Raw genomic sequence first — 113919 nt, forward strand, 5'->3', positions numbered from 1 at the left:
CACCATTGTTTTTCTAATTGATAGCATTTTTTTAAATTAATCTTTGTATGTTTTATGATTTTTGAAAGCCCATCTCATAACCTTTGAACATTCCAGGTTCGCAATACATCAGAATCAATACAGACTCTTCCAATTGCCCTGCACACAGCAGCAGCAACTCTGAGTAGCTTTATGCTTGTAAGCTTTATGGGATTATAAACCTTGTGTGTAAAAGCCTTGCCCTCTTCTCCAAAAAGATTATAAGCAAGTAGCAATCAGCCTCCTAGTTCTCTTTTCTCCTGTTTCTTGTTGCCGATGCCATGCACTGACATTAAGGCAATCAATAGAATAGTTCACTTCATTGAACACAGTTATTTCAGTCACAGAGCTGTTCACATTGATGTTACCCAGCTGGGAGATATAACAAAGAAGCAAGCTTAGACATAGACAAAGCTTGCTCTGGAGGATAAGAGATTGTCTCCTTGCTCACACAGAAGCTAATAGACATGGTTATGTAATGTTGAAAAGTAGAATGTATTGCGCTCCATGAAGTATCTCGCAGTGCCCTTGGGAACGAACATTCAGATGAGAAACTGTGTGTGAATGAAGGTACAATCAACTGGAGATAATGTTTACATTTTCTCCCCGAATTCTCTGCTTATGAAAGTAAACACCTAATCTTTCATGTGCTGACTTTGTGTTGCAGCCAATGGGATGAAACACTCACCATGAGCTCTAGCAATGTGTGAAAATTTAGTCATATGTGGTCTGCAAATGGTGGTACTTAGCTCACATTAGGCACTGTTCACAACTGAAGATTACTATCACACTAGGAAGAGATGTTGCCCTTCAAACACCCCCAGTCAAGTTTTAGAGCTGCAATAAACAGGGATTCAGAAACAAAATTGGCTGGTTTAGGGATCAAGAATTCTCCACTATTTAAAATAAATAAGGAACACTTAGGGCGGTGTAAAGCTGCAGAAAATGAGGGTACCAAACAAATAGTACAAACCAGAAGCACAAAAAGCAACACAAGCCTACAGCTCAAAACATGGATAATCAAAAACACTGTGGTCCAGATCAGTGATTTCCCCCCCTAAAAAAAACAACCAAAAAAAAAATGTTTAGGAGTACTCTCATTTTCCTACTCATATTGAAATACTGCCCCTCAATGAGGCCAAACTTAGATTCACAAAATGTTTAGGGGTATGAGCCCCCCTGCGTCCCCCCAGAAAGAAAGCACTGGGCCAGATACCAATGTATCTACTCCCACCTATAATTGAAGAAAGAGAATCTGGAGAAGTAGCTGCATGCTTTGCATTGTACTTTGATCACAAGGTACCAAGATCTTCACAGATCTTTATTGAATATAGAAACATTCATTTACACCCAGTAGATTGTGGAAACCCTTTGGATTCAACTCACTAGTGAAAACTCAATGACCTGCCCTCCCAAATTGGTTCTGGAACAGCACAGAAAGGTGGGGAGTGGAAGAGGGGAGATCATGTTGTCAGGCAAACAGAAATGTTTGCACTGATGGAATATTTGTAACACCGTGACAAATTCCTCCCTGAATGTCTACAGTTCATTATTATAATACCCCAGACATCTTATGAAGTCTGTGCCCATTACTCAACATACAGAAAAAGCTGCCTATCTTTGTAGTACTGTATGAGATTCATAAATATTCTACCTGCTAAGAGAAGTATCAAATATGTTTACAGCAAACTTCTACTAACCCCCCCCCCAAAAAAAGTAATTTTTGGAGGGAAACTTCACACAGGGCCAAGAGCGGTAGGAGATGCTGTATGCTGTTGTCAGGAAGCAGGGCCAAATACGGAAAGCTGATTGTTGTGAGGCTGTAAGGAAGATAGCAGAGTAAGGCAGGGCAAGGATGGAGGGTTACAAAGGCTGAAGGAAAGAAATCTGGGAAAGGAGTCGCTTCAGGGACCTAAAGGTCCTTTTCATAAAGCAGTGAGACCATTGGAGGAAGCATGGCACTGATGGTATGAGGGGTTAATGAGAAAGGGAGACAAACAGAACCCCATACAACATGGACAGATGGACAGACAGATGATGTGCTTCTGGCAAAAAGGGAGTGACGGGTGAGAAAGTTTTACAGGTTAGAGAACAGTAGAAAAGGAAGCCAAATGACCAAGAGGTTTAAGAAAGAAGTGGTGTAGAGCTGAACATCACATATTGACTTCAACCAGGCTGACGGTCAAAGTTTGGCTTCAGGTGTCTAGTTTCTATTACTATATGATTCTACACGACGTTCACAAAAAAACAACAACAACCAAGGCTGGTTTTACAAATAAGAAAAGAAAGAATAAATATAGTATGTGAGACAGTTGCAAATAAATCTGAAAAGGATATCACTTTATATATGCAACAAGGTCTGGCCTAAAATTAGAAACATCTAAAAAGATAACAAGCAGGATTGACATTTTCAATTTAGTGCGTGAGTCATGGTTTGTGTGCAGAGTCCTCGTTGTTATTCAGGTGATCCTGATGAGACTGTGTAATAAATTAAAAGAAACAGCTTGTCACATCAGCAATAGTTGCTTTCAAATTTATTCATTTATTTATTGGGGGGGTGGGGTGGCTGTCAGTGCTCATGCAGTATGAGAAATTTATACACTTTTACATATTTCTACAGTTCCTAAAATGATACGGTTTAGTTTAGTTCCATATACAGGTGAAACTCGGAAAATTAGAATATCGTCGAAAAGTGCATTTATTTCAGTAATGCAACTTATTATTATTATTATTTTCTTTTAATTTTTACAAATGCTTTCTTTTGGAAATTCCACAGTAATAAAACGAATAGTTACAATAATACAACCGATCTCAGTGGTCACGGGTAGGAGGAGGAGTTACGCTAAGACCAGACCATGTCGTTACCGAGGAGGCAGACTTAGTCGTTGTCTGAGGACTATCCCTGCCTCCGGGTCTGGTCCTGACCGGACGGATATTGGAATCAGCAAGGGATACCCACATGACCTGAAGGTGCTGCTGTGCAATGCCAGGTCGATGATGAATAAGACCACTGCCATTCACGACCTGATTGTGGATGGAGGATTTGACCTGGCATGTGTGACAGAGACCTGGTTGGATGAAGCCGATGGGCCCGTTCTTGGCGCTGCTTGTCCACCAGGTTTCTCTTATGCACAGCAACCCAGGCCATCTGGGCGGGGAGGGGGGGTTGCAGTGATTTTTAGGAAGTCATTAGTTTGCACCAGGCGTCCTATTGGTAAGACGGAGTTTTCTGAGTGCATGTTCTGGAAGTTGGGCAATAGGGGCAGTACAGGATTCCTTTTGGTGTACCGACCTCCCCGCTGCACCAAGGATTCCCTGCCCGAGCTGCTTCAGGTCGTGTCGGATGTGCTCCTGGAGACACCTAGCTTGGTTGTCTTAGGGGATTTTAACATCCATGCCGACACGACCTTACAAGGAGCCGCTCGGGACTTCGTGGAAAGCATGGCCACCATGGGGCTGTCCCTGAATAAGTCTGGCCCAACTCATAGCCACGGACATGCCTTGGACTTGGTGTTCACCTCTATGGATGTTGGTGATCTGACATTAAGTAAAAGCGAAACAAAAGAAGTGCCATGGTCAGATCACTTTCTGGTGCAACTGGACTTCTCCGCAACCCTTCCCCTCTGCAGGGAGGTGGGACCGATTCGGATGGTCCGCCCCCGCTACTTAATGGATCCAATTGGCTTCCAGAGAGTGGTAGGGGATGTTTTATCCCATGTCGATGGCCTTTCAGCTGATTCCCTGGTGGCCCGCTGGAATGCGGAGTTAACCAGCGCTATTGACTGTCTGGCTCCGAAGCGCCCTCTCAGATTGCATGGAGCCCGGACAGCCCCGTGGTTTTCCCCGGCGCTGAGGGCGATGAAACAGTCGTTGAGACGGCTAGAGCGCCGGTGGCGGAAAACTCATTTTGAATCAGACCGGACACGGGCTAGAGCTCAACTTCGAGCCTACCAAGTGGCAATGGCGACAGCGAAGAGGACCTTCTTCACCGTCTCCATCGCATCTGCAGAAAACAGCAGCAGGAGACTCTTCCAGGTGGTTCGCAATTTAGCGGAACCACCTGCTCCATCCGGGCCCAGTACGGGCCACATGATCTCCTGCAATGATTTTGCAAAGTTTTTTGCAGATAAAGTCGCTCAGATTCGGGAAGAGGTAGACTCCACCGTGGGAGCAGGGCCGGGGCGGGGGAGTGCTAGAGTCCTGTCTAGTCAAGTTTTGTGGGATCAATTTCAATCTGTTACCTCCGAGGATGTGGACAGGCTGCTTCGACGAGTGAAACCAACCACCTGTCTCCTTGATCCTTGCCCATCCTGGCTTATAAAAGCTAGCCAGGAAGGGCTGGGCGATGGGCTTCGCGGGTTGGTAAATGCTTCTCTCCATGAGGGAGCCTTCCCAGACCCGCTGAAAGAGGCGGTTATTAAACCGCTTCTTAAAAAACCATCTTTAGATCCGGCCAATATGGCCAACTATCGCCCAGTCTCAAATCTTCCATTCTTGGGCAAGGTGATTGAGCGAGTGGTTGCTGAACAACTTCAGGCACGCCTGGAAGAAGCGGACCATTTGGATCCCTTCCAGTCAGGATTCAGGCCTCATCATGGGACTGAAACTGCCTTGGTCGCACTGGTCGATGATCTCCGGCGGGCTAGGGACAAAGGTAACAGCTGTTTCCTTGTTCTGCTGGATCTCTCAGCGGCTTTTGACACCATCGACCATAACATCCTTCTGGATCGTCTAGAGGGTTTGGGAGCTGGGGGCACCGTCATGCAGTGGTTCCGCTCCTTCCTCCTGGGCCGTGTTCAGAAAGTGGTGGTGGGGGATGAGTGTTCAGACCCCTGGGCTCTCACTTGTGGGGTGCCTCAGGGTTCTGTCCTCTCCCCCATGCTTTTTAACATCTATATGCAGCCGCTGGGAGAGATCATCAGGGGGTTTGGGCTGGGTGTCCATCAGTATGCTGATGATACCCAGCTCTACCTCTCTTTTAAATCAGAACCAGTGAAGGCGGTGAAGGTCCTGTGTGAGTGCTTGGAGGCGGTTGGAGGATGGATGGCGGCTAACAGATGGAGATTGAATCCTGACAAGACAGAAGTACTGTTTGTGGGGGACAGGAGGCGGGCGGGTGTGGAGGACTCCCTGGTCCTGAATGGGGTAACTGTGCCCCTGAAAGACCAGGTGCGCAGCCTGGGAGTCATCTTAGACTCACAGCTGTCCATGGAGGCACAGGTCAACTCTGTGTCCAAGACAGCTGTTTATCAGCTCCATCTGGTACGCAGGCTGAGTCCCTACCTGCCCACTGACTGTCTCTCCAGAGTGGTGCATGCTCTAGTTATCTCTCGCTTGGACTACTGCAATGCGCTCTACGTGGGGCTACCTTTGAAGGTGACCCGGAAACTACAACTAATCCAGAATGCGGCAGCTAGACTGGTGACTGGGAGCGGCCGCCGAGACCACATAACACCGGTCCTGAAAGACCTACATTGGCTCCCAGTACGTTTCCGAGCACAATTCAAAGTGTTGGTGTTGACCTTTAAAGCCCTAAACGGCCTCGGTCCGGTATACCTGAAGGAGCGTCTCCACCCCCATCGTTCTGCCCGGACACTGAGGTCCAGCTCCGAGGGCCTTCTGGCGGTTCCCTCACTACGAGAAGCCAAGTTACAGGGAACCAGGCAGAGGGCCTTCTCGGTAGTGGCACCCACCCTGTGGAATGCCCTCCCACTAGAGGTCAAAGAGAACAACAATTACCAGACCTTTAGAAGGCATCTCAAGGCAGCCCTGTTTAGGGAAGCTTTTAATGTTTGATGGATTTCTGTATTTTAATGTTTGATGGATCTCTGTATTTTAGAATTTCTGTTTTGTTGGAAGCCGCCCAGAGTGGCTGGGGGAACCCGGCCAGATGGGCGGGGTATAAATAATAAATTATTATTATTATTATTATTATTACAAAAATAAACATTGCTATTACATTTCATTAATTACATTCCATTTATAATTGACCTGCCTAACGACAAATAATTACAATTACAACAAATAAAGGCTTGACATATCTTGCTTTGCATGTCATGCATCTATCTCATATATTGGTTTCACCTTTTAAGTTGTGTTACTGAAATAAATGCACTTTTTGACGATATTCTAATTTTCTGAGTTTTACCTGTAGTTAATTACTGCAGAATCCTATGGAAATAACTTCCAAAATAGCCTGATGCAGAGTTGGCTGCATATGGTGTTGCCAAAAAACCGTTGCCTATGAACTCTATGCAACCAGCCATATGAATGCAGCAGGAGATCCCTGGCTGTACTGGTCTGACACAGACGCAAAAGGATGGGCATGAGATACGAGTTTTTTAAGCATGACACTGATGGAGCTCTGACATGGGCAAGAGCTCTTTGGTGAAGATGATTTTAGCCAGCATCACATTCTAGAATCATAGAATCATAGAGTTGGAAGAGACCACAAGGGCCATCCTATCTAACCCTCTGCCAAGCAGGAAACACAATCAAAGCATTCCTGACAGATGGCTGTCAAACCTCTGCTTAAAGACCTCCAAAGAAGGAGACTCCACCACACTCCTTGGCAGCAAATTCCACTGTCGAACAGCTCGTACTGTCAGGAAGTTCTTCCTAATGTTTAGGTGGAATCTTCTTTCTTGTAGCTTGAATCCATTGCTCCATGTCCGCTTCTCTGGAGCAGCAGAAAACAACCTTTCTCCGTCCTCTATATGACATCCTTTATATATTTGAACATGGCTATCATATCACCCCTTAACCTTCTCTTCTCCAGGATAAACATACCCAGCTCCCTAAGCCGTTCCTCATAAGGCATCATTTCCAGGCCTTTGATCATTTTGGTTGCCCTCCTCTGGACACGTTCCAGCTTGTCAGTATCCTTCTTGAACTGTAGTGCCCAGAACTGGACACAGTACTCCAGGTGAGGTCTGACCAGAGCAGAATACAGTGGTACTATTACTTCCTTTGATCTAGATGCTATACTCCTATTGATGCAGTCCAGAATTGCATTGGCTTTTTTAGCTGCTGCATCACACTATTGACTCATGTCAAGTTTGTGGTCTACCAAGACTCCTAGATCCTTTTAACATGTACTGCTCTCAAGCCAGGTGTCACCCATCCTGTATTTGTGCCTTTCAATTTTTTTTGCCCAAGTGTAGTACTTTACATTTCTCCTTGTTAAAATTCATCTTGTTTGCTTTGGCCCAGTTCTCTAATCAGGTCCAATTCAATGAAATTCAATGTTGTGGTATAGATGTCTGCAATGAAACAGCACCAGGATTAAGGGTGGTGCGGATCCAGCTTTCACTTTATGTTCACACAGGGTTTCTGATTTCATGTAAAGACAAAACAGCATAAAAAATGAATGAATGCTGCGGTTTGCCATGGAAATCTCCCTCTTGATTCTACCTTTCCTCCAGGAAATTCTCTTCCTGCTTCTATACTCTTTCCATTTCCAGCCACGACTCCAATTAGCTCTCAAGAGTGTATTTTCTCTCCTCCTTTGTTGCCATGGGGACACATGTCTGCTTTGCTTGCAATTTTAATTTCCTGTCTGTTTAGTTTTGTTGCATTCTGTGGTTTGAGAGTATTTCCTAACAAACACTGCCATTACAGCTCTTTTTGCAAGTGGAGTTCCCACCCCCTTCCACTCTGGATCTGCTGATCTTGACTTCCCACCCTACTCAACAGCAAAGACATCACTTTCTTCTTTTTCCTTTGAGACAAGTTGTACCAGTCATTTTTCAAGGAAAGAAAGGCAAGCAACTATAAACTTTTTGAATAGAGGGCACAAAAATGAGGGATGCAATAAAAAGAAGAAAGTTGCATGTGGTTTTTTTTAATGGCCCTTGGGAAACCTGGTGTCCTTATATATGTAACCATTAGTAGTATCATAGCTTGTGTAATGTACAGTGCAATCCAACACAACACATCTTTACTCAGAAGTAAGTCTTATTGAGTTTACTGGATTTACTCCCATGTAAGTATATATATAGGATTGCAGTTGCACACAGTGGAAGACAATATACTGGTAAATGGGACCATGTCTCGAGTAGTAACCTGGTTAAAAATGGCCCAAACTTCCAATGTGCTAAGAAATAAGAATGCTGAAGGGGAACTCTGGATTGTACCTCCTCATTTAGCCACCCCCAACAGTACCGGTAAGGATTGTGGTGATATACATATGCGTATACGAGGTGAATTGAAACTTTAGCTTTCAAAAACAGCAAGATGGGTTGTATCCAAATACTTAGAACAGTCCCATTGAAATCAGTAGGGCAGAAGGAAGTCATGACTTGAATCTAACCCAGTATAAACATTCCATGTGTGGGTTGGGGTGTAGGTTATGGTAGCATCTTCTAGTCATTGCATCTAATGCACACAGAGCCTCTATGAGTATAGAAACATATGCCTTCGAACTTGTGGAGGATGAAGACAATTACCAGGGTGAGCATGTTCATCCTTGAAGTCTCCTTCATCAGAATACCTGAGCAGAATACCCAAATCAATCAACCCAAATTAATCAACCCTTACTCTTTCCAGGCTTATATATACTGCCTACTGCAGTTATTCTATAAGACTGTTTTCCCGGGGCAAGTCTTTGAGGTTAGGTCTTTTTCTGCAACTAGAAGATGGGCATTATTTGATCTTTCTATCCTTAGCTGGGCTTTTGGACTTGTAGCTGATGAATACTGAACTTACAGAGCTTACAAGAAAAGCAATTCCCCAGATAATTGTAAACCGAGTCTGACATTTAGATATGTGTCATGCCACCCATTGGATGGTGACTGTGTACAACAAAACACCCCCTACTCCTGTCCATAGCATACAGTGATCCTAAGACCAGCGCTCAGAACCCCAGGATGTGATTTCTACGGGAGCTGAAACTGATTAGCCTTAAGAGTGTCATTTTCCGCCTGGCAACAAATCACCAGGACTTTGGCTTGAGTTCTCAGTTGCATTTGCAGCCTCCTGTCCTGACATGCCCAGTCACATGAGGAGTGCCAGGCATCACCTTCTATCGTTTCTAAACACTTCAGGCTAGTTGCAGACATATGAGCATGTGAAATTTCACATTATAAAGGAGCCAATAGCTTTCTCAGGCCTGGGTTTCAAGAACTCTTTTCCAAACGACACAAGGGACCCAAATGTCTCTCATTTTATAACTTACTCAGCACGTCTGCCCCAATCTGGGAAGAGAGATAAACATACACAAGCAGGCTACCACATACAGAACCAATGAGGAGGAGGATTACATGGCAATGCTCATCTGGGGTGCACTGAATTGGTTAACTGTGAATTCTTTCCAGAGATCTATCTTTGTTAAATGCATCTAATTGCATGCACTAGAGCTAGGTCAGGGATATTGTGTAGATGGGCTCTGTCTGATCCCATTTCGGTTACTGTAACATGCTCTGTGTGGGGCTGCCTCTTACCTTTATCTGTAAGCCGCCTTGAATCCCATCAGGGAAAGAGGTGGGGTATCAGTCAATCTGATCTGTTTTCCTTCCTCAGGTTCTATTTAAGTTGCAATCCTATACCCATTTACTTGGGAGTAAGCCCCATTGAACTCATTGAACTTTACTCCAGAGTAGACATGCACAGGTTTACATTTTCAACAAGCCAAAACTAGTGAGCTATCATGCTGTCAAGTAGAGCAAGACTGGGAGACACACATACACTCACTGTAAAGGTAAAGGTACCCCTGACCGTTAGGTCCAGTCATGGACGACTCTGGGGTTGCATGCTTATCTCACTCTATAGGCCAAGGGAGCCAGTGTTTGTCTGCAGACAGCTTCCGGGTCATGAGGCCAGCACGACTAAACCGCTTCTGGCAAACCAGAGCAGCACACAGAAACACTGTTTACCTTCCCGCCGGAGCGGTACCTATTTATCTACTTGCACTTTGACGTGCTTTCGAACTGCTAGGTGGGCAGGAGCTGGAACCAAACAACGGGAGCTCACCCCATTGTGGGGGTTCGAACCACTGACCTTCTGATCAGCAAGCCCTAGGCCCAGTGGTTTAGACAGCACGTGCCACCCGCGTTCCTCCACACTCACTGTAGTTCATTGAAATTACAGGTTCAAATATGGCTTGCAAGTTTTCAGTACCAAACATTTCCCCTGCCTCTTACCTAACTGGTTTATGCCACTGTTTTAAAGTTAGTAGACTTTGTATGCCCTCTTAAGCAATGCAGAGAAGCACATATAGCAGTTTTACATACATAAATATAGCACTACAGAAAATAATTAGTTACTGCACAACTGTACTTAGAATGAGAATAGAGCAACTTTCCAAATTAGGTTTAAATTAGATCTATCTTATAATGTGGGCAACTTCAGAAATATAATTAGAACTAAGGCTGTGTTGACATTGCTCTTGCTATTTTGATCACAGCTCTTGATTTTTAAATATACCGTCTCTTTCTCATTTAAAAAACAGCTTTATTAGACTCATTCGGTAGAGCATGAGACTCTTAATCTCAGGGTTGTGGGTTCAAGCCCCATGTTGGGCAAAAGATTCCTGCATTGCAGGCAGTTGAACCAAGAGTCTCTTGGTCCCTTCCAGCTCTACAGTTCTATATATCATAGAATAATGGAGTTGTAGACTCGGAAGGAACCCAAAGTGTCATCTATTCCAATCCTTAATTCTATCAGATTTTAATGAGGCTGAAGTGCTACAGGAAATATGGCAAAAAATATTCAGAAAAACATGTCACCCCAAATCTTCCCATCCATTAAAGAAAAGTATAAGTAAAACAAAAACCCCACAACCAATTCATTTTACAAAAAAGATAATCAAGTGTGTCCAATGGAGCCCACTCACACAAACAGTGAAAGTCGTAATAAAGAATCAAACAACAAGGCTGCTCAGGAAAGCTGGGCCCTGGGCGTCCCTACTGCATAGGTGTGTTCTTCAGGGAAACAGCTTTGACCACACATAGAACAGATGTACCAGCTCCTAGGTCTATCAGAAAATGTGCCTGGTTTGCCATGATGACAACAGAAGGGGGGGGGGGGAGAAAGCAACATGACCAGGGCTAAGAGCTACCTGTAGTAGCTCCATTAACATACAAATTTACAATCACACTATTTTTTTCCCTGGACACACAGATGGATGGGAGCACTTGGCCAGAGTAATACTTTGAACCTGTGCACATGCTCATGACTCCCACATTTAGCGGTTGGAGGAACACATGAAATGTCTCTCAACTTGCTATTAGTGTGGATGAAAAAACCCTACCCTCTCCAATAACAGCGGCAGCAGGTAAGCAAAGGTGCAGACAATCAGCCACAAATCCACTCTTTAAAATGTTGTCCCGGAGACAGCTGAATCTCACAAACACCTCTCTACCTTGCACTGGTCTTTGTCCCACCTTTACATTACCCATGGTGGCGTAGTGCACCTTTCAAACAAAACATCAAATAGGTCCTTATTCGCTCTTCAAATCTGTTTCACAAACATTATTCACTAATGTGATGGTGTACGCAAAATGCCAGAGTTCTTAAAAATACAAAACACCAAAATTCACAAATGAGAAAAGGAGAGTTGTTGCTAGCTTTTGCTTTTTAAGGCACCTCAAACAACAGACGGATCATGGCAAAAATCTTTGTGGACTGGAGCCGACATTGTCAGATGCATCTGACGCAGCGGGCTCCAGTCCACAAAGATTTGTGCCATAATAAATCTGTTGAGCTCCGAGGTGCCACAAACCTCTTTGTTAGTTCTGCTGCCGCAGACTAACATGGCTACCCCTCTGGTTTTGTTTTGTTTTTGAAGACTGTAACCAAGGTAACTGAGTTTCATTCAGTTGCCAAGGCAACTGGAGGAGTAATATTGTTTGCAGTAAAGTCAGACAAACCTACTCATGTTCTGTTGATTTGAGAAGGTGTCTTAGAAATTGTTCAACTATTTTTAGCCACCTAAATCCATAAATCACAAGAGCAATTTGCAGCCTATTAAAATTGCCAATATGCCGCATGATTTGTATGCATGAATTATTCATGTTACTTTCATTTTTGGCAAAAGTGGCATAAATTCTAATTCCAAATTCTCTTGCCAAAAAAAATTTTTTTTTAAAGAAAAAATCTTCTTCTTGGTTTAATACAGGTTAGCATCGGAACCTGACTCTTAAAAGAAATATATATATATATATATATATATGAAAAGAGAGTGCAGTGCCATATTCACCTGTATACCTTCGTAGAGACTTACATTCATACATACCTTCTGTGTTATGGCAAAGAAGGTTTCACTAAACATGTGCTAATGAATTAAATCAATACAAACTGGAGTGAGCTCCATCTCAGACAATCAATACGTGCTCAATGATCTACAACAGGCAGGCTGGTAAACTGGTCAAAATAAATTTGCAATTGATTTTGTGTTTTAAAACTTAATTAGTGCATTTATAGCTGGACTGAATATGATTGGCCACAACATGCAAACAAGCCCTTTCTTTCACTCCCCTTGTTTGTGGTCAATAGAGCCAATGCATAGAGACCATGAATTGTGCCAGCAGTCTATACACCCATTGCTGTGATCACAACTGTGTTCACGTCACAACATGGAATCCAGGAAACAAAACTCTCACTGCATCTATCAGGAATCCCATAACAATGGGGGCATTCAGTGAAGCTGAGTGTTGGAAGAGACAAAACAAAGCACTTCTTCACAAAATGCACAGGCCAACCCCCACAAAAGGTCATGATGTCTGGCTTGGATGGCTTTAAAAGAGGATGAGGCAAATCAGGTCCTCCCTCAAAGAGGTTGCGGTGAGACAAAGCAACCAAACCCTTGTGTTGTGGGTGGGTACGATTGGTCAGCCACAACACCCTATTGGTAGGCCCCTTGATGCTGGGTTCATTCTGACCAATGGGGACACTGGCCAAAATGGATCAAGGGACCTATACATGCCAATGCATGTGACCCTGAGCTATCTCTCTTGGTCAGTGCATCGGAACACCTGCCCACCTCTCTCTATATTTAGGGCTTGCGCGCTTGACCTTACTATGCCGTCGTCTGTAGTCTGTCTTTGGGACAGAGGCATGGGAGGAATTTTCCCCACTTGGCTGATTAGCTGGTGCCATTTGGGTTTCACCTGCCGCGTAGCAAATCGTCACAACTTGTAAGGTTGCGGATAGGCATTGGTTCAGGTGATAGGGATGGATGGGGGAACGCTCTCGCCATCCCTATGCAAAGGGGTATTCCGTTAAAGGAATCCAGGGACTCAATAGTTTGGTCAACTTTGCGAGGGGTTGTGCCCGTGCCCGAGTCCAGGGGGACATCTGGGTGGTGGACATAGCATGCCTTTTTGCCGTTCCAGGTGTTCACCCTAGGCTGACCTATGATGGAGCTCTGGGTCAGCACTACCTGCCATGGTGCAGAGAGCTAGTCGAACCAGAGCCTGTGCAACCACTCACTTGATGTAATCAATGAAGTTGTGGACTAAATTCTGCCAAAAACCAAACCAAAAATTGAGTCTTGTCTGAATTTATTTAAGTGGGAGGTTTAAAGGTTACTCACACACAAATTCATAGAGGATGAGGCTGCCATGACGGTTATATCCTACCTCCACTGTCGGAGGCAGTATGCCTCTGAATGCCAGTTGGTGGAAATTGCAAGGGGGGGGGAGTGTTGTTGCAGGCCCAGGAGCAGGGAAGCTACGGCTGGTGGGGCCCATATTATGGGAAAATACAATAAACACACATGACAAACAGCTTGGGTTGAAATATGCAACATTATTATTAATTATGGTTGTAAGTAGGTTTTGGCGCAGGCACTGGGTGTGTATTCTAAATCCACCAACCAGGATGATTGATTATTTTGCAGGGTTGATCCTGGGTTAAGGATCTATGACATGCATTAAATAGGGGTGACCCCTTCAGGACCATAGTTTTTGAGGGGATGCTATGGCCCATCAGCACCCAACGAGGCATCCAGACGGAAGCACCTCCCCCTGGACCTCTTTAAAAGGGTACTTCCCCCCCCCAGCCTATCTAATGCCTCATCCACCAACAAGTTGTGACAATTGCAGTGAGGTAGCCAAATTTCTCACTGGCTCAGAATACGGTGGCCAAACATTTCTCTAGCAAGGTCATATGCAGAACCTACCTGCCCCAACCACCTTCAAGCAGGGCCATATGCCACATAGGGTGGGGAATCCAGCTTTGACTGAACTGATGAATCCAGGTGAGGCTTCTTTATACGCCACAAAGCCCCGCCCACCCCCTGCTTTGCTGTCATAGGTTGGTTCAAATGCAGCTTGCTTGTTTGAATACAAACCTCCCAGCAACCTGTGTGGCCAAAGGAGGATGGAGTGACATCTTCCAATAGTTCTGCAGGGCTGGAGGTTTGCAGCGGGCCGCAGTTGCCACTCGCCATCATATGAAGGTAAGCAGTCATTGCACTCAAGTCCTTCTTGGAGGCCTCTCAAAGGTATCCTAACTGGCCACCATGAGAACAGGATGAAGGGCTAGATGGGCCATTGATCTCACCCAGCAGCCTCTTGTTATGTAGTGGAAAGGGAGTGCCTTTTGCATCAGTCCAAGATTCCTGGCCATGCTTAGACCCTCTTTGAGTCTCGGACAAATGAAGCTATATAATGTGAGGGGAGAGACTTCATCAGGCAAGGCCTCTTTCCACCTGCCTTACCCACCCTCCAGTCTCTGCTTCTCAATTTGTATTGTATTATTTTATGCACTGTGGCTTGCCATTGTTTTATTGATTGTAGTTTAGAAATTATTTATTGTTAATTGTTAAGTGTGGATTTCTGTTTAATTTTTTATGCTGATATTATTATTCTATACTATTCTAATGATTGTTGAATAAAAATTTAATAATAATAATAATAATTAATAATAATATGTATGGAAGTGAGAGCTGGACCATAAAGAAGGCTGATCACCGAAGAATTGATGCTTTTGAATTATGGTGCTGGAGGAAATCCATTCTGAAGGAAATCAACCCTGAGTGCTCACTGGAAGGACAGATTCTGAAGCTGAGGCTCCAATACTTTGGACCAGGCATCCCCAAACAGCGGCCCTCCAGATGTTTTAGCCTACAACTCCCATGATCCCTAGCTAACAGGACCAGTGGTCAGGGAAGATGGGAATTGTAGTCCAAAACATCTGGAGGTCCGAAGTTTGGGGATGCCTGCTTTGGACCATAAAGAAGGCTGCTCACCAAAGAATTGATGCTTTTGAATTATGGTGCTGGAGGAGACTCTTGAGAGTCCCATGGACTGCAAGAAGATCAAACCTATCCATTCTGAAGGAAATCAGCCTTGAGTGCTCACTGGAAGGACAGATCCTGAAGCTGAGGCTCCAATACTTTGGCCACCTCATGAGAAGAGAAGACTCCCTGGAAAAGACCCTGGTGTTGGGAAAGATTGAGGACACAAGGAGAAGGGGGCGACAGAGGACAAGATGGTTGGACAATGTTCTCGAAACTACCAACATGAGTTTGACCAAACTGTGGGAGGCAGTGGAAGACAGGAGTGCCTGGCATGCTCTGGTCCATGGGGTCACGAAGAGTCGGACACGACTAAACAACAATTTATACCCCACCCATCTGGCTGGGTTTCCCCAGTCACTCTGGGCAGCTTCCAACAAAATATTAAAATACAATGGTCTGTTAAACATTAAAAGCTTCCCTAAACAGTTATGTTAAAAGTTATGTTCCCTAAACAGAATGTTATGTTATTTGATGTAGGTTTCTTATTTTAAAGTTGTTTTATTATCACATTTTTGTATTGCATTAGATTATTATAAGGTGTACATTCTTTATTTCTTCAGTTTGTAAACCGCCTTGGGTATTGTAAGATAGAAAGATGGTATACAAATTAAAAGTGATGGTGTGTTTATAGAATTGCAGCCTTGAAGGTCACAGTGAAAGCATCCCTAACAAATGGCAGCCCAGCCTCTGCTTGAAGACCTTCAGTGAGTGAGAACCCACCACCCTACTAGGCAATTGGTTCCACCATCAACCTGCTCTTTCTCCTAATGTTAAACCAATCTACCTTAATGTCAGTTTAGTCCCAAATCCTGTGTCTGGTTACTGTTAAAGGATGGAGACAGTCAACTGATCATATGTCGCTTCCTAGCTACTAAGGGCCAGGCTTTCCCTATTAGGCAGGAAGGTCTGTACTGGTGTGTGCAAGAGTACTGTTAAGTGTAGACATGGACGGGGGTGTCAAAAACAGTCTTCAGATTAAAAAGACGGTGGAAACCAATTATCTTCTATGAAAAAGCATGGGAGAAAAATATGCTTCTTCAAAGCAAAGGGAAGCAGACAATGAACATTTCTATGGCAACGCCTGCCTAGGCTCAGCCCTTAAATCTCGCAAAACACTTTTGATGCTGCAGTTTTGATGCAGCACCCTAGCCCCAGGTCTGTAAATAATGGGAGAAAGCACCCCTCTATATATTTCAAGATGGGGTAAAACCTAAAAAAAAATGACAAAAAAACCAAACAACAAAAATCTACCCCAGAGTTTAAGTCTCTCTCTCTCACACACACACACCTGGGGCAGGGAGGAAGAATTCACACTTTGTTAATTAAGAAAAGAAATAATGTTGGTATTATTCACAGGCCTTTATGTAAGCTGATAGGATACTGTAAGGACTGCAACTTCTACATACTTTAGTTTTGTTTTAGAAATTCTAATTGTCTGCCTTCCAAACCTCCTTGATGGGCAGCCCAGGTACAAGATGTTCTTCTTTCTAGCTTTTTATGGATTCTCCACACTCTTCTGTCATTCATCACCTGATATACAGCTATGGGAAGGGTGGCTTGGCTGAACTTGCAGGATTACTGTACCATCTTGTAGAATGGATTGCAGACAGCTGTGGCCACAGAGCAGGGCAGTGAGGGCCCCTAATTCAAAAAGGCAACTGCCTCCCAGGTGTAACTGACACACAGAGACTAAAAGAGAAAGATGAGCTCCCTACACCTGACAAGTTTTTTATTCTGTTCTTCAGCTCAAAGGAATAAAGCTGAGCCACGTGCTTTACAGGCACAGAAAAAACCCAGAAAGTTGTTCTACTGATCTTCAGCACTCTAGCTAAGTAAACACAAGGCTTCCTTTACTGCACTGACTAGAAGAGAATAAGTTAGCCACAGACTATCCCAACCTGGCACTCTCCACATGTTTTAGACCACCAGCGTCCGTCATCATGGACCACTGATAGATTTGCCAGACTCAATAGAGGACAGGACTTCTGTGCCTTTAATTGACCTCCTCTCTTTTGAGTCTGGAAACCTTAAAGAGAAACCAGCAGACCCTTTGCTTGGAAATTAAACAAAGGGTCTGCTGGTTTCTCTTTAAGGTTTCCAGACTCAAAAGAGAGCAGGGCAATTAAAGGCACGGAAGTCCTGTCCTCTATTGATTCTGGCAACCCTAACCACTGACTATGCTGGATGGGACTGATGGCAGCTGGAGTACAACAGCATCTGGAGAAGGTTGGTTGACCTTGCCTCTTGACCATCACAAGATACACACAAAGAACCCCACCTCCCCACCTTTAAGAACTTGCATTTTCCACAAGAGCACCACACGGACTTCCCTAGGAACAGTACTATTTTTCTAGAAAAAGAGATGCCGGAACTGAGTTCTGCCTAGGAGGCTTGAGAAAGGACTGAGAAAAACATTGGGAAATCATTTTCCTGTCTCATTCTGCATCCACAGTGTGCAGCAGAGGATTTGCCCTGATTTCAAACGGGTATATCCCTCTATGTTCCTGATGGGTTTATAATGAGCACAGAAGGTTTTTCCTCATACCGTCCCTATTGAGAACACAATAAAAGCCCTACAGGGAATGAATCTGGCCAGTGGGTCAGGCATTTCCCATGGGTCAAGTCTGACAGGTGGGCAAGGAGCACAGTCCTGATTTTCAGTGCGGGTTTCCCCCCCCCTAAAGTAAAATGTCCCAAATGCTATAACCTTTCCTCACTGATTCCATTCAGCCAAATAATTAAATCAATGCAGTTTACAAGAATTTTCAGTTGTGGCAACACCCCTATTTTTGGAGCTCATTCCAAAGGGAGACATTCCAGGTCTTTCAGAAAAAGACTGAAAAATTCTCCATTCCAGCAAGTCTTTGGCTGCCATTCCACAGGCATAGCTGAAATATGTGCTCATAGAGTGATTTTCAGCATCTTTTGCTACTGCTATTATGCATTCCACCCTAAGCATTTAGCTCAATAGAGAGCTATTGGGCCCAGTCAAAGTTCATCGTGGAGCTTTTCAATCATTTTCAGCAGTCATTGGTTCATAGCAGAACTCAAACTGTGTGATTTCCCCCATGTGGACTCAAGCACGACAGTGCTGAAAAGAACTTGGAGAAGTCGGCATGGCATATCACTGTGAGCTCCCAGGGCTCCAAGAAACGAATTCTGCTTACATGTTTTAGAGCACCAGCAGCAAGTCTTGAATTTGGGTTACAAGAACCCATCATTTGCTTTTTGTTTATTTAACACATTTAAATGATTTTATGTCACTTTTCTATTAAACATTCCAAGAGGTTTACACAATTAAAAAAACTCACAGAGAGAACAGGAAAAACATTATTATTAGCAGCAAGCAATGACGTAAAATAGTGCAAAACAGCTAAAACAGATCAATAAAAGCTGCAGCCATCAGCCTTGGAGGATAAAAATGTCTTAACCTACTATGATAAAAGGAGTTTATGCCAGCTGAAATTTGCCAGAGTGAAGGCATTCCATAACTGGGCAACATCACTGAAAAGGGCCTCTCTCTGATAACCACTCATTCTCTCCCCCCCCCCCCGTTAACTTTGCATCCTCCCATTCCACCAAATGGTGCTTAAGGCTTACAATGGTTTAACAGTAATAATGCAAATACCACTTTAAAATGGTAGCATGAAGTAAAACAGCAACAAAACACAAAGGAAAATGTGGGGAAGATGCAGTAAACCTGTGGCTTGCTCACAAATAATGAGGTATGATAAATGTCATGGAGTGTTTTGGTGATTAATTAAATTTATATACTGCCCTCCATCTGAAGATCACAGGGCGGTTTACAAGTTATTAAATTTATTGCTTTGGACTGGAAAGGTCCTTAAGCAAATCACAACCAAAGTGGAAAAAAATACCATAATAAAATCACATAAACATTATTAAAACAAATATGACAGTGCAATATATCACACTGGAGCACAAGAAAAAGAGAAAGGCAAGGTTGGTGTCAGGCAGGCCTCCCTGGAGAAACCATTCTTGTTGTTGCCACACCCTAGAGCAGGGGTGCCGACACTTTTTTCAAAGAGGGCCAGATTTGATGAAGTGAACATGTGTGAGGGCCGACCAACTTTATTTATTTATTTACAATTTTACCCCAAAGTTGTTGAGCTTTCTTTTTAGGATTGAAGGTTTTTTGGGGGGAATTTTACCCCAGGAAATAAACTGCCACAGGGGCTGGATTAAACCAACCGGTGGGCTGGATTAGGCACCCCAAAAGGACTTTGGACATGGCTTCTCTAGAGCAAACTAAGGCCCTTCTAAATCTGGCCCACGGATCAGCGTGTTTTTACATGAGTAGAATGTGTCCTTTAATTTAAAATGCACCTCTGGGTTATTTGTGGGGCATAGGAATTCGTTCAAACCCCCCCCCCAAAAAAAATAGTCCGGCCCACCACAGAGTCTGAGGGACAGTGGACCACCCCCCCCTTCTGAAAAAGTTTGCTGATCCCTGCTCTAGACTTCTCTGCAACATAGCACTCCATGAATGTTCCAACAGCACAAGGATTTCTGCTCATGCAAAGGAACACCCTCCTCCACTCCTCCCACTGTGTGCTTCCTAAATCTGTTCTGGGTTTTCCCCCAACCCAAGGGGGAAGGGAACGGGGCACACAAGGGGAGAGCAGAGGGGTCAAAGTACAATTGCACAAGTGGATGGGATGCTGTAGTTGAATACTGCCTAATAATAATAATAATAAATGTGTTCGAACACATGGTGCATACCATCACATTTCACTGCATTAGTTGACATGCTAGGGAGCAGTGACCAATTGTGGCTCTCTGCCATGTACAGTCACTTCTTACATGACAATGCATTATTCTATTTATTACATTTCTATATTCCCCTTCTCCTTCTGCCCCTGAGATACAAGCAAAATATGCTCTTAATCCATAATGTATGGAACAGCTGCAAACAGGGTTGATTGCATCATGCTAATGCTCCCAAAGAATTCTTCACGTGTTCACTGAAGAATGCAATGGGAAAATGCAAAGTATATCTATAGGATCCACGATCCCAACCTGTTAGCTGTGTGTTGCAGTATGCACTTTTAATAAAAATGAAATGCAATAAAATCCAATGCAACTCAAAGACTTTGCTTGGCAGCCTACAGTGAGTGCATAAATCACAGGAATGATCCTCACCACCCCAAGGAGAGCAATTGGAGAGAGAGAAGCTACTGGTTGGTGGCATATTTTAAATGTGCAGATTATAATGCTGCTACATTTCAAGTTACAATGACAGCCTATCACAGTCTTTATGAATCCATCCTATTGCTCTGGTTGCACAAGGCTGCAAACCTATCCCCATTTACCAGGGAGTATGCCCCATTGAAAAAGGGACCCAGGTGGCGCTGTGGTTAAACCACTGAGCCTAGGGCTTGCTGATCAGAAGGTCGGCGGTTCGAATCCCTGTGACGGGGTGAGCTCCCGTTGCTTGGTCCCAGCTCCTGCCAACCTAGCAGTTCGAAAGCACGTCAAAATGCAAGTAGATAAATAGGAACCGCTACAGCGGGAAGGTAAACGGCGTTTCCATGTGCTGCTCTGGTTTGCCAGAAGCAGCTTTGTCATGCTGGCCACATGACCTGGAAGCTATACGCCGGCTCCCTCGGCCAATAATGCGAGATGAGCGCGCAACCCCAGAGTCGGTCACGACTGGACCTAATGGTCAGGGGTCCCTTTACCCTTTTTATGCCCCATTGAACTCAATGGGACTTATTTCCAAACAGACATACGTAGTGTTATGCTGTAAGGATTACAATTTTATATCCAGTATCCTGAATTCAGCTGGGCTTCCTTTTGAATAGACATGTATGATTGCTTTGTGAAGTACCCAATTACTTAAAAGGATATATCTGTATGAAATGCCCACAAATTTTTGGTCTGGTTTGCTTTACTAGCCTGATGTTATTTATGACCACCACCTCCTCTCACAGTTTCTCTCCCTTGCAATGAACTTTTAAAGGAGGATTTATTTATTTATGAAAACATTTATATCCTGTGTTTCTGACCCACAAAGGTAGCTAACGACTAATTTAAAGCAGAAGGAAATAGCAAATGAAAAATGGATGAACTGGATCTAAACAGGCAAAACATTGCAAGCTTAGGAAGCAATCAAATAACACGAATGCAACTGAGACTAGAAAGTAGAAACATATGGTAGAAAGCAGCCTCTAGAAGTTATGGGCCACAACTCCCATAATTCTTGGCTATTGTTCATACTGGTTGTGGCTGGTAGGAGTTGGGGGTCCAAAACATCTGGAGGGCACCTGGTTGGGGAAAGCTGGTTTAGAAGGTGAGAAAGAAAGAACCCGAGAAACAAAAGAGATTAAATACAAGAAAAGTGAAAGCAAAGAAGAAAAATATTCGGGCATGGTTTCAACTGACTTCATCCAAGTTTATCTACAGTATGCACTCTCATAGTGAAAATAACTGAAGCAATGCTCCTGGAAGGGGATGACAGAAGTTTACCTTGGCAGGCTTTCAGGAATCATGGAGATTTTTCTTCTTCTTCACGCCAAGCTTACCATCTTATTGATTTTTAAGAGGAGGAAAAAGAAAACCTGCACAAGCTAAAAATCATCTCTGCAAATATCTCCAGTCTTTCTATGGAATTAAAAATGCAATAAAATAAAACCACTGGGAACCTCTGGCTGAGAGGCTACTGCAATCCTTTTTTAGGCTCGGTATGATTTTGCTGGTTGTTGGAGCAATGCTCAAGCCTGCCTTGTCTGACTTTCAGCTTAGACTCTACTAGGAGCTCTCCAGGGTGCTAGTCACATTGCTCATTTGCCATTTCAGAATCTACCTCTTCTTTGTCTTACTTTGCTTATGAAGACCTATCCTTTGCCTTGTCCGACTGACATCACTGGAACCTGACCTCAACTAGCTTAGTTTAGTCTGCAGGATCCTGTTCTCCTCTTGACTGACATGGCTTGCTGGATCCTGAACTGGAACAAGTGGTATGTGGCCCATGTCCCTAAAATTGTGCACTGGCACATCCCCAACTCAAGCTAGAACATGAACACCCGGCTGAAACCTCTGCCTGTGACAAAACATTTTCTGGCCTTCTTCCCCTTACCTTCTATCTCAACTGAATATTAAAAATGTAAATACTATCACAATTACCCTCTGGAGTGCAGCTATTTTATTATACGCAGATGAGAAATCACAACATTTTGCCTGGAGCAGGGCCAATGTGCACAACAAGAAAATTACAGCAAGCTGCCTGGAAAGGCCTTTAGTTAAACTTTAGGAAGCCCTACACAGCAATTCCGAGAAGTCCTGTTTTGTGCCCAATAAGCATGGAGCGCCTTAGCCTGGTGGCACTATAGTCCATAGATTGCAGCAAAATACTGGTCAAGAACATTGCATGAGGGCAGAAATGGCACTGGACCGGATCAACATAGTATAGGGGCCCCCCATAAGGGGCCTAAGGGAAGGACTGACCACGGCAAACCCAAGCATGGGTTTTGGTATCTACCTGGTTGGAATCTCCACCCTCGTCCCCAAGTGAGACCTTGCTTGCTTGGCCTGCACCATGGCAAGGTTCAACACTGACCGACTCCCATCATACAGGTTTGGAGCAATCCAAACCCAGCGGATCCATTCCATCAACATGGGGCTTGTGGAATGTTGAACTGATCCTGGGACCCAATGCCATGCCAACCCTTGCCCTGCCTGCTGCTGTCAATAAAGATTTGGCCTCATTTTATCCCATTACTGTTGTATAGTCTGGCTATTTTGCTGCTCTCATGGGTCACATAATGCACCTGCCTGAGATATCCATGTTTGTTTGCAGAGACATTGAGGGGGCCTTCATACAAACACCTTCTCCTTTGCGGCCTTTTGTTTTCTACTTGACCATCCTGATCCAATGTTCAGATTTCAGGAAATATCATAAATTTGTTTTAAACTGTTCTTAATGTTTAATTTACACTGCTGTAACCCACTCTGGGACCTTCTGGTGAAGGGTGAGTATGATGATGATGATGATGATAGCAGAACTGTAACATTTGCGCAATGCCATGGCTAATGTCTTCAAACTGGATGATTTTCCCATGACAGACAATTATGTGTGTTCAATCAGTCATTACATCTCAGACAAAGGACTTGACACAGGCTTGTGGTACTGATCGCAGAGTCCTGACTCTGTTTCCTACTATGAATGACCATGTATTTCTATAATTGCTGGTCTGGCTAAACAACCCAGGTAACAGTTGCCATGGAAGTTTATTGACATTTTATCCTTTCTTGTACTGAGATCACAATATGGTGCCACGCATCCACAGCATTTAGAGACATGGTGCTTCTGCTTGGATTTTCCTATATATCTGTATCTAATGTTGAGCGCACTGTTGATAGTCTACCTTGCTGTAAGCCAGGCAAACACTGGCATGGCCATAAACCCTTGTAGAACTTTCACAACAGACATTTGAAGTGCCCTTTTCTCAGATACTGGTTGATACATTTGATCTTGCATTGCAGTATATGAAAAATCAGTCCTTTCCATGCCTTAATCAGTTTGGCAGCAACTGATTTAGTGGTACTAAAAATAGCTAAATTATTTTAAGAAGTTATTCAAAGATTCAAAGAAGTTATTCAAAGCCTATCTGTCAGTATTTAGTGCTTTCAACAAAGAAAATTTGACAAGTCTGGGACTCTGATCTAACGAAAATTAGTCATGACCAAATCCCAATTTGAAACCAGTGAGACAAGGTCCCAATGAAAGCAACAGGGCTAGTCACAACTAAGTTTCGTTGGGCTGGATCTTAATGTTCTGTTTTGATATATATGAACTGATCCAACTTGTTCAAAATCTTCCATCTGCAAAGTAATAGAAAAATATGAAACTTTGATTAATACATCTAAGCACAGAGCTGACTTAATCTGCTTGAAAAACTGAGAAACTCCTTAACTGGAGAGTAAAAGAGGATGTGTGAGGATGGGAAAGCATAATTAAATGCATCTCTCTGTCAAAACCTCCTTACATATACAAAGCTAATCTATCAGGGGAAAAGTTTAAAAAGGCAATATGATTAACAACACTTGGTAAAACTACCTAATTTGTCTTCAATTGACTCTCTACTTAAAGCGCCACCTAAAACATATCTGCAGTTATACTAATATTAAGACTACCGTGCTTCTATTTGTTTCTGTTCTTTTCCTCCCCAGAAGCCCATTTATCACAGAAGCCTTTGAAGCAACCTAAAATCAGGTTTTTTTATTTAGCACAGTCTAGACAAATGAATAGTACAATCCCATAGATGTATGTGCAGAAGTAAGTCCCCCTGAGCTCCCCTAGAAAAGTATGATAGGATTGCAGATTGCATTCCACCTTAAGACTATTAACAAACCACAGACTTTGGGGCTTCAATATAATGTCTATCCTTTTTGCTTTCTCTGACCTACTTGGCTTAACATTCCGCATGAAGAAGAATTCAGGAAAACTCAAATGCTTATTCACTATTTTGTGACATTTTGGTCCTAATCAGGTTTTACCCTACTCTGATATCTGGATTGTTTCTAATGGACCAGCACAGCTGCATTTTAAAAACATAATAGTAGAATTCCAGAAGCATAGAATTTAGCACCATTGTGCCAAGAATGAGGACATTTAGACTATAGAATTTGGACATGGAGTAGTGCCAAATTTGTTAGTCGTGCCATTGTAAAATATGGAGATCGCATTAATTCAACTTGAAATAAAAGAAGCCACATGGCCCCTTCTCTTTTTACTGACACAAAGAAATGCAGCTGTTGTCATCTATAGCTTGATTGTACTCATATTTAATTTTGTTCCTAGTCCTCAAAAGTAAAACAATAAAGCACATAGGCTTTGTTATGTTTAGCAGCTGTAGAGGCATGATGGTAACTCTATACGTACACCTGGCAACCCACTTTAGATGTTTGATGTCATGCTTGGAAAATCCACTTGCTGTTGCCAAGCCATCAAGTGCTCAGCAGAACCAGAAGGATTCACTGCAGGCGATAAAGCAACAGTGGGAGAAAACACAGAGAGCAACAAATAGCAAGCAGTAAACAATGGGCCAGAGTCAACTAACCTGTTCAAGGACTCCTGCTAGCACAATGGGGCTTTTCCTCCTCTCCTCCCCACACCCCAATGGCATTTCCCCCAGATCTACTCTGGAGGGTCTGCAGAACCCCTAGAGCAGCATACAGGCAGAAAGACTTATGCTGATCAAACTCTCCTTGGCATTATGTTGAATTCCACCCAATATTCAAAAGGAAAATTCAGTCCTATGATAAAAACAAATGCAAATGCCACCACTAGCACCGTTTTAATACTGCTGATTCAATTGCAAAGAAGTGTAGATGCAAAGAGGAAATCAAGGAAGAACTAGAATCACAAAGAAAGGATTAGGGACTACACCTTGGCTCATGCTCTGCAGTTTGAGTAACAATGGTCAATGCATTGCATTATATGGGCTTACTTGTCAAGTGCCCGTTGAAAGAAATTCTGGGTTCTGTGAAAGCAAAAGGGACATTACTAGAGAGCTCTGTGTTGAAAGGTCCCCAATTCAATCCCTTACAGCTGCAATTAGAAGGATCGTAAGAACAGAAATCAGGATCAGGCCAAAAGTTGATCTAGTTCAGCATCCTGCTCTTACAGTTGCTAACCACGTTCATATAGGAAGCTCATAGGCAGAACATACAAGTCTGCCCTCCAACACTTTCTCATCGCCCTTCACTGCCTGAGGCAGCTTCCTCACTCTGACTGATGGCAGCGGCCAGCCTTGGGTTGACACCTGCTGTTCTGCAAATCTTCTCCAGATGAATTAAGTGGCCCCAGTCCAGAGCTATAAGTGCTTCCTCTGCACTGCTGCCCCTCTCTGCCTGCCTTTACCCTTTGATCAACTCTGACAGCAACAGTTATCTGATTGAGGTATGCAGGGTTCCCAATCTAGCAGTGTAAACCACATGCACAGATCTTGGCGCTGGATATGATAATCTCTATGATGGGGAACCACAGACGGAGAATCTTTTTGCTCATCTGAGTCACACTCCAGTAGGAGACAGCCAGGTGTAAGACCTGTTTGCATGCCTGCACTGCAATACAGTATAATGGATTGGACTGGACTTGACCTTGCTAAGTGATTCGCAGGCCTCTTATCAAACGTTGAATAAATTATCTGTGCAAGCCACCAGACCAGCTGCCTGCTGCCTACATGTGGTTGCAGCTCTAGCTGTTTGCTTCCAACTGTCGTACTTTTGCCTGTGCTGTGAGTAATGTCTGCAACGTGATTAAAACATTTATTAATCTTTTGCAGAACCTTTAAAAGGTGTTTCCAAAAATACTATGCTTTAAAAAAAGCACTGAAATAAAATTATGACAGGAACATTTAAACATGCTGGATCTGTTTCTTTACCATATGACACATTTAAAAATAGCATTGCTCCCATGAATCAGCACTTTACTTGCAGCCAAATTCAAGCTTGCAGTTGATCTCCAAAGATAACTGCCACCAGTCCACCTTTGCCACATTAGTGAAGAATAGAGTCACAAAAGCATTTAAGGCCATATATACTATACAGTATATACGGGAGGCAGGTGGCGCTGTGGGTTAAACCACAGAGTCTAGGGCTTGCTGATCAGAAGGTCGGCGGTTCGAATCCCCACGACAGGGTGAGCTCCCATTGTTCGGTCCCAGCTCCTGCCAACCTAGCAGTTCGAAAGGACGTCAAAGTGCAAGTAGATAAATAGGTACCACTCCAAGTGGGAAGGTAAACGGCGTTTCCATGCGCTGCTCTGGTTCGCCAGAAGTGGCTTTGTCATGCTGGCCACATGACCTGGAAGCTGTACGCCGGCTCCCTCGGCCAATAATGCGAGATGAGTGTGCAACCCCAGAGTCGGTCACGACTGGACCTAATGGTCAGGGGTCCCTTTACCTCTATCTTTATACAATATATAAAGCTAGATTTTTAAACAAACCAACCCAGTGTTCTCACAGTTGTAAGATCAGTCTGACCTTGCTCAACTTAACAAGGCCTCACTGAAGACCATCCTCCCAATATTCAAGGTATCCAAAACATTCAAAAGAAAAACTCCTTTTAAACTCTAATTCTAAAAACCTGAAAATTCAGACACCCTTGTTGGTGGAGGGGGAATCTGTAAGAATTTCCTTGTTTGGAAAATATCGACTCCTTTCCTGCCAGTGGAAACAGGTTTCATCCTGGAACTGGCGCGGCCTCCCTCCTTCCTTGCTGAGATGCAGTATGTCACAATTGAAGGTTGGACTCCAACTGCATGGCAATCAGTAAGGGGAATTTTCCACTGACATTTATGGGACTTCGATTATTGCTCTTCTAGCTCTAAAAACTGACACTTAGCTAAGGTAATTCTCTGTTGTTTCAGCACTACACTGAAAAAACATAGCTGTAGGTAACAGATGTCTCACTACCAACACACACACACACACACACACACACACACGTATAGCTCAGGGGTCAGTAAACCTTTTGAGCAGGGGGCTGGTCCACTGTCTCTCAGACCTTGTGAGACGCCGGACTATATATGTTTTTTTTGGTGTGTGTGTGTGGGGGGGGAATGAACGAATTCCTATGCCCGACAAATAATCCAGAGATGCATTTTAAATAAAAGCACACATTCTACTCATGTAAAAACCTGCTGATTCCCGGACCGTCCGTGGGCTGGATTTAGAAGGCGATTGGGCTGGATCTGTCCCCCAGGCCTTAGTTTGCCTACCCATGGTATAGCTCCATGGAGTTTTTCAAGTCTACCTATTTTGACCTTGCAGAGAAAAAGCAAAGAACGGTATGCAAAATGCAATTCACACACACACACAACCAAAAAAAACCCCACAGAGATTACCTCATGGCTACCTCATGAAATATGAAGGTTCAAATTGGAGCACGATGGTCCTAAGTGGTTCAACTCTCAGCATTTCCATGTACAACTGGGAATGTCCTTTGTGTGAAACCATGGAGAGTTGATGCCAGCCAGTGTGGACAATACTAAGCTAGATGGACCAGTATAAGGTTGCTTCCTGTTTTCAGTGGTCAGTGTGATAGGAATCGGAATAATCAGTAATAAATATTACTGCACACACGTTTAGATGCCAATATAGCAAGCAGGCCATTCATTTATGTGGCTTGCCCAACCCGCTTTCTTCAGCCCTGCTCAGTAATCACTATGCTATTCCTGTCCTGAAACTGCTGAACAGAGACTGCCTATGGTGCTAAATAGTGTAGTGCTTTGAAACAAGCCTCACCACCCCCACATATAAATTTAGAATCCAAGCAACTTAACTAATAGCGCTAGTAGCAGTGTTGTCCTCTGAATATGTATTTAAAAGGCCAGCTGGAGCTTTTCGTCTGTTTCAGCGCTGTATCATCTTCCCCATTAACAAGTACCCAAAACCAAAATAACATTTTTCTTGTCTGACCTAACCTCCAAGTTAAAATGAAGAAAATAAATCAAAGCAATGAAGACTAGGTAACTGCCTTTGGTGGTGCTGTTATAAAAGTCAGACCAGGTTATGCTTTTCTCTTTATAATATTTGAATGCTGGCATTCATACCTCTATAATATCTCAAGTGATATATGGATGAAGAGAATAGCACAAAGGTCCGCTGTCTTTACTAAGGCTTCGCTGTCGTGTTCGAGGTAAAGGGAGTAGATAGCTGCATATCCAAGACTGACCTCGGCCACGGTGGGAAATTGTAGCAAAATCTTTGTTAAATAACCTTGTATCCCTTTCCCTGAAATGGGTAGATCAATGCCCGGAGAACTCATTGGTCTGTTTTCTCCCTAGAAAAATAAACAGGGCATCTAATCGCAAACATGAGGAATTTCATCCCTTAAGACACGTGAAAAGGTCAATCAAGTTTTAGGGAAAATGTCTCATATTGCTAAGTATCTGACCCTTTGCTGTGCAGTTTTGGGAAGACTTTGCAGCCTTTGGAATGCACTGGGTAGTATAATCGCTGTTCAACAACACCACGGGCAGCAGAAGTGCTGTGGTTGATTGAGAGTCTGCAAGGAATGGAGTATACTGTCCTTCTTCCCTACAGGATTCCTGTGACTGGCTGCCATGGGGCAAACGTGATTGGGTGGCTCACATTTCATCTCTTGCATACTCCATGATAGTAGACTTTCTGTATGCTGGTCTGTGACCGAATATTCATTCATAGGCTTTCTGGCACAGTGATCATTACAATAGAGAGGTTACCCCCTCTCCCCCTTACCCCGGGCCTTCTTGCATACACACCAAGGGTACAAGAAGATGCAAAGCACTGGAAGAAAGTCTTTTCTAAATGATGGAAGACAGGGAGCTGCCTTCTGTATCGAATGCACCTTTTCAGAGACAAAGCAAAAAAATCTAGGCAACTGACGCTTTCTAGGCAGTACTCTCATGGGGTTGGTTGTCTTGGTGGGAATTAAGCTTCCTCCTGCACCTCCCCCATGGACCCAAAGTATATAAAACAGCACACAACCTCTCTCTATATATAACACACTCACACAAAGAGATGAGCACCTCACTTGCTTGAGAGAGACACTCAACAGCTTTTTAGAGGGAAAGGACTCTGTGCTGTCTTAAAATTAGAACTGTTTTTTTAAAAAAATATTACATAAAAAGCAATCACATGTTCATGGTAACCTCTAGCCTCTAGCCCACACAGTTTATGGTAGAGAAAAATGAACATTTAGGGTCTCTCAGGAGTATGTTGGCATGTTGATAACTGTTTTAGATGCTTGCCACCTATAATGAGATGATCACATGCAGTTGTTGCTACACAAAGAATGTAATGTTTAGATGATTTTTTAAAAAAATTATATCTTTTTATTATGCTTTTTGTAATTGGCTTTATACTTACAAACTCTTAGAAGCCACATTGGCAATTATGGGATGAACAAATTAAATAATCCTAGTACCAACAATTTGGCTTTCAGTGCATGTTGGGAAAAATGTCTTTTAGTGGATGGGCTAAAATGAATTGATATGTAGGTACATATTCTACTTATTAAATTTCACTTTCATCTTCCTATTTGCATATAGCTCAACTGTCCTAAGGAGGGTGTAAGGGGAAGAAACAGCAAGTTCAAGAGCAGGTCACCTAAATTGTCACAATTTTTTCATGTGTGTTCTTGTGACCTTTGAAATGTGATTTTTGCCCTTCTGTCCTAACACCAGACCTTTTTCTTTCATGCTGAGTATAACGTACTAAATATATCTCGCCATATATTCACAGGCCAGCAAGTTTGGAAAACTCAGCAATGGCCAGAGGATTGGAGAAGATCAGTCTACATCCCAATCCCAAAGAAAGGCAGTGCCAAAGAATGCTCCAACTACCGCACAATTGCGCTTATTTCACACGCTAGCAAGGTTATGCTTAAAATTCTACAAGGCAGGCTTAGGCAGTATGTGGACCGAGAACTCCCAGAAGTGCAAGCTGGATTTCGAAGGGGCAGAGGAACCAGAGACCAAATAGCAAACATGCGCTGGATTATGGAGAAAGCTAGAGAGTTCCAGAAAAACGTCTACTTCTGCTTCATTGACTATGCAAAAGCCTTTGACTGTGTCAACCACAGCAAACTATGACAAGTTCTTAATGAAATGGGAGTGCCTGAACACCTCATCTGTCTCCTGAGAAATCTCTATGTGGGACAATAAGTTACAGTTAGAACTGGATATGGAACAACTGATTGGTTCAAAATTGGGGAAGGAGTACGACAAGGTTGTATATTGTCTCCCTGCTTATTTAACTTATATGCAGAATTCATCATGCGAAAGGCTGGACTAGATGAATCCCAAGCCGCAATTAAGATTGCCGGAAGAAATATCAACAACCCCAGATATGCAGATGACACAACCTTGATGGCAGAAAGTGAGGAGGCATTAAAGAACCTTTTAATGAGGGTGAAAGAGGAGAGCGCAAAATATGGTCTGAAGCTCAACATCAAAAAAACCAAGATCATGGCCACTGGTCCCATCACCTCCTGGCAAATAGAAGGGGAAGAAATGGAGGCAGTGAGAGATTTTACTTTCTTGGGCTCCTTGATCACTGCAGATGGTGACAGCAGTCACGAAATTAAAAGACGCCTGCTTATTGGGAGAAAAGCAATGACAAACCTAGACAGCATCTTAAAAAGCAGAGAGACATCACCTTGCCTACAAAGGTCCGTATAGTTAAAGCTATGGTTTTCCCAGTAGTGATGTATGGAAGAATTGATGCTTTTGAATTATGGTGCTGGAGGAGACTCTTGAGAGTCCCACGTACTGCAAGAAGATCAAACCTATCCATTCTTAAGGAAATCAGCCCTGAGTGCTCATTGGAAGCACAGATCGTGAAGCTGAGGCTCCAATACTTTGGCCACCTCATGAGAAGAGAAGAATCCTTGGAAAAGACCCTGATGTTGGGAAAGATTGAGGGCACTAGGAGAAGGGGACGACCGAGGATGAGATGGTTGGACAGTGTTCTCGAAGCTACGAACATGATTTTGACCAAACTGCGGGAGGCAGTGGAAGACAGGAGTGCCTGGCGTGCTATGGTCCCTGAGGTCACGAAGAGTCGGACACGACTAAACGACTAAACAACAACAACAACATCATTCACAGGCTGCTCTCATTGACTAAAATCCTCCTAGCTGTTCCTCTTGGCACTTTTGTGTCAATCCCCAAGAAACAATTTGATAATCACAATATATTTTAAAATGCTTTCCTGTCATTGTTCAAAATCACTGTATTTATTTGCACCCATACTTGCTGCAGCTGAGCATGGCTTCAAAGGGCATCCCTGTTATTTAATGCCAGGTCCAGTTCTGTCTTCATCTCATCCAGCTTTCAACATCCAGCTAACAGGCAAGTAAATTCCTCAGAATGTGGAACAGAAATTCAATACTGGCAATTTCCGAAAGCCTTGCTAATTAGAACCTGGTGTTGCGCTGTTGTTGTTTGTCTGAGGGAATGATAAAGCTCATCACATGTTTTTCAAAGCAGACAGCATGTAAATATGTTAGAAATATATATCAGATGCTACAGCAGTATAAACCAGGGTTCTGTTATCTGATGTATAACTGTGAAACATAAATATAATGCCTGACATCATTACAGAAGTCAAAATGAATGCAGTAGATTTGATAAATAAAGGGCTTAGGCTGGTAAACTCAAATATATTTTTATTTAAAATGCATTGGATTTAAAATCTTATGCACCAATGACATAACTTTTGGCCGAAATTATACTCTCTTGAGATAATATCTTTCTTTGCACCGTTGTCTATTGAACATCTGTATGGAAATTGAATGATGACTATTCAGTTGTGTCTTTTATTTATTATAGTATTATAATAAAATACTTGGTTTTATAGTGATTCAGGGGATCTGGGCCTCAGAGATATGAGATCAAGCCTGTCCTAACAGCTATGGGGTTTCTGGGCTATTGAGGGGGAAATGCAGTTTCCCAGCCCTAATCTATAAAAAGGGAATGAACAGCAGCCTACCTCAGAGAATTATTGCAAGTCAGAACAAGGTGAAGAATGCAAAAAATTAAGGGTGTTAAAATAAAGAGTGCTGAAATAATCTAGGTTAGGAAATGAAAGCACAAATAATATTTACAGCTATCCTACTGCAGGGGTCTAAAATAAAGTAAATTTGGTGCCTATAAATAAATGGTCAGAAATTATTTATTTCTTCTGATCTATGACAGCCCAGAATGTGCCTGGGCTTTTGGAACTGAATGATCTGGTGGAGTTCACACACAAAATCAGTGAAAGGGACAATTCATCGATGTTCTCTTTTATAGAACCGCAATGCAACCATCAGACTACTGTGTTCCTCACGAATGTAGAAAACAATAGTCTGGTCTGGTTGTGCTTGACATGGCTACTGCCATATTATAGTGCTCAAGAGCCTGAAAATTCAGGCTTACTGGTTATGTGTGTATACTGCACATAAAAGAGGAGAGCGCAAAATACGGTCTGAAGCTCAGCATTAAAAAAAACCAAGATCATGGCCACTGGTCCCATCACCTCCTGGCAAATAGAAGGGGAAGAAATGGAGGCAGTGAGAGATTTTACTTTCTTGGGCTCCTTGATCACTGCAGATGGTGACAGCAGTCACGAAATTAAAAGACGCCTGCTTCTTGGGAGAAAAGCAATGACAAACCTAGACAGCATCTTAAAAAGCAGAGACTTCACCTTGCCGACAAAGGTCCGTATAGTTAAAGCTATTGTTTTCCCAGTAGTGATGTATGGAAGTGAGAGCTGGACCATAAAGAAGGCTGATTGCCGAAGAATTGATGCTTTTGAATTATGGTGCTGGAGGAGACTCTTGAGAGTCCCATGGACTGCAAGAAGATCAAACCTATCCATTCTGAAGGAAATCAACCTGAGTGCTCACTGGAAGGACAGGTCCTGAAGCTGAGGCTCCAATACTTTGGCCACCTCATGAGAAGAGAAGACTCCCTGGAAAAGACCCTGGTGTTGGGAAAGATTGAGGGCACAAGGAGAAGGGGCCGACAGAGGACAAGATGGTTGGACTATGTTCTCAAAACTACCAACATGAGTCTGACCAAACTGTGGGAGGCAGTGGAAGACAGGAGTGCCTGGCGTGCTCTGGTCCATGGGGTCACGAAGAGTCGGACACGACTAAATGACTAATCAACAATTTATACCCCGCCCATCTGGCTGGGTTTCCCCTCGGCCCTCCAGAAGTTTTGAGACTACAATTCCTATCATCCCTGACCACTGGCCCTGCTAGCTACGGATCATGGGAGTTGTAGGCAAAAAACATCTGGAGGGCCAAGGTCGAGGAAGCCTGACTTAAAGGTAGAAAAACACCTTATAGTTATTGGGAATAAAACAATGGCATTTACAAGTTATCTGAACCAGTGGTGGGTGATAGATGGAAAAGCAACCTGTTCTTTCTTGTCACTGATTCCTTCTCTGTTAGTAACTATGGGGGTGGGTGGGTTACTTGTTGGTAATCTAGATCACTTCCTTTTAGGCTTTATTTCCTTCCTTCTTCTTCTCTCAATTCAGTCAGCTGGAATCTCCATGATGGCAACATGTGCTCAGAATGGCTTTGTTTCCTTGCAGTAATAAACTTTAAGCATTCTCTTTCAACCAGCAGTCTTAATAGACTATTCATTTCCACACCCTGCTTCAGTATATTAATCAAACTACAAAACTGGTAAGCGTATGGTGCTCCCCCCCTTTTAAACAGAAATATGTATCAAAGTATTAACCAATTATGTTTATGCTATTTACATGTGTTCTTATGGCCATGACTGACTGCTTACAACAAAACACTGATGTACTACAAGTTTCCTTATGGAAGAATATTGCCAATACAAGCTATTGATGGCTTCAGTTCAAAAAAGAAAAGGTCCTCTAGTTTACATCTTTCCTCTTCACCCATCTTGCCTGACAAGGTTAAGTATTCAGCTGTGCTTTAGAATCCATCTCTTATTAGGACACATGGGGATAGCATAGACATATTGCATGTTTCTTATTCTTAGGAAACAAGGCTACAGTCTTCTTCATCTTTTGCTTTTATGCTTGGATCACAAGTGATATGTATTCTACTGTGTCCACTTTTACAAAACCAGCTCCAATTGTCCTGAACTTAAAAAACATTCCTGTTTACCTAGGCATTTAATGGATGAAATATACTGGTGACCATGACATTATTAGCTGTGGGGCACCCGATAAGGAGCCTGATCAAGTTCAGGATTAAGAGCAGCCAGCTGGAGATCAGGAGACCACTGCACATGAAACCTCAGGCCAGAAGTCACCAGAAGAAAATCCCACGTAGGCACCTTTCCCTGAGGAACCTGCTGCTTACTGCCACACTTTATCAGTCCAGTGGTGCAGGGAGTTCTCTAAAAGGAGATGGAGCCTGGATGGGGTGGTATGGAGGCAGCTTTAAAAGGCCACAGGGTGCTGCCAGCAAAAGTTGCTAACTTAGAGCTATCTACAGTCCTGCAACTTCCAACCCACATTGCCTTGCCTCTTTCTCCATAGGATCCAGCATTGGACTAGAACCCGACAGCAACATCCATGGGATGCATATTTTCCCCATATATCCCAAAGTACGCTGGAGGGTGTGGCCCTCTAGTCTTTGGGAGAAAGGCAGAAGCATAGTGAAACAAAATCGTAAGTCCCCATTGCTGCTGCTCTGCATAACACCCAAAGCCACTCACTGCCCTAGCCATTACTGAGATTAAAATAACCAAAACAAAAAAAATCAGATCAATAGAAGTACTTAGAAGATCTAGCAATCTCACATACAGTGGTAAAATGAAGAATACTACTTGTATTGAATCCATTCTGTTTAGTACAATTGGTCCTCAGCCAATGTTTAAACATCATCAATTCTCATTTTCAAATATTATAGCATCCACAATACCTTTTGGAAAATGACTTGTTTCCTATTTATCCCATGAGGACCAATAGCATCAATCAATGTACAGTGGAACCTCGGTTTATGAACACCTCGGTTTACGAATTTTCTGTTTAAGAACGCCACGGACCCATCTGGAACAGATTAATTCACTTTCCATTACTTTCAATGGGAAAGTTGGCTTCAGTTTATGAACGCTTCAGTTTATGAACAGACTTCCGGAACCAATTACACCCATGCTTCAGGTTAAGTACGCTTCAGGTTGAGTACTCCGCGGACCCGTCTGGAACAGATTAATCCACTTTCCATTACTTTCAATGGGAAAGTTCTCTTCAGTTTATGAACGCTTCAGTTTAAGTACTCCGCGGACCCAGGCGTGGTGCTAGGGCTTTTTGTGCCCTAAGCAAAACACCTTCTGGCGCCCCTCCCGGGTGCCTGCGTCATGACGCACGCACGCACACCGCTGATGCCCCTGCGTCCCCTCCATTGGCGGGAGGAGCGCGGGCCAAGGGGGGAGCTCGGCGCCCTCCCGCCTGTGGAGGGGACGCTTTGAGCTCCTCAGCGGTGGCGGCAGCAGCACCCATAGCTGAAGGCTTCAGCAGCAGGCGCTGCCGCCGCTGGGGAACTCACAGCGTCCCCTCCGTGGGCGGGAGGGCGCTGAGCTCTCCTTTTGGCTCGCGCTCCTCCTGCCTGTGGAGGGGACACTGGGGGCTCCTCGGTGAGCGGGCGGGCGGGTGGTGGCAGAGCCCATAGCTGAAGGCTTCGGCTGTGGGCGCTTGCCGCCACTACCACCGCCGCTCGCTTGCTGCGGCCGCCGCCGTTGGGGAGCTCTCGCCGTCCCCTCCATAGGCGGGAGGAGTGCGAGCGCACGCCTTGGGAGGGCAGCGGTGGCGCGGGGGTTTGGTGGGGAAGGCTTGGCAGCGCCCCCTCCATTTTTGCGCCCCAGGCAATGGCCTAGTCCACCTAAATGGACGCACCAGGCCTGCGCGGACCGTCTGGAACAGATGAATCCACTTTCCATTACTTTTAATGGGAAAGTTTGCTTCAGTTTATGAACGCTTCAGTTTATGAACAGACCTCCGGAACCAATTGTGTTCATAAACCGAGGTACCACTGTATGCTAATGTTTGCAAGCATTTCCAGAGATGAATGCCAGAAAAGAAACACATCATTCTAAAATAGCAGGGACTTAGATGCCTATGGATGGTCCTGCTACCTATCTCAAAGCTTGTGATGGGACTTCCATGTGGTTTCTATATATGCAGCAATTCTTCAGTAAATATGTGTGCAAATAATAAAAGAAAATATGAAAGCTTTTGTTTTTGAAAAATTTAGAAAAAGTTCAAGCCCTGCAGAGAAAGTAGCACAGTTTACAGCTTCTCTTCTTTTTCTTTTTTTCGGTGGTGGGAATTAGAAAAAGGAATATTATTTCAGCTGCACATGTCTCAGCATAAGTATCATCACATCATCAAGGAAATGAGCGCTGCCAATGTACAGAACTTTTAAGTGCATATAAATTATAATAGGCTTGATGGATTGATTATGTCTTAATTATGTTGATTATGTCTATTAAAATAATTTGGCTTCTGATTATATTTCCCCCTTGTATATGCTATAATTGCAACTCTCTAGAACTATGTTGTTCCTTTTGCTAAAAAGTTATCCTTACGGAATAATCCTAAAACAACTATGGACAAGGTCCTGACATGTATATTGTTCAATATAGGCCTTCAAACTATTACAAATAAGGTTCTAGCAGGTGGGTTGGGCTAGTCTTGGTAGGAGCAAAAAAGACTCTTGAACCCTACTTGCCCCAGTCCAAAGGCAACAAAGTATGGTCATGGTGCGATTCCAGACTGGCAATAGTGGCTGGCTGCAGAGAAGAACGGGTGCAGAGAGCCATTTCAGATGGTATTGTTGGCTCCTTTCACTGAGATCTTAACCACACTTACCTTTACTCCACTCTCATTCCAGGCATGGCCCGCACCTTAAAGCTCTGTGTCCAAGCTGCCCCCTTTTTTTGCTCGAGATTTCCCTGAGACAGCTCGCTCTTTAAACCTCAATCAGAGCAAGCAACAACCTGCAGAAAACCCAAACTGATGATGGCTCCAACTGAGTGCTAGCTTGGTGTGGGGAGGGGGATGCTTGGATATGGAGCTTTTAAGTACAGACCTGTGCCTAGAAAGAGCAGGGCAAAAGATAAGCCCTAAGTCACAATGGGAAGCTCAGTATGACCGAGAGTGAACTGCCTGTGTAGACATCATTATGGGGCTAGGATATTTGCAACCAGGGCTTTTCTTCCAGCCAGAATTCACCAGAACTCAGTTCTGCCACCCCTCAGGCGGGTGCCATTGCTATTATAAAAGAACAAGGGAAGTGTTCATGGTGAGTTCAGGCACCTATTTTTCTCGAAAAATAGCACTATGTGCAACCATTTATTATTGAATCTGTGTATGTGCAAAGTTCACTCTGTGAAGAAAGTAGAGATGGCACAGAATTTTGACCCAGGCTGGATTCTACAGCAAGGCCCTCTACCATATTTTCTCCACTGAATTTGGCAGAACCACAACATTTTTGGAGGGGTGGTCCAATTTTTGTACTTACTATATGCAACAAGGGCTGTTTGCATCCCCCCCCCTGCTTTCACAATATAAGGCTACATGGAGCAGCTTCAAAGCATGGCACCTCTGCTGCGCAGGGTAAAAATGTTTTGTTTTTTTAAAATGGTGCAGGAAGGGCCCACACATCACTTCCTGTGTAATTCTATGCACAAAGTGACTGCACCCAACAATACAACACCAAACTCCTAATTGTATCACATTCACAAACTACAATCCATGGTCCCTATATATATAATTCCAGCTGGGTTCAATTGTTTTGGCCCACTAGAGTGTGTGATGAAAGACAAAAGGTGTTATTGAGAAGTTTGGAACACGCTTTTATGTATATAACACCATATAGTGGCATGAGTTCTTTCTTTGTAAAGAAGAACTGAAAATCTCTCACCTCTGATTGTTGCCATATTCCTTGGCTGCTTTTATCCTTCTGCTGAAGATGTGATTAAATAAAGCTGCATGTAAACAAAGCAGATCAGTCATAGGAGCAATCTGCTGTCATTCTGAATTAAATGCATGGGTAATCTTACAGCAATTAACTGACTTCTGCTGGGTGATGAAGAGAGCTAATGTCCTGCAAACTGTCTACTGTTGTTGTTGTTGTTTAGTCGTTTAGTCGTGTCCGACTCTTCGTGACCCCATGGACCATAGCACGCCAGGCACTCCTGTCTTGCACTGCCTCCCGCAGTTTGGTCAAACTCATGTTCGTAGCTTCGAGAACACTGTCCAACCATCTTGTCCTCTGACGTCCCCTTCTCCTAGTGCCCTCAATCTTTCCCAACATCAGGGTCTTTTCCAAGGATTCTTCTCTTCTCATGAGGTGGCCAAAGTATTGGAGCCTCAGCTTCACGATCTGTCCTTCCAGGGAGCACTCAGGGCTGATTTCCTTAAGAATGGATAGGTTTGATCTTCTTGCAGTCCATGGGACTCTCAAGAGTCTCCTCCAGCACCACAATTCAAAAGCATCAATTCTTCGGCAATCAGCCTTCTTTATGGTCCAGCTCTCACTTCCATACATCACTACTGGGAAAACCATAGCTTTAACTATACGGACCTTTGTTGGCAAGGTGATGTCTCTGCTTTTTAAGATGCTGTCTAGGTTTGTCATTGCTTTTCTCCCAAGAAGCAGGCGTCTTTTAATTTCGTGACTGCTGTCACCATCTGCAGTGATCAAGGAGCCCAAGAAGGTGAAATCTCTCACTGCCTCCATTTCTTCCCCTTCTATTTGTCAGGAGGTGATGGGACCAGTGGCCATGATCTTGGTTTTTTTGATGTTGAGCTTCAGACCATATTTTGCGCTCTCCTCTTTCACCCTCATTAAAAGGTTCTTTAATTCCGCCTCGCTTTCTGCCATCAAGGTTGTGTCATCTGCATATCTGAGGTTGTTGATATTTCTTCCGGCAATCTTAATTCCGGCTAGGGATTCATCTAGTCCAGCCTTTCGCATGATGAATTCTGCATATAAGTTAAATAAGCAGGGAGACAATATACAACCTTGTCGTACTCCTTTCCCAATTTAGAACCACTCAGTTGTTCCATATCCAGTTCTAACTGTAGCTTCTTGTCCCACATAGAGATTTCTCAGGAGACAGATGAGGTGATCAGACACTCCCATTTCTTTAAGAACTTGCCATAGTTTGCTGTTGTCGACACAGTCAACTGTATATAATTCTACAGTCTACTGTATATAATTCTTTTAAGAAGGAATTCCTTAGGAGGTGAAATGTTCCATGTCAGTAGCACAGACTTCCAAGATTTTGAATGTTAGTGGAGTGTGGTCCTACAGCTGCACTAGTGCACACTCAGAATGGATGCACAACCAATCTAAACAGTAACATAGGTTAGTTGTAAGCTGAATGTACAAACACATCGCGTGATTTGCAAGGTAGATCTACACAGTTTAGCAATCTTGCTTCCTCTTATCCTCTCCACTCTTGGAGTTCTGTTGGGATAATTTAATTATTTAATGGACACATAGCCTAACTTTTTGCATGAGTTTCAAAGCAGCAATCTACCAAGGTAGATAAAGCAAAAAAAAACACCATTTTAAAGCAACACCTTTAAACACCATAATTAAAATGGCAGCAGAAAGTGTAATGTGGGAAAACAAACAAGAATAAGATATAAAAACGTGCATGTGTGCAAATATCCCAAATAGCATATCATATACCATTTGGAGAATGCTACTTGGTGCTCCAAGCATATATGTTTAGGATGAGAGTTCCTTGATTTGAATGCCACCACCAAGAAGATTGTCTCTTCTGTATCCATATACACCTAATCTCGAATTTAGGGTTATTGGGACGTGCACCTCCATATAAATCGAAGTAGTAATTAAAATCCTCTAATAATAATAAAGACCTATAATGGAAAAACAAAAACAGATCACTTTCACTGAAGATAAAAATTGGCCGCACTTCCGAAGCAGATTGAAAGATGTCAAATGTGTGGTGTGAGTCATTTTTCATATGACTCTTCCTGAAGTCAACATGCTTTACTGATGCATTAAATCAAAGATATTTAAAATCCCGTCACCAATTATCTGAAGTACATATTAGGCTCATTGGATTTTGTATGGCTTGGTTGGCAGGCAACTTGCCAATCAATTCTATGACAGTGCATAAAACAAGTATTTGACTTGGCGATGATTTAATGACAATTAGTATTTTCTTTTTTAGATTTATCTTCATTAGCTGCCTGGCAGTACATTGCAACAAAAGTCTGGTTATTGTGTGATAGCAATTCCAGAACCTGTTATGCACTAAAACAAAAAAAGGAACAGCACCCACACAGTCCTCAATGCTGCAGAAGACAACGGCAATGTCTTCTCCCATCACTGTTGCTCTCACCCGTTTACATGGATTTTACATTCAAATCAAATCAATGCCAGACTATTTTTGTCTTAACAAGAGGATATTGCTTCTGTATCTTCTGCCTCCTTTGAGACATATGTTTAAAAGTTCACAGACATGCCACAGAGAGGTCACGTTCTCCCTGTCTCTTTTTCTTAACAACAAACAAGTCAGAGAAACAACAGATGAGGGGCCAATGTCCTATTGCTTTGAGACATGTACAGTGGGGTTATCAGAACCTCTTGAGAATATATCTTCAATGTAATTTATACTGTATTGGACAAGCATTTCATTGATCTGTTGATCCAAGATGTAGACAAACCAATCTTTTGCTTAAAAAATCTTAAAATGTTGTTTACCAAATGCAAACACAAGGCTCCTCGAGTTCTTAAACCAGTATAAGATTGCAATCCTATACCCATAAGAGTAAGCTCCACTGAACTCAGTGGGACTTATTTTGAGCAGGATTGTGCAGTGAATCTGTAGCATAGATCTGCCTTTAAAGTGGAAATATTGCAGGTTATCCCCCTGTTTTAATTAAGTGAGCCAAAAAGGAAATCAGATTGCTACTTCAAGGGAGGGATTTCTTACTTAAAATAGGTTCAAAATTTGAGGTTTTATTTAAAGTTGAGGCATGACTTAATATTCTGTACTTCCAGCCATTTTGAAACACATTCAGAGAGATAAACAACTGCTATCAAAATATATCAGGGTTTCAGTGCACAGTATCCTCAAGGATCAGTTCCCAACGTTCAGCATGACATAAATGACTATATCACCTATGAATACTCCTTCAACTGTAAATATAAAAAGCCAGCTGCCACTTTTTTGGCATTTATTATTCAGGATTCACCCACTGTGTTCCCCAGAAAAATATGTTTTTTTGTGTGTGTGACTGCAAGTCATGGGTACATAGAAGGGGAAAGTGGGTGTTAATCATATGATGCAATGAATGGGCTGATCTATTTTTCTAAATCAATCATAAGCAAAGGAACAACATACAATTCTTTAATCTGGTCTGTTCTTCAGTCAACAGGAGCACTACAATTTTTCTCATAAAGTTCCCTAAGTAAACGAGTCACCCTATTAAAAGGGATATCACATGGACCCTTTTCTGATACAACAGATCTTGATACAAAGGAGACTTTTCCTGATATGGCTAATTTTGTAACAACCATCCATTCCCATTACAGTGGTACCTTGGTTTAAGAACATCTTAGGTTATGAACAACTTGAATTAAGAACGCTGCAAACCTGGAAGTAGGTGTTTTTGTTTGTGAACTTTGCCTTGGAAACAGATCATGTTTCGCTTCCTGTTGAGTGTGTTCCATTTGTAAATTGAGTCCTGTGCAGCTATGGGAAAGCACACCTTGGTTTAAGAATGCTTTGGTTTAAGAACAGACTTCCGGAACGGATTAGTTCATAAACCAAGGTACCACTGTACTAGTAGAGTGATACCTTGGTACTCGAACGGCTTGGCTCCCAAACAAGTCAGCTCCCGAATGCCGCAAACCCGGAAGTGAGTGTTCCGGTTTGCGAACGTTTTTCAGAAGCTTAACATCCGACTTGGCTTCTGCAGCTTCCGCTTGAGTGCAGGAAGCTCCTGCAGCCAATCGGAAGCTTCACCTTGGTTTTTGAACCATTTTGAAGAAGAGAAGAAGAAGAGTTTGGATTTGATATCCCGCTTTATCACTACCCGAAGGAGTCTCAAAGCAGCTAACATTCTCCTTTCCCTTCCTCCCCCACAACAAACACTCTGTGAGGTGAGTGAGGCTGAGAGACTCCAAAGAAGTGTGACTAGCCCAAGGTCACCCAGCAGCTGCATGTGGAGGAGCGGAGACGCGAACCCGGTTCACCAGATTATGAGTCTACCGCTCTTAACCACTACACCACGTTGTCTCAAACCAATGTTGAACGGACTTCCAGGACAGATTAAGTTCGAGAGCCAAGGTACCACTGTATCTTTTCATTGCCAGAGAGTGTATAGCGAAGAATACAGAATCATATATGCAGGCTAAATAATGGTCATCATATATGCAATGTCCTGGGCCAGCCCTACCAGTAGGTAGAGTGACGCAGTCACCTCAGGAGGCAGCTGCTAGAGGTGTGGGGAAGCAGCCTTGGTGCAGAGTTGGAGAAGAGAGCACTGTGTGTATATGGCCTGCTCTCTACCCGCTAGGATAGCCTGCTGCCTTCAGGGGTAGTGTTGTCCCATCACAGTACAGCAGTAAGATTCAGCTATCTTCAACACATGGGATGGGGAGAGGTGCCAACACGGGCAGCAGAAAGACTCGGGCCTGCCCTGAAAACAGCTGCTAAACTATTCTAGAACAAAACATGCAGATTTTAATTGTATTACTCAAAGAAATTAACTTGTGACACGATGCTCTTTTCTAAATATTTACTGCAATTTTGATATAATGTCATTCTTTGGAATACCATGGTGGTATCCAAAAAACTTATTTGTTGACTCAGAAATTATTAAAGATCAGGCTGTTCTTCTATAAATACTTAATTAATAAACTCGTGGACTCTCAATGAAGCAATCTGTCAAACTAATTTGCAAAGATTAGTTAACGTAACTGCATTCTTAAGAATTTATTATTAGATTCTAGTTACATTCAAAAAATGTCCAAAGGGACATGTACGTGTCAGAGAGAAATGTGGATGTTGCCCTAGAGCTTCGCTCAGATTTCTTTTGCGATGTGCTCTTAAACCTTACGTTACCTCTGCTTACTTCAGTTTTGTTTTGCGAGTCAACACTGCTGATTCTGGAAAGGTGCTCTTGCTTGTTTCTTCGTTTGTAACTGACTTTCTATAACTCATCACCATCTCTGGTATGGACTTGGAGAGAGAGCCTGTTTGACTCAGCACTGTGAAAGGGATCTGAACAAGTAGGCAACCCTCTTGCTTGGAAGAAGATGAGGCTTCCTAACAATTTCTAAGTTGGGTCTGAAGCAAAGCTGGCCGCCTGTTCAGTGGTAGGTTCCTCTGAGTTTTTATTCTATATATGAAGAGTTTGAAAAGTGTTGGCAACCATCACGTCCATTACTCAGGATTGCTTTTACACCTACACACTTGGAAGCCTTGACGTGTGCACGAGCAGTGCCCACTGCTACACATCTTTTAAGTCGCTGCATAAGCTCTCCATGTAGAGTTTGATAGAACTCTGTTGGAAAAGAACATAAGGAGGTCATCACAGAGGGTGGCCAAAGCTGTTTCTGGGCCAAAACCTGATTGAAATGGATCTAGAAAGTCAGTTTCCTCCAAGAGCACCTCATTCTGATCCACAAGCACCCACTCAAGAACCTTGCCCAAATAATGTCCTTGGGAAGAGAAAAGCATTACAGTTAGGGATCTTGGAGCAATCCATTGAAAATGGATTTCCTTCTGTCCAGCCTTTTGACCCCCATCACAGCATGGACTCCTGCTATGAATGCTTTTCAATTTAGTTCTGTACAAAAGGGTACACACACACACACACACACACACACACACACACACACACACACACACTATATGCACTCAGATTGCTTCAAGATGTATTCTTTTATGTACAATGATCACTGTCCTGCCACTGATCAAGATTAATAATCAGCCTATCAAATGCCGGGGAGTAGAAGGTAGTCTTGACTTGGCAGACCTTGTTGGGAAAAGCAAAAGAAGAGGCCCTCTGTGTTGTCACCACTCTTCAAATATCTGTCACAGGGACACCAAGAGGAGAGCACCTAAGCTACAGATGCTTTAAAACCACAACATATGACATTTGCTACAATCCCAGCATGATGAAGTCATGCAATGTTTCTTATTCCCAGGGGGCAGCTGTGGCCCAGAGTGCCTATAATCAACTTGGGCTGAGTTGTCGTCAGCTATACCTAATACTATAAGATAGACATTGCCCACTGCCATTCATGCTGCGGTGACTTTCAGACTCTGAGCAACTGAACAGCTTTTTCTGTCACCAAGGATGCAATCCGGAACCCTGCAGCTTGCAGGAAGTAGTACAGATTTCATTGGCCCGTATCTGTTGTTAACATGCTGTAGTCTTCTTGTACGCTCGCTGGGTTGCAAATCTCAGTGGGACTGGCTTCCAAGGAAACACGAGTAGGACTGGGCTGAGTGTGTTAACTTTACTCGGAATCTATAGCATAGATAGACAGTGCAATCAGATACAAGAGATGGCCCCTGTACCTTTAAGAGTTCTGTAGAAGGAGGATTTTGTCATGTGCCTTCAGGGGTGAGAATGAAAAGTGTTTAGCTGCCATGAAAATGAGGTCCTTGATATTTTAGCCAGCCAAGAATGCACAAAAGTCTATGGATTGAAAAGCAACTATTTCAATGAACCCAGGAGCAAATTCTCAAAGGACAGCCAGTCCCTTTGGGCTTTCTTTGACTGTTGAGGTCAGTGGAAACCAGTAAGCAGATAATATCCTGCAAAGGATGCAACTGCAGCAAGCGGAAAGCAAAATTTGGAATATAACAGAAGACAAGGAAAGTAACGAAGGACATTTTGTTGTTCTTATCTTCCAACTGCACTGCACCACAGTGCAATAATATACATGCCTATTCAGAGGTATTGAGTTCGTGAGATTTACTCCAAGGTAAGAATGTATAAGATTGCAGCCTGAATCAATTAGGGCAACCTTAGAATGCCATATGTAATTACAGTCCCACCTATAGAGAAATAAATATGTCAAAATTGTGCCCTCATCAAATTGCAAACTAGGATCCAACTTGCTTAAAAATGATAGTCCCATCATTTCTGCTCCATCATTCCCTCTAAACCTCGGGTGTGGGGTGCACTAAGAAAACTACAGTTCCCAGTGCTGCTAGAAGTTAGCTTACAGCTGTAGCTACTCAACAAGACCCAGCCCCTCAGAACTACTCCTTTCCCTCAGAGGATAATGGTGGGAGCAGCATAGCTGCCAAGTTTTCCCTTTTCTCCCGAGGAAGCCTATTCAGCATAAGGGAAAATCCCTTTAAAAAAGGGATAACTTGGCAGCTATGGGGAGCAGATGTCTGGTACAACACCAGAGAAGAGAGGATGAACTTGGGGCCTTGTCCCCCCCCCACAAACAACTGATTCCACCAGTGGCATAATTTGTTTGGAAGGGTGTATATGGTCCCAACCCAATGGTCTGATCCTCACACACTGTCCTTCAGGTGCTAGATGCAGCAATCAAAGGAGTTACACTCCTTTCTCCCTTCCCTCCCTTTTCTGTTGCAGAGATCATGTCATCCTAAATCACATGCATAACACTCTTTTGCCCCAACTAGAAAAGGCATGTGAATATAGAAGGTAATCTCCCTCTCTCCCTCTCATCCACATTACCATGGGACGACTGTGAGAAACTCAACCAGTACAGTTGAAAGGTTTGCTGAATAAATCAGAGTATGTATACTATTAAACAGCAGCTGTAATTATAACATGGGAGACATTCCCCCCTTTTCTGTAAGGAAATACCGGTAGCCTTTCATAACCCACGTACAGTTCCTGTTAAAAGTCAACAGCTCTTCTGTGACCTGTTGCTTTGGAAGAGTTAAGGCAATCATTTTCACACAAGCTGCTGAGTCCAAATTGTTAGCTTCCTAGTCTAACCGTTATATATAAAACTCCTGGGATCATTTAACAATGATTTATTTTTTCCAGAGGACAGGTCATACTACAATTTTGCTTCTTTCTTACAGTTCTTGCCAACTTACAACATATGGAACCTTGTTTAGTGTAAATCAGTAATCTGATTGTCTTGTTATACTCACGAATTAATGTGTGTAATTTGAACCAGCATGCTTCCATTGCAAACAAGAGGTTCAAAGTTTATCTGGAGGCCAAGCTGTAAAATAAATAAATCCATGTTCATTTTACTGTAAGCTGCAGTCCATAGCAAGGATATGAAAAGAACAGTCACTATTTTTATAATGAGATAATCCTCATGAAAAACCTGTGCTAATCTTTTTTTTCTCTTTTTCCCAGCTGGGCAAATGGGTCTTTATCGCAAGTGTTTACACATTAGGGTTTTAGTCTTGTTTTAAATGTATTTGCGTGATTTTTTTTGTTTTGCAGAGTTGGACGGGACCACAAAGGGAATCTTGTCTAACTCCCTGCAATGCAGGAATCATTTGCCCAATGTGGGACTCAAACCCACAACCCTGAGTCTCATGCTTCACCAACTGAACTATGCAAGCTATTTATACATTTTAGTCAGTTTTTTTCTGGTGAAATTACTGTGGGACTCTGGGTGGGAGTCACCTAACACGCCCCACCAGTAGAAGCCTGTGCAAAGACTTCCGCTTGGGCAATGGGGTGTCTGTTGTGGGGGGAGGAGGGGAAAGGAGATTGTTAGCCACTTTGAGACTCCTTCGGGTACTGATAAAGCGGGATATCAAATCCAAACTCTTCTTCTCTTCTTCTTCCCAGGTTTATGGAGGCACACCTGGCTGGCACCAGCACTAAAAGCTTTTGGGCACTAGTTAAATACCTTATCTGCTCAGGCATTCCAGACTTTAGGTTATTTTTGGAAATGTAGCCTTTTTAAAAATTTTGTTTTTGTTTTTGTTTAAAAAAAACCCTGTGTCTTGTTGCATTTTGTTATGTTTATTTATTGATTTTGAATTGTATTTTGTATGTTGCACGAATTAATTTTATTCATCCCTTTGGATACCACCCTGAAATCTTTCGATGAAGTCTGGTTATGAAATATTTTAAACAAACAAGCCGACTTTCTGCTCAGAACTTTGTGTGCAGAATCCAATCTAGAGCTCATGAATTGCAGGGGACCTGCTGACTCCCTTCTGCCTCCAAGTCCCTTCTCTCAGATTTAATGTGCGCTGCATAGAACATTCATGTCAAAACTTGAAAGCTTTCCTATCTTAAGTGTTTGTGGTTTGTAGTATCCCCATCTCCAAGCTTTCATGGTTTTTAAAAATATCTGCAGAAAGAAAAGCGGTGCCCCACTTTTGCTGGTTAGGAAAGGACAGCTCACAATACATTTTGCCTGGGAGTCATCACCAATATAGTTCATGGAGAAAACCGTTCATTGTCAAAACACCCTGATAATTGGCATGGCCACACTTCCTTCTGAAAAAGTAAGATAACTTTCTTTGCACCAAAGATAGACAGGACCCATTGAGACAGTAGCTTGTGTTTTTCCTGTGATCAAATAATGTTGGAAAATCTAGGCCAGGATTAATCCAAGTGTCCTCCAGTTTTTGGGTTAAGGGTCAACTCACTCCTGACCATTGGTCATGCTGGCTGGGGCTGACAGGTGTTGGAGTCCAACCACATCTGGAAGGTACCTCTGGTCTAGGTCATGCTGGAAGGATCATGGTGTGGTCTCTTCTCACACCAGTGCCACCCATGCTGGAAACCAATGTAATGCTGGAATAAGAAGAAGCCATAGTGTCAGCCTCTCCCATCTGCTTGCAAACTTTGGACTTCTTCATTCATTCATTTAAAATGCTACATGCCCTCACATGTCCTCTACAGACATTTTTACAAAGTGGCACATGCTTTAGCAATGACAGACCTAGACCACATCTTAAAAAGCAGAGACTTCACCTTGCCTACAAAGGTCCGTATAGGTAAAGCTATGGTTTCCCCAGTAGTGATGTATGGAAGTGAGAGCTGGACCATAAAGAAGGCTGATCGCCAAAGAATTGATGCTTTTGAATTATGGTGCTGGAGGAGACTCCTGAGAGTCCCATGGACTGCAAGAAGATCAAACCTATCCATTCTGAAGGAAATCAGCCCTGAGTGCTCACTGGAAGGACAGATCCTGAAGCTGAGGCTCCAATATTTGGCCACCTCATGAGAAGAGAAGACTCCCTGGAAAAGACCCTGATGTTGGGAAAGATTGAGGGCACAAGGAGAATGGGACGACAGAGGACGAGATGGTTGGACAGTGTTCTTGAAGCTATCAACATGAGTTTGACCAAACTGCGGGAGGCAGTGCAAGACAGGAGTGCCTGGCGTGCTCTGGTCCATGGGGTCACAAAGAGTCGGACACGACTAAACGACTAAACAACAACAACATGCTTTATGTCTCCTGGCTACACCAACAAAAACTATTCAGATAAAAATTGTGGCAACTCCAGAGTAAACTGTTGATTATACCAGTCTACAAAACTGAAGAGAGTTATTGTGCAGGTAGATCATTTATAACCTAGAGCTTAGCAAGAACTTAGGACCCTTGACCAACACTCAAGCACATGAAGGAAACCAATTCTTCTAACAAATGAAACCATTTTTTCAATATCTTGCACTTCCGATTGTTCCATAAATGCAATCTCTTATTGATCACTGCAGAATTGTTCTCATCTGCAATTCTACTCCATATGATGTAGATGGCAAGCCCTGTATACCGTGTGGCAATACCTGCCTTTGGAACTCCCCCACATTATAAATCAGACAAATGCCATCTTTGCTGTTTTTACCCTGAAAATATTCTCCCAGGCCTTGGCTAATTAAGCAATCTAAGGCCTTTTAAACTGTGTTGGGAGTATTGTATCTGTTTGCTATAAATTGTTGTGTTTTTATATTCTAAACTGCCCTGTGATCCTTGGACAAAGGGTGGTACAGAAATTTAATGAATAATAATAAATAATTTAAAGTATGAAGCTATAGCAACAGATGATGTAAAGAAATCACTCTGGCAAACTCTGTTTTTGTCTAACAACCAAATAGACTTACAAGTTTGATAGGTCAAATCTAATCTGCTTTGCAGGTGTATGTGAACTTTGTTAGCCTATTTCCCTTGCCGATTCTATTTAGTCAGTCCTCTATTTAAACTCCTCGCTGGATTCTTATTCTTAGCAATTTTGATCTAAGTATTCACAGTGTCTAAATCTCATTCTAATTGCACTCTTTAATTTCCTATGCTATTAATTGCATTTGCTTTGTGCAGATTAAGTGTTTAATAATTACTGCCTCTCTAAGGTCCATTTCTTTACATCAGAAACGGAAATGTTAATGCTATATGAATATTTTCCTGTTGAAGAGGGAATTGTCCTGGCTCCTTAATAAGAGAGATTTGTCCTTAAAGAAAGACAAAACCAAACCCACATGATTATGATTGGCTGAGGAAGATGGATGGGTGCCTATTTCTGGTCCATGTCAGTTTCACAGGTATTCACCCATACATCAATTCATCCCTTTCCCTCATTAATCTGCAATTTTAAAAAATACAAACTTTTTTTGTATTTGAGAGAGGAATTCAACATTATTGTACTGTGATTATTCCATCAAAGCAGGCATTTTGGAATGACCCCCTGCACTGTTCTGGGATTCTCCTAACACTGACGGGAATTTTCGGGGGGCCCAGGGACATGAGGTGTAGAGAGCAGAAGTCCTTGTGCAGGGTTTCTGAGAGATAATGAAAAAAATGTGTTGAAATGATTTAAGACATAATATGAAAATTGCCTAAGTTGGATTTAAAAATGGACCCAGTGAGGGGGGGGGGGGAATTGAGGAAGTCTACAATGTCAAGTAAAAATGAAAGATTTGTTGTAATTGATATGTTTTTCTTTTTTATGTTTTCTTTTTCTTTTTTGTCATTTTCTTTTTGTTTTTGTGATTTTTTTGTATTTTGTATCGTTTTAAAATGAATAAATATTATTTGGAAAAAAAGAGGAAGGCACGCTTGGGCAAACCCTCACCATGATCAACTCCCGCCCAGAAACCTATGTCCCCACTGTGGAAGGATGTGTGGATCCAGAATTGGCCTCCACAGTCACTTACTAACTCACTGTCAAGACCGTGTTCATGGAAGACAATCTTACTCGGCTACGAGTGATCGCCAAGGAAGAAGAAGATAGTTAAAATACCACCAGATCCTTGGAAATCCAAACTTTTCATATCCCCCTGTGTTGGAGATGGCATATGCCTTCAAACCTGAGCAAAACAATACATAAAAGTAACAGATTTTGATTTTGAAGTACACATAAATTAGTCCCCAAATCTCCTCCTCCTCCAGTTTTAACTATATAGTCAAACTCTTCAGTGGCAAATAACCTCAAATGGAAAATATTATTTAAAAATATTCTGCCAAATATGTTAAGATGCCCCCTACATGCAAAACACTGCTGTTATGCCACAACTGGGTAATCATGTAATCATTTGTTTAATCTATTGACAAGAATCTGAAAAACCAAATTCCTTCTATTATTCTGGCTTTTATTTTCCTATCAAGATATACTTAGATACTGTGGAGGCTATAATAAGCAGTTAGTGGATACAATTCTGTGCTCACACCGGGAACTTGTTTCCAAGAACGATAACCAATGATTTATTACTGAAAGCAGTAAAAAAGAAAGAAAAAAAAGTTGGAGCTTCTTGTCTTTTTCAATTGGGTTTCAAGGCACATATCTTGTGTCTCTTTGCACCTGTGGACAAAATGCAGGGCTATTCATCCAAATGGAAAACTGCTCCAGAAACACAATTTTTGTAATTATATAGAGTTGGGCAACTTCATCGGTTTATTAGGGAGCGATGGTTAAGTGTATACGCCATCACTCTCATTCAGTCACAAATGATAGCGGGAAACTAAAGTGCATCTTTGTTTTCTATGAAACTTGCATAATCTGCATATCATTGACAAGGATGAGACAGGAGTCAATTCAGCGATTGTCACTTTTAATCCGTACTATTTAGAGGTCCGTTGAGACCCCAAACTCACTTTCTTTAAAAAAATTCTTTCAGTAGCACCTTAAAGACCAACTAAGTTTTTATTTTGGTATGAGCTTTCGTGTGCATGCACACTTCTTCAGATACAGTGAAATGGGAGTCCCCAGGCACTTATGTAGAGAAGGGGTGGGGAGGGGTGGGGATGGGGAGGGGGGATTACTCAGAAGGGTGGTGGAAATGGGTGATTGACTGACTGATAGCTGTTGATGACTTTCTTTATAAAGACTCATGCTATCATCAAAACCGCTAATCCTCTTGCATCCAAGATTTTGTATTGCAGCTTGTGTGAGCAACAAACTGACTCAGTGATTTTGCTTCTGGGGTATGGATTTATGATTGATTCAAGAGTATTTATAATGACTCATAAGGTCAGGGAGCGCTTGTTATTTCATTAGGATGAATCTAAGCTTATAGAAAAGTCAAGAAGAACTTCATAAATCCATGTGCTTGTGTGGTTTTATGCTAAGCATGTCATAATCAGTTTTAAGTCCAGTAAATAGGATCAGCAGTGGACCTTTCACTCTATAGGATTAAATTGAATTACACTGGAAACAAATATAAACCATATTTTGAAATATTGTTTTGTGCTGCTGTAACCATATATATCGGGCGCGGGTGGCGCTGTGGGTTAAACCACAGAGCCTAGGGCTTGCCGATCAGAAAGTTAGCGGTTTGAATCCCTGCGAAGGGGGAGCTCCCATTGCTCAGTCCCAGCTCCTGCCCACCCAGCAGTTCAAAAGCATGTCAAAGTGCAAGTAGATAAATAGGAACCGCTCCGGCGGGAAGGTAAACCGTGTTTCCGTGCGCTGCTCTGGTTCGCCAGAAGTGGCTTAGTCATGCTGGCCACATGACCCGGAAGCTGTACGCTGGCTCCCTCGGCCAATAGAGCGAGATGAGCGCCGCAACCCCAGAGTCGGTCACAACTGGACCTAATGGTCAGGGATCCCTTTACCTTTATCTTTAACCATATACATAAGTTTTTTTAAAAGCTTTGTAAAACAAAAAAAGGCTAAGTATAATTTTAAGAAAGAATGTTTGCAAAATCTTATCTCAAGACTTCCCAAGGATTATTACTCAACAATGTGGTAAAACAAATGTAACATGAATGAACAAATACATTGGCACCATGTATCAGCAGCAAGGAGATCCCCTGGAAAGATATAAAGAAGGTATGCATAAAGGCCCTGTGAGTGGAAACAAGAAGACATAATAATGTAAAAAGAGCTCTGCTGGATCAAATCTACTCCTATTTTCCAGGGTGCCTCTGGGAAGCCCAGTGCTGTAACTCTTTCCTGTCATTGTCTCCTACTGACTGGTATTCAGAGGCATGGTACTTTTGTTCCTGGAGGTAGTAACTAGCCATTGATGGCTTTATCCATGAATTTGTCTAATCCCCTTTTAAACCTTTGTAAACTGGTGGCAACATCACATCTTGTAGAAACTAATTCAATTGGGTTTAGAATCATTTCCCCTTTTTTATATTTGTAGCTCACATTTCCTCCAGTTTGCTCAAGGCAGTGTGTGTGGTTCTCCCGCACCCCCTATTTTATCCTCACAACTCTGCTGTGAGACAGGGTGGTAGCAGAAGACGGCGAGGGGCCAAAGATCACCCTGTTGTGATGCGCTGGAGTCACAGAGCTGCCCTCTCAACACAGAGATCCGAATTAAGCTGTGTTGTGCAACTGAAGGCAACTGTATTAGTCCTCCTGTTAAGACCTCCCTTCTGGAATTAGCTTCAGTAGCAAAATCTGAGGATTCACACGCTAAGAAAACACACAGATGAAACATAAAAACAGCAAGGCAAGTGGCCCCATATCAAACCAATATTTGAGATATCTATTTGTTCTGTTGTACTTTGTTGCTTTCTTTTTTATTTGTATAACTTAATACAACAGATTTACTTAAAAAGAAAACCTGTGCCTAGTGTATTTATTAATCTCTGGGGCCAACATAATGTGTCTACACTGGTTTCTAAAAACAAACACACGATCAACCCATAGAGTACTTAATTTTTGCAAGGAAGGAAGCATCCAATGGCCATAGCTGCCAAGTTTTCCCTTTTCTCACGAGGAAGCCTATTCAGCATAAGGGAATTTCCCTTAAAAAAATGGATAACTTGGCAGCTATGCCAATGGCTAAATTGTTTACAGAAAACTATTTGCCTACACTGTGGCTTTTGCTGTGGAATCAGTTACTTAGATAGCAAAGCTTTACTGTCCAAGTTAGCTACTTATTAGACATCATTTTTACTGACATAGAAGGATGGGTAATAAAATGCAAGAAATACAATTCTGTTTAGTTACTATAATATTTATAGGGGCAATGTACAAACCTTCTAATAAACAGGGTGTATTTGGGCTATTATCTGCTAAATCAGAAGATATTGGACTTCCAAATACCATCACTTTTCTGCTTTTCTGCTAAATCAGAAGGTATTGCACTTCCAAACACCACCACATATATGGGGATGAATGTGGGTATTTTCCTTGAAGAAAAAGAAATGGTTCCTGGCTGCCCAGCACATCACCTCATTTTCGCCCCAGCAGTTCATAAAGCTGCTACATGTTGAAAAAGGGCTCTTGGTTTATTGACTTGTTTGTCATAAAAAATTAATCACTTCCTCTTTGATGAACAGTGATAAATAATGACCCTCAAAGTGTGCTGTGGCCTCAAGTGTACTTAATGTGCTGCTTTAGGAAATGAACAGGATCTAGGCAGATTGCGATTCCATGCCAGCATCATAGAGAAGAGGGTGTTTAGGTGTACTTAACGTAAAAAAATAAATACAATTCTTATCCTGTAACCTCAGGGTTTGTTGATGTAACTTTGGCAGTTTTCCTAAGATGGCATGCATCTCACATTGTGCCACTTAAAGATTATCTTTCAGAAATCATATAAGATTTCTCGCCACTCATTTCCTCTCTAAACTACTATGAATTAATTTCATGGCAAACTTGTGAAGTAAAGAATTGTTTATTTCCCCTGGAAGCCTCAAACATAAGCTTGTAGTACCTGAAATAATTTCTTAGCCTAATCCTGGTCATGGCCATACAGTAGACAGAATATGGGCATGGAGACTCAGGTTCAAATCCCATGAAGCTGACTGGGTGGCCACAGTCTACCAGCTTCTGCTACCAATTGTAAAATGGGAATTCTTATGTATTCAGTGGACTGCGTTTGCCTGAGCTCGAGTCTGGACTAAGGATCCTGAGCTCCTGTGTTCTGATTCAATACATGATATCCAATCACAGAACATTTCAGGATTTGGGCCTCTGCTATTGGCCCTTAAACTCTGAGTCATGATTTGCAGCTTGGAAGTTTAGACAGCCAATCATGTTGGGAGTAGGAGTGGCCCAGGCCTTCAGAAATGTATATAAGCAGTTGCTTTGCCCCTGTTGACCAGTTCTGTTAGTTCAATAAAGGTTCTTGCTGTTAGCACAGTGTCTTGCCTCGTGGGAACCCACCTACACTTCAGGAATTACTATTAAAAACATCACAAGGCTCTTCTGAAGTGAATGTTTATATACAGGAGGCCAGTGGTGACATGGTCCAAAACTGAGGAGGAAAATTCTAATGGTCTCATGACCTTAAAACTATAACAACAACACAGGTTCCAGTCCTATTGAACACAATGAAGTTGTTGTTTAGTCGTGTCCGACTCTTCGTGACCCCATGGACCAGAGCAGGCCAGGCACTCCTGTCTTCCACTGCCTCCCGCAGTTTGGTCAAAATAATGACCAAATTACTTCGATGTAACAAGTTACTTCCATGTAAATCCACATGGGATTGCATTTAAAGACTACCTGCAATTTGTTGTCCTAAAGCAGGCATCCCCATACTTCGGCCCTCCAGATGTTTTGGACTACAATTCCCATCTTCCCTGACCACTGGTCCTGTTAGCTAGGGATCATGGGAGTTGTAGGCCAAAACATCTGGAGGGCCACAGTTTGGGGATGCCTGGCCTAAAGCATACCTCACCATGCCTAATGAGAACCTGTTCATTAATTAATGGCATAGGCCTGCTATTGCATGTGTATTTTTTTATAAATAGGTACCGCTCTGGCGGGTAGGTAAACGGCATTTCCGTGCGCTGATCTGGTTCGCCAGAAGCGGCTTAGTCATGCTGGCCACATGACTCGGAAAAGTGCCTGAGGACAAACGCCGGCTCCCTTGGCCAGTAAAGTGAGATGAGCGCCGCAACCCCAGAGTCATCCGTGGATGGACCTAATGGTCAGGGGTCCCTTTACCTTTACCTTTGCCATCAACATAGTGGTACGACCAAACGACAATAGAAAATCCTTCTCTTCTTGTGCAGCTATTGTGCATATCTGATTTGCTGACCTTTTATACAGACCTGGTTTGCACGTCACATTAAAGCATAGTTAAGAACAAACTCTGGTTTAATATGAACATGCAGCAAGTTAGTGCATGCTGCTTTGAAGGTCTCACTCTGATCCTCCCCCACTCCTGCTGCGCCACCAGGAAGCAAGCCAGAGTCTGGCTTGTTGTGACATCCTAACTTGGACTTGTGGTTTGTTTCTCTCCAAACAACTAGGAGCAGTAACCAATGTCTCTTCTTGGCTGACTCCTCATAATTTGTTTAGAGGAAATAAACCAAGCGCCTGGGTTTGCCTGTTGCAACAAGCCAGACTTTGGTTTATTTTCTGTTGGTATGGCAGCAGCAGGAGGAGTGGAAAAGGAGCAGAGTGAGAACTTTTCAGTATAATGCTCAAACACATTGCATGCTCACATTAAACCAAGGATGTGTGATGTGTGACTATTCTAGAAATGGAGCGGTGCAATGCATCAGAGGGCAATACACTGATAGAACAAAATTTAGCAAGGCAAACAGATTTAGCACAGATTTCACCTCCTGCTAAAACCAGGAATCCAACTAACCCAATATTTATTTAAATGGTTTCCATACCACCCTCTACACAGGCCGCTCTGCAATTTACAATATACACAAGTAACTAGAAATACATAAAATCCATTTAAACACACACACACACACACACACACACACACACTCCATTAAATCACACAGCAACATATCACTAAATTACTGTTACTTATAGTAACAGCAATCAGGTCTCTCTTCCTCCAAATGCCCTCTGAAAAAAATATTTATTTTCAGGGGAATATAAATAACACCCAAATGTAAACATTCCTTCAATGGATGCTTCAATCTACATCCCTCAGATACTGTATTCATCTTAAGGAACCATCAATTGCTTCTATAATGTCCTCAAAAAGATTTCTTGGCTTGACAGGCATATGTCAAGAATGCTTTGATGGTGTTTCCTGCTTGGCAGGGGGTTGGACTGGATGGCCCTTGTGGTCTCTTCCAACTCTATGATTCTATGATTTCCATCATCACTTTTCTAAGCAAATTGTTTCCATGCCCCAGAACTCTTTTTGGCAACTTCTTTCTAGCGTTGCACTTAAATCTTTTGGATTACAGTTTGATCCTATTTGTTTATTGGCTTGTCCAGAGCTGACATTGTGGCCAATGGATGATGATCCTCTGTAAGGCAATGCTTCAGCATCATCACGAACAATCATTTCTTCGTATTTTCTCTCCCAGGCTAAACAAATGCAAATCTTATAGTCTTTCCTCACATCATTTTCTCTAGACCAACAATTATTCTGCTTGATCTTTGGATTAATTCCACTTCTCAGTGCCTTTCTTGACATGTGCTACCAGAACTCACAGTACTTCTGCAAAGGCTGCACAAATGCTAGTTGGGAGAAATACATCCTATGTCTGACTCTTGATTTCTCTATTAATGTACTCTGGGTCATGTCACTATTTTCTAGATCCTTTTCTGCACGATCAAGTAGATAGAAATAGATATGTCAAATACTATCTGTGCCTTTGATTATTCTTGCAGAAGGACCTTGCACTTACCCTTATTAAATATCAGCCTATTTATTTTTGCTTGGCTTTCCATTCTTTTGAGATGATTCTGATGGATTTGCACGTCCTCTAAAGTATTCTGCAAGTTTTAGAATAGTGCTTCCTACTCAGAATCATATGACTATATTAAATCACACTACGGCTACAAAAAAAGCTGGTTGAATTTCACTTATTACGCAGCTGATTTGAGGCAGGTGCTGAATCATTTACATCATGGGTGCAGCCGGGAGGGCAGTTGCCCCCCAGAAGAAGAAGAAGAAGAAGAGGAGTAGTAGTACCGTGTTTCTCATATTATAAGACATGTCTTATATTATTTTTTCCTCAAAAAAACACACTATGGCTTATTTTCAAGGGATGTCTTATTTTTTTCCTCCTCCTCCTGCTGCGGCCGGCATTGCTGCTGCGCCTATCACTATGTCTTATTTTCGGGGTATGGCTTATATTCCTTGAATGCTTAAAAATCCTGCTATGGATTATTTTATGGGTATGTCTTAAAATATGAGAAACAGGGTAGTAGTTTGGATTTGATATCCCGCTTTATCACTACCCGAAGGAGTCTCAAAGCGGCTAACAATCTCCTTTCCCCTCCTCCCCCACAACAAACACTCTGTGAGGTGAGTGAGGCTGAGAGACTTCAGAGAAGTGTGACTAGCCCAAGGTCACCCAGCAGCTGCATGTGGAGGAGCGGAGACGCGAACCCGGCTCCCCAGATTACGAGTCTACCGCTCTTAACCACTACACCACACTGGCTCTCAAAAATCAAGTAAATCAATAAAAATACTCAACTAACTGAGGTTCTGCCCCCAACATAAAGCCTGGCTACGCCCATGATTTACATGCCCCCCCCTGCCTTCGAGATTCCAGCCTACTGTGCTTTCATCAACAGTGTAAAATTACTTCCATATCCCCTTAAACAGTTTCAGATCAAGTCACTTGAGAGATTGCCAAAGGCCTTATTTATCTCTACATATAACACTGTGTGCACTGCAAACTTTGCAATGCGGAAACTCATTTATGCTGGATTTGTATATTCATCCTTTCCATATGGTTCCTTGAGGGGGACCGTACATGGTCCTGCAAGAAATATTTTGTATGGTGCCATTTGTGCTATTTTAAAACACTCTCTTGAATCCAGGCCACACAACTATGCTGTTATTGCTCATCACAGGGGGGGGGGGAAATCACCCTTTCTCCCCCTCTTCAATCGCACAAACACATTCTTTTATCTGAGAAGCACAATGTAATTGAAAACAAAGGGCTAGATCACTATCAAGTATTGTCATAGAACTATTTTTCTCTTCCTGGGCATTTATATTCCATTCCTTGGCTCTGCTTGGAGAGATTTGTCATCCTTGGCTTCAAGTATCATGGAGAGACAAAATACCAAAGCTGGATCTTTGTAGGCATCTAAATAAGCCATTTTTTAAAAAAAGACAGTGCGGTAGTGTGGCTTGTCCAGAATATTTCCCAGGGCCATACTGAAGTATATCCAAACAACTCAAGCTCGCTTTGTACTTTTCTGAATTGGTCCCTCCACCATGTGCTGCACTGCTGACAGTAGTGATCTCAGGACCAGTAGGAGCCAGAGCTCTGCAGGGCTAGAGCTGCTCTCCAGACTTGCAAAAGGCTACTGTTCAACTTCCAAGCAAAATACCGTACAATTGAGTACAAAAAAGCCAAATCAATCAGTGCTTGCTGGATAATTTGCAAGAGGCAAAACCTGTGCTTGTTAGGACATTTGCCGTATTTTCCCGTATATAACACCAGGTTATATTTTATTAAAATATTATGCTAAAAACTTGGGGTTGTCTTATACATGGATAGTGGAGAGGTGGGACGGGCGATTGGTGGCTGCTGCAAGCAGGATATTGTCTGCGGGGTTTTTGCAGGTGATTGGTGGGTGCTGCAAGGTCCGCTGGTTATTGGCTGGTGTGGCAATTGGGCAGGCGATCGGTGCTTGCTTTCGGTGAGCGTGCAGACGATTGGTGGCTTCGCCAATGTGCATGCGATTAGCTGTTGTGTTCCTGTGGGTGAGCAATTTTCAGCACCCGCCCCTCCAAAAGCTCAACAACTCTGGGCAATCTCCTCCCATTTTCTCTATTTGGAGTCCCAAAAAAGATGTCTTAAACACGGAAAACTATGGTATTTACTTTTAAACATCTGGGCTTTTAGCAAGGGAAGTCGGAAAAGCAGGTGAGAATGCACCTGTCTATCTGCAAAGGTTGCTTACTCAGAATCAGGGGTGGGTCATAGTTGTGGTGTAGCAGGGCTCCCTGGTGGAGAGAGGGGGGACCCCACTCCACAGCTGCTCACAGGTTTCGGCCTTGATGGGCTGCAGGAATTGACGGGATTGCCCACCAAATTTTAAATTCAAACTGGCCAATAGGGGTCATAGAGGAGGGCAGAGCCTGGGAGGTGGAACAGAGGAAGCCAGTCTTCACTCTGGTCCGCCACTGGAATATTTTTGCAGGTTGTGCTTCAACCCAGCAGCACAGTCAGTGGAAGACCAACCCACCCATTACACTGGTCCTTAGGCACCACTTTAGGAAGACATTGCTGTTGATCCAATTGGTCACCATATTCAGGGCTGGAAAGGAATTTGCCTGCAAACAAATTGGGCCCATCTGGGGTTTTTGTCTTCCTCGGTCTAGCTTCCAGGAAGTGGGGTGAGTTGTTGCATCACTCCTGCCCTTGTGCAGGTGCAATATCTCAGGGTACCCTGGTAAAGTGATCTGTGTAGAAGTTTCTGCCCTAAAGCCACAGAGAGCGGATGGGCCATAGACCTTCCAATGGTGGCTGGGGTGGGGGAAGCTTACTTGACCTGCATCTTGAGGTGGTCTGTAAGTCAGGCATGACCCTGTTCAAAACTTTCAAAAGGAGGCTGGTGCAGGATACATAAAGGTAAAGGTAAAGGGACCCCTGACCATTAGGTCCAGTCGTGATCGACTCTGGGGTTGCGGTGCTCATCTCGTGTTATTGGCTGAGGGAGTCGGCATACAGCTTCCAGGTCATGTGGCCAGCATGACAAAACCACTTCTGGTGAACCAGAGCAGCGCACAGAAACGCCGTTTACCTTCCCGCTTGGTGGAGCAGTCCCTATTTATCTACTTGCACTTTGACGTGCTTTCGAACTGCTAGGTTGGCAGGAGCTGGGACCGAGCAACGGGAGCTCACCCCGTCGCGGGGATTCGAACCGCCGACCTTCTGATCAGCAAGCCCTAGGCTCTGTGGCTTAACCCACAGTGCCACCTGCGTCCCTGCAAGATACATACTCAATGCCTAAACCAAAGCCCACCTACATCTGTAATCAATAAAGTTGTGGCCAGTTTTCAATTCCAGAATGTTGCTGTGTCAATTTGTTCACTACCTCACACCTTCCCATCCCTGAGAGCATGCTCCGCATGGGTCCACAAATGCTGCCTGAAAACAGTAACACATGTCTTAGTTATATCCAGGTTAGATACCGGTAGCTCCAACATGCTCTATGTAGGGCTATTTCAGAAGCATCAGGTGTTCCAACATACGATTGCAGGTGCTGGTCGGTGCTCACTCATGGGCTCACTTTACACCAATCCTGAAACAGCTGCAGTTCTTATCAATTTGCTTCTAGCCACAATTCAAAATGTTGGTGATTTTCTTTAATGCCCTAAATGGCTTGGGCTGCTGAGGATACTTTAGGGGTTACTGCCTTCTGTATAATTCTGATTATTCCCTTAAATCAGAGGGAGGGGCCCTTCTCTGTCTTGCCTAAGGCAGAAGCACAGCTGGATGGGACGAGAGAGAGGGCCTTTTCTGTGGTTGCACCCAGATTATAGAACATCTTGCCTTTTGAAGTGCGGCTGGCCCCTTCACTAACAATTACAGAAGACCTGTTTATTCTAGGAGGCTTTTACTTCATGTTGTATGGTTCATGTTGTATGGACAATGCTTTTTCAACTGCTGACCTTGTGTCTTTCTGCTATTGTTTTATAGAAATGCAATATATATTGTAACCTGAATAGTGTTTTTGCACTCGAAGGACAAGACAGAAATGTTTAAATCTACAGGCAGGAGAGTCACTTTTGAATGCTTTCCAACTGGAATTTCTTCCCTTTTCAGCTCTACCCTAAATAACTGATGACTCAACAGCTCTGTCTGCTCTCATTGCCTTTTATTTGCTTCTGGGGACCTGCCAGCTACTCTTGGATCTTAGTTTAGGCCTTAATTCATACGGATCTTAAGTCCTAGAAGACACTTGCTCTGTACTTCTAGAGTCTTTGGCTTGGGTAATACAACTTGGAACGTCGCCTGTGCTCCTGGTTTTTCATACTGGGACATTTATGCTGGAGTCTCGCCACTCTTCTGGGAAACTTGCCACACTATTGCAAGATTCTTGTTCTAGGTCTTTCCCAGGATTCAGGTTCTGGGTATTAGCACTGCTGTTCATGGGCCTTCTCTCTCTTCATAGTTTTTGCTCTTGTATCAGAGACTACACCAAAGAAATCCAGTGAACTACATCATGATTTAAAGCAAAGCTGTTTTTCCCCTCAGGAGCACAAAGAACATTCCTGGTTTCTGCATTCTTGCAAAGTCACCTGCTATAAAGTATGTTCATCTTGCAGTAAATAAAATAATTTGAATTTTAAGAAAATTCTCAGACTCTCCATATTTGGAGGTTTTTAAGCAGAAGTTGAATGGCCACCTATCATGTGTGATCCAATTGAGATTCCTACATTGCAGGGGGTTGGACTAGATGACCCTCGGATCCATTCCAACTCTACAATTCTATGATTCTCTGATCCTGGATACCACATTCCAAAGAAACAGCAATGCTGTTCTGCCTCAAACAAAGCTGCAGTTGCGCTGGCATGCAAGTTACTTTTTCCCTGCAGCATTGTCCAGGAGAACACTCTGTATGGAGGACAATTGTCCCTCATATTACTTTTCCAGCATTCTGCCCTTTTAAAAAGCATCCAAAAGCTTTTATGATTGAGATTTATCAGACACATCTCCTTAATTTCCAAGCAAGTCAGTTTTTGTTTGTTTGAAGTGCTTAATATAATTTCACATACTAAAACCATAGCGGTATGAGCCAAAAAATGTCAGGGTGAAGGGAGCCAGCATTTATGCACACACATCCAATTCATAGGACAAAAGCTTCACTAACTCAGAAATGTCAAGATGAAATGGAAAGGAAGAGGGTGGAAAGTGTTGAATAAATGATTCAATCTCCCCCCAAACCTCAGGCTTTATATACATTATTTACACCAGTGGTGTCCAAACTTTTTTCAAAGAGGGCCAAATTTGATGAAGTGAAGGGGCATGGGGGCCGACCACAGGGCCGACCCAAGCTGTTGAGCTTCCTTTAGGATTGAAGTTGTTAAGTTTTTTTTAAATGATTTTACCCCAGGAAATAAACTGCCACAGGGGCCATATTAAACTGACTGGCAGGCCAGACTAGGCCGTCGAAACAGACTTTGGACATGCCAGATTTACACAATGAGTACCGTCTGACTGGTTGATTATGTTTCCCTCCTGGAGCCTGATTGGGCTGCTGCCGCCAGCCAATTAGTTGTTGCATCCTAGTATCCTACCAGCCTAATAGGCTGATTAATTTCCTCCTGGGATCTGATTGGGCTGCTCCTGCAGGCAAATCAGGATGTTGCATTCTAGGATCCTACCCGCCTATTGTTCTAGGAGCCAAGCTTAGTTCATAACACAAACGTACAAAGGTTCCCCGTATTCAATCAGTGGAAGCTTAAGTGTTTTGAAAAGCCAGTGCAATTTTCTTCCTGCAACTGAACCTTACAATGGAAAAAGTAAGAATAAGAAAGACATAGGCCTCAAAACAAAGGTTTGGTAGAATCAGGAAGAGATGAGCTTTGGTAATGGGAGGGGGCGAACAGAAGGCGAGAGGCTTCCTGCCCCCCACAGCATTCCAGTCCTGGCTGACACATAGCAGCTGTGTAATTGTGATTGCTTAGAGTAAACATATTCCACAGGGGACATCTTTAGCATGGCCTATGGGGCATCGTTTCTTTCCAGCATTTATTTGCCAATTCTGGGCAGTGCTGGGTGGGCTGATTGCTTTTGCTCTGCTGGTTGTCAGAGTCGCTCTGGGTGATGTCACTGGAGCAGCTGCTCAGCTGCAAGTATACTACTCTCTGCCTCGCAGGGGGTATAGCCTACATTACGATCAATGGCAGGCTGGCTGGTTGACTGGCTCCAATATGCTCCCAGCTCTGCAGCAGTTCTGGTGGTGACATGCCTTGTCAGTGCTCACCCCAGAGCAACGTGACACACAGCTCTCAAAGTGGTGGAAAGAGCACTTTCCAGATGTGAACAATAACCCCCCCCCAAAAAAAAATAAGAAGGAAGGCCAAATCAACAGCCAACTGAGTGCAGTTCAAATACATTTAAGGTCCACACTTTTAGGCTGCTGTCATTAATCTGCTTATATTGAGACATGGCTATTTTGCAATCGAGAGAAGCTCAGTGTGACAATTCCAAAAACCAGGGTAGATTCAGGATCACAGTCCTCCTTACCACTGTTTAAAATTATGGCGCAACAGCCAGTATTTGCACAGCTATTGTGGTTGTGTTAAACAACAACCAAGCAACCCCCCTCCCCACAACAATACACACAGAGGTTTTTAATTTTGAGTTCCGTTTGGGTGGTACACAAGGAAACCATTAAGATGAAACCTAAAATGGTTATGGGTGGAGGTGTCCCATGAAAACAAGTTTTCTAGCAGCTGTAGTTTGCCCCTACCTATATGCTTATTGATGATCTCAAATAACTCTAAAATGGTGGTAAGAGAGAGCCCATTCATGAAACTGCTCCAGCAAATCTTCTGGATTGCCACTTTTTGAGATGACAATAATTTCACTTTTCAAGATTTTGCACAATACCAAAAGCATGGAAAGATCAAATATACTGATGTTCATGGGCCTCAGTTGGCCCAAGGTTGTTGGTGGTTAAAAAACAACAACAGATACTCTATTCAGAATATTGTCTACGGGTTCGTACATATTTGGGGAGTTAGTGTTTTCAGTGACTGCCTGCTTCTCATCTGATTTCCCAATGCCAAATAATTCTTCTACTGTAATTAGTTGAAGAAAATTGGTATTTTAAACACATTATCCAAAAAACCATACACAGCTACTCAAGAACATAACTGAAAGGAGCCAGCTATTACAAGTATTTGTGTGTCCCTGTTGTTTATAATAAAAAATGTTAGGTTGAATACGCACTAAAGGTTTGCCTGCTGTGACTATTTCACTATGTCTAGGAAGCAAAAAGACAAACAACAAATCAAGTGAACCATTAACAAATTGTTAGAACAATGAATATGGTTTCCGCCGCTAAATGCAATTTTCTTTTGTGCTATTATGCCTCTGCATGCACTGAGATGTCTGGAGCTGTCAAAGCTTAATAAGGGCAGTGCATTTACTTCCTGTAATCCTTTCAATAATTTAGACGCAGACAATCTCTACCAATGCGCATCTCGCTCCGTGTCAAAAGGTCAGGGGTTTGAGCTCCATTTTACATTGGTTCGCAACACATTGAAGGAATGAAGTGTTTGAGCTTTTGCTCAAAAATCTATACGTATTGTATTTGCATAAGGTTGGCAAATGGACCATTTTGAAATGGAAGTGTCCTTTTTGGTTTTCCTCCTTTTTAAAGGTCTACATTTGCACGAGTTTAAGCAAATCATGTGATGTTTGCATCGATGCAAGATTTCTTCAGTAAAAGAAACAGTCTACTGGCACATCAGTTCTGATGATTTTATCACAACCATTCGATGACAGCAGTACTAATGCCATCACTCAGTTTTTGTGACTAATATGCACATAATATCCTTACTTTACTGGTGGTGGTGGGTGGGCTGGCCCGGTTGTTCTATATAAAAATATTAATAACATTGCATACTTAAGAACTGTGACCGTATCCATGTTGTGGACATTGAAGACAGACAATAGTCAAGGAAGTCAACAGGGTCACAAGGGACCCTGAGAGAAAGAAGAAGGTAGGGAAATGGTGTCTAATCACATCATAGTGTTAGTATAGACAAGATTTATGCAAGCATGAGAAAATCCAGCAAGAATTCCCTTCCCCTGGCACCAAGCAGTACCTTTCCCACAAAGGCTGGGCGACCGGCTTTATGGGGCCAAGTTGACTTCACCTCCCAGCACCCCCCTTATCTGTTGTATAGCTACATGACTTTATAACCTCCAACATTTCTCTGATGAAGATAGGAACATCCTAAAGAAAAGAGGGACATTCTGGGATCAAATCAGAAACCAGGACAGCTTCTGTAAATCCAGGACAGTGCCTGGAAAATAGGGACACTTGGAGGGTCTGTGAAGTGTAAGTGTAACCTAGGTTGGAGCAGTTTCATATGTTAGAGAACTACGAGGGGGGGGGGAAATAAAAATACTATCTGGTTGTGGAACTGGAGGAGTAGCAGGTTTCCTCCAGATTTCGCAGTACATTTGTGTAGCTAGAAAATCACAGAAAATCACTGTTACCTGCAGCATGGGTAGACTGTAGATAAGACGTGAATATGCTGCCTGCCCATATGCTGAAAACCACAGTGCTGATTATGCTGTAAATTTACAGTGTAAATTTTACACTGTACAATTATTTCTTTGTGTTGTTCTCAAGGACATCATCTGAATTCCAAGCTAGTCTCTCATTACGCAAGCAGCGATAAAGCATGGGGAAGAATATTATTTCTTTAGCCTATCTAGATGTATGTCCATTGATCCTAGACAGGCGGCAAGGGGAAAAAAAGAATTCTGTTTTAATTTTCTTTTTAAATTTTCTGCTTTTGTGTCTGCACATTCACGTGGATTGAACCAAGCACCCTTTAAGTTTTCCTGGGATAATGTCTGTTTTGACCCACACAATGCCACTCCCAGGCCCAACCAGCATTTTTAAAATTGAAGCGTTGCCAGCCCTATTTATGCCAAGTAATTCTCTTTAGCGCCCTAAGCCACAGAGCTTCTCAGAAACAATTCATTCTGTGCAATGCAGTGCTCTTTGACTGAGTCAGCCACCTATTCCGAGCAGATAATGCAGTTTCTAAAAACAACCAGAACAGGCATATATTCCCAAGAAACTATGGATTGAGAGTCATGAAATCTAAGCTTATTTTCCATTATCAATATATGTTCCCTAGATTGACCCAATGCAGGGATTGCCAGAAAAAAATTTGGGGCATGCAGATAAAACAAGACAATATGTCAGTGTGCGGTTTGTAAAAAAAATCAGCTATGGAAACAGAATGCATACCACACGATTAAACTCTTGTGGCTGTTCCTTATTTGATGTGCCTGGGTTTAAAATATCCAGTGATAGCAGCAGTAAATCTCCATTTAGTTATGATGAGATAAGTGGATCTCCCTCTGTTCCTTCACCCTCTTTCCCTCCTTCCCTCCTCCTGTCTCCCACTTTCCCTCTGTCAAATAATAACTTACTCATCCATGAGCGTATTTTTTGCTTTTCTGTTCTGTAGCATCAGAGTCTTATTTTTCATGGCGTTTTCATGCCTTTAGGTGCTTTTGAATGGTTGTTTTGGAAGCCTTATCAACATTATCTTATTTATTATGCTTCTAATTTGTAGCGAGTCTATGAAGTGGCTTTATATCTCTGTGTTATGAATGAGTGAAGGCTGCTTGCTAGTGAGCTGTTGAATATGCTGTAACATTGATGGGTTTATTTTCTGCATATGAAAATGGCAAGTATGGTTTTCTAGCCCAACCCAAAGCAGAATTAATTGCAGTCTTAAATGAACCTAACTTTGCCTAGAATTACAGCCACTTATACACCCTAAATTTATGTATTCAAAAGGCAATTCTATTGGTTAGCTATCACAGAATGTTAAGAAACTGAGCACTCCTCTTTCTATGGTTGGACGTGTGGCCTCTTAGCAAGCTAAATCCATTGAAACAGATGTGGATTTCTCATAGATTTTAATGAAATATAGCTTGTACTCAGAATGACCAGTCCCTTCAGCTTGAGTTTGAACTGACATTTGTGTTCTAAATTGAAGACCTTCTAGCTGAATTTCTGTCGCTCCCCGAAGACTGATGGGTGTTATATTCCAAGGTCTAGAGAGAGATTTCAGCCCATTAAATCCCATCTAGCTGTTTTTCTAAACCTGCCAGGAGGCTAAAGATCAACCACCCAGCAGATGCAGAGCCGGAGAAAACTGGTGTGCTTCCATTGCCCTTTACTGGCTTCAGGCTGCAGGGAGATCAGAGAGAGACGTTGGTTTGTCCTTTACCTCATGCTGCATTTCAAACATACAGCAGAACATTAAAACGCTCTTTTTTAGTCACCCATCAGTCAGACAAAACCATTCACAATAATATTTATTGACAATCAAATTTGTAATACTACACATTATTTCATTTGTTTAGAGCACTGTGTAAGTATAAATAAAATGTGGGATAGATGTACTGGTGAATCAACCATTTGTTCAGCTAGTTGACTAGTCAGACCAGTTCCCCCCCCCCTGCCTTCCTGTCAAGTTTTCTGACGAGTCTCTCATCCTCATTTCACCAGCAGTCCAGTCACAGTCATTTAGAGGGTGGTAAGACTAGCAGAACACTTTGAGGATGGAGAGAAAAATAGATCACCTTTGTTAAGATTAAAGCAATAACTGAATACAGATTCTCTGAAAATCTTGGCTGGGAAATAGTAAAGCTGAATAATTTAGCAAATGCATGATTCAGTTCAAATTACTCAACCAGTCCAAGAGCTCAGTTATATTTATGTTGAGGCTTAATTTTTAAGATGGGCAGAGCACTCTGTCTGTAATCCACTGGTGAGGATGCATTTACAGTGTTGTGGTCACTTTGGGGCGCCAAAGTTCAAGAGAGAGACTGGCAAATGGGAGAGGATTCAGGGGATAGTACAAACATTGATAAAGCATTTGCAATAGAAGGCACGTGATTAAATGCAATAGGAACTGGATAGGTTTAAGGCAGAAAGAAATAACGAAGGACTTGATTGAGATGGTGAATTAAGAGAAAAACCTCAAAGGCATATGATGTAATTCCACTGTTAACAGTAAGTGGATCTGGCTCCTCAGCCTGCTTGGATGAAGATCTCTGGGAAGCCATATGTAAAAGCCATTCTCCATTCTTGGACAAATAGCAGGATATGTGTAGTTGTTTAATTCATAACCAGAGCATTGTTTATAAGGGTCAGTGAATTCCAGGTGTCCTTGATGGCTAGCCAAAAGTTCATAATCGCCTGACAGTGTCTTGCTCCTAACCTCCTGCTGTACCTTTGAAATGCAGCATGAGGTCAAGGATAAACCTCCAGGCTGAAGCCAGTGGAAGGAAGTGGAAGCACACCAGCTTTCTGTGGCTCTGCAGCTGCTGGGTGGTTGATCTCCAGTCTCCTGGCAAGTTTAGAATATATATATATATATATATATATATATATATATATATATATATATATATATTTCCATCTTTGTTTGGGGATGGGGAAAGAGCAGGGGTGATCCTTTTCAGCTCCACCGTTGGAAAGAAGCCTTGGGCATGTTGCACTCTCTAGAGCCATGGTTCCCAACATGGGGCACATGCAATTTGATTTTTAAGGGGGGCAATTTGAGAATGAGTTACTAACAGTTAATGGCCTTTAGGCTTCCTCCACGTGAATAGGACTTCACTTTTTGAATAGGTAAAAGGCAAAGGACCCCTGGACGGTTGAGCCCTGTCAAAGGCGACTATGGGGGCTGCAATGCTCATCTCGCTTTCAGGCCGAGGGAGCCAGTGTTTGTCCACAGACAACTTTCTGGGTCATGTGGCCAGTATGACTAATCCACTCCTGGCGCAATGGAACGCCATGATAGAAACCAGAGCACACGGAAATGCCGTTTACCTTCCCACAGCAGCGGTACCTATTTATCTCACTGGCATGCTTTCGAACTGCTAGGTTAGCAGGATCTGGGACCGAGCAACGGGAGCTCACCCCGTCGTGGGGATTTGAACCGCCGACCTTCTGATCGGCAAGCCCTAGGCTCTGTGGTTTAACCCACAGCGCCACCCAGGCTCCCACTTTTTGAATAGTAAGAATTATATGTCATGGGGGGTGGGGTCAGGATTTTAGAGATGCTTAGGTGGGGCATGGCCAAAAAAAGGTTGGGAACCACTGCGAGTCTTGTTGATCCCTTTGCATAGTGAGGCTGGCGAACAAGACTGTTGCTCATGTATCTAAAAGTCTTGCATTCAGTGGCAGAGGAACCCTCTCCGGCACCCGGGGTGGCGCAGCCTGTACGGACTGCGCATGTGAGGCATCATGCACATGCACACTCCATTTGGAATGCTGCACATGCGCACTCTGTATGGTCGCCATGTGAGAGGCAGCCACCCCGTACGGACGCCATGCGAGAGTGGCAGCCTGTATGGACGCCGCACTAGCGGCACCCATACAGACTGCGTGTGTCCTTAGATGCTCTACAGCTGGGGGGAGGCAGAGGCCATCTTGTCACCCCTCCCAAAGTGGAACTCGGGGTGGCCCACCCCCCCACCCCCCTTCCTACGCCCCTGCTTGCATTAAAAAGAGGAAACAACTGTATTGAGACCTCATCCAATGGATGTCTGTGCAAGCCAAAACTCCAGAAGATCTGGATTCAGTGTTATGACATGCTATTCCCTTCTACTAATACATACCTTGCTGTCCTGTTTCAGACAAACGGAACTGCATTTGTGCAAGAGTTGTTTGTGCCAACAGTGTTGTTTGTATTAGCCAGGGTCTTTCACCCACTGCTTATGTCCATGCTCCTGGGCAACCAAATGATTATCAATACTAATCTGAAAATATCAGCATGGAGTCCCAGAGCTCCAATCACCTGTCTGGCTACACTTCTTTTATGTAGTATGCCAGCAAGTCTGCACTAGTTGTAGCAATGGCTCCCTGCACATCAGAAAAGCTGCAAAGAGCAGGAAGTCATGAAGTCTAGTCCACAAGGTAGGTTCATCATGCACATTATCAATTCAAGGACAGGATAAAGTCAGCAACAGAATGCCAAAAGCGCAAGGTGTTTTGCACAAGGATCTTAGCAGAACAGGTAACTTAAACAAGTGAGTCAAGCATCAGAAAGATGGGAAAGGATACAGAATTAAATTGCAGCCGCATAGCTTTAGGAAAGTTTAGAGAAAATCTTAAAACGGAGACTATGATCTAATAAATTTGTGAAGTACCCTTCCCTGAAGGTTTATAAAAGGATACCAAACAAGCAAGTGAAATGTTTCCAAGTATAGGATTAGACAATATGACTTTTTAAATGCATTTTATTTTGTGTTTTTTATGATCAGATGGATCAGTTGTGGCAATGTTAGAGGCTCCATTCTCTATGAAAAATACAGCATTAACTTCCACTAAAAGAAAATACTTCTTTAAATAATTTAAAAAGTGATGAATGTTTTAAGAATACTTTCATTTATGTGCAGCATCTGGGAAAGCTGACAAACCAATTGCACCAGAAGAAAGAAGGTGTCCTCATATAACAGGCCACTTTGGGTTTTGACGTGACTTACAAGCCCATCTTTAAAGCCAAAATAAGGAGATGTCTTTTCCAACACTTTGCTTCATTCAGAATGCAGTCTTCAGACTGTCACTATTTTGTGGGAGGGAATCTAGCGTATACTGGAACTTCAGACTTGGGCAGCTCTGTCGCCCTAGCACAAAAAATCCACTTTAGATATGAATCAGATTTTGTTGTGGTTTGGAAAGTGATGGGGAAACAAACCAAAAAGTGTGGGATGAACCACTGGGAAGTGGAATAAATACAAGATGAATGCAGAAGTGTTCATTGTATGACCACCCTGCAAACCGATAAGAACAGATGCTACATAAAGACCAGATATACTGTAACCTCTGTGGAATTAAATTGGGATGAATGCTCAGTAAGCAGGTCATATGGAGGGACTCGTACGCAAGATATTGAAATTAGTGAGCCCTGCTCAGAGGGTACTCCTGTTGTTTGGGAAAGGGTGCAGCTTTTGCCAACTCCCAGTCAAGACCACACACCTCCTCCCATATTGCAGACCCTCTGGAACAGTGTGGCAGTGGTGTCGGGGGTTGTAATAATAATAATTTTTAATAATAATTTATTACTTATACCTCGCACATCTGGCCTGGCCTCCCCAGCCACTCTGGGCGGCTTCCAGCAGGAAATTAAAAACACAATAAAATTTCAAACATTAAAAACTTCCCTAAACAGGACTGCCTTCAGATGTCTTCTAAAAGTCAGATACAGTGGTACGTCGGTTTAAGTACACAATTGGTTCCGGAAGTCTGAAGTCTGAAGCGTACTTAACCTGAAGTGAACTTTCCCATTGAAAGTAATGGAAAGTGATGGAAAGTGGATTAATCTGTTCCAGACAGTCCGCGGAGTACTTAAACTGAAGCATACTTAACCTGAAGTGAACTTTCCCATTGAAAGTAATGGAAAGTGGATTAATCCGTTCCAGACGGGTGCACGGAGTACTCAACCTGAAGCGTACTTAACCCAAAGTATGGGTGTAAATGGTTCCGGAAGTCTGTACTTAACCTGAAGCGTACTTAACCTGAAGCGTACATAACCTGAAGTGAACTTTCCCATTGAATGTAATGGAAAGTGGATTAATACATTCCAGATGGGTCTGCGGAGTACTTAACTGAAAGTACTCAAACAGAAGCGTACTTAAATCGAGGAATGACTGTAGTTATTCCCTAGACATCTGATGGGAGGGTGTTCCATAGGGCGGGTGCCACTACCGAGAAGGCCCTGTAGGGGAAGAGAGGAATTGGCAAGCATTGCCTCTCAGCACTAGCAGTATCCCTATGGTGGATTGCAAAATGTTTGTGGATGGAAGATGCTGGATCCAATAAAATATCTCAAACAGGCTTCAGAACAAGTGCGGCATCCATTCTACATTCATACGGTCCTGGCATTCACTGTCCTTCTGCACCACCCACATGGAGCAATGTTCTTGGGTCCTTCAAGGACTAGTCACTAGAGCAAATTCCTTGTTTCGTGCCACATCTTTAGAGCAGATGCCTTCCGCCCTGTTCTGCTGCCATTGCATGGAGCTGTACAGGAAAACATGCACAGCGATACCACCCTCCGTTTACGCATGTTTACACATGTTCTGTTTGCCATCCCAAAATGGGGATGTGCTGTTCTGCTTTCAGTTGAAGAACATTTCTCCATACCCTTAGACAGCTACATCGCATTTGCTTCACAAGTAGCTGCGGGCTTGAAGCTTCTCAGATTCTTGATGGCTCCCATCCAAAGGTTTCTTATGACAGCTAGAAATCTCTTCATGTCCCTTGGATCTTCTTGCACTCCCACAAAGAGCCACCTGCTCCATTTTGGAGCACACTGGGATTAGCTGAGTGACAAAAGCAATTATTCTGCAGTAGATGAATGGGTTTTAGTGGACAATTGGCAAACGTAACAGAAGGACTTGTACTGTCGCCGTCACTAGAGATGTGTGAATTCCTACTTCACCATCCCATGCATAGCCCAAATCTGTCCCTTGTCCCATTAGAGGCATACAGAAGTAGGATTTTTTTGCTCTCTGAATATTTACTGACCAGAATTATTGACATTTTCATCCACCCCCACTTCCAGGTCTGGTACTAAGCTGCTAGTTGTGTTGCTCATTGCAACTCCCTCATGTCACCAGTTTCCAGACTGATTGCCTACAAAACACTAAGGGACATTTAGTGATTTCCATTTTGCCCACCTCTTAAATGGTAAAGTTTGCCATTGTGGGAGAAGGAGAACGAGCTCATGCATGGTTCTGATAGCTGGCAGGCTTCCTCCCTCTCTGAAGGGGTGACCATGCCTGCAAATTGCATCCAATTATGACAGGGAAAATGTCACAGACTTTTTCTTTAAAAGCAGAACAAACCCCCCCCCCCCAACAAAACTTTAATGGAAACGCTGGAAGGATCTGCTAGCAATTTAGCAGGTTTAATCCCTCTGGAGGAACTCCTTTGCCTGCAAATTTCATACACTTATGTGAAAAGGAAAGACGATATACCCATTTTTAGATTCCCCATGGAAAGAAAGAGCTCGAGATTTAACAACGCTGATTCAGACCCTAATAACAACTCAAATTCGAATGATACAGTGCTACAGATACAAGGCAAATCTTTTGGCCAGTGCACAGCCCTATCTTTTATTAAGTAGATACCTGACATATTCCGTTTTGTTGGGAGAGTGGGACTTTTTACTTGGCCAAGTATAGGTGGTGTGTTGCTATAGTAGCTAATTGTTAAAGATGTCACATGGAAGCAGCTGCGTCAGAATAATGTTGTTGCAGTACAAATAAATAAATAAATAATCTTTCTGTAGCACTCAAGACTATTAATTAATTTGCCACGGAAACTGATGGTACATATAAGATGGGAGGGCCAAATTTAGAATGCCAGAACATTCCAAACTCATACATAAATTAGAATTTAGAGAATTTATCTGAGATACCTAGGGCTAACCTTAGTTATCCTCTGAAGATATATTTCCCATAGCTGCCAAGTCCGGGTCGTAAAGATCCAGGATCGGCAGCGCGCGCATGACCGGAAGTTGCGTGACGCAACTTCTGGTGGCGCTTCGCCCTTCTATGGGCATCAGAAAATGGCGGCGCCAGCGCCGGAAGTCGCTTCCGCGCATGACCGGAAACACGTGAAAGCGACTTCCGGCGCCAGCACCGCCATTTTCTGATGCCCGTAGAAGGGCAAAGCGTCACCGGAAGTCGCGTCATGCAACTTCCGGTCATGTGCGGAAGCGACTTCCGGCGCCAGCGTCACCATTTTCTCGTGCCCATAGAAGGGCAAAGCGGCACCAGAGAAATGGCCGCCGGGAAGAAGTGAATTTAAGGGAGAATGCCGGGATTTATCGCCAAACGGGATACCGCCAGGAAACAGTAAGAAAAAAGGGGGTTTCCCGGCGGATACGGGATACTTGGCAGCTATGATATTTCCATATATTGCAGTGCTTGAGCTACTTGGAATGGATGTGCGTATTTGCATGACTGAGAAACAAATTAAACAATTTTCATTATTATTTTAGCTGTTTACTTGGGAGTAAAAAAAAAAAAGGAGTGGCCTTTCCACATGAGGTTTTATCAAGAAGTTCCAGTGCACTTCTGGATATTGATTTATTGCCGCTTAGATGTAACTAACATTTCAAGTAATCCATACTGGTTTAAATTTACATTGGGTCTTTTAATAAAACCACTTGCACCCTGGGGATTTTTCAAAGGGATAAACACCCAAGATTAATCAGCCCAGGCACAGTATATCGTTAACATTTAAGCACTGTTCATTGCATGTATTTGTGTATGTGGTGTGTGTGTGTGTGTGTTTTAATAAAAAGAACACAACTCTTTAGCCTCTCTATTACATAGCCATTGAGCAGATGCTTCATTCAGGACACAACCCTATGGTTCTATGGAGAGAATCCCGGAGATCATAGAAGTTTGTGGATCACTTTCCCTATAGGTGGAAAGGGATATCTGCGGGTGGAGCCAGAGGCCCACTCATAAAACATTCTTTTGCAACTTTGGAAGTGTGATTATGGCTGCACTGTTGGTAAATGAGAGCAGAAGGAAGGGGAAAGGAGTGTGACAGGGACATGTGTGTGCATGTGCTTAGGTGGTTGTCCCTGTTCTAGAACATGACAGCCCAGGGCAGTCTTGAGCAGGTCGCACGCCCTGGCGCTGAGGGGCGGAGATCGCTCTGGCACCCCTGCCCTCGCAGGGTGCAGCATGGCTTCCGCGCGGCTTTGCCACGCAGCGCCCTGCCTACCAGCCCGGCACCCCGCGCCACCGGGACTCTACCTAGAGCCGGCCCTGTGACAGCCCTAAACTTGCAGAATCAGAATGAAAGACTTTCTCTGCCATTCATCTGGAAGCAGAATCACTTGGCAAAGAGGAGTAAGATGCTGAGTTTAGATTCTAGTATGCTCTTGAGCAGAGCATGTATGGCCTTGGTCAAATCACCATCTTCATCACAACATCTTGCAGGCAAGTTGTGTGGCAATGTCCCTCCCTCCTCGTGAAAATAAGACACAAGACACAAATGAATAGATTTAAGTGGGTGAATAAGGCCACAACTTTATTGGTTAGCTGGTGAGCAAGGGGCAAAGAGGCAGATTTCCCGCCTCCGGGTTGTTTAAAAGGAAGCAAACCCCGCCCCCGGCCGACCCCATTGGTCGGCCTGGGACTGACGGAGGCGGGAACGGCCAAGCGCGAAGGGGCTGAGCTCTCAGCCCCATCGCGAGAATTCAGTCGGGCCTGCCCACAACACCACCTCCGTCGCAGGCGCGGAAGTGGTTTTGTGAAGATATGTGTGTGAAGAGAGGCAACATAGTACTGTATAGTTGTTAGAATGTCAAACTAGAACTAAGGAGACCTAATAATAGATCTTAGCCAGGGCAGAATGGTTTCATTTGCTATTTCAAAAGAACACAACAAGCTAAGCATCCATTTTCTCCAAGTGGGTGTCTTGCATTTGTTGCTGAAGTTGTGAAAATATGTTTAAAACTGACTGTTCCTCTAGCAAAGCCACCATGATTTTGACCTATGGTTAGCTAGGCAAATCTAACAGTTCACATTAGTATCTATGTCTGCTTGCTAAATATCAAAACAATTACATAATAGAATGCCAGTGGTGTCTCTCTCTGTACTTTATCTGCAGCAGTGACATAACTGCCTTTTATGCAGCTCACTGAAATTGGAGATTTATTGCTGCTTCTTTTTTCAAAGGGCCATTACCATGTAATTTTAACTTACTCTTATTAAAGGACTTACATCATAAGCAATTACTGGAGAAAACCTTGGAGCATGGATTTATTCAAAATTTTATAGCATGATTAATTTGAGTGTGATGTCATACATAAATCACATCTGAAGGAAATGAGAATCCACCAAGGCCTGATCCTGTTATCCTTTGTTCTGTAGTGTGTGCCAGTGAAATCATTGGGGTTGTCTGTGGAGTAAAACAAACTCCACAAACACTTTTGTATGAGGCTACAGTCCTATAACCACTTACAGTACTTGCCTTGGAGGAAACCACATTGCATTCAATGAGACTTACTTCTGAGTAGGCATGTATAGGACTCCACAGCAAAAATTTCAGGACCTTCCAAAATATTCATATAATCAAGGGTGGGAATTAAATAATATTAACATAAAGTGACCTGGAAGAAGGAGAAGGGCAGTGTGTTTTGAATTAAGACAAAAGGCAATCTGTACTGTACTCACTAAATTCATGAATGTTTAGAATTTGATCAGGAATGAGCAGAGAAAAATACTTTTAAATTCATTCTAAAATTGACTGCATTCACAAACAATTCAATGTATATTTGAGTTGATTAAGTGATTCCACAAACACATATTGAACATCAACTGAAAAAGCATTGGAGGGGAAAGGTACATTCATACATTCTGTGGGCCTTTTGATGCAGGCATATGATATATTGGAATAAGGAGAATTCAGCGTAACAAAGCTCCCTCACTAGTGAAGAAGAATAAGCTTTCTGCACAAAGATATAATTTTATCACAACAAAGTACATTAAATTCTGCTTTCGTTTAGCATTTCTAGCCTTGCTTACACAGCTGTCCCAGCTCATAATTGCTACTTGGTACATCCCTACATTCAACCATTTCCATTTTAGCTGCCAATCACAAAGCCAACATGTTCCACTATGACATCCATCTGCAGTGGATCTCTCTTTAAATAGTGGCTCGTCTGCAGGCAGGAAGCAGTGATGAAAGCTGACAATATGGATTTAATAATTCAGCATGCAGAATAATCTGCTGTCCAATGAAAAATTGGGATTTCAGGTGTCTTTTTTTATTTCATGCCACGTATTGGTTCCATCTGATTTTAAATTGCATTCTATCTACTATTCCAACATATATATCCTGTCATCTGCATTTGAATGAATCACCTACTTACATAATGTAATATTCAACAGAAGAAACCAACTCAGTCTTGCAGACATGTTTCCTCCTGTATTTTCAACATGTAGAATTTGAAAGGTAATTGCACAGCCCTTAAAATGACATTTTGCCATTTTATTCAAAATAAAGGAAAGGCCCGATCCTTTGTAAGTTAACTTAACATAAATGAAATATTTTAAGGGAATGATCCCTTGCACTAAGTACAACTTTGCAGGTTTGAACCCTGTGTATTGATTTTTCTCAACACTCACCAGTTCTTGAACAAATACAGCATGCAGCAATGCTGTGGTCACAAATTTCCTGAACGCTAAAATGAAATAAAGGTAGTAGAATGAAATAGTACACCCATATTTGACAGCAGTTCAAAACCAGATGTCTGTTGGTCGTGGCTCTTGTCAAGACATGCTTTTTATATGTTCAGGTCAGAATTCTGGTGAATGTTGACCTTTGCATGCAATTCATAGAAGTTGAGATTTTCTGGTTAATGTCCGATTCTGTAATGGGGAAATGTTGATAAAATTTCTCTGTTCTCAGCTGCTCTCAGTGGCAAATCTTGCTAATGTCAGTTTGCATCTAGAGATATGGCCTTCCGCAAATAGTAGGATTCCTTCCATTTGTGGAGGAAGCTCTGATCTAGTGGAAAGTTCCACTGGAGGTGGAGGCAAAGGAAGTGATTTTTGCTGATTCCACTTTCCCTTGGCAGCCCCAACTGTCACCTATCATGCTGTTGCAAAGGGTCTCCCAACCTCTGGCTTTTCAGGATCGACAGAAGGCTGAAGGGAGAATCAGCAAAAGTGGTCTCTCCCGCTTTCTCCTGTGAAGCATCCTGTGAATAGAACTCCACTCATGGGAGAGCAGGATCCAACCCATGACAATTTTCTAGGATTTCTTACTTACTGGCTAAAAAGATAATAACAACTGGTAAATGTCAACAACAATCTGTTCTTCTGCTTTACACCCATGAGACCCATTTTTTCTTTCTCCCTGACATAAATGGGAATATTGGCAGCAAACTTTGTGACACAATCAGCTTGGGCCTATTATTCTCATGCTGTAAACAAAACACAACAATACATGTAAATTTTTATGATTATTTAATGCTTGCTGGAGTAATTAATTGTCGTTTTAAACTTAGGCTGATGCAGAAGTGTGTTCTGTATTAAAATGTGATATTAGGAAGGGAACAAAAATGGGAGGATGTTTTAGTAGGTACGTGAAATTTATTTTAATGGCCAACTGTTTACAGGAAATGTAAACTAAAGATACAGCTAGAATAAAAATGCTTGACTTAATACAGGGACAGAGGTGAAGGAATGAAGAGAAGAAACTGGAGGAAACTAAGAGAGGACACACCACTCATTGACTGAGCTTTGTTGCAGTTTCTCAAAGGAGCAGAGTCCAAGAAACTGGGGGTGGGGGGGAAGGCTCAAGTCTGTTCAAGCATTAGTTTGCACCACAGCAACTAAAGAAGCATCTTCTGCTTGGAAAGTGATATCTCCTTCCTTCTCTCCTTGACCTAGAACCAATGAAAACAGGAAGCAGAATGGGGACCCAGTGCCGCCACGGCCGCTTAAACCCTGCCCCCAAGCCAGCCCTATTGGCTAGCTGATGGGTTTGGCGCGGCAGCTGGGGAAAGCTGACACAGAGGGCCAAATACGCCCCCCCCTGCCGACGCGGGAAATGGCTCCCGCTCACAAGTCCTCCCCTCCAGCGCCAGAGCTTCATGCTCCGCCACCGGGGGCAGAGAGCAGGCGCGCTGCCCCCAGGGATGTAGCGCACGTTCTGGGGGCGGGGCACGCCACGCGCAGGGGCGGGATGCGCGTTCTGGGGGCGGGATGCGTGTTTTGAGGCAGGGTGCGCATTTTGGGGCAAGGCGCGTGTTTTGGGGTGGGGCGGGCAGCTGCGATGGCGCCCTTGGGATCAGGCCACTCAGGGCGGCCTGCCCCCACCGCCCCTGCTTCCCCGTATAAGCAGGAGAAGTCTTACAAAAGAATGTGAAGATCCAAATCACCTCATCAAAAACAGGTATTCCCAAGTGGTTTCATGAATCAAGTTGTGACATCCAGGTTTTTCAGTCTAACATTTCCAGATTGAAAAGATTGTTGCATTTTTATTGTATTGTTGAAGATTCATAGAATCATAGACTTGGAAGGGACTGCAAAGGACATCTAGTTCAGCCCTCTGCCATGCAGGAATCTCAATTAAAAGCACCTATGACAGATGCCCACTAAACCTCTGATTAAATACCTCCAGTGAAGCAGAGTCCCCCACCTTCCAAAATAGTTTGTTCCACTATCATACACCTCTTACTGTCAGAAAGGTCTTCCTGATGTTTAGTTGAAATCTCCTTTCTTGTAACAATGGTCATTGGTTCAAGTCCTACCCTCCGCAGCTGGAGAAAACAAGCTTGCTTTCCATGTGACCACCCTTAAGATATCCAAAGATGGCTATCCTATCTCCTCTCAGTCTGCTAAACATACCCAGCTCCCTCAACCATTCCTCCTTGATCATATTGGTCGCTTTCCTCTGCACATGTTCCAGCTTGTCAGCATCTTTCTTAAATTGTGGCACCCAAAACTGGACACAGGACTACAGGCGGGGTCTGGCCAAGGCAGAATAGAGTGGTACTATTACTTCCCTTGATCTGGACCTGATACTTCTGTTGATGCAGCCTAGAATAGCAGTAGCTTTTTTTTACTGCTGAATAATAAGCACAGCTTTTTTAAACTGCTGAATAATAAGCACAGCTGTCCATGGAGGCACAGGTTAATTCTGTGTCCAGGCCAGCTGTCTACCAGCTCCATCTGGTACGCAGGCTGAGACCCTACCTGCCCGCAGACTGTCTCACCAGAGTGGTGCATGCTCTAGTTACCTCCCGCTTGGACTACTGCAATGCGCTCTATGTGGGGCTACCTTTGAAGGTGACCCGGAAACTGCAATTAATCCAGAATGCGGCAGCTAGGCTGGTGACTGGGAGCGGCCGCCGAGACCACATAATACCCATCCTAAGAGATCTACATTGGCTCCCAGTATGTTTCCGAGCACAATTCAAAGTGTTGGTGCTGACCTTTAAAGCCCTAAACGGCCTCGGTCCTATATACCTGAAGGAGCGTCTCCACCCGCGTTGGTCAGTCCGGACACTGAGATCCAGCGCCGAGGGCCTTCTGGCGGTTCCTTCACTGCGAGAAGCAAAGCTACAGGGAACCAGGCAGAGGGCCTTCTCGGTAGTGGCGCCCACCCTGTGGAACGCCCTTCCATCGGAGGTCAAGGAGATAAAAAACTACCTGACATTTAGAAAACACCTAAAGGCAGCCCTGTTTAGGGAAGTTTTTAATCTGTGATATTTAAATGTATTTTGGTATTTGTTGGAAGCCGCCCAGAGTGGCCGGGGAAACCCAGCCAGAAGGGCGGGGTATAAATAATAATAATAATAATAATAATAATAATAATAATAATAATAATAATAATAATTGCATTTTGAAAATGTGCCTACAAATAAGCTTATCTATTGATATTAGCATCACTGATATTAGTATCACTACTACTACTACTAGTAGTAGTGTCTACTGGCGAAACCGTGACTCAAAGTTAGAATGGGATATTTTCCCCACAACACTTAAGGAGCTTCATGTTTTCTGCATTGCAAAGCAAATATACCATTATTTTGTATAATATGCTTATAGTTACTCTGAATTATCATTCCTTTTCGTTAAAGTCAAAGTGGAAATGTGTTGTTCCAGTTTGCACATTGAGGTCAGGTGTTGGGGCATATCCAGGTTTTGGGGGTGGGATTCATACTGGCAGATTCAGGTCTTGTAATTACAGTGGATTCAGAGGTCTTCTGCTACAAACCCACCTCTGCAAAAGATTGGACTTTTTAAGATAAGGAAAGTAAGAGGAAATGCATGGGAAAGTATGTAATGATGCTCGCTTTGACACAATGTCATCTAGCCTACCTTCAGGCAAACCAGGATGAACGTCCAGTAAAAGAGGTTGTTTGGAAGCACCCTGGGTTTTATCTTGCTAAATGACTGGGACAGTGAAGACCGGTTTCCAATACAACTTTACTTTTCTGTCCATTGTAGAAGGAAATCTACACTTTGGGGCCTAGGACTAAGACCTGAGGGAAGCATCCTTTCTCCTCCAAATGTGAATTTTGTGAAGCAACTAAATTAGAGAGCATACAAGGCTGACTTCTATCAGATCACACTTTTGACCTAGCCCACTATTGTTTGTTCTGACTGGCTCTCCAGACAGATGTCTTTCTATCACCTGCTACTGGATCCTTTTAACTGGAGAGGCCATGGACCAAGCCTGGGATATTCTTCCTGCAAAGTGTGTGCTCTGACACCGAGGTGGTTCCTCATCTGCTTAGACCGCCCTCTACTTATAGTTTTACAAATTTCACTTTATCATCATTTTTGGCCTCTGCTTTCACCCTACGTGGCATTTTACACATTATGCAAATGAAAGCCTGTGTTTGCCATTGAGTGGGTGGGAAGCTGTAGGCAATCATGGCTGCCTGATGGCTGTTTCCGTATTTGTAAACATGAACAAAAATCATATGTTGCATTTTTTAGGTGCATACTTACAACATTTTAGGTGTGATCTAAGCATGCAATGTATGGAGTCAGCTTTACTTAAGAGGTTCAACACTATGATTTCCGCAATGGTAGACTGAGGTATGATATTTGAACTTGCTCAATGCCACAGGATGAAACCATTGGAGAAGTGGCAACTGGATCCAGGTCCCCAGGTTCAAATCCTGACCCATTTTGATAATAGTGGAATGACAGCTGCAAAGTAGCTCACTTAAGTAGATTTTTCCCCCATCAAGAAAAACACTCTCTTTTTTTAAAACAAATGTTGTATGTTCAGAGTGCAGGGGGTCTCTGGATTTGGCTCCAGAAAAATGCAATGATAAGAAAAGTATCTGCCCACATATATTGCCCTGTGGAAAAGTTCACAATGTAAACCGTGCAGAAATGACTGAATGTGTAGTGAGCCAGAATGAAAACAGCTAGAGGTTCCATTGTTGCTATTAGTAGGAGTTAATCACTGGTACTAGTTAATAACAGATATTATTTGCAATAGTATAATGAGATCATATACAAGCTGCTTGAGGTTGTTGATTTACACATGTATTTAGCTTTTTAACCCACTCTGTCCTGAAAGCTTATGTATATATGTTTACTTTTTGAATTCTTAGCATATCCTGTTGTTAAAGAACTCAAGGAACACATTATATTATGGAGTTAGCTAGACCAAACAGACCCCATGGCAGGACCATCTACATTCCAGCTTACATCCCTACACATGCACACACACATTAAGTGATCTACACTATAGATCAATCTACTAAAGTGAAGCTGCACCACAAAAAAGTTGTTGCAAACCTCAGGACAGACAGAACCATTTAAAAACTAAAATACAGGAACTAAAATTATGGATTCCTGGCCCCTCCACCAGAAAGCTTGGTCAATTTCATAAAGCAGAGTTCATACAGTTGTCTGCTTTATGTGTCCCTATCATTGTATGACTCATGACCTCATGCTTCTTTTTTTCACACAAAGTAACATACCAAGAAAGGTCTTGGTAAACTGTCCTAATCATAAACTTCAGATGTATATTTATATCCACTGCTATTGAATCATAGCCTCTCTGACTGTCATGCTTCTTGATGTAATTCAATGCTACCAAAATAATCTGGAGATTATAGCTAGAACAAAGGAATGTGAGAAAGAGTGATGTGTCAAGTTCATTTGAAGGATAAAGTGAAAATCTGGTTACTTGGTGAATTTCCTGTTCTCTTTTACATTTTCCCCCTCAATTTGCTTCCTGAATATGTAAGGTATATAAGAGTGTCAAGCTTCGCCTAAACTTTAAGCCCACAGGGCACTCTCATGTGAGATCGATTCTGGCACAGTGGATGGCAAGAGACTCATGGAAGTTTTGTTTAAGCATAGGTAACTATTTTGTCATGGGGCATTACATTAGATACCATGACTGGTATTAATTTTCACAGAATATCTTACTCCATTAGAATCATGGGAGGCCATTGTTTCAACACAGAACTCTTTGTTGCAGAGGGAAAACTATTTCCTTCGCTTTTAAAAAAGAAAATTTATACAACATCCCTAATAATTCTTACCTATGCCCTTTCCTCCATCATAAATAAATGAAATGAAAGGTTCCCTTGGAGACCCATAAAGCAATGAAGTTGCTAATTCTTTTTACCCATGTTCCACTCTTTTCTCATCTGTTCATCTTCCTCTTCTTCTCTCTTTTGAATCACATCTTCCTGGTCACCTCTCCTCACTCTTCCTGCCAGTAAAATATTTCCCTTGCATTGAAATGGCTCTTCACATTTTTGTTACCAGTGGGGGACTTATGATTGCCAACCTTTGAGAAATTCTTCAGTGAACAATTTGTATGCAAGTGCCCACATTGCTGTGGCTTTTGGACCTTCCATATAGTCTTCCTGAATGCAAGGATGACCAATCTTAAACAAGGCTGGTGGACCTCAAGAGTATTGCAAACAATGAATTTAAAGAGGTCAGTTATCAAGGGGTTGTCAGTTCTATTCACTATCTCATCATGTAACACAAAATAAAGACTATGGTGCACTTTGCTTCAAGTTATTTGGATGGTGTTAACGTGATATGTTCACCGTACACTCAGTATAACTTTTTGCCATTGAATTTCTAGGTGGTTTTGAAGTGTCAATAACAAATGATGCAAATATCATCCTGCCCTAGGACTGCTGTCAGTTGAGATTTCATCCCTTTTCACCCTTTTTTTACTGCCTCCACATATTTCCCTGCCCTTCGTGCCTGTCTGTCCCTTTGCCTCTCTCATTTCCCTCCCATCACTGCTGACCAGGAAGCTGCCTTTATCATTACCCGGTATAGGAAATTCTCTTTCAGACACAGCTAGCACAGAGTGGCATCAGTCAAAGTGGCTAAACACATGTATTTGGGGAAGTTGGGGGCTGAAGAAGGAAACAACATTTGCTTCAGAGAGCATCTTGCAGTCAAAATAAACAGCTTCCGTTTAACATTGATATAGGAAATCTAGTGACACCAACTATCCCTTTCCATACCTACTACCACCTCCCTGTTTAGGTCTCATCGAGCTGAAATGCTCTGGAAAATGGAATTTACAGGATTCACTAGCCTATAAGTAAGTTCCTCTGAAATCAAACAGAAATTACGGGAGTTTATACAAGATGCGAAATATTCAAGGTCAAACTGCTGACTCTTGCTGGGTTTCATCAGCTACTCACTTAAACTCTCCTTATGTGAAAGTTTTGCTACATATCATTGGGGGGCTATTCAAAAGATCTGTTGAACTGTTTTATAACCATACCTAGACAGGGAAGAAATCTAGGTATTTAGACACTGTTTATACCTCAGGTCAGCAGCTAATTCATTTCAAGGGATGGTCACTTTGGGGAAGATTTGGAGGGTAGTAGATTCTTTCCTCAAAGTAGACTGCAAGCAAGCTGTTGCAAGGGCACCACTTCCCCTTCTAGACATGCCTGACCTATCTTTGCAACAGGGGAAAAAGGTTTTCAGATTAAGAACTAAGCTTTGTTTAACATTTACGCAAAAGACTCATACAGTGATACAGTATTTGTGACCTCCACATACCTATGAAGAAATAATACAGCAATATGGTTGATACCAGAAAATACCAGGTCATCAGACCTTCATAAGCAGCAGTTCTTCTGCCTTTATTTCTAGGACAAGGTAAAAGGTAAAGGACCCCTGGACGGTTAAGTCCAGTCAAAGCCGACTCTGGGGTTACGGCGCTCATCTTGCTTTCAGGCCGAGGGAGCCGGTGTTTGTCCACAGACAGCTTTTCCGGGTCATGTGGCCAGCATGACTAAACCGCTTCTTGCGCAACAGAACACCATGACGGAAACCAGAGTGCACGGAAATGCTTTTTACCTTCCCGCCGCAGTGTTACCTGTTTATCTACTTGCACTGGTGTACTTTCGAACTGCTAGGTTGGCAGGAGGTGGGACAGACCAGTGGGAGCTCACTCCATTGCGGGGATTCAAACCACTGACCTTCTGATCTGCAGAGGCTCAGTGGTTTAGACCACAGTGCCACTCTGCTGCAACAAAACACTGCAGTGTGGAATGCTCCTGTTCAGTATATCAGCCAGCCATGGTACTTCCAGGTACTCCATTCTACTTCCCTTGTCCCCCAGATTTTCTGTTCCCTCCACAATAGTTGGTCAATGTTCTGTTGAGAATGTTCAATTCTTGTTTGGCTGTTTTTAGATCCACCTGGACTTTTTCTAAAGAGTTTTTGAACTTCTGCAAATCTTAGGTTGGTTCCTGCTGAAACCTCTCTCTTATATGTGGCTGCTTCTGCTATGGTTACATAAGGATTCACACTCAGAATGAGTAAGCTATTAGTCTAGGAGATAATTGTTCTCAATCACAGGATTGGCCTTTATTCATTAGGTTACAAATAAGTACTTGTTTTTTCTGGATTTTGTATCTGTACTATGTGAGAAATATTATGTCAAGCAATATTTCATTTAAAACACCTGCCTGTAAAGCTTTAAAATTAATATAGAATAAATTCACAGGTATCTGTAAATTTATTGATAGGAATTGGTGGTTTTTTCAAGCACAAGTAGCTATACTTTATAGCAGTTTTTAGATCATTCCTTTCTTTTTGGACATCCAATGCGAGAAAGAAAACAGACCCATATGGATGACTCTGTCATAGACAGCAAGGTTGAAATGCTGAATCGTGTCCTTCAAACACTTCCTAAGAAATATTGATGTCTGCATGTGAATATGTGGGCACTGATGGGGGGCATGCAACACACACTCATGCATTGGGGTGGGATAAAAAAAAACCCTGTTCTATTCAATATTTGTGTAATAAATACTTTACTGTATAGTTTTAGGATTCTTTCATGGACAACTCTAGGACACAAGAAAAATTAAAATGTGGTGAAGAGTTGGTCACAATTGTAACCCAGGGGTAAGGTGAATCACTGCAGGAGTTTTGTATCCCCAAAGGATTCAAAATCCCCAAAGATGTGAGATTCAACTTCAGCCCCACAGTCACATGTTTATTACAGGACAATTGTGTATACCTAAATATAAAACCATTTGAAAACTTCCAAGCCTAAATGTACAGTGATTTGCAAGCCTTAATTTGATGCAGGCATTTAGAACTATACAGTTCTTGATTAAAACTGTGCATGCATTTTTCCTAGATGAACACTATTTGGTGCAATTGACTTTTTAAAAAAATAGTGTGTATGTAAATGAGCCTATTGATTCTTCTTCATGGCTTCTGTAGCTAGTTTGAGGTCTTTGTGGTGTTTTCTATTAGATTACCACAGCACAGATCTGAGTACTCCTTCATATACACATCCATTAGTTTCTATTTGCATTATTAGGTGCTGAAGGTCTGCTAATATATCCATTAATAGCTATGAACATATTAAACAGAAAGCCTTTTTTAAATTAAATGCCTGCATGTTGTCTTACACCTTATAGACAATGCAAAACCTGCATATAAGGTCATGAATTAAAGGAAAATTAGCCATTTGCAACAGCTTTTGGAGTGGACAGCGGCAAATGCAATCCAAAGACTTAATACACCCCACACACCCATATCAAAAACCCAGCTAAAAATGGACTGTAAAAGAAACAAATTAAGAGAACAAAAATTATCCAGCTATATCTTTCGACAGAGGTAGTTATAAATAGAATGCATGATTGTTCATTACCAGAATCGATAACAAGTCACACCAAAACCACGAATTACAGCCCACAGGTGCTTTCTAGGGGTTTTGCCCCTATGGTCAGATGAAGCCTGAGCAAGAGGCCATTGATACAACTAGCTCAGCAATGTGTTTTGCCCTGACTAGCAGTGGATCTCCAGGATGTCTTTCACAGCTCTGCTGCCTGAAACCATTTTAACCAGAGGTGCCACAAATTCCACTTTCAGAACGAAAAGCATGTGCTTCAGCCACTAAGCTACAGCATCTCTTCAAATATAGGATCTTTGCTCTGCACAATGCCAGCTGGGACATAACATGCCTGGTCCTAGTCTGTGTGTAATTCAGTATCTATGGGGGAAGAGGGGAGACTCCATCTCAAATCCAGTTTGTGTTCATATTACTCTTTCTTAGAGAAAGCCAGCAGGATATGTCTGAAAAAAACAACTATTTGACCTTCTCTACAGTTTCATGTCCCCTTGCAAAATATCACTGGGATCCAAGTGTTGCTGCTCAAGAACACCATTATTTTATGATCTAGCAAATATTTAATTCATATTTACTACACACTATGCAAAGACTCACAGCTTTACATATTAAACTTGCTAATGTGGTACGAAATCTCTGAATAGTATATAATGAGGAGTAATCAAAAAGAGCCAAGCCAAAGCTCTCCCTCTACACATCTCATTCATTCCTTTGCCAGCTTGGCACCATTTTCCATTTTAAGATATGTGCTGAGCTTTATGCTTCCAGTAAGTAACAAAATTTGTTTTCTGTGCCCAGTAAGTCATCTCGTGTTTGTCATCAAATTGGCTGCTCCTCATGTATACAACCATTTTCCAAGTATCTCTTCATGTTTTGCATTCTCTACCCACACAAATATATTTTCATTTTTTGTCTTGTCTATCCACACAAGCATGCACTCAGGAATAAAACAATCATGATAGTGGATGGGGGAAACAACAGCAACCATACTGTTAACACACATACATACATACACCCGTCCACTTAAGACCTCAGAAAAGTGAAGCAACTTTTCCCATTCAATCTTCCTCTTCATTTTCCCCACTGGCTCAAACAAGCAGCTGCATGACATTTCACTGGTCCCCACTGACGTCAGTGTGTGTTTGGCTGGTGACATCAGAGGGAGCAGAATCTGTCCCTAGATTAGCATCTTTCACCCCATCAGCAAAGAGACCAATTTTTCAACGTCTATTGTCCATCTTGTTCACATTCACATTAATAAGCTGAACACAAAACCCATTTTCTGTTGCTTACAAATGCTGGCATGAGGAAGAAGGAATCTTCCTGCTGCTCTGCAACAAGATATACCTTGCATGCGTGTCTTGATATGAGTCACCTCAGTTTAATAAAGAAATGCAATTGCTAAAGTGAAGACTGAACCTGGAGCATCATATCTGGCCTTTGGGTTGGAAATCAGATAAAATAAAATGCCATTCAGCTCAATCAAAAAACCCATCATACAAGCCTTCAGTCAAGTGGCTGTAGTAATGAATACCTCTTCACTTTGTTGAGAAAAATAGTAGGTAACTCAGTAGAGAAATTTGACTACAAAATATTGCTCAGGCAATTACTTGGGTGACTATCATAAGATGTCTACTTAAAATGGATTGCAATATTGGGTCTTTGTTACTGTATAAGGTTCAATCTCCTCCTGGTGTGTTATGCCCTTGTATCTGCCCTTGTTCTGAAGCGCTGCCTTCACTCATGTGGTGCCAGCCTTAAAAGGCACGTGGCTTCCCTTACCTGCCCTTAAGTGGAGAGGCCCTGCATGGTTTGCAGCACATGAAATGCAACCAGGAACTGGTGAACAGCACCGAGTTAAAAACCCTCTTAGAGTTTATGTAAATAAGGTATTCTGAGTGCCGGTTGTTTGGCTTACCCTTGCATATCTGGAGGAATAGGGATCCTCAAATAGTGCCCAGATACGGGGCTGCCACCTCTTCCAAAAGCCCCCAGGCCTTCCATCTGGAGAATCACTGAGTGCCAGGCGTTTAGTCATCTCCAGCTCCTCCTCACCATCACCTGAGTCTCCAGTGCCATCTGCATCTCCATCATCAGCACTATTATCCAGAGGTGCCCCACCAAAACTGTCAAGGGCCTCTTCAGCATCACGGTGCTGCCTGTAGGTCATCCAACAACAGGGCTCCACATCGGTTTCATCGATGCCCCAGAAGGCCAGCTCCTCCTCATATAGAGGTCCACAGACATCTGCTGGGCAGTGCAGCTTACCTGTGCGGTAGTAGTTCAGGATATGGGCAAAGACACCTGGGTGCCGGTCAAAGAAGAACTCATCTGTGCGGGGGTCATAGTCAAAGTGACTGTGGGCATCCGGCTCTGCGATCCAGGCCAATCGAGTGCCGGGCAAGGTGCGTAAGGTGCTGCGGTAAGTCTGATGCCTGGTCCCTCCCACATTGATCACAATGCGATCGCTCTCATCGCCCTGGCCCATCTCGTCTCTTATTAGGCATGTCGTGGACTCATACAAACAAGCACAACACACAACAAGCACATAAGGGGGCGTCTGCTCATCTGCAATCAATAATTTGATACCTTTCCTATGTGGGGAAGAGGTGCCTCTATCAAGGGCATCCACTGGTCTTGGCCTCTTATACCCTTCACTCCCACAGAGGCAAAGTCAAGAGTACCAGTGAAAGTTAATGATGGCAGATTTGGGTTCTTTGCTGGCAAATTAAAACTCATACAAGCATAATTTAAAATTAGAATATGCTGGATATCCAAGAGCAGTGATTGTGAGATATGGTTGGGTAGGTAGGGGTGAGTGTCAGAGTGGGGAAGGGGGGGGGGTTGCTTCCTCAGTTAAGATGTATGAATTAATAAATCTAGTGGGACATAGCTGACCTACAAGGCGGGTTCAGTGGGGAAGATTGGTGGTGGCAGGGGCATGCAACAAGAGGCTGGAGGCAGTGGAGTAAGGGGTCCACAACACAACACACACATACGCATACACAAATAAGGTGGGAGGAAGAAAGTGGGCAGATACCAATGCCCAGCTGCAGCAATCAAACCCAATCTCTTGAAGATGCTGATGTTTGTAAAACAAAAATCGTTCTGTACTGGTGTCCTAGGAGCAGAGGCAGGAGCAAGAGGTGGCTGCTAGGAAGAGCTCAACACGTAGCAATCCTAATATTTAGGCAGGGTTGTGAAAAACCACAACCAGCAACTAAATGGATGGTGATAACGACGTAGCAATAACAAATCAGCAATGGAATATAGAGAGAGAGAGATATAGCTGACAATTCTCCAGATGTAGCTCTCCGATTCAAACAAAAGACCACCAAATCCGTAAGCGTCGCCTTCAATCTTCGCTTCTTCTTCGGCTCCCTCCTTGTTGATGCCGATCACACTTTGCAGCCGCTCGAAAGGCGCCTTCGGCTCCTGAGCTTTGGCCGGATCGCCCCCCACCTTCCCCGCCACCAGCGGTGACTTAGGCACGCGACGTGGGCTCGCCTTTGCTTAGGGCAGCGTGGTGCTGAAATGGATAGCGCTTCGCAGCCCTTGACTAGTAGCGCTTCCCTTGAAGGGAGGCTTCCACTGGGGATGGATGGAAAGGCGGGGAGAGGGGTTGAAAGGGAGGTGGGCAGGCAAAAAGGGATCAGGAACGGGGGTCTTTATTCCTCTTTCCCTACGTGTCGGGCTAAGGCGAGCAGGCGATCCAGGCAGCTTGGGGAAGCCTCAGGTGGATTGTGCTGAGGGAGGTGGACAACCAGCGCGTCTCTCTCTGTCTGCTCCTCCCTCCCTCGCGCCCGCCGCCCAAGAGCTCTCGCAGGTGGTGCTGAAGGAAGGCTGGGTGCCAGAGAACTCGCCGCCGCCGCCGCGCTTGCCGTTCTTCGCTGCTTCGTCCAGCCAGCTCGGTCTCCGGACACTTCAGCACCGCGCAGGCGCACTGGGCTCTGAATAGAGCAGTTCTCCCCGGGTCCTAATGCAGCGCGGGGAGGCAGCGCCTGGCAGCTTCACGCGCGCCAGTGTCACCTGGAGTGGAAAGGCAGAAGCAGAGAGAGAGAGAGAGAGAGAGAGAGAGAGAGAGAGAGAGAGAGAGAGAGAGAGAGAGAGAGAGAGAGAGAGAGAGAGAGAGAGAGAGAGAGAGAGAGAGAGAGAGAGAGAGAGAGAGAGAGAGAGAGCAAGGCGGCTAAAGGGAGGGTGCGATTTTCTCAGCCAGGAAGGGAGGGAGGGGGCGGAGGGGATCTCACCTCTGAATGGGATGTCACACAGCTGGAGAAGATCCCGGGGCTCTAGAGAAGGCAGCGGTCCCGATTCGGATCTCTCCCTCTGAATGAATGGATGGGGGGGGGCACCGGAAAGACCCCGGTGTTGGGCCACCTGGTGCTTCTCTCTGGAAGACTCAAGAGCGAGAGGCAACGTGCTGAGCCAGAGGGAGCCTGGGATTGCCATTGTCTACCTTGCTGCCAGAGATTAATGTGGGGACTGCAGGAAACGGCAGGGCTGGGCCTGGCGAAGGGTCTTGCTAGCTTTCCTTTGGCTTTTTATTTCGAGAAAGACATAGAAAGGACTGCCTTGAGCCTCCTTTCGTCAACGTGAAAGGATGCACTCAGGCAATTTGGGGAGGGGTGTGTGAGGGAGGGGGGAAAGGCAGAGGAGCGGCCGCTCCTCTCAGCCCTTTGCCATAGAAAGCAGCATCTGAAATTAGCTCAGCAACCTTTGGAATGTTGCCTGTGAAAATCGCATCCCACTCCCCATCATCCCCTTTAATCAATATAGGCATTTTCAGATAGATGGGAAGGAGCGTTTTCTCTGACATCGGCTCCCTCTCATCAGAAGTGGCGATGAAGGAGGAAGACAGAAAGAAATGGCTGTTCCACTAGTGGCCAAGAGAGATCAGGCATATTTCCTGGCTTAAAAGAGAAGCAGAGAAATCATTTCAGGCCAGCTGAAAGAAAAGATAAATGTGAATGTGTTGCTTGATCTTCAGTGTCCAAACATTCAAACCATCTTCAAACATTTTCACTTCAAAATGAAAGCATTATTCTTGAGATGCCATGGGGAATTGGAAACCTGAGTTCCTAGGTATTATTCTTTATGATTTATGTTCCTAGGTCTAAAACCTTTTTTAAAAAAAAAAAACTTACTGAATTTTAATAGTGATTAAATAGAGATTTAAAACAAGAGAAGTTTCAAAGAGCAAGAAAAGAATGTGGAGGCTACAAATGTGGAGGCTTGAGGGCATCCTGAGCAAGTTTGCAGATGACACCAAATTGGGAGAGGTGGCCAATACCCCAGAGGACAGGATCACACTTCAAAATGACCTTAACAGATTAGACAACTGGGCCAAAGGAAACAAGATAAATTTTAACAGGGAGAAATGTAAAGTACTACACTTGGGCAAAAATAAAAATAAAAGGCACAAATACAGGATGGGAGACCCCTGGCTTGAGAGCAGTACATGTGAAAAGGATCTAGGAGTCTTGGTAGACCACAAACTTGACATGAGTCAACAGTGTGATGCAGCAGCTAAAAAAGCCAATGCAATTCTGGGCTGCATCAATAGGAGTATAGCATCCAGATCAAGGGAAGTAATAGTACCACTGTATTCTGCTCTGGTCAGACCTCACCTGGAGTACTGTGTCCAGTTCTGGGCACCACAGTTCAAGAAGGATACTGACAAGCTGGAACGTGTCCAGAAGAGGGCAACCAAAATGGTCAAAGGCCTGGAAACAATGCCTTATGAGGAACGGCTTAGGGAGCTGGGTATCTTTAGCCTGGAGAAGAGAAGGTTAAGGGGTGATATGATAGCCATGTTCAAATATATATAAAAGGGTGTCATACAGAGGAGGGAGAAAGGTTGTTTTCTGCTGCTCCAGAGAAGCGGACACGGAACAATGGATTCAAACTTCAAGAAAGAAGATTCCACCTAAACATTAGGAAGAACTTCCTGACAGTAAGAGCTGTTTGGCAGTGGAATTTGCTACCAGGGAGTGTGGTGGAGTCTCCTTCTTTGGAGGTCTTTAAGCAGAGGCTTGACAGGCATATGTCAAGAATGCTTTGATGGTGTTTCCTGCTTGGCAGGGGGTTGGACTAGATGCCCCTTGTGGTCTTTCCAACTCTATGATTCTGTGAAATCACAGCCCAGTTATAATCTGAAAATATTGCCAATTAGTCAACCTAAGGCCAGGATCCTGAAAACAATATGTGTGGGATGGAAGTAAGTTCCACTGGGAAATCTGTGGGCCTTATTTCCAACAAATAGTTTAATGGCTAATGGGGCACCAGCCCACAATCTGAACAAATGCAATAGATCCATTTTCCTAACTGGAAGCATGTTTGTGCCCTGGTCAACAAGATCTGTAGATGTTTTCAACAAAACACGCCCCTATTTTGCAAATAAATAATAATAATAATAATAATAATAATAATAATAATAATAATAATAATAATAATATATTTATACCCCGCCCTCCGCAGACAAGACTGGGCTCAGGGCAGCTAACACCGGATATAAAACAATTGATTAAAATACATCTTAAAAACAAGATTAAATACAACATTAAAATGTAGCCTCATTTCAATAGAAACTCAAAGCAAAAACTGTTTGGGGAAGAAAATGTCAAGTCTTCACCAGGCCAGCTATCCAGACTGATTCCACCTGGGCCAGAAAAAAGCCAGGGTAGTCCCCAAATATGAGTTCCATCACAGATAAATGAAAGAGGGGGAAGGGATCGAGTTGGCTCCAGGCCAAATGCCAGGTGGAACAACTCTGTCTTACAGGCCCTGTGGAAAGAAATCAGATCCCGCAGGGCCCTGGTCTCAGGAGACAGAGCGTTCCACCAAGCCGGAGCTAATGTTGAAAAGGCCCTGGCTCTGGTTGAGGCTAATCTGACTTCCTTAGGGCCTGGGACCTCTAGGGTATTGCTATTTATGGACCTTAAGGTCCTCCGCAGGGCATACCAGGAGAGGCGGTCCCGTAGGTATGAGGGTCCTAGGCTGTGAAGGGCTTTAAAGGTCAAAACCAGCACCTTAAATCTGACCCTGTACTCCACCGGGAGCCAGTGCAATGAAGTAGATCCATCCATTCCCCTGCATACGAAGGAATAGAGAACCTGCAATTACAACTCCCATAATCCTTGGCCATTGGGTCAAGGTTTCCAGCATCACCTGGAGTACCAAAGGTTCCCCATTTCTTCTCCAGACTAAGGGTGTACGACTACATTTACCCACTTCCTTCTAAATTCACTGATGCATTCATGTTAAGGAGATCAGGTTGCCTTTATTTAATATATAAAAGGACCAGGAATCATACACTATAAGGTTTATGGAAATAATGTCACTTGTACTCTGTCCTGTAATGTGAGGTACTACTGAGATACTATCAACCTAAGTAAAGGTCTTAATATTTCAGGTAATATTGCATAAAATTCAATTTTACAGCCCATAGTAGTGAAATGGACACAATGCATTATAAACTCTGCTATATTTCTTTGCTGTGTTAATTTATTATTTCTATATAGAGCTTAACTGGGAGACACTAGAAAGCACTAACATTTATGATGGACGGGAGTCACAGGATACATCTCCTCTGCATGAGACCATTTCTCAATCAGGAAAAAAATGGCAGAAATAATATTAGGTTATGTTAAGCTGCACATGCACACGGGTGGCACTGTGGGTTAAACCACAGAGCCTAGGGCTTGCCGATCAGAAGGTCGGCGGTTCGAATCCCCGCGACGGGGTGAGCTCCCGTTGCTCAGTCCCTGCTCCTGCCAACCTAGCAGTTCAAAAGCATGCCAAAATGCAAGTAGATAAATAGGTACCACTCTGGCGGGAAGGTAAACGGTGTTTCCGTGCGCTACTCTGGTTCGCCAGAAGCAGCTTAGTCATGCTGGCCACATGAACCGGAAGCTGTATGCCAGCTCCCTCGGCCAGTGAAGCAAGATGAGCGCCGCCCCAGAGTCTTCCGCGACTGGACCTAATGGTCAGGGGCCCCTTTACCTTTACCTTTAAACTGCACATACTTTGATTAAATACAGTTTTATAACAGCCTTCCCCAATGTGGTGCCCTACATATTTTTTTGACTACAGTTCCCACCAGCCCTATCCAGTAGTCCAACAACATTTGGAAGACATCAGGTTGGGGAACACTGTTATCGGATTGGGGCTGGACTAACTGACCTTGGAGTCACTTCCAACCCTTTGATTCTATAGTTGTAAGTCTGGAGTCTGGAGGAGGACTGCTAAAATTCTCCGGGCAGCTTAAAAAACAAACAAACCCCCAAAACACTTTTGATTTTCATGCAATAATTCAACATGAATGTTTGACCCATTTCCCTGATTTTAACCAATTGCAGAAAAACTGTTCACAGAATTTAGCTGATTGTGTGCAGACTGGTACCATACCAAATTAGCTGGGGTTCCCAGAGCTCTGAAGCATGGGGTGTCCTTTAGCCATTCACTGCTTGCTCTGCTGCTGTTGGCTGCATGAACTGGCTGAAAGGTCTATCAAGAGATGAAGCTTTTTTATACTAAGCCATGGACCAGCACATCCTGCCCTGACTGGCAAAGAGCCACCATGACCTCAGACCTGCTTCTTCAGATCCTGTTCTTTTTTTAAAAAAAAGTTCCCTATATTCTGTATACTAGGGGTAATATGTTGTCACAGAGGCCAAATAGGTAGAGATACTTCAGAAATGTGATAGCCAACATGATGATAGAGGACATGCTTTTCTTTCCTCCTCCCTTGGCTGGAAGTGAGGTCATTGCGGTGTCTGCAGATGAGAAAGAGAAGTTTTGGATTGACACGGAGTCAGAGAGAAACTGAGTTTTAGATTCTGGAAGCTAGCAGCATTTGTGGGGTAGCTATATCCCTCCACAAAACATTGATGGAAAGCACTGACATCTGTTGAAGCTAAGCGGCATCTCCACCTACATGGACCTCTGTGTGTGTGTGTGTGTCCATACATCACAAAAATGCTACAAACCTCTAGTGGCCTCATTCCAAGGAAACAGGACCTGGAAACATGATGTGCTCCTAGAGTTCTTATCACCCAGGACACATGTAACAATATTATTTCAGGAATCCAGTAAAAATGGTAATACTCAAGTGTCCTGCCAAAGACTCAAGTCTTTAAAGATATTGCTGTTAAAACAGATAAGGCAAATCCAATGGATGAAGTACAGTTAAATTTACAAAATGCATTTGACAATTGTCCACATCAAAGATTAATGATGATGGTGTAGAGTTGTGGAATCTTAGCAGAAACAGCTTGCAGGACAGAAAGCTGTCTTAAGAGCAATAGAAAAAAGGCAGGTTATAAATGGAAAATCAATCTGCCTCTCTCCTTCCTCCACTCCCTTCTGCCTACCCTGCACACTCTGAGAAGTATTAAAAAAAGGCACTCTCAAAATAAAAGAATGTGCTATACACTTGCATGGTTTTTGCTTAATACAGACAACCACTTTGTCCATCCAGATTTCAGAAGTTATCTTCCTCATGTTAAGCATCATTTTAAAGGATCTGCTGAAAACATTCTCATTCTGCCTTATTCTCCTGACACTGCTCATCCAGTCACTCACTTGGGTATTACTTTCCCCTAAGGCTCTGTTTGCTTGGTAAAAGCACAAACAGTTTCGTTTTCTGTGTTACAGCTGTTTGCTTGAACAAGGTAGCCAACCAACTCTTGGGGTCGCTGTTGTTCTGAGGAGAGGGAGAGAGATCCTTCGAGAGGAATTTCAAGGGGTACCTTTGTCTTCAAGACAAATGACCAGGAGAGATATAATAATGAATGCACGTTAATATTAGCCTCATCCTGAGTATCGCTAATTTCAAATTGGAGCATTTCCCCAACCTTATATTGACATGTTGGGGGTTGAACCTGGGACTTTTTGCATGTAGATCATGTGCTCTCCTGCTCATACTTGGGCTGCAAATTATTTTGTTTCATCCAGATTGCATCTGTATTCTAAAGTTCTCACAGAGAGAAATCTTTTTTGTTTTTAAGCTAACATTCTTCCATCCCAACAACAAAACAAGCTCAATTGGAATCACTGAATCGTCCCAGAGTAATTTTCAGTTAGGAAAGACTAGTCATTCTCATCAGTATAGGTCATTGCTTGTGATTAATCTCCAGCTGATTGTGAGTGGGAAGTATTACCATCGGAGCGGTGAATTATATTTTTAAAAAAAGATGTTAGTCCAGATTTATTTTTATGGCATGTCCAGATGTCTCTTATTGGTGATAATGATTAAGCGAGCAAGTGTGGTATAATGGATGAACTTGGACGGTGAAAGTCTGCATTCATACCCCAGTTCTGGGACAGATGGAACAATATTCCTTCATGAGCAACCTTCCAAGAGTTACCCAATCTGCCTGGATCGTAGTGATATCATGTGATCCTCTTGGTCCAGAGGAATGGGAGGGAGTTAGTTCGCAGAGGCAATTACATCATTCTAGGGATGAATGGCAACCCTAGTGAGGGGAGAACTTCTAGGGATTGCTTGACTCCCTGTAGTTTTGTGGGCAACAATTTTGGCATAGAAACAGCTGACATCATAAAAGTGCCCCTAGGAAAGTCATATGATGAAGCAGGGAGGAAATAGCTTGAGGCTCATGTTCTGCTCAAGCACCAGAAGTCACAGAAATGAAAGGCAAAGCTGATTTTATAGGAATGGATGTCTGGGCATGTGGCAGAGGACAGGAAAGTTCAACTTTTCCAAAGCGAGCACCACTAAGAGAACAAAGAGCACAGAAGAGACAACATCATTTCAGTGCTCGGTGAAGATCTTCTTCTTCTGTCAGGCTGATGGGTGATAACATCTTTGACCTGTATGTAGTATTGTTTGTTTTGATGAGAGTATTTAGATTGTTTGGTATATTGTGATGTAATTTTTTGACTTATTGTCTCTTATATCCTGTATTTTAAATCATGTTATCTTGTTTTTGATGGAGGGAATATTTAGATCAGACCCACACCATACATTTAAAAAACATTACTGCTCTCAAAGAATCCCAAGAACTGTAGTTTGTTAAGAGTGTTGGGAATTCTAACTCTGAAAGGTAAAATACAGTTCCCAGGATTCTTTGGGGGAAGCAATGCACCTTAAATGTGCTTTAAATGTATGGAATAGATGTAACCTTAATTGCTTCAATAAAACACTAAAAATACAAATAAATAACAAGATAATGCATTACCTCACATCTTCCCCCAAAGCACTCTGATTAGAAGCTAGATTTGGCATTCTCCTTGGCGTTTTTGTTATATGGCAAGCTTGGGATGATATGTTTCAATATTTGCAACCCCACTATCTGCAGTGTTGTTGTTTTTTAAACGGTTGAATCTCTGAAGTGTCTCAAATTGCTTCAGATTATTATTATTATTATTATTATTATTATTATTATTATTATTATTATTTGTACCCCGCTCATCCAGCTGGGTTTCCCCAGCCACTCTGGGCGGCTTCCAACAACGATTAAAATACATTAAAATGTCATACATTAAAAACTTCTCTAAACAGGGCTGCTTTCAGATGTTTTCTAAATGTCAGGTAGTTGTTTATCTCTTTGACATCTGATGGGAGGGCATTCCACAGGTCGGGCGCCACTTCCTGCTTCAGTCTGGAGTGCTTTGGAGAGATCCTGCTTCAGTTCACACAAGTCCCAAATCTTTATGAAGTGACCTGCTTCAGCTTGGGAACCGTCTGAATCTGATGGGATCCCTGGTGTTCACTCTGTCAGAAATAACTCCCATTGGTAAGTTAGCAATGCTCGCATTGGATTTCAGACTCTGGCAGCAAACCTATAACCAATGGGAGTATAACTCAGTGGAGCTTACTTATGAATAGACATTGCACTGCTAATCTAGTCTAGCTAAAAATAGGGAGCTGGCAACTCATTAGCTGATTTTGCCTCCATGGAAGTTAAATGTGTGTTGACAAACACTGTGTGGTTGCTTGCTTCCCTGCCTTTTGCATTGTCCTGCTTGCTCTACTTTATAAAAAATTCTAATCAGTTGGTTAGGAAGACTTAATGTTTTGTCTGGTTTCCTGTGGGATCAGCCTTGGTCTATCTCCTTGTGTTTGGACCTGCTTCAAGCCATCCTTTCCAAGGATATCATTGAGACATCTGAGGGAATCATGCAAGTCCTGCTTTCCTGATTTAACTGCAGAAGCCTTCATTCTCCCATATCTGTGGATCCAGCATTTTTCATTAGAGACGAAATTGCTTTTTAAGTGGCAAGGAGTAAACTCACGGAAATGATCAATAGTCTGATACAAAAGATTACAAGAGTCGAAATAAAACTAATCAGGGGTTTAGCAAATACCAGGGAATATGTGCTGAATGGAACTATGGACAATGTGCTAAGAGTTCCAATGTGCTTAACTGGGCAATTAGTTTGAATTAATGGGTGAAACCATTTTACCTTAAGTCAATATCTAATTATGACGAATCATCAAAAACAGACCTCCTTGCATTAGCAGAAGAGACTGCTAAAGTCTGAAAGGGCTGTGTCACCCACCTCCATGTACAATAGCTTTAGATTCTGATCAAGTATTTAGTCTAGGTATCACACAGGGGATATAATTACTCTCTGGGAACACTGATGCACAGGGGGATAAAGGTGACAGGCGTATCTTGTATCTTGGTCTACAAAATAAGTGCTTACACATCCAGCACCATTAGAGATTTCAAGGTGAATAAAGATATTTACATTTAGGGAAGAGATTGGTCCTGTGAGTAGGCTAGTGAGAGAATGAGTTGAGCTCAGGTAAGTTGATGGAATTCCCAACACCAAGAAGCCTTTAAAGGGAGAAGTGCCTGTAGCAGCTGCAGCATATTTGATTAGGAGGTTGGATACTCACTTGCACAACAGGACTTCCTGTTCCTCTCCTCTCCCCTCCCACTCCCAAAATCTACTTCAGAGGGTCCACCTCTCTAGGGAAGATTTTGAGGGTACACAGGTTGGGGCCTCCAGGGGAAAAGAGAGGAGGGCAAAGTTCCATTGAGGAAACAGAAATCCATTTCATTAGTGGAATTGGTGCAGTGGGTATCATTCCTGGAGACCGGCTGTAATGCCATTGCTGAGCATGGGACATGCATGTTCAGCACATGAGGGCAGCAGTATCAGTTCACTATCTGCATGTGTAATTGAGCCATAACAGATTAATCACCAAAGCCCAAAATTTCATATGAACCCACGTGATCTCAAACAACATTTTCCAATGACAATTCTCACATCCCACTGATAAGTTATCAAGTGTTGAGCAATTATGAAAAGGCAAATCAAGTGATGCCCATGTGCAAACTGGTTCCCAGCATCTGCAATACCTGGTCCTAATCAAGCAGTCCCTATACCAGGCATCCCCAAACTGCGGCCCTCCAGATGTTTTGGCCTACAACTCCCATGATCCCTAGCTAACAGGATCAATGGTCGGGGGAAATGGGAATTGTAGTCCAAAACATCTGGAGGGCCAAAGTTTGGGGATGCCTGCCCTATACCTTAATTTTTAAGGTTACATTGAAAGTAATTTGCTGACACCTCGGCAAGGCAGCATGTAAGGGACTGGCAGGGCTCCAAGGAGTGGGTAGAAGAGGCAGTGAGGCCAGAGGCTGATCTGGGTGAAAGGGGTAGTGATTTTGTGCCTCTTGAAAGCCAGGAGCCAGAGCTGGAGGATGGGTCCAATTAGCTGGGGAGGAAAGACAGGACCATTTCTGAGGGGTATGTCTTAAATTTGCACTAAGAATGAAAATGACACAACCCCATTGTTCAGTAGTTGTGCTGGTCTTAATGGGATTCCATCTTAAGGTCAAACATCTCTGTAACTGTTCTGCTGGATCAGGGGTTCAATATACTCAGGAAACAAAGTAGCTTGGCAGCTCTTGGCTGCCCTGATATTTTTGTCAACCCAGCTCGTTTTTGAATTAAATAGGGAAGAACTAAACCTACAGTCACAACAGAATTTCCCTTGTGAAGCAAAATCTGCTTCCAAGGTTAATTTATTTGTTCTTGAAGCAGACGTGGTTCCAGATTTATTTTTGGGGGCGGGGGGTGGACCCTGAGCAGGCGCTGCTCTGTGCCACTGAAGTCATTCTCACTTTGCCCCCTGGTGGTGTTGCTGCAGCCACCTGGCTCTCCCTTATAAGCAGGGGGAGAAGAAGAAAGGGGCTGCTTTTTGTCATCAAATAATGTGACAGGTGGCCCTGCTCCCTTTTCACAAGAAGCCCCACACCACCAGAAGTTGGCTGTTATGTGGCCTATGTCACACATTGCCCACAATCTGACAAAAATGGTTTCAGGTCCCTCTGACCTACGGAGTGGGTGCTAATCCTAAATATCTAGGATTGAAACCCTCTGTAGATGTAGTCCCTGCAGCATCCGGGCTAGTGTTTGAAATTTATCCAGTGTGTGTGATCTAGACACATGTCACACAATGTGCTAAAACAAACTCTTTTCCAAAAAAAAAACCCCTTTAAGTTTTAAATTCATATCCAGTTTCTATTAAATGAGATCAAGTTTATATAAAGTGGTGGAGTGAGTAGTGAAAAGTGGGGAATCCATATGTTACTCTTTTGATGACAAAAAGCAGTCCCGATATTCTGACCAAATAGCAGTCCCTATATTCTGACCTATACTCTGACCAAACTGCGGGAGGCAGTGGAAGACAGGAGTGCCTGGCGTGCTCTGGTCCATGGGTTCACGAAGAGTCGGACACGACTAAACAACAATATTCTTCTAAAGGGGGATTACTAAGGGTGGTAGTGGAGTTGTAATGAGGTATGGGTCTGGGCTGGGCACAGTGGCATGCAGTGATTTTTATTTTATTTTTGTTGGGCACAGGTGGGCCAGAGGTGCCAGCTTGCAAGAGTGATGTCATGCTTGTGAGCATTGCAGAAGCTCCCCAGCCTTTGAGAAGGAGACGTCAGGGCTCTGACAGGATGCTCGAGCCAGGTGGGCTTTGGGAAGTTGGGGGGAGGGCTCTTGGACCCATCAGTGCATCGCCCCTCCCTAAGCGAGGCAAAAGCTTCCTGGGCTTTGGGAAGGATGCGCCAGGAAAACATTTAGAGAACTAGCCTAGTTCCCCTAGTCCACTGACCACACACCACTGGCACAGCAGCTCCACTTGCAGAAGGTGGAGCAGGTGGGGGAGCTGCCAGCCTCTCCTCATGACAGGCTAGCTCAGCAGTGACACCCAAATAGCCCTGTTTGGTCCTGCCAAGTTGCAAAGTCCCCTTCAATATGCTGGGTGCTGACATCCGAGTCTGGTTTGCTTCCTTGTTCAGAATTTTTTTTAGCTTGCCCTTCATCGATACAGAGACCAGGATGGAGTACAGAACATAAAAGAAGAACATCAAATAAACAACAGCACATGCTGAATACACAATCAAGAAAACAAGATAGCTAAAAACAACAGAGCAGGCTAAACAAGCATTAGCTTTGTTCAACACTATGATGTGACCTGGTTCCACATTTTAGTTCTTGCAAAGAGATCATGAACTACATTTACTTCAGGGGCTGATAAATTTACTACTGTATGACAAGAGAATCAAGAGAAGGCGACATCATTCATGTTGCTGCCCACATTGTTTGCTAATACACCCCAGAGCAAAATTATGTTTTAAGAAGAAGATGGTTGAGAGGATCTCGTCTCTTTGAAGTTTCTTTTTCAAATAGCAGCTGTGTGGGTGAAGAATCTGAATTGGTAATGTATGCATTTGTGGGGAAGGATTAACCCTTTCCCTTTCCACTATTATCTTGATTAAAATTGCCTTTCTGAATCTATTAGTCCCATTAGGAAACACATACAAGCAATAAGTTATGCCCATCTGTTTTTGATAACGGGGCAAGTAGCAACTTTAAGGGAGTGATTGTTCACTGAGAAAATGGCATGAAGGCAAAGGGTTAAGCTTCCTTCCCCCTACCCCATGGTCCCAAAATAGACCAGGCCTTCCCATAGCTACTACCTGCATTTTTAAAAACCAATTTATTTTTTGCAAAATAAAGTAATATTACAAAAAAGAAACAGGAGTCTCATTTTCCATATTACACCAGATCTTAAAACACCTGATGTATAGGATAAATACAGATATAATTTTTTGGTGTATCCTTTCCATAAGCAAGTGTGGGAAGCAGGAGGGCAAGAAGGCATTACCCCCCTCAATGATGTAAGAAAAGAATGGGAATGGATTCTCACCAAAATTGCCTTTTTTCACAGTGCCTTTCACAACTCTTCTATGCTGTGTAGGGGATTCAGAGATAACTACATCCCACACTTAATTTACCCAGGAGTGGAAGGGCAACTCAGTTTTTGCTGGGCCACTACTAGGCAGGTGACTGGCAAGAGATAATATATCAAATCTCTCTGTGCTGGAGAGGTGGGCCTGCTCTTGTATCAAGTTTATGTTGGAGAAGCACCCACCCACCCACCTTCAGTGTAATGTGACGATCAGATCAGAAGAAACTTTCTTTGCACCAGCCACTAGCCATAGCAATATAATAAAATAAAACGTACTGAAGATAGAGGTAAAAACTTAACTATACAAAACACATTTTGGAGGTTTACATCAATAATCAAATTGTAGTGTAATGTGTAGTTTGGTCATAAAGTTTGCATCTTACATGCAGGAGTAAGGAAAGCAGAAGTACAAGGCGTGAAACTTGTGGGTGCCCAGAGGTTTATGTAAAATTATGGCTAAAGCATGCGAAGGAGCAACCAGTTATCTCTGGCAGGCACCCACAGGTAACTTAAGATATGTCTGAAAGTGGCTCATCCTTCAGATCAAAGCTTTCCCAAGGGTTAATACCTGCCCCAGCGTAGGCTACAGGTGACAGAAATGTACAAGCTCAGCAGAAGACAGCCTTGCCTTTTCAGAAGACACCAGACAGCTACTTCTCTACAACCCACGTTTCTGAATTCTGATCACTGAAAGCTCATTAATAAGATGTTCATTCTTGGACTACTTATGTTCCACTGTTATATAACCCTGAATAAACTCTTTCCTGGCAGCGTGCATCCCATTCAGTAAGCTGTGTGTCAAGGCTTGCTCGCAAGCGATATACAGCTGGCAAACCCCTGTGGAATCATTTGCAATGGTTGCAAAGAACTGCATTATGAAGGATAAAATAAAAGGCTTAAGAAAGGGAGAGAGGGTCTTTTCTCAGATGTCTTCAAATAGTCACATGTATAGGTGATAGGGACTGAGGTTTCGACTCCTTAGGAGAAATGAATGCCATTGAATTACTGACTGTTGACAAATCACTCCACAAGTTACTAACTTCTGCTTGGCTTGTAACTCCCTTGGTCCTCATTCCCAATCAAGCTGAACTTCACACAATTGGTTTTGCTCCCATTTATCCTTCCTCCCTGTTGTCTCTCTCCACTCCCTTTTCTTGTTTTAAATTGTAACCTGGATCAATGCAGTCTTGTTACTGAATGCTAGGTCAGCTCGTAACAACGCCAGGCCATTGGGCACAGCCGGTGAACTATATCAAAGGGATACTGTAGGTGGGAGGGAGATCTGAATGGGCAACAGAACCCTTCGATCCTCCCCCTCATCCAGCATTGCCTCCCCCTCCCCCCAGGCACTGAATTGATATCCATGGGACTTCCTCACAATGTCATCCTCCCAGGCACATCTTCCAAGCAAATATAGTTGTCCAGGGTGGTGGTGGCAGCAGCAGAGGAAGCCATTCAGGCGCCTGGGGCAGTGTGTGGCCTCTGCAGTCTTCCTGCCTCCTCCCACTCAGCTGCCCTACAGTTGGGGGCTGCAGCGGGCGGACCATTTGGGCAGCGCAGAGCCTCTGCGTGCCCAAGCCATCGCGTCTCTCCCAGGAGAGACGTGTGGCTCGGGCATGCTGTGCCCGGCATTTTGTCACCCCCCTCAGTGGTGACACCCACGCTGGCCCCCCCACACCCTTCTGTCGCCCCGGGTGGTGGTGGTGGTGGTGGTGATGAATAAAGCTTATTTCCAGGCACAGTGGAAAAAGCCAAATGAAATGTGCCAATATTGTATGTGCAGATGCAGTCTAATATAATCCCATACATGTTTACTTTGGCATTAGTGCCATTATACTCACTAGGTTTTCTACATAAACATGTAGTCCCTCTAGATTTGCATACCGTGTTTCTCATATTTTAAGGCATCCCTAAAAAATAAGGCATGGCAGGATTTTCAAGACCTTGCGAAATATAAGGCATACCCCAAAAATAAGACATGAGCAGGACCCGGCAAAGGCAGCAGTGCGCGCTTTGCCGAGCTCCAAGCCGGCGGCGGGCTGCTGCTGTCCCGCTCAATTTCCCTGCCCCCTCTCGCGAGACTCGCCGCCGGGTCCGCTCTCGCGCACATGGCCCGGTGAGAGGGAGCCTCCCCTGCGCGCGCGTCTGCGCTCACCCTCCCCCCTCCCTCCCCCTTTTCGGCCCAGCGCGCCGCCTTGCCTGTTCGTGTGCCGCGCGTGTGAGGCGAGCGGGAAGGCAGGAGACCCAGGAGAGCCTGGCGGCCGCCGAGAACCCCGCCACCGCTCTTCCCGCCCAGGACGAGGGGCCCGGAGGAGGAGAGCCCGGCGGCGGCGGAGAAGGAGAAAGAGGCGGCAGCAGCAGCGGCGACTCAGAGGCCGAGCTGCTGGACGGGCCTTCCGCGGAGGAGCCTGTGGGGAAGAAGGAGCTGGAGCCCGAAAAAGGCGGCAGTGAGGAGAAGGAGGAGGAGGAGAAGCCGCGAAGCAGCAGCCCGCCGCCGGCTTGGAGCTCGAGCCGGCAAAGGTACCGTAGCAGCGGCGCTTTGCCGAGCTCCAACAGAGCGGGAGCTGGCAAAGGCAGCAGCGCGCACGTTGCCGAGCTCCAAGCCGGCGGCGGGCTGCTGCCTTTGCTGGTTCCCGCTCAGTCGTGGCTCGGCAAAAAATTAGACACCCCCGAAAATAAGCCATAGGCTTATTTTCTTCGAAAAAAAAAATAAGACATGTCTTAAAATATGAGAAACACGGTATTAATTTTATGCTAAACAAACTGTTTGCATATACAGGTGCATTACTTGGACTGCGTAAGCAATATAGCATAATGTGAGTGTCTAGGAAAACAAACCTTCTATGACTGATGGGGAATTAAGAAACAGTGCGATGTTGCTGGTAGAACAGCAAGTTCAACAGTATAGGCCATGTTCATCTAATCAATTCACCTCTACAGAAGCAGCTCCAGAGAGAACTGGTGTATCTGCACAGTTGCCTATAATTTAAGAGGCAAAAGTGACTTAAGATAATTTATCAAGAAGGAAGTTAAGTCTCTAGCGATGGAGACTTGGGCAACGTAATTAACATTTCCCCTCTCTATAACTCTTTCACAATCCACGAAGAAAATTCAAGAGAAAAAGATGGCTCGCTAACTTTGACTAATTGTTTCCTGGTGTGTACTTGAGTGTCTGAAAAGGTGCTTGTATGTACAGATTTTCTTTTTTACCAAAATAAAAAAATGCTGCTTTCAATTTTTGCACAAAGGGTGCCATCTAGTGTTTCTTCTCAAAATAACCATCACTTGCACTCTAGTCACACATTTTAAGCTATTCCCTACTTCTGTTTGGTTTGTCACGCAAAGCCCATTCTTCCTCTGCACAGCTTACAACCACTTACATATGGCTCCCATGTAGCTCCTCTCCAGGCAGCTTAACGGATAGCCTTGCTAAACTTCCAGAGGTGGGACATTGTTGTGTGCCTTCAGATCGTATCAGTACAGCACTGCTGGAGAAGCACATTCCCTGTCTGCAAATATTGACAGCTTTTGTTGCTGTACAATTTATTATGTGTAATCCTATGCACAGGTGCTGCTGAGGTGCTTACTTGGCTGTAAAAGTTCATAAGGGCTTCCATATTGAATCAGACACAAACAGCCCAGCCTCTGACAGTGAACTATCGGATGGGAAGCTGCCTTGCAATGAGCCATTGACCCATGTAGGTCAGTACTGTCAGCAATGGCTCTCAAGTTTCAGAAGAGTCTCCCCTTAGCCCTTTCCAGATATGTTGGGGATTAAATGTAGGGCTTTCTGAATTCAAAGCACATATTCTACCACTGATCTTTGGGCTTTGCCTGATGGAACATAGCATCAGTGTGATGAAGCCAGCCACACACCAACTGCCTTGTTCACCCCCCACATTTAGTCAAAGGTGCCATTTTTAGACGCCGCTAAAAGCTCTTGACAGGCCTAATTTCTATTAATTTGCCTGATCCTTTTTAAAAAAGAAGCAGAAGCAGCAATCAAACATTCTCCTGTTTCTCCAGATTGCTAACTTAGTGAGAAAGACTTCACCATTTTTTGTAGCATCCCATAGATCCCTTGCTTATCAAGAGGTTATGTGCACCTCTTGGTCTAGGAGTAAATGGTAAAAACCAAATGGTGGTAATAATAATGTTTAGACTCTGCCCACCTGGCGTGGTTGCCTCAGCCACTCTGGGCAGCTTCCAACACACATAAAAATGTAACAAAACATCAAACATTAAAAACTTCATGATACAAGCTCTCCCCAGTTGCCTGCATTCATGCTATGTTGTCAGCCAAACAACCTGGAATACTGAATTCCACAAAATCATGATGTGCTGCAAAGGGCAAAATTAGATATTGCTCTTTTCTTCCAAATTGGTTTGCACATCACTTTGGAACTTAGTTCTTCATTTCCACATTCACTTCCTCATTTCAGAACAAGAACCCTCTCGAGGCAGCTCACAGTGAATACCATGAAAGCAAAACATTGAAAGGTAAGTTTTTAAACTGAAACAGCAGCATAAAATGCAGCCCTGCCCAGCACGACAATCCAAATAAAACACATTATGGCTGCAATTCTACATGCCCTTGCCCATTGCATTCAGTGGGGCTAATACTTCTGATTAGACCCATAAAGGATTAAGTGCTGTAGTCTTCTGCCGAGCCACAACAAGCAGAACTCAGCAGAATGGGAGGCCAGCTGACCAGAAGAATCTCAGAGGTGTGCTTGCCTGAAGGCAAAGTCAGTATCCAGTCATGTCCAGTCCTGGGGTCAGGCGAACAGCAACCCACATGGTCAGATGGTCCAGGGGTCAGGGAATCTGATAGTCAAGGTGAGCAGGAAGCAGCAAGGTAGGGCCAGGAACTACAAGCATTGCTTCCAGCACCTGCTTGTTGCTGGAAGTTCTGCTTAAGAAGGCTGAAGCCAGCTGGCTCTCATCATCGCCTTCTCCTCTGTGTCCTTGAAGGCAGATCAGCTGCAGGTGGAGTCACTCTGCCTTCTCCCCCTTCGGGCTGCTGCTCAGCAGGCGAAGCTGACTCCTGGCCCATGACTTTAAGAGGTAAACAACTGATCATGATTTAAAACAGAAAACAGCAACTATTAAAACCCAGTCCAGCCTTTTTAGCTAAAAGCAGATTGAAATAAAAATGTTTTAGAGGTCCATTAAAAAATGGATAGAGAAGGAACCAAGCAGACATCTGGGAAATTGGCCAGTTTCAGTTTCTCTCTGTTTTTTATTCTTAAGTTCCGTTCTCCACATTTCCACATAAGTTTGCAATTATATTTCATTTTTTAAAATGTCCTCATAAGATTCATCAGCTTTTCAGTCCCAAATTTTCCTAATATACACTTCTTCTTTTTTTGCAAAGCAATTTTCCACAGTATAATGTTATTTTCACTGATGTGTTCATTCTTAATGCACATTTTGCCCCAGTCTGTGCATTTTTGTACAAAATACGTGGCTGGAGAACTGCATTGCATTGCATGCAAAAATTGAGAAAAGTGCAAATTTCAGGGGGTGGTTTATTTTTATTGATTTGGAACCCAGTCAGATGGTTGGGGCATTATTATTATTATGTTGTTGTTGTTGTTGTTGTTGTTGTTGAGTGCAAAACAAGTAGGTTAACCTTTAAATGTGAGGCATTGGTTTTGCCTGTATCCCTTCATCCTGTGAAAAGGTGAGCCCAGAACAGCAATATTTGTATGGTAGTTGTCTGCTGGTCTGGGGATGGAATACCATCATCTATCTGGCATTTTTACTGTCTGTCTCTCCTTAGACACAATACTACATGAAGATGCTGGTAGGTTTGTTTTTAAAACAAACAAAACAACAACAGATGCTTTTCTTGGTTGCAATGAAAGGTATGACACATAATGCATCTGTAAAAATATAAGACAAGTAAAGGCAATGAGATATACCCAACAATTGCTATCATTCTTTCCTCATGCCCATCATTAGATGCTACTAATAACCCAATTCCCCAATTTTTAAACACTTTGGATTACCAGTGCTATAAACTGTAATTCCAAACTAGACCCATTGCACTTTTATCCTGCAGATGGCAGAGTTGTATAGTTTTTGCAATTCTTATTGCAAAATTTCCACATTTTGCATTTGCTGTTTGGGGAGAAGATCCTTTAACATCCATATGCACTTATTGTCCAGTAGTACTTGCAGAAGATAACGTTCTAGAGAATACCTGATATCAGACAAAGCCACCACAGGAAAGACGCAGCCTATATATGCTATGAAAGACATGCTGCTAGAATATAAAACAGAAGCAGGGAAAGTGCCTTAAATGGGAGGGGCAAACAGCAGCTCTTTAGGAATCCAGCGATTCCTATTACCTGGTGTCCAAACAGCTCGCTTATATTACTTCACTCGTGGACTTATTTTTATGCTGTGATCTTCAGAGGAAGGATGGTATGCAAATAATAATAATAATAATAATAATAATGGGCTAAAACACCGATTTTAGGCAGGAACAGCCAGAAATACTTGCACATCTTGCTTCATAACACTCTATAGACTTACAGTGGTGCCTCGCTAGATGAATTTAATTCGTTCCACGGGTCTTTTCTTATAACGAAAAATTCATCTAGCGAATCCCATAGGAATGCATTGAATTTTTTTTTGAATTTTTTTTTTTTTGCCCATAGGAACGCATTAATTGAATTTCAATGCATTCCTATGGGAAACCGCGATTCGCTAGATGAATTTTTCATAAAATGAATTCGTCTAGCGAGGCAACCTCCGCTCGAAAAATCATTTCATTAAGCGGAAATTTTGTTAAGCAGGGCATTCGTTAAGCAAGGCACCACTGTACTTAAAAACAAAACAAAAAATGAAAGTTCGGTGTCTGGTGCTCCTTCCCAGGGCCACCAATGAAGGCCCTTGTGATTGCAGTCACCAAGTTGGCAGCCCCTGCAAATGTTCATCTGTTCAGTTGAAGGCATGAATACGTCTGTCTTCTGTGAGTCCATCTTGTATGAGCTTGTTGAATTTTGTACCTTAAACCCATAATGCTGACGAAGTTCAGGATCTGCCACTCTCTTACTCCCTTCATTCCACCAGGCCATGACATTATTCCTACAATTGATCCTGACATAAAAAAAATGTGGCAGGGTTTTATGGCAGGGAGATCATGTACACCTATATGGTTCTCAGCATCGTCATCATTCTTTATTCGACCATCAGTCAGAAAAGATACATTTCTCAGTACAAAGTTAAAACATCTAAGACATCTAAAAACTAAAATAAAACATGGGCAGCACTAAGAAAGGCTATACAGATAAACCCGCATCAATGCAGTCGATTTTACTCTTACAACGCTTGAGAGTTAGGAAGAGAAATTTGGCCACCAAGAAAGCTGTTTTCCCAGTGGGATTATTCAACAAATGGTTCTTTAACTCCATCCATGGGGAACTGGTGGCCCTCTAGGTGTCGTTGGACAACAGTGTGCATCATACCTAACCATTGGTCATGCTGGCTGTGGCTGATGGGTGTTGGAGTCCCAACAACAAATGGAAGGCTACAGGTCTCTCTCCCACCGCTGTATGTAAATTACAGGGTTAACTGTACTATGAAGCACGATGAAGTGGCCACTTCAGGCATTAGAGTCTAATGAAATTTTTCTGTGTTCAATCTATCTCTGTGTGCCAGAAAAGAGAGGGGCATTGTGTTGACTTTTTTAAAACATTGTATAAGGCTGGGAAGTGATTATGGGATGTTCATAGTAACACTGGACTAGAAATCTTCAGACAATGTTGACCAGCCTGTGGAGCAAAGAGTGGCACAGCAAAGACGGGAGCAGAATAGTACCGTAGTAGTAGTTTATTTATACCCTTCCCATCTGGCTGGGTTTCCCCAGCCACTCTGGGTGGCTCCCAACAGATATTAATAATGCTAATAATAAAAAAGTGATAAAACATTAAACATTAAAAACTTCCCGAAACAGGACTGTCTTCTAAAAGTCAGATAGTTGTTTATTTCCTTGACATCTGACAGGAGGGTGTTCCACAGGGCAGGTGCAACTACTGAGAAGGCCCTCTGCCTGGTAACCTCACTTCTCACAATGAGGGAACTGCCAGAAGGCCCTCGGCGCTGGACTTCAGTGTCTGGCCTGAACGATGGGGGTGGAGATGCTCCTTTGGGTATAGTGGGCTGAGGCTGTTTAGGGCTTTAAAGGGCTGGCTATGTCACCAAGTCGGGTCAATACTCTCCCCCACCTCTCCAGCATATTAGTTGTTCTTTTACTTGTTAACTCTTCAACTGAAAAGGTTTGATCATAATCCACAAAAAGCAACATAGTCTCTGTTCACAAGCTTACTATCTAAAAGGCACAACACCTAAAATGAAAAGGAGATGAAGATGAAAGAGGCAAACCGGCTCCAGCTCTTAAAGTTTTATTGTAACACTTATAATGACAGTCTGAACTGGAAAAAGGAGCCAAATGGGGCTGCTGTCTCAGCCAATGGAGTAACTCAGATTCCCTGCTCTCCCTCTGCTAAAGCCTGATGTTCCCTAGTTCATAGATTGGAAGCAAAACCACACCAAAGCATGGAGGTGAAGTGAGCTGCCTACTGCACTGCCTCTGGAATTCATTTGTGGAACACTTGCCAAAATAAATGAGTAAATGGTCATCACTATTTGTGGGGTTGGTGGGGGGTGATCCTGCTGTACTTATAGTTTTAGGGACTTTCAGGTTTTCTGATACAGTACACTCTAAATAGCACTCCGCATTAACTATGCTCATCATTTGCTTATCTACTGACACTACATTTCAGTGACACCGACATCATCTGCTTTAGCTTACGTAAATGACTACCCTGGTTTGAGCTTCAATCATACTCATACAGAATATGACAGCATTCTTGACCTTTGGGGAAAAATGCGAGGATAAACCCCGCTGCTAAATCTGTTACCAGGAAGGTTCTGAGTGTTGCCGCAGCCTCTAAAGTTGACTAATCTGTCGTACTAAGCTTAAAACACTTTATTTGGGCGCTTATGAAAATATCGTGGACTGAATTCAACCTGCCTGCTCCCTCCTTTCTTGCCACACGGCAGCAGGGGCAAAACTGGGAGCGACTGGTAAAGGGCACAGCTGCTTAAAAACAACTTTCAGTGTGAAAAAGAATAATAATAACAACAGGTTAACAACTCTCGTGGTTTAGATGGGTTTTCTATTAGTTCCAGAAGATTCAGGGTGTGTTCACATTACCTGAGAGAACAGTGAAGTTGTTTCCCCTCCTCCACCGTTACCAGTTCCCAAAGCAGTGGATGACATTTAAAGTACAATTCTCAGTTGGGTTGGGTTCTAGGCACTTTGGAATCATCCCTTGCTCTGATGTCTTATCAATGTCAGTTGGTAGCTGGGAGGAAGGAAGAGCCTGAGATGGAGTTGGATAGATGGAGCTGCCTGATAGATCCATGTGGTGATTTGACTGACCATTTGACTATCCTTATAATAATTACCTGGCATTGTAAATGTGACATTGTACATACTTCTCTCTCTCTCTCTCTCTCTCTCTCTCTCTCTCTCTCTCTCTCTCTGAGTGTGTGTGCGTGTCACAAATGAAGCAAGCAGCCCTTGTGTATGTGTTTTAATGGGCCTATTTTGGGATGTGTTAAATGCATGCGTGGTCTCTGTTGTAACATTAGAACCAGGCTGTGGAAACTTAGGTTGCTAAAATAAATCGTTGAAATTCAATATCCGGGAATACTTGTGGAGCAGGGTGTTCATTGTCGAACACAAATATTCTGACTGAGAGTTTCAGGGCTTCAGCTTCACATGCTGCAATTTGACTTGCTTTCAGTAAGCATTAGTGTAAAATAAAAAAGGCAACCAAAAGTGGTGAATAAAAATTTTGCCGCAATTTCTGTCCAATTCCTTGTAAGAAAGTACAAATATATTATAATGTCATGGCAAGGAAGATACCAACCTGGCACCATCCATTGGCTAGAGTAGACGAGTTTGCAGAGATGTTGCTTACCCTCCCTGTTAACAATGATAAGAAAGAACTCTGAACTAAGAACGAGTGCCTGTGTTTCCTTGTTTTCCTCCTCCCTCCCAATTCCTTTTCCTTTTGTGTCATGCCTTTTGGATTGTAAGCCTAAGGGCAGGGACCATCTTAGTCCTGATCATGGTAAGCTACTATGGGAGCCTATTTCAGTTGAAGAGGGAGTTAAAAATACTTCACACATTTAAAGTGTTTAAAGTTACATGTAGCTATGGTAAAA

General features: G+C 43.1%; 1 protein-coding gene across 1 annotated transcript; it reads right to left on the reverse strand.

The window, feature by feature from the left end:
• Window positions 1-237: 237 nt before the first annotated feature.
• Window positions 238-89922, reverse strand: LOC132592332 (voltage-gated potassium channel KCNC1-like). Its single transcript, XM_088654307.1, has 2 exons — window positions 89353-89922; window positions 238-390 (listed from the first exon to the last, which is right to left on the reverse strand). Exons 1-2 carry the CDS (start codon window positions 89920-89922, stop codon window positions 238-240), a joined length of 723 nt encoding a protein of 240 aa, XP_088510433.1.
• Between the last annotated feature and the right edge of the window lie 23997 nt (window positions 89923-113919).

This window comes from Zootoca vivipara, chromosome 1, assembly GCF_965207765.1.
Source record: "Zootoca vivipara chromosome 1, rZooViv2.hap1.1, whole genome shotgun sequence".
Taxonomy (NCBI): domain Eukaryota; kingdom Metazoa; phylum Chordata; class Lepidosauria; order Squamata; family Lacertidae; genus Zootoca; species Zootoca vivipara.

Excerpts from the sequence above, each read along its gene's own strand:
- LOC132592332 (XM_088654307.1), bottom strand. The coding sequence starts at position 89,922 with ATGGGCCAGGGCGATGAGAGCGATCGCATTGTGATCAATGTGGGAGGG. Across the intron at positions 391-89,352 it reads ATTCCTCCAGATATGCAAGG|CTGGGTAACATCAATGTGAA; the intron begins GTAAGCCAAACA and ends TATATCTCCCAG.